At 37.6% G+C, this 139,334-nt stretch overlaps 8 protein-coding genes and 1 pseudogene across 17 annotated transcripts; 4 read left to right on the top strand and 5 right to left on the bottom strand.

Annotated features, from left to right (window-relative positions):
* Positions 1–5,321: 5,321 nt before the first annotated feature.
* LOC104591510 (uncharacterized) lies at positions 5,322–5,777 on the bottom strand. The gene has a single exon (XM_010250363.3). It carries the CDS (start codon positions 5,775–5,777, stop codon positions 5,322–5,324), a length of 456 nt encoding a protein of 151 aa, XP_010248665.1.
* A 5,454-nt stretch (positions 5,778–11,231) lies between these two features.
* LOC104591511 (pachytene checkpoint-like protein) lies at positions 11,232–22,826 on the top strand. Its single transcript, XM_010250364.3, has 14 exons — positions 11,232–11,697; positions 11,786–11,849; positions 12,529–12,635; positions 12,716–12,783; positions 16,368–16,471; positions 16,544–16,648; positions 17,513–17,602; positions 17,723–17,798; positions 20,380–20,449; positions 20,857–20,927; positions 21,036–21,126; positions 21,699–21,826; positions 21,927–22,049; positions 22,496–22,826. Exons 1-14 carry the CDS (start codon positions 11,577–11,579, stop codon positions 22,634–22,636), a joined length of 1,359 nt encoding a protein of 452 aa, XP_010248666.1. The 5' UTR covers positions 11,232–11,576; the 3' UTR covers positions 22,637–22,826.
* A 10,951-nt stretch (positions 22,827–33,777) lies between these two features.
* Positions 33,778–36,273, bottom strand: LOC148792004 (putative F-box protein At4g22030 pseudogene; annotated as a pseudogene).
* A 4,919-nt stretch (positions 36,274–41,192) lies between these two features.
* LOC104591512 (protein DEHYDRATION-INDUCED 19 homolog 6-like) lies at positions 41,193–47,411 on the top strand. 2 transcript variants are annotated; one of them, XM_010250365.2, is made up of 5 exons: positions 41,193–41,443; positions 42,243–42,385; positions 44,087–44,164; positions 44,342–44,583; positions 46,994–47,411. In XM_010250365.2, exons 1-5 carry the CDS (start codon positions 41,365–41,367, stop codon positions 47,094–47,096), a joined length of 645 nt encoding a protein of 214 aa, XP_010248667.1. In that variant the 5' UTR covers positions 41,193–41,364; the 3' UTR covers positions 47,097–47,411. The 2 variants fall into 2 exon arrangements, with proteins under 2 accessions (XP_010248667.1, XP_088742703.1); XM_088886577.1 differs by lacking the exon at positions 46,994–47,411 and adding an exon at positions 45,207–46,131.
* Positions 47,412–49,067: 1,656 nt separating this feature from the next.
* Positions 49,068–57,388, bottom strand: LOC104591513 (lysine ketoglutarate reductase trans-splicing protein (DUF707)). 6 transcript variants are annotated; one of them, XM_088903986.1, is made up of 16 exons: positions 56,693–57,031; positions 56,530–56,599; positions 55,603–55,723; positions 55,368–55,479; positions 54,991–55,152; positions 52,418–52,522; positions 51,457–51,540; positions 51,245–51,360; positions 50,997–51,098; positions 50,611–50,724; positions 50,444–50,500; positions 49,982–50,048; positions 49,835–49,888; positions 49,668–49,742; positions 49,550–49,585; positions 49,068–49,404 (listed from the first exon to the last, which is right to left on the bottom strand). In XM_088903986.1, exons 3-16 carry the CDS (start codon positions 55,629–55,631, stop codon positions 49,291–49,293), a joined length of 1,227 nt encoding a protein of 408 aa, XP_088760112.1. In that variant the 5' UTR covers positions 55,632–55,723; positions 56,530–56,599; positions 56,693–57,031; the 3' UTR covers positions 49,068–49,290. The 6 variants fall into 6 exon arrangements, with proteins under 6 accessions (XP_088760112.1, XP_010248668.1, XP_010248669.1 ...); XM_010250366.3 differs by lacking the exons at positions 56,530–56,599; positions 56,693–57,031 and adding an exon at positions 57,056–57,388; XM_010250367.3 differs by lacking the exons at positions 56,530–56,599; positions 56,693–57,031 and adding an exon at positions 57,040–57,355.
* A 4,035-nt stretch (positions 57,389–61,423) lies between these two features.
* On the bottom strand, positions 61,424–100,374 carry CSK (chloroplast sensor kinase). 2 transcript variants are annotated; one of them, XM_010250370.3, is made up of 9 exons: positions 99,655–100,374; positions 99,181–99,351; positions 98,717–99,034; positions 74,102–74,167; positions 69,138–69,206; positions 68,925–69,017; positions 66,071–66,288; positions 63,641–63,914; positions 61,424–62,152 (listed from the first exon to the last, which is right to left on the bottom strand). In XM_010250370.3, the coding sequence occupies exons 1-9, from the start codon at positions 100,246–100,248 to the stop codon at positions 61,907–61,909; spliced, it is 2,049 nt and encodes a 682-aa protein (XP_010248672.1). In that variant the 5' UTR covers positions 100,249–100,374; the 3' UTR covers positions 61,424–61,906. The 2 variants fall into 2 exon arrangements, with proteins under 2 accessions (XP_010248672.1, XP_088760249.1); XM_088904123.1 differs by lacking the exon at positions 74,102–74,167.
* An 8,029-nt stretch (positions 100,375–108,403) lies between these two features.
* Positions 108,404–127,629, top strand: LOC104591516 (SAGA-associated factor 29 homolog A-like). Its single transcript, XM_010250372.3, has 10 exons — positions 108,404–108,562; positions 108,685–108,837; positions 110,650–110,743; positions 111,977–112,053; positions 115,052–115,161; positions 115,420–115,505; positions 118,190–118,243; positions 126,410–126,563; positions 126,737–126,750; positions 127,371–127,629. Exons 2-10 carry the CDS (start codon positions 108,723–108,725, stop codon positions 127,471–127,473), a joined length of 807 nt encoding a protein of 268 aa, XP_010248674.1. The 5' UTR covers positions 108,404–108,562; positions 108,685–108,722; the 3' UTR covers positions 127,474–127,629.
* A 1,610-nt stretch (positions 127,630–129,239) lies between these two features.
* LOC104591517 (manganese-dependent ADP-ribose/CDP-alcohol diphosphatase-like protein) lies at positions 129,240–133,444 on the top strand. Of its 3 annotated transcripts, none has more exons than XM_010250373.2 (2): positions 129,240–129,426; positions 132,243–133,444. In XM_010250373.2, exon 2 carries the CDS (start codon positions 132,273–132,275, stop codon positions 133,233–133,235), a length of 963 nt encoding a protein of 320 aa, XP_010248675.1. In that variant the 5' UTR covers positions 129,240–129,426; positions 132,243–132,272; the 3' UTR covers positions 133,236–133,444. The 3 variants fall into 3 exon arrangements, with proteins under 3 accessions (XP_010248675.1, XP_088758840.1, XP_088758841.1); XM_088902714.1 differs by lacking the exon at positions 129,240–129,426 and adding an exon at positions 129,459–129,644; XM_088902715.1 differs by lacking the exon at positions 129,240–129,426 and adding an exon at positions 129,657–131,993.
* A 703-nt stretch (positions 133,445–134,147) lies between these two features.
* LOC104591518 (high-affinity nitrate transporter 3.2) lies at positions 134,148–135,858 on the bottom strand. Its single transcript, XM_010250375.3, has 2 exons — positions 135,573–135,858; positions 134,148–134,878 (listed from the first exon to the last, which is right to left on the bottom strand). Exons 1-2 carry the CDS (start codon positions 135,706–135,708, stop codon positions 134,394–134,396), a joined length of 621 nt encoding a protein of 206 aa, XP_010248677.1. The 5' UTR covers positions 135,709–135,858; the 3' UTR covers positions 134,148–134,393.
* Positions 135,859–139,334: the final 3,476 nt, after the last annotated feature.

Raw genomic sequence — 139,334 nt, 5'->3', positions numbered from 1 at the left:
CCTTTAGGGAGTATTCATTTTTTGGATTTTGAAAGGGGAAAAGTTGACCAATGGGATTTTGGTTCCTATTAACCAAGAAACCCATGCTCTTTTTTTAGATTTATATGGGGATCAGGCAAAAATTATTTCTGGGTATCACTTACCTTAGCCATCTCTCAGGTGGATAAATAACTTTTCCATCTAAAGGAATGTTGTTAAGATGGGATAAAAATGCCCTTTTTAATAGTGGATTTTTTATGACTAAAACGGCTATTGCCTGATTTACCTGAAAAATAAAAAACATGGATAAATGTATTTATCTGGATATGTAACTTGGCCTCAGTGAAAATAAATTTGGTAAAACTTGCATATATTAAATGTAAAGCCATTTTGGTTTGTTTAATTTAAAGTGAAGTTGAATAAGGGCACATTGAAATTTTAACAGAACTTTCAATATGATGGTGCCAGCTGAGATTCAAAAACCATCTCTTTATTTTAGCTAAACGAGTGATTAATTAGAGTCAGCTGAGATTTCAAAAACTCTCTCTTTATTTTAGCTACCGATATCATGCATGCATAAATTAAGCAGGATTAAGCATGCTGATTTGGCACTTGGGATTAATTCTACCCCCCCCCCCCCAAAAAAAAAAACAATATTTTAATTGTAATATTGTCACGTGATCAGTCCAATAATTCTTGAATATTTAATGTAAAGTACATATTTTTCATACCAAATAAGCAATTACGAAAATTTGGAAATCTTCCAGAACTAAAGAAATTACATAATTTCAGGATAAAAAATAATTAGAATCTTGTAGACCATAAGCATTTATATATATATACATATACACAACATCGATCTTGATATCACCTTCAAAATGTAAGTTGGGAATAAAGTTAAAAGGCAATTTCTATGGTGTATGGTACACGAAAAAATCTTTAACAAACCCACTAAAAAATCCCCTTCAAAAGATTCACTACAAGCTCGGAGAATCTTCTCTTCTTCTATAACTTTATAAAGATAGAAAGATATATTGGAATAAGATGCCTGAAATAATAATTGATAAGATAGAGTCGGCCAGGGATTCCTTCTTATCTGTATATGTATAGTATATGCTGGGAATACATAATAATATATAAAAAAACACAAAGCATTGAACCAAAAGAAAGAGAGATAGGTCGTATAAACTATAAAAAGCAGCTAGTTATAAGAAACGCGCAAGGCCCAAAGCAGCTGCGTACGTACACAGAGATAGCAAACAGCAATTAGCAAGCAAAGGCGATATCGAGGTAGGATATCGATCATCGGAATTCATCGATGGACGTCCAAAGCTTTAGCTATGAACGTGAGGTCCTTGACACTGGCAGGCAATCACAAGACGGCATCTGGTATGGCGGTACGACTACAACCGACTACTACTACAGCTATGGTGAAAGGGTGGCGCCGAGTTCCGGAGTGAAATATGAAATCCCTCGCTACCCCAACGTTCATCTCATATTCAACAAAAACAAGGCTACCCACCACGATCATCATGGAATAAGTGGCTCTGAGGAGCAGCAGGTCCTAGAACCAGCTAAAGCCAATGAGGGATCGAGAGTTCTGGTGAAAAAGCATGTGCACTTTGAACAAGTAGTTGATGAAGGCAATAAGTCAGCTGGCAACCACAATGTTTACAAGGAGAACATTGATTTTAAAGCTGATGACTTCATCCAGCAGAAGCACAAGAGCTTCTCCCAACTAAGCAAACTCTTGTCCATGAAGGCGCCTTGAGTAATTGAGTTCGTTGAGGCATGCAGACTGCTTCATGCATGCACCCCAGTAAGTATATGCTATGCTCTATATGCTACGTACGCCTATGGCCCTATGATGGCCTATGCAATGCTATGTATGTCCATGGCCAATATGGGTGACGAGATTACTGCAATAAACTTCCCCATTTACTAATGAGTCGACTACTGTGTATGTAATGCCAGCTCCAGCTGCTTAAATACATAAATATTTGAGTTGCTTTTTTCAGATGCTTTTTAGTGAACCATACAATCTCAATTAATGAATTCATCAAATTAAATTCTCTCAACGTAAAGGAATCAATGCCATTAATTGTCCAATGAACTATATATCTAAACCTGGAAAACACATGGAATTAATTAAATCATCGCCAGCTAGCTGCCTCAATTCCTTCTGCTGGTTTACTAAACATACAAGTCTTAATTGTAGCCCCGGCCCCTTTCTTGTGTTTGGATTGCAAGAGCGGATTAATTTGATTTTGAATACCACAATAATTCCGCCTTGATTCACTCCATAAAAGGAATGTAATTAATTTGCTACCCTTTTCAGCCTCCCTCCTTCACTCTGAAGTCTGATTCCAGGCATAGCCAATATAATTATTTATTTGTATTATTTGTTTAGGAAAAGAATTAAAAAAATGATTTACATCATATATATGATGTAGTAAAGGTGAAAAAGAAGAACATACCAGAGTTTAATTTCCAGTTTACTAAAATACATATGAACAGGAACTTCTGAAAATTTCAACAGATTATTAAGTGGGGAAATCCCATCTCGAAGGGAATCATCCAAGACTCATCCAAAAAAATAAAATTTTGCATACCTCCCTCAGAAGTCAGAGCAGTACGAATTTATTTCTGGAGCCCTAAATATGAAAACCTAGTATATAATAATTTGAATCTTGAACCTTGAGGGCTTCAAATTTCGGGCCTGAATTTGTCCATACCCGGCCGGGTGATACGTACTGAAGAAAATCTAAGCCTAAATGAATCCGGAACTCAAGATATATAATAAGCTGATTAGTGTGTTGCTTCCATGCAAAACCAGCTAGTGAGTGTTGTTTAATCAGGCTTTAAGTATATGCAAATCCACCCCCATGGCTACAGTTCTTGGTTATATATATGTACCAAATTAAACAGAACAAAATTTCAGAACAATGACCAAGTGGAAAGATGGCGTGGCGATATTTAGGGCTTATTTGTTTGTTTAAAGTCTGACATCTGAAAGTGCAATAATTATGTTAAGAGGTATATTGGTATTGGTGAAATTTTCTTTCTTTTAAATCAAATATCTATTTTGACTCCATATATGAGAGTTTTTGTTTGTCTTTTTGGGAATATCATTACAAAACAAAAGTTGTATGATTGCACTTTAAGCGATAAGAGGAAACAAACAACCATTTTTCTTTTGAAATTAAAAGATTCCTCTTAAAAGATAAGAATTAAGAGGAAACGAATAACCAATACCCAACATATATATATATATACATATATATATATATATATATATATATATATATATATGTGAAGGTTATTAACTAATAACCAAATTATCTATGGAAGTGGAACCTCTGAATCCAATAACCTGCAAATAAATCCTTCTTGGTGGTTGAGAGTTATTAAAATGGGATGTCGTATATGCATTTGATGATGAGGTGTTTTATATTAGAAAGGGCAGGACTTTGTTACTAGCAAGACAGGGTCTAATATAGGATATATAGTTCTCCAAGCACGGGGTGAACTAGGAAAGCATTGAGAAACCTGATTCGATGATGATATGAGATCTCTAGTTTATTATATTACCCGAGTTGTATTCTTTCGAACTGAGAAGAGAACAAAGAATTTTAATTTATAGGGGATCTTTCGTAGACCTATTAAAAATGCCAAACATAACTATATATGTTGCTCTGTTTTGCATTTTTTTTTTCATGTATTCTTGATTAATTTCTGGTATATCAGCAATTCAGCATTGCTAATTATATTCTGGATGAAAAAGGCTGAACTAATTGCCGAAACTTTGACGTTATTGAGTCCCGTAAACTTGAGCTTCAACAGCTTGAAAGTAATCAATTTGATCAACTTGCAACAATTCCAAGGGAATGTCATCTCAGCTGCTGAAAACCCAATTGTATATACTAATTAACCTGTGTGAGCTTATAATGGCTCACAACCCATGACTGGTCTCCTAGACCAGCCGTCCCGCATCGGTCCTAACAATTAATGGTGGAGTGCCGGCCATTTGGAAATCCCAAGTTTTTGCGGCTAACAAGGAAGGAATATAATCAATAAGTGAAGTGAATATATGAAAGCAAAATAAAGAATAAATATTCATATATAGCTTAATTTGTACATAATGATAATAACGATGATGGAGCATTATATTGAGCAACCAAACGTGTAAGTGTATTTGTATGTAATAGCTAATACAGGGTAGAGAATCAATATAAAGAATAAACTCGCTCTAGTATGCTAGCTAGCTATCGCCATCAGGAGAAGATCAATATCTTATCCTTTGGATGCATATGATGAATTATATGAACCCTTTAAAGATGCCCTGTGCCGCCTCATAATCTCTAGAGAACTATAACTTTAATTTTGAGCCAGTTTCAGACGATTGAAATTGACAAAAGGTGAGGGTATTAGATGCTCTCTTATCAACTTGCTGGAATAACAGCTAGATCTAGTAGACTCTGTCTCTCTCTATAAATTATGCACTTCGCCAGGAATTGCAGTATCCAAAGCCAACACAACAAGCCTCTTCTGAGTTCTGATCGGGAATTAGCTAGTAGCTGATCAATCCGCCCTAGGCATCAACAACAAAAATGATGAGGAGGTCTGGTTTTGGAAACGAACAGGTGGAGCAGCAATACGGTGCGCGCAGCAACACCACAGAAGACTATAATGCTCACGTCTCTAAGATGTTGAGGATGCCCAGTGTGATTGATGCCCCGCCCTACCCAAATGTTCAAGGCATCTTCAACAAGAAGCCCTCTCCTGCAGTCAATCAGCAGGAGACTCAACCTGCTGCTAAGGAAGAAGTGGGTCAGGGTTACGTCCAGCAAAGGCGATTTGAACTCTGCAAATGGATGACACTCAAGGCTCGCTGATACTACATATATACACTTGATGCATGCATAAAACCTCTGCTTTTACCCATAACCAACCAGGATCTACGCATGTAATAAGCTTATATATGGGTCTTCTGTGGGCTAAGTTCCCCGCTATCTCATCAATAATGTCATAGTGTGGCTTTATTATATATAAATCATCAGTAATGAATCAGAATGAATGTCTTATAGGGCCTCTAGGCTCTAGCTATATAGCTATATATAATAAACATGCATATATAGTACGTATATATATATATATGCTATAATTAATTAACCAGAATTATTATAAGACATATATCCATGCATGTTTATGCTATATATATGCTGTGTTCCCAAAGCCTCGACAGAAATTTATTATGACGATTAATTATTTGGCCATCTAGTTATACAAAAACGTACTGCAGTGAGACAAAGCATTTGATTTGTATCTCCATCTGTATCGTATCAAAATTGATGATCGTCTCGGGGGATATGCACATGATCAAATCTTCTTGAAGAGAATCTGTTAAACAAACTTCTCAAACTATTTTTGCTTTCTTTACGTTTCCTACTTCCCTGATGATTCGAATCTTCAGGTATACACATCGGGATCGGGTGATCCAACCCCAATACTAGACCTGCCTCTAGCCTCTTTGACAAGGTTACGATCTCGTAGGAATCCCATAAGGACTGCCCAAAATCCCAACTGCTGGGACCGGCCGGACCGACGACGACGGACCCCTGCTTGCGGCATTCCTTGTTCATGGCTGCTTCGAGCTTGAAACGACTGGGCTTGCTCTTGAAATTGTTTCTGTAAGCCTCAAATTCCTTGGTGGCTGTGGCAGTATTGCCGGAGTTGCGGCCATGCCAGGCCTGTGCAACCGCCTTGACTATTTCGAGTTCCTGCTCATGATCCTTCATTCTCAACTTCTTTCTTCATTGTCTCCCTCTACCCAAAAGCTAAATCTTGTTTTTCTTTAGCAGAATGAGAGCCTCACGTTACCCTGTGGAGTGATAATGTCCATGGCATCGTTATCTCTTTACCCACTCCAAAGATTTGGGACCCCAAGACAAATGTTGATAAAATGTCGCCTCTTATATATATACATTCTTTTGTCTCCATATTACGAAATCAAATGACGGACTTTATTTTATAGTCGTTTTCTTTTTTTCTTTTTTTTTTTTTCAAATCAACGTAAACCCAGATCGCAGAAAAGGCGACGTATCACATATTTGGATGTACAACTTCTACAATTATATATGCATTTTTCAATCTATTCATGGTGAGCACGCCTGGAAGAAACCAAGGGCTGTCGTCTATTGGTCCGGTCTCGTGCACTTAACACTTCCGATAAATTAATAAAAACCCAATCAGAATTCAGGAATATTGAAATCCTTTTTCGAGATGCAATTGTCTTCTATTACTCCCTTGTTGTGAATGGTGATAGCCTGGTAGCTAGGTGGTTCATATCATACGTCTTGCCATCTGATAGTAAAGGGTAAAGGCACAGCAACAACCGTTTTCACATAATACAGTGCCCGTTTGGGAGGTCTGAAGCGCAGGAGCTTCTGAAACAGCTTAGCTAAATGTTCAGCTCAATCCTCCCAAACGGGCACATACCTGTGCTGAGAGCATCTGCACCGGTTTGAGGAATGGATTATCCATACACGGGACATACCCCATTAACAACAGCTCTAATCCAAAGTAAAACCCAAACTTTGCAAGCTTAGGCCAAAATCGATCTCATCCAAAATTTAACACACCTTGGGGTGGATTTAGGCTCAGACCCCGGGGGGATTCATTGGATTTCTTTAGATTTTTGGCTGGGTTTTAGACTTCCAGTTTTAGTCCAGCTAGCTGTTCGATCTGCTTATGAGTTTTCCAGAGTGGATTGCTGATCGTTTACTAATTTGTACTGCATGTGGTTGTTTGTTTCTTCCTCTGGCTCCGTCTGGGAAGAATGCAATAATAGAAATGATAAGTACAAATGCAAAATATGGTTCATGGAAATGCGAAATTGGTTTAGTTTTGCAATAATGATTTTTGTACTCTTGTTAAATGATTTTTATCTGTAATAAGTATAAATACCAATCATGAGATTGAATTTGCTCTCGTTTTGAATGCAAACATGTCTTAAAATTGTGTTTAATATTGTTTTCAAGACATAAATGTATTATTACCAAATATAGCAAAACTGGACCACATTGCAAATATGCAACAAGCCATCATTTACAATAATATGCAAACATGTTTTCCCAAACATGTCTTTAAATGTCTATAATCATTCAAAATGTAAAAAACCCCCATTCTATACATCAATGCCCGCCCATGAATCGGCATCAATTCTGAGCTGGCATCCACCCCAATTGTACTTTGGGCCTAAAGATCCGTCGTTCTCTCTAATTTCTTCCAAGAAAAATGCATGCATGATTTAGAGGGTTTTAACTTTGATTTGGATTCAAATGCTATAACTAGGGGTGGAAATGAACCGAGTTTTTTATGAGCTATTCGAGCTTGACTCGGATCAAATCGAGCTTCGAGCCGAACTTGAATAAGATACGGCTCAGCTTGTTAAGCTCACGAGCCTAGTCAAGCCTATATGTATTGAGATTATATATATATATATGTGTGTGTGTGTGTGTGTGTGTGTGTGTAATACTTATTATACATATTATACTTCTGGAAAGAATATTACTGGTGGGGATACAAATGTATGGCGGCCCCATTCACATTTCTAAAGAAAGCAATTACCAAACCAAAGAGAGAGGGAAAAATCAATCGAACAAGCCAAGAAACCCTTTCAGTTTCAACCCTCCCTCTCCCTGCGAGGCTACAACTCTGTGAGATTGTGAGCTACATGTGAGCCTGCGACCCTGCCTCACCCTCAAGCTCTCTCACTCTCAAGCTCAATCGAGTTAACGCCCGACGCCGACGGAGCAGCAGTACTCACATCTCTCAGTCAAGTCTCATCTCCCAACCTCTCAGTCTCTCACAATCGACGCCTGACGGTATTGTTACCTCTTAATCTCAGCCTCTCACCTCTCACAGTCTCAGTCTCTCAAATTCTTCTTCTTCTTCTTCTTCTTGATTTTGTGTTTTTTTTTTGTCCTTTCTACAACTCTGAGAGTTCGAAGTTGGAATGATTGATTGGCTCCCATCGACAACTCTGTAACCAACCATCCAACATTCAAAGGCAACAATCAATCCCAAAACCACAAAGATCACCGCACCGTCCATGCTAACTTGCAGTCTGAACCGTGCGTCTTGCCGTCTTCTACAAATTCATTAAAGCTCGCTTGAGTTCGAGCTCGAATAGACTTGTATCATTGTCAAGCTTGAGCTGAATCGAGATCGAATGTATAGTTTTTTCATTCAAGTTGAACTCGAGCTTGTATTTCCAATTTGAATCGAGCTTGAGCCTTATAATATTATACCGAACTGAGCTCGAATACCCAAATATTCAACTGGGCTCGGCTTGAATTCACCCCTAGTTTCAATCCGATCGGTTCCAAGGTAAAACTTGAAACCCACCCACCTTGTAGGAGGCGGTCAAAGGGAAAGAAATTGGCTTTTTGCCTTGTAACCGAAATAGATTACATGCATGACATGTGTTGTTTTTTCCCACCAACCATGGAAATAAATTAGATTTTGTCTTGTAATCACAATAAGCTCTTATCTCTTTGTGTACATGGCATCCTATCACAGGAATATCTGTTGTACATGCATGTTAAATTCGTGGAATGATGTTACTACTTACTAATATATAGTTGGATGTCTCTACTTGTAAAATGTGTTGGAAGTTTCTCTGCTTTGCATGAAATCCTGTGAGAATCAAAATAGGCAACGGGATTTTCTACAAATAAAAACTCTAAACACACTAACATAAAAATTCTACTACATTGAGAGGTGAGAACATTTGTCCATGAATTTAAGTATGCAAGCAGAATTTTTATTTGCAAAAGATTAGGACTCTCAAAATAGAGCTTTTCTTAGGCAACTTTTATATCATATAAAAAAGTTATCCATGACCATGACCATTATATTATTGATTGTGAAAAACTCCAGTGCAATGTTGGATGTAGGCACTGCCGGGTTGATATATAGTGGCTAACCTAATGGATCCTTATGTGATGAACGTTATTGATTGGCCAGGCCATACGTTCCATTCATGTGGTATATGCAAGTGGGGTCGTGCATGAAATCCGTCCGGTTCTAATCTATGACCAGGCTATAGGATCCCTTATGCTTGGACCGTTGGACGGTTGGATTAACCCATTTTTGGTAAATTACAAAGACCCCCTCTGTATTATGGGGTCTGTGACAAAGACCCCCTCCTGTACTTTGTTTTGCAACAAATACCCCCTTATATTATGACCGTGTGACAAAGACCCCCTTCCGTTAACCTTCCATCCAAAAAGGTCGTTGCAATATTTTTAATCCCTATACTATCCTTGTAATAACTATTCGAACAATTGGGAGAAAAACATTGTTAATCTTCTCCTCTCTCTCTCTCTCCCCTGCTAACCTTCTACCCCGACTTCGTTTTTCTTCCTTTCTCTCTCTTCTTTGGAGTGTGGAAGTACGGTCAGATTAATGGTGTTCGCCGCTGGAACTCGCACTGATCAAGATCGAAAGTGTTATTTTGGGGGTTTTTTGTGAGCCGGTGGATTGTCTTTTTTTTTATGATATGGGTTTTATTGTTGAATTTCGTCCTAGATTAATTATTTTCTGTTTTTTTTCTTGACCTAGGTTTCGTAGACCGAGGGGTTTTGAACTTTTGATATTCTTTATCTAGGTCTCTTTTAAGTTTCTTGGATTTTTTGAAGGTGATTGAATTGCAATGTTTCTTGTTGTTATTGCTCTTGTAGATAATCAAAATGGGTGGATCAGATGAGAACAATCCTAGTGTCTTAAGACCAACAAATTTTCAAGGTAATTCCATCATATTTTATTACATTTCTGTTTTTATTTTTCTTTGTTACTATTTTTTTTTCTTTTCGAGAGTCTAAGAGAGAGCAAACAATTGAAATTTTTTCACTTTTTTGGCTTCCATTTTCTTTATTAAAGGTGGTCTTCGGATGGGGGGAGGGAAGTTTGTCCCATAGATCGGACACAACAGGAGGGATTTGAGCACTATCAGTTGAAATTTAGTTGGAGGTCCACCTTACCCTTGTGCAATCAACAAGAGAGGCCTAGTAGAGTAATTTCTTAAGCCCTAATCTCAAGTTCCATCTAGGCCTTTCTCCGAATCTAGTTACCATTAATTTGTCTTTTTCCTAGTTTGATCTTTCTAATTTGATCTTCTTTGTCTCCTAGAAAACATGCAACCTGTGATAAGAATCTAGTCATTTTTAGTTCATTGACCAATTAAATTACAAGGTCAGGAATTAATCATTTTTTTTATTCCAATTGGGTTAGAAAGAAAAGTAGCTTCTTCATCACATGTCATTGGCAAATTTCTTATAATTGGCTTTTGATTTTGTTCAGGAAATTTGCTGCACAGATGGCCAACAAGCAATAGCCTTGCCCCGAGGTACATTCTTAATACACCAGGAAAACAGAAAGTATGATTCATCATTGTTCTTTTTTTTTGCTTTGATTAATCATTTTTCTCTGCTTTTGTTTTTTAATTTTAAAGGAGGTTAAGAACCTAATCCCCTCGGTTGTGAATCCAAGTGTTTTGGAAGACTGTACCATCATAGATGTGGATGACTACAATGGGGGCAATGATTTCCTTGTTCCAATGTTTGTGAAGCACACAAAAGCAATGCTAGAAGAAATTGATCGGATGGTATTTACTGCAAACATTATCTCCTTTTGAAATGGGTTTTTGACCATGAAAGATTGAACTTTGACACTATATTATGTTGTAGGAGGAGGTTGAAATGGAAGATATAGAGACTGAGGAGGCCATGATGGATATCGACGATTGTGATAAGATGAACCCACTTGTAGTTGTAGGAGGAGGTTGAAATGGAAAATGGCAAGAATAGAGATCATTTCTTGCCTACATGAACACAATGAGGGTTAGCAGGGGACATGCCCGAATTAGCCGTTGCAACGAGTTGTGGCGGCTGTGGCCGATAGGAACGGAAAACAGAGGAAAGAAGGAAGAAGAAAGAGGAGGAGAGAAAGGGGAAGGGGAAGAAGAGAGATCGGGGGAGAGAGAGAGAGGAGAGAGAGGGGGAGAAAGAGAAATGTAAAGGAATTTGAGGTAGAGGGGATAAATGTCGCTACTATTCATGTATCATGAGGTCGGGGAGATGGACAGTATTTTTCTCCCAATTATCCGAATACTTATTATAAGAGTAATTTGAAAATTAAAAAATATTGCAACGGCTTTTTAAACGGATGATTAACGGAAGGGGGTCTTTGTTGCAAAACAAAGTACAGGGGGGCCTCCTCACCCGGGTGAAGGCGGGAATCGATCCCAAATCTCCGCTACAACCAGCCTGACTGAGCCAGTTCGCACCTTCGGACGGTTGGATTTGGACCAACCGACCAACTATTCGACTATTCGAGAATCGAGAATGACTACCCCCTTCTTCCTCCCGCTTATTTTTATTTTCAAAAAATGAAAAAGGATGTTCTCTGGTCCCATTTTAGGGTTTGAATTTATTCTAGTTCTCAGATCAACTCTAGCTCTACGGAGGAGCTGATCTCTCTCTCTCTCTCTCTCTCTCAAATTTCATGCTACAATCTCAAATTCACTGAAGAGCATGAGTTCTCCTATGGAGGTCACTCTGCAAGATGCCAATGAAACGGGGACCTGTAAATCGGATGTCGTTTCTGAGTCAGTTACTTCTTCACTGTTGGTCGACGACAAGGTCCTCGTTTCTGGTACTTCTCAGTTTCGCCATATTTTATTTTTTCTTTCATTAAGTTCTTATTTCAAATCCTTCTATTTGAGATTTTCGTGCTGTTGCAGTTGAAGTCTGTTTGAAGCCCTCAAGCACGGCTAGGATTGAAGATGTCCAGGCAGCAGTTGAGAGGTCTGTGTGTGTGTGTGTGTGAAATTTGTTTGTCAATTATTGATTCAAGATGCATGCTTGCAATTTTATTTATTTATTTAACGGATGACCTGGTGAATGATAGATAGAACCGCAAAAAGAGGCTGGAAATTGCTCTATTATGAGAATTCTGAAGAAGTTTTCATCCTTATATTTAGGACGTGTGTGTCCCATAAAAACATTCAAGGAAGATGAAAGACAAAGAAGTTGACTGAGAAAGTTGGAAACTTGAACAGAACATAGGAGTTTTAAGTCATCAAAGTTTCTGTGTAACTTTTTCCGTAATTAATGTAGTTTTAGTTCAGGTAAAAACATTCCAACTTTAACGCTGCAGTTCTTCACCAGAAACTATTGTTCTATTGGGCAATCTGGAAAGTATCAAGAGGTTACTGGAAATCTTTGCAAGCACAGTATTCTTTGATGGGGATGTAGCTTCAATTTTCTCAATCTATTAGGCTTTCTTCTGTCTAATTCTGTATATCTAAAGGCTGTCAAAATCTTTGCAATTTCTTATTAGCTACTTGGCCATTTTTTTGAGCAATTATGCACTGTAAATGCTTCTATGGTTAAATGCTTGTTTCTTGAGCTTCTATCAAGTATCAGTATCTCTATTACTTCCATGTACAGTCCTTTAAAAGTTCATCATTGCATTGATGATCAGAATGCTTGAAAAAAGGAGTTTAAGCTATACAGATGGTCCTGTTCCTGTGCCCGATGGCGATCCATTTATCCAAGAAAATGTGCAGAGGATCTGTATTTGTGACACAGGTTTTCATTCATTTACCGGAGTTCTTAATTTTCTTTTCTATTCTTTTAGTTTGTGATATCTAAATTTGTTGGATGTGTAGATGAATCGGTGCAGAACCATGGCATTTTATTGTTCTGGCAAGTGAAACCTGTCGTGCATGTTTTTCAGGTAATTGATTTACTATATGGTGTGATATTACCATTTTTATTTTGCTTTCCCTTTTTCAATTACCACGATGCTTCTGCATTTTGGACAAGCTCTTTGTCTTTGTATTACTATTTCTGTACATTGGAGAATCTTTTAAGAGATCAGAATAGACTCCAGTTTATACTTTTTATAAGGAAAATTGCTAATATGGTGATGGCCACTTTTGAAAATGCATTGCCAAGCAAGGGAGGCAGACCAAACTGCTTGTCAGTTTTCCCGAGTGAAAAATTTCTACCTCTAAGTCCTCCAAATAACTCGTCTTGTTAAAATATCTTTTTGACTTTATGATGACCATGACTAAGGGGGTGTTTGCTAACCTGGTTACCATGTTGTCAAACACCTCCTAACCTACCTTCCAAAGTTCTAGTTGTATATTATCCATTCTACAATTAAATAAAGCACATGATGGTTTCATCCCTTTATATCCCTCTATTTGTGAAATAGAGAGAAATGTTTTAGTTGAATATGGAGGATGAAGGGGTGCAATTAGTGGTTTGAGGTGTTTGGAAGGCTAAAATAGTTCCTATTGATTTGTTTTTCAATCATAACGAATCAAACAATTAAAAAAAATCATGTGATAAAACAAGAGTTTTTTTTTCATAGAATCAACATGCATTATTGTCTTAAAGTGCAACATCTGCTTCAACTCCATTGGTAAGTGCAGTTAATTCTATTGAGAAAGAAACACTAGCACAAGCAACTGCACGCAACAACATGGAAAGAGAAAGGATTTTTTAATCATTGTTAGGCTAATTGGGACAAATATAAAACCATAAGAAAGGAAGTTAAAAAGAAAGTGAATGAAGCTAAATGTAGGGATTATAATGAGCTTTATCATAAAGTAGGCACTAAAGATGGAGAAAAAGGAATGTATAAACTAGTAAAGTTGCATTGAGGGAAAGGAAAGGTAGAGATTTAAACCATGTTAGGCTGATTAAAGATGAAGATCAAAGAGTCTTGGTAAAAGGTGAGGAAATCAAAGATGGAAAAACCATTTTGAAAAATTATTAAATAAACAACAAGGAAAATGTGTTAATGGAGGAGAAGCTAGCAATATTAGTAGTGTTAAAAATAATATGTACCTTCATAGAGTTAGATGTACTAAAGTAAAAGTGGCACTAAATAAGGTGAAAAAGGGAAAGGCATTAGGACCTGATGGGATTCCAATAGAAGTGTGGAATGGTTTTGGAGAGGTAGGCTTGTTATAACTAACTAAGCTATTTAATAAGATAATAAAAGAAAAAAAGATGCCTAATGATAAAAAAATAACAATATGGTTCCTATATTTAAAAACAAAGGTGATATGCAAAGTTGTAATAAATATTAGGGGATTAAACTCATGAGCCACACTATGAAGCTTTGGGAGAGAATAATTGAACAAAGATTTGGTTTTATGAAGCCACACTAGAGAACCAATTTGGTTTTATGCCATGGAGATCGACCATAGAAGCTATATTTGTTTTGGAACAATTGATAGAAAAGTTTAGAGAGAAGAAAAAAGATCTTCATATTGGTGTTAATTGATCTAGAAAAGGCTTTTGATAGAGCTCTTAGAGAGATAATATGGTGGGTCTTGGATAAGAAAGGTGTTCAAAATAAGTAAATAGACTTAATTAAGGATATGTGTGAGGGGGCAACAACCAATGCTAGAACACTAGTGGGAGAGACTTTAGATTTTACAGTTACGATCAATGTTTTAAAAGGTGTGGGAGGCATATGCTTGGAGGTGCGCCTCCAGGCGAGGCACTCCCAAAACACCTTGAGGCGTATGCCAGAGGCGTTGACACCTCTGAGGCGTACGACTCTTGTGCTTTTTTCATGAGGCGTGCTAGAGGTGTACGCCTCATGTGCCTCATGCACATCTTATATAAAAAAGATAGAAGAAAAGAAAAAAGAAAAAAAAAGGAAAGGAAAAGAAAGGGAAGGGAAAGAAAAAGAAAGAGAAGAAAATAAAAGAGAAAATAAAAGAAAAGAAAATGAAAGGGAAGGGAAGGGAAGAAAAGATAAGGGGAAAGAAAATTGTCCGCTTCGACAAGACCCCCCCCCCCCTTACAACTAATGTTATGCATCTTTATTCTTCCTAATATAAAAGATTTTTATTAAAAATAAAGAAAAAATGAGATCCCCCCTTCCTCTTCATCCTCATCCTAACCCCCCTCCTCTTAAGGAGGCTTACGCCTCACGCCTCTAGGTAGTGGAATGCCTCGCGTCACGCCTCTGTGTTTTAAAACATTGGTTACGATGGGTCTTCACCAAGGTTTAGCAATTATCCCTATCTATTTTCATTGATTATAGATGAATTGACTAAACATATTCAGGAAGTTCTATGGTGCATGTTGTTTGCAAATGATATTGTTTTAATTGATGGAACTAATGAAGGATTAAATGCAAAGTTAAGCTTATAGACAAATGCCCTAGAAACAAGATGTTTTAAAATAAGTAGTACTAAAACAGAGCAAGGTTCAAAATATCAATACGTATTGTGTCGGGATCTTCCCGATGTGCCCCTACAGAGGGTGTATCGGGGTTTTGACCGGTTTAGGGGGTGGATGGACCTTAAACCGCCTCTCTGAACCGGATTTGAAAAAAAAAACTAAAAAAAAAACAACCGATACTGCCCAATACACCTCTATCGGCGTATCGGACGTATCGATATTTTGAACCTTGAAACATAGTATATGACATGTAAATTTAGTAAAAATAGGAGTGTAAATCGATATACACTTAGGATTGGAGATCAAGAGATAACTTAATGTGACCATTTCCATACCTTGGTTCACTAATTCATAATGGGGAAAAGATTGAGGAGGATATGACCAAAGATTTAGAGTAGGTTGGGCAAAATGGAGGGGCGCTTCTGGACTTTTTGTGATAGGAGAATACCACTTAGATAGAAAGGAAAATTCTATAAAACAATTCTATGTTATATGGAGCCAAGTGTTGGGTAGTCGAGAAACAACATGTTTAGAAAATGAGTGTGGTAGAAATGTGAATTCTAAGATGGATGAGTGGAAAACTATAAAGGATAAGGTTAGGAATGAAGCCATCTGTAAAAACCTAGGAGTAGTCCCAATAGGTGATGAAATCAGAGAGAGTAGACTAAGATGGTTTGGTCATGTGCATAGAAGGCCACCAGCAGCTCTAGTTTGAAGAAATGATTTATTACAAGTGGAAGGGCCTATAAGAGATAGGGGTAGACCAAAAAGGACAGGGGTGGAAGTAGTGAAAAATTATTTAAGCACTATGGATTTAACAGTGTATAGAACAGATTGGCGATACAGGGTTCATGTAGTTAGGTTAATAGGGCATCTATTGGACATTAGATTTTAATTGAGGAAAACTAGCACATAAAACACTATGTTCCCTTTATTGTAATGATCTTTTCAAAAGTGATCATTTTCTGTGTTTTGTATTGATCAGTTCCACATTTTCTAAGTTGCTGGAATTATTTATATCCCTTTAATTGAACCATTTATTTTATTTGGATTGTTTTTCTATGTTTTATTACATTCAAGTGATTTAATAGCATTTCTTTGAGTTGGTAGCTCAGCGAGGAGGGGCCAGGTGAGGAAATAAGTGGTGATGGTCAACTTTCTAGCTTTAATGAATGGATCCTTCCTGCAAAGGAATTTGATGGAATGTGGGAAAGGTTTGTTGATTTACTTACAATTTTCAAATTGTTTGAAGTGGCTATTTCCATTAACCATATTCACTTCTGCAGCTTAATTTATGAAGCTGGTCTCAAGCAGAGGTTGCTGCGATATGCTGCAAGTGCTTTGCTTTTCACTGAGAAAGGTGTTGATCCTTTTCTAGTCTCATGGAACCGGTAAAGAAATTTCTGCGAAGTTCATGCATTCTACATTCTAACTAAGCTACACTTCTGATTCTGATGTTACATTGTTGAAAAAAGAAAAGTCTTGAATGCGATTACTGATGTATTAGCATGTATTTATATTACTTCTGCTTGTAGTAAGGAGGTTGTTAATTGTCATTTTGCTTATTATGGCCAACAAACTAGAGGAATTTACTTGATCTTATCACTAATTACCAATTGAATAAATTGATTGTTACCCTTTAAGTCTATTTGTATGCCAAACTTCATACAAGTAATGTATATGATGTGATGCAATGCATTGTTCCATGAATATTTGCTTAGCACTTCTCAAATTGGTAGACAAGATTCAATCAGCAAAAAAATTACAATCTACTAAGCTTGTTACTATGTCCTTCGATACTGTCATCTTGGCAATGTGCTTAAGTATCGTTACTGATTTCTGATTTGAATCTAAATGCATGGAAACATGAGGTATGGGGAGTGCCAACCTTGGAGAAAAGAAAATCATAGAAGCCCCTCCAAAATGTGTCCATGAGAGGATTTTCTTTTGTAACCTACGATTCGCCTTCTAGATTTAATAATCTAGATACTGCCATAAAAGTTGCATTATTATCTCTCATGTATATAATAATAGTTACTGTACCATTTCTGACTTTTGACATTTGGGAGAGTTGAGAAGCATGAGTTCTACCAAATTGAAAATTCTCAATACATTATTGTCATAATAATTAAGGCATAGATTTTAGCTTATATTAGTCTCACTACATCATTAGTAATCACTAATCGGTATTACATAACTATTGGCACCAAATTAATTCTGTGGTGACCTTCTTCCTTAACAATTTTTTTTTGTAGTATCATCCTTCTCCATGGTCCCCCAGGGACTGGGAAGACATCTTTATGTAAAGCATTGGCTCAAAAGCTTTCCATATGTTTTAGTTCCAGGTTTGTCAAAATTAATTTAAATGGATTTCACACCTCATTAGGTATACTTTAATGCAGTAGGACATTGTTATTTGATTTTTATCTTTTTTCTTAATTTTTGTATGCTGATCCTGAGCTCAGATATCCACAATGCCAGCTGGTTGAAGTTAATGCACATTCTTTGTTCAGTAAATGGTTTTCTGAAAGTGGCAAACTGGTAAGTGGTCTAACAAATTAAATTTGCCTATATTATGTTATTGTATCTAACATAGGATATCTCCTAGGTTTTAATATGTTAATTTTAGTGTATTGTTCATTGTGTATTTATTTTAGTTTATCAATGTTATGGGAGTAGAATTTAGTTTGGTTTTGGAATTTGCTATTCCCTCATTGACTTAGCTTGCAAATTGTCAGGCCTGCATGAGATGTCTGTGCTCCAGTTAGCATGGACTGTATTTGATTTCATGTTCATAGGAATTTGTCTTGTTATTATTTCTACTATCACTACATAACCTTGAGCTATTAAAAAATAGTGTGCATCTGTTAGAGCTAGCCGAATAAGGGTAGATTAGTCATTTTATTTCTGTTAAGTTATGTGCTTATGTGGCAGTTTTAATAGAGGCTTCCTGTCCCATACTTAAGTGGGGGCAGTTTAGTCTTTGTACTACTAATTAGAGGCTAATCCATATTAAGGGTCGACTGGTAGGGTTTAGTCTATCAAGTTTGACTGTTCTCTTCATCATCTTCTTCTTCTTCTTCTTCTTCTTCTTCTTCTTCTCTTCTCCTGGTTCGAACTACTGTAGCTACAGAACAAACATGGTATCAGAGCAGGACGTTGCTCTCTAAATCTCCTCACAGATTCGTGACTTCATTTTTTTTCTTCTTTTTGGGCTGAAAAAAAATGGAGAACACAGATTCGACCTAGGTCTGAGAACACTTCAGTCCTTTCTCTGCGCAGAACTTGACTGTTTTTCAAGGAAAAAAAAACAACTTCAGAAGTGGATGGTCGACTGAAGCTCTCCATCGAAGGTTGGTTACCTCTTTTTTTTTGTGTGCTGTTGGTATTTCTGGGTTGAAAGCCTTCAAAATCTGCGGGGATTGATGAGAACCTAGAGAACTAGGTTGTTTGTAGCCTTGGTTCTTGGAAAAAGGTCCAAGAACAGGCTGTGTTTACAGTGGCCGAATGGTGTAAGGGTATGTTTAACCCTTTTATGTTGGTCTGTAGTTGTTTTGAAGCTTTTGTTGGTCACAAGTGACCTGAATTGAATGATAGGTTACTGCAGTGGCAGTAGTTGATGTTTTCTTTGGACTTGTAGTGCCCTCTGAAAAGGTCAGACAGATATGTACCATGTGTGACAGCTATGGTTGTGTGGTGGTGCTTGTGATGCTCAATCTCTATTGAGCAGCTTCAAGAGGGCTTGTATGCGGTCAGTGAGTTGCTGAATTAATGTCAGTGTGATTCATGATTTTGTGAAATCAGTAGTGGTGTGAATAAGAACAAAAGTTTGTTCTTCCAATGAAGAAAGTTCAGTCATTATGCAGGAATTGTTTTATGTGAAGGGAAAGCAATTATTTTAGATGAGAGTGACTATGCATAAAAATTAAGGTGTCCCTAATTGTGAAATGCACATTAATACTTTCAACATGACTTGCTAGACAGAAAAAAAAGTACCCAAGATACCTATGTCACACTTCAATGGAATTAACAGGAATTGAATTGTTTCTGTAGTGTAAAAATAACATACAAGTAGTAAAGATGTACTTCTGGTCAGTATTGTCAAAGAGTTAACTAGTCAACCAACTAGTCAGTTGAGGGCCAAACCAACTGCATCACTAACTAATTGGCCATGATGCTGTCATCTAGATGGTTAAGAATCGATTAGGTCAACTAGTCTACTAATATCTAGTCAACCAAGTCAACCACAAAACCATTTTAAAGCTTTATTTGTTCACTTGCAAAATAAGACTGTAAACTAAATGTTCAATATCATTCTTTTCTTGCATAATTGTGGTTTTTATTAACTTATTTATTAGGTTTCATCAGTATCTTAAATTTAGAACATATCTTTTTTCTATTGACCAGTCTCCACCTGGGCACCAACTGGTCATTGCATTGACTGGAAAGGCCAAAATGACGAGTCATCACTTACCACATTGATACCACTGCTTTTGGCATGCTATGATGACTTGATGCTCCTCATTTATCAAACCTCAGTAGAAAGTAAAAAATAATGTGGTGGAAATTTTCCATGTAAATCTTAAGTTCAATGAGCAGCTCCTTTGTAAATTCAAACATGATAATCTTTTTTCTCATCTAGAATTTGCAAATTGCAATATTGACATTATCATTGATACATTTAACATACATTTCACAGTCAACTAAATAGAATACCTGTAACTAGATGGAATATGGCATTACCATTTACAATCGTACTTTAAGTTTTGTATCTCTATAACAGGTATACAAAGAACTTTTTTACTGTTTTCAAAATTTATCCTATTGTGTACTGCATTGAGAACCAAACAATCAAAGTTCCTTGGGGGTTGGGGATGGAAAGAACCGTTGTTGAATCAGCCTTTACACAACTATTTTTTGTCAATCTGTTCAAACCCGGCCCCAAGTTTCTGATTTCCTCTTGTCAATATTACCCTTAATTTTTTCATAGATTTGTCCCATCTCTGCATTAATGCAGGTCTTTCCTTGCATGGTAACTAAATTGTATTGTTAAATGTTAAACAAAATCTAAATTGTACTATTCAGTGTTAGCTATAATTATCTCGTTTTTTTTTCATGTTAGGTTGCAAAACTTTTTCAGAAAATTCAAGAAATGGTAGAAGAAGAAAACAACCTGGTATTTGTTTTGATTGGTAAGCTTGTTATTACATAATTTATCATTATACCATCTTTCCTGTCTAGTTTTTGCTAATCGGAGTTTTTTCTTCATTAAGCTTGTTAAACAGAATAATGCAACTAGAGATTTGAAATCACAGATGTTATACTTTGAGATGTTATTGGAGCATGTCCCCTAGAAATGGGCAAATGTGAAAACAGATATCATGCTTATGTGAATGACAGGATCATAGGACCACCATCAGAGAGGTTGAATGGGCCTCTGCTGGCATTATTTCATACAAAACCATATTTAATCTTATCATTACCTTTATTGTATTTATTTTCTTGTCTGCTATTTTCCTACGAGTTTTAATGGTTAATTTGCTTCTTTATTTACCTGAACAATTTTATATTTTTCTCATATCAAAATGTTTTTCTGCAGATGAAGTTGAAAGCCTTGCTGCTGCTAGGAAGGCTGCTTTATCAGGATCTGAACCTTCAGACTCTATTAGGGTACCGTATCTTCACATTTAAACCAAGTTTGAACATTATTTAGTGCACATAACCTGACAGCTTAGGATGCAACATTTTTGGATAAACAGTATTCTGAGGTATTTTCAGGTAGTCAATGCGCTACTTACTCAGATGGACAAGTTAAAATCCTCACCAAATGTGATCATCCTAACAACATCAAATATAACAGCTGCAATTGGTATGACAGTGATGACTCAAATTTGCAATTTGTATTTATTGCTGCACAGATGCTGACTAAAAAATGTCTTCTTATGGATATTAATCTATCCATCAGTACCTTAGTTCATTCTGTACTTGTCATATCGACACCTAAGCAATGACTAGGTAATGTGTTGTTTTCTTGTGATTGTCTTATGCCTCATCTTACTGTTTTTGTATTGGGGGTGTACAATTTTAGGTGAAGTGCAACTAAAGTATTTTGCGTGTAATGAAATGTATTCATTGTGTTAGAGTTTTCACTTGTAACCTCATGACTCATTTGTCATAACAAGTCTCTTCTTCTTTATCAATTTCTGTAAACAAAATAAAGCATTATATCTTTCGATGTCAAATCAGGGGCTCTACCCCTTCATTTATTTTTGTTTTTGTTTTTTCCCTTTATTGTATTTCTATGTGATTAATACACACAAAAATATCCTCACCTATTTCTTTGCCAAATTAAATGCTATGCTACTGCATTGGCGTTGAATGCTGATAATCTACATTTGTAGTAAGTTCAAATTAAATGTCTAACTATTGTTTAGATTGCAGACATTGCTTTTGTTGATCGAGCAGATATCAAGGCATATGTGGGCCCTCCTACTCTTCAAGCACGTTATGAAATATTAAGGTCATGCCTGCAAGAATTAATGCGTACTGGTATCTTATCATGTTCTAAGGTAGATATTACTCCAGATTTTTTTTTTTTTTTTTTTTTTTTAGTTCGGAAGGCCTCCATCCTGGTTCGCATAATAAAATATGAATATTTGCGTTTTTTAGGAACATCTCATTCTCCCTAACTATGTAAGCTTAAGGGATAAGCTGAACATGCCTGAGCAACTGGAACCTTTGGTCCCTCTTGATCTGGCTAAACAATTGCTTGCAGTGGCCGAATTATGCGAGGTAAGACATCGTGATCCTTTATGGTTCAGAAATCATGTGCCTACATGCAATTATGCTATCAAACATGTTTTGTTCTTAGGTGACAATAAGGCCTCCTTGATCTAAAACTATTACCTTGTAGGATGGGGTTAATGGTAACCCCTGTTAATAGGGATTTGGGACAGAGGATGCCCGTACAATGATTTTTGTCCATAACCCCACAATCCCAAGTGTGGAGTGCCCGTGCCATGGAATGGTTGTTTTCTTCGATGGACAGCCTGTATCCTGTTCCCAAGGAGGGCAGAAACCATCAAGACCAAACAGACATCAGAGTCCATATAAGACCCCGATACCACAAGTGCATCCATTTCATCACATTCCAATACAAGGCTTTAAAAAAGTGCATACATTTTTTGAAGTCTTTTAAAATTAGATCCTGATTACTGTGGATTTGGATTGCTGTTCAGGGATTGAGTGGAAGAGCTTTGAGAAAGCTCCCTTTCTTAGCTCATGCAGCTCTCGCAAACCCATATCATTGTGACCCTAGCAAGTATTTGTGCACATTGACAGAGACTGCCAAGAGAGAGCTGTCGGAGATACCTAGTTGAGCTTTACTGATGCTAAAATGTAACACAGCTGCTCGTTTGTTGTACTTCTGAGAAAAGGTAAAATATATTGGAATTTTAGTGGAAAGAGTGTAAACCAGCATAACCTGTACAGGAAACCTCTTCCAACTCCAACCATTGCAAGAGATGGTTCCAATTGTGACTAATTGGAAAAGTTTTAATTTCGTGAGAATTTTAAATTGGAAGCATTGGTTTGGGTTTATACCTTGCAAAGTAAATCCGCAATCCCAAAAGCAACAATCACCTAATGGGGATATGGAATTCTCAATACCACCCGTCTTTAAATTTTCAGTTCGCACGTTTATTGAAAACATCCTCAAATGTACAATATATGGGTGTCAGGCATTCTATCTTGTTATTCATTGAGCTTGGGCTATGCATGGACAGGGGCTGGGCTGGGCTGGTCTTGGCCCTCATTAAGGGTATAAATTTATCAATCAAGCAATTAATTCTCTAATATTTCTGTCACTTTCACCGTTGTGAGCTCCTAATATCCAAAGCTGAAGTTGGATTGACCAATTTGCTCGCATTTATTTTTCAGTATTATTGGGTGTCACAGTAAATGAAGATACCCAGGAAACTGATAACCTCCCTCCACTTGGATAATTTACCCATCAGCAACCAATATTCACCAAGTTACAATCGATTAAAAACAATCGCTGTAGACACACTTGCCTTTGTAAATGTGTGGCCTAAAAGAATGCGAAAAAATGTGTGATTACCTGTGCAAGTTTTTACATGGAAAGCCCCAGATAAGCGATCTTATCTGGGTAACTATGGGATGATGCATTTATACCAAAGAGCGAACTAATGGTCCGTTTGGTTTCTGAGAAACAGTGGGATGAGATGAGAAAGGAATAATTTATTTTACCATTTTTTGGTCCATGTGTTTGTTTGCTGAGATCTACTATCCTACAGAATATGCTTCTAGTGTTTGGTTGATGAGATGAAGGGATGAAGAAATACTGCAGAATTGGAACAAATCCATGGGGTTAGGAACATATTTGGAATAAATCCATGGCAAAACTCCAGATTTGGAGCAAACATATGTCTCTGGCTAGATCTAGAGTGGCAAAGTTAAACCAGAGATCTGAAGACGAAGGCAATAACGTGTCCTTACCTTTGTTGGAGAAACACACGTCACTGAGAAATGAAACCACTAGAAACGTTACCTTCGCTGGAGAAGACGAAGACAATTGCCTGTCCTTGTTGTTTGAGATCTGAAGACAATAACTGTCGGAAACGAAGACATAACCTGTTCTTCCTGTCCTTGTTATCTTTGCCGGAGAAAACGAAGACAATAACTGCCGGAAACATTGCCTTTGCCGGAGAAGATGAAGACAATAACCTGTCCTTGCTGTCTTTGCCGGAGAAGACGAAGACAATAACCATCCGAAACGTTACCTTCGTCGGAGATGAAGGATATAGGTGGTCAGAGTTCAGACCGTGCAGAGGTGGGAGATGAAAACAGTCCACCCCTCGATAAAATTTCTGTACCACCGTCACACGACTTCTGTTTCTCAGTAGAGTCACACTTATTTAGTGAGACCCTACATCCCATATTTTGAGAATGATATTCTCATCCCATCCCATGGCAGCATTTCTCCCGAAACAAACATGTCATACAGGTTGCACGAGCCAAACAGACTGTAAGTGAATTTGATATCTGCTTTATAGGCTGTGTAATCGATCTTTTTGCTCCACATTAGCCATAAAGCGCGCATATAGCCGATAGTCACTCAGTATCTCACTTGCATCTATGGTCGGTGTGGGGCAAATTAATTGGTACCATAGCCAGTAAAACAGCTATTAAATTCAAATAATCCATTCTCTTTATAACATTACTTCGTTTTTTTATTTCTGTTTACTATTTATTTTAAATTCACTACTGACCTCTCTCGTTGACTCCTATTTCATGCCTTGTTCATATTCATTATAAATCTAGATTTTTTCAGTTTCCATATAGCAGCATATATATGGGTATCTTAAAATTACCTTTCCAATGTTCTCTAGTTTCCCAAATTTGGAGACTCATGGTCTGAAAAAAAAAAAAAAAATCTGAGTATAATCATAAACTCTTGATTATATTTCTATTTTAATACGAAAATTTTTATTATATTATCGCTAAAAGGCAGAGAAATAAGTCAGCCCAATTTGAACCCAAGTTCCCGCTCGGAGTGGTTGTAGCACCTGTCTGCATTGATTCAACTTTTGACTGTTAACGTCGCCAACATCGTCAGAACTCAGAAGGTCCCTCCCCGGCGGCCCTCCGGAGTCGGAGTGGTGGGGATTCACACGTGACTTGGATGATATGTCATCAACCCAGAAGAAACAATATCCAAGGGTTGGTTTGGATGCCAAAGAGAGCAAAGACGATGGAGTCATCTAGAGCCCAAAGGTGTTGCTGAATTTTTTTACTTTGATTCCCTAGATGTAAACACCCCATCAGCCACGTCATCAATAATTCCAAAGCCAGTCGGGGTCCACGTGAGTTGTCTTCTAAGCAAAGCAAAGCAAGCTTCGTGAGTTTTCTTTGGGAGTGGTGGTGGCCTCACTCCACGCTCACTGGCACTGGTGGAGTGGTGGGGTGGGGTGGTCGGCCCGGCCATCCCATTACAAATGATCTCAAACCCCATTAAACGAGAGTTCACATCTCCGCCCCATAGTAAATTCCTGTCGTGTATTGAAAACATCTTCGGATGATAATATCAGTTTTGATGATGTTATTATTGGGAGATGTTTCCAATACACGGCAGGGATGTGTAATCTCACTAAATAAGCGTGAGGGGGTCCTTTTGAAAAATGTGTAGGCCTGACCAAAATGGGATCTGCTCCTCACACATGGACGCCTCACGGGCACATCCACCGTATATTGTAAACATGAGAATATTCCCAATGCAATAAGATGCATGTGAAGTGCCGTGTGTGAGGAGCAGATCTGATGTCGGCCCGACCTTCAATAGTAAAAGTCTGCAACGGAGCAACGGTATCTGACTTATGACAGTCTGACTATTTCATTTTGTAAAAATTAACATAGTGAAAGATGAACCGACGTGTTAGTACGAGTTTCACAACTCACAAGATGGTTCCTCATCCTCGCTTAACATTCTGACAACAAAGACCTTCCACTTCCACCGTTTGATCAACTCATCATGTGGTCCCTACTTTAAAATAACAGACAAACTGAGCCAAGGGCCCATTGGTTGCCCAACACCCATTGATTTGAATGAGACAGTGACATCGACTGTCGACCCACGGCTTTTTGTTGACTATCAACCAAAGGTGAAATGTATCAGTGGCCCACGTTTTTTGCTGCACGGTGCAGCAACGATTTAATTACATATATTTGCGGTTTACGGATGCCCTGTCCCCTTCTACTCCTGATTTAATTACATATATTTTCCAACGATTTTAGTCTGTTATTTCTTGCATAAGTTATTTATTCGGGTAAATGAAGTTATTTCAGTAAGTTTTTTTTTGGAAAATATTTGACTGGATAAGTACATTTACCTATATTCTTTTGTAAATAAGACAATGACCATTTTAGTCATTAAAATTTATTATTAAAAAAGTCATTTTTGTCTTATTCAAGTGTTTGTCATGTTCTTTTGTAAATAAGACAATGACCATTTTAGTCATTAAAATTTATTATTAAAAAAGTCATTTTTGTCTTATTCAAGTGTTTGTCATATTCTTTTGTAAATAAGACAATGACTGTGTAATGATACCAAAAAAAATAAACTTTCATTGGTCCCCACATGAATATGAAAAAAGAACATGGGATTCTTGGTCAATAGGAACCAAAATTCCATTAACCAACTTTTCCCCCTCTTAAAATCCAAAGAACGAACGCCCCCTTTAAGACTATGGCATCTAGTCGCATATGAGGAAAATGTCTATAAAATTCATGAGAAGATGTTCACAATGTGCAAAATTTTTGCTTTGAGGAGATCCCATCTCTTTCTAATAAAAATGTGTACAAGCTTGTTAGTCAAGTCTAGAGAAACACTTCAATTAAATTGCTTATCAATCTTCCATAGAACAATAAAATGAGAATTTACATGAGGTCCCTATAGTGTGCACATCACATGCACCCCACATCACATACCAACCATTAGAGGTGGCCGCAAGGCAAGCTTCTCACAAGCTATTCGAGCTTGGCTCATGAAAAGCTTGGCTCGACTTGGTTTAAGCCAAATTCGAGCCCAGTGAAGCTCATCTTGTGAAACTCACGAGCTTAATTGAGCCTATTATGATAAATAAATATTTTTTTATTACATACATACATATATATATATATATATATATATATATATATAATAATTTTTATTATATAATAATATTTTTATTTTTATATATAATAATAAATAATTCTTATAATTCTTAATTTTTTGTATGTAGTATAATTTTTATTTTTTAGAAAAGAACTTGGCTTACAGTCGATCTTGAGTTGAGCTGAGCTGAGCTTAAACTTGCGATCTTTGAACCGAGTTGAACTTGAGCTCAAGCCTACTACTGTTTTAGCGAGCCAAACTCGAATAGCCAAATATTCGACCCAGCTCGAATCCACTCCTACCAACCATGCATTGAGAACATGGGATGTGCATAGGTAGCAATCCCAATCATGCGACTTCAAACACACTTTGTTACCTATAGACCCATTATGCATGGGGCACTTTTGATCGACCAACCACAATGGGTTATCGGGAACTCAGATTTGCTCCCCACATATATAAGGGTGCAAATTGGGCGGGCTCAATTTTGATTTTTGTCAAAATGGGCCCTGCCCATGCCCATTCCTATTTACATGAATTCGGATTTATCCCTCGTAAAGCGTGTTTCATACAAACCAACAGCATGATGCAGCAAGAGAATATCTTTCCATTTCTATGAATGACAACATACAAGTACAGAAAAAGTATTGTGAAGTTGGTGTGAAACGTGCTATAGAGAGCAAATTTGGACTACCCTTCCACACATTCATCCCGATGTGGCTGTGGTGTCTTATGGATAGGCTTGTTGAATATTGTCTTTTTTTTTTTTTTTTTGAGAACTACTTGCTCCGTATAGTGAAACAAACAACAAAGAACAGATTTCGGCTGTTTTCATTTCGTGAAAATGCCTTAATTTCGTCAAGCCTGCAGTACTATTGCATCTATCTCAAAGGAACGACCACATTTAGGTCGGCAACCCTTATCCATATGCATGCATGTGAGCATTGACAGAGCAAGCAAACTGAACTACTGAAGCAAATCTCTTCATTTCTGTTGAAAATAAGTACTTACTAGGACCACAACAATAAGTATTTATTGACATTTGGAAAATAAATCCAAGATAAGTGATTATTGTGAGAATAAACACTTATTTGAGAACTCAAGATATAAGTGCTTAATTTTTCACCAAATGTATGTTTACGAATACTTATTAGAATAAGAATAAACACTTATTTTGAAATAAGCACTTCCAAGCTTTTACTTGTAACAAGACATATAATAAACACGAAAAAGGGAAATGAAAGAAAAAGAAAGCAGAAGGCTTAAAATAAAACAATACTTTACTAAAGTAAAGACCGAACCATGTAAATCGTCACTCGTAAAAATGATTAACACGTACGTAATTCTTTGAGAGGTGCACTGCATGTAAGTGTAGGATGAGAACGTAGGTCAAGAATTCTGGGGCAGTAACATAGCTTTTTTACTTTTTTAGGCGGGCCGGGGTCAAAAAGATGGATGAAGTGATCAGAAGACGATAATTCAAACAAAATACATAAAAGACCCTTTTTAAGAGGGTGCTTTAAAAAGAGTCTCAGCTTTAAGGCTGCCTGCTTTCCCTTGGGAAGAAAAACCCCCTTGGAAAGAAAAACCCAGAACCCACCCCCCCTATGTCCTTCACTTTTTTTTCTTTCTTTCTTTTCCTTGTGGAAACCGTAAAGAGAAATGTGCATGCGGAGAATAGGAGATTAATTAGTTCCTCTACAGTACTATGCGTCCTCTACAATATTACAACTGTGTCCCTCTACAAACTACTTTAGTTTACGCCTAGACTATGTATGTATGTATGTATTAATTCCTTTCTTCTCTATATAAATGTGTCCCTCCTCCCACACCCACACCAGAACTCATCACATGATCTATTACACCAGTCGCTTGTAGTAATTGCTTCTTCTCTAGCTCTGGCCATGGCTGCCGCTGTTATTTTGCTCCTCAGGGAGCCCTTCTTCAGAGACGTCACCTATTCCCATGAGATGGATAGCTTCTCCAAGGACTTCTTTCTGAAATACGAAGGCTCTTCATCCGGACTCAAATCATGAAAAAAAATTTGATCATCGTTGAGAGGGGAATCAAGTGCTCCTGGTCCGATTGTTCTTCTCTATATATGCTTCTGTTTTCCTTTTCCTTTAAGCTGTCAACAGGTATCATTTATCACGATCCCTCCGTTGTAATCACTCTATCTAGATCCTTAGAAGTTTACAAGTATTGTTTGGGTTGCTATAGCAAGTCTAGCTTCTTTTAACATGATGCAAATAAGGATATAGAAATGCGAGTCATGTCAGTAAGCTGGAATGCCTGCATATATTTCTAATTAATTATTAAAGAATGTAACTTGTCCGACTTGTGTTGATGTAATGGGAGCAGATAATACGAATTACATTCTTTAGGATTATGCTTTCTTCATCCCTTCTTCTTCTTCTTCCTCTTAATTAATTTGTATGTGTATATTAGTATTCTTCTTCCAAACGAGCTTATAACTCCTGAGAGAGAAACCCCCCACAAATGGAAAAACCAGATTAATTGGAAGCGGTAATCTGGAAGAGGGGTTAGTTTTACATGGATGATTTATTCAACTTTATCGGTATGTGAATATGCAGTAAGAGAAAAGTAACCTATATGGATTTGTTTTTTTTTTTTTTTTTCATTTAATTATTTTAATTACTTGTCGTCCTTGAAGCAAGCATGCAGCTAATTCACAAACACCAGATAAACATGGTTGGTTTCGCTTTAGTCTTCCAAGTTGCTATTCTGGGACGGAGGCAAGTTAAAACATAGAACTCGTGGCCAAATATCATTATCATTTTCTACTTCTTCTTCTTCTTACTGAAGCCTCCCAGTCCCAGGCAGGACGAGGGGTTGTTTGTTTTCCCAACCATAACAGTTTTTTTTTCTTCAGACTCGGGCAGGTTAATCCAACGAAAAGAAGCTTAATTTCAGTTGGGGTTCTGATTTGAAACTGTTCGACGCCAACCTAAATACGAGATTGTCGAATCTCTCTCTCTCTCTCTCTCCGTTTTATCCGGCAACTGTAGACAGAGCTGACTTTCTCTCCGGCCTTGATAAAGCAACCTCTTACACCTACTGACCTACATTGGAATGAAATGAGTAGTACAACAGAAAAAGTGAAGACAAGTAACTTTTGTTGGCACATCCCATTTTGGTAACGACGCCATAACCCGAATCACACTGAGCTCCCCATCCTCTCTCTGTCTTATGCCCAGATCCAAACGCAAAGGAAAAGAATAAAGGTTTAATTCTTTTTCTGTTAATCAACTTGGCTATAGTAGTTTGAAGTCTAGATCTGTAGGGGAGTGGTATGATTCACCCTCGCAGTGTTCAGACTTCAGAGTCGGTTCTTGGTCGGTGCACATGTAAAATGTCCGCCGATCGAAATAGTTGACTAGGTGGTGTGTTCTTAATGAATTATCCGTTTTTATACGGTTAATACCAGAGAAAACAAATTAGAGGATAATATATGGCATTGCACTTGATTGATGGTCTTAACTCTTAACATATCATCTCTCTCCACATATTAAAGCTTTTTCTTTGGCCAAGGGCTGTCCAAAAATTGAAGCTGGGGGAATGATTACAGATCAGCGACGTTAGGACTTAGAGAAGGATAAACTATATACATATAAACGATTCACCATTTTGATATATAGGTTTCAGCCAAAAGACCTCCCACGCCAAAATGATTACTTCAAACAAGTCGAACGACGTTGAAAATTGATAAGGTTCTCTACCCATTTAACTTTGTTGATGATGAGTATGGTTTAGATGGTGTTTGGTTCCCTTGTAGTTTACTTGAAAAAATGGCACTAACTTAATGTCATATAGGCATTTTTCTTGAAACTTGGTTTGGTTATCGTTTATTAAATAACCATTTGTCTCGATTTATGTGAGAATCATCTATCAGTTCAATGTATCTCTCAATTCTATTTATCTTATATGGTTCTGAATGGCATCTATAACTGTTTTTCTCGTTTTTCAAGATGAAAAAATACAAAATGTTTGTTATTAGATAAATTCAAGATGAAAAAAATACAAAATGTTTATTATTAAATAAAGAAAATGGAACCAAACAGCACCTTAATTACAGATAATATCAAATAAAAAGGGTCCATCTGAGTTGGGTTATATATATTATATAGGTAAGGTACCTATTAGATCGATCAACTTAATTGAGTTGGGTTCTCTCTCTCTGTGTATGCCTACCAGTTTTAACTCTGGGCTAAGTGGAAAGGCACCCATTGGCCTATTACTCTATTAGAAGACTGGCATATTGAATTAATCAACCCTGTCGACAATAGTTGTTCATAAGATTCTGTTTCGGATAGTGGGGGAGGTGGGAAAGGAGTTGAGTTCGGATCCCACTCAATTAAAGTAGAATATTATGAGTCATGACTACAAATTACTAAATGGATTTTTTTTTTTTTTTTTTTTGCCTTTCTGATTAAGGGAAAGCGTCTTTGTCGAGGAAGATGGATCTTCTTACGTTTTTAAAACCGATTCAGATAACGAATTGGTTAGGGTCCGGTTCCGGCTTGAACGGTCTGATAGTTCAAATCGAATGATTGGCCTGTTATGATAAAAAATAAAAAAAGATCAAAATCGTTGAACGATTCAAACGGTTCAACTACCCGAGTCAACAGTTTGTTGATCAAATCAATATTTTTTAACAAAAATCCAATTTTAATGAAAAACAAAATCAATCACTTGACCGATTCACAATTTTTCCGGTCCCATTTTAAAAACTATGATAATAAGCAATATGCATGGTTAATGCTCAAGCAGGAGGCTTCGTTTATTTCTTCTCAATATTTGGTTGAATGCTCAGACATTTGCTTCTTATTAGTTGGCGGTTTGACGTTATACCAAAGCTTTAACCCAATTGAAAAATGGTTTAACTTAAATTCATTGACATTTTATATAGAATATGTATATGGTGTAAATTGCAAATAATATTCATGCAAGAGCCAAGAGGGTTCTAAACCCTTTAACAATTTAATCTACTCCTAATTCATGCTTGCTGGTAACAAAAGCAATAACCTGGTCTGACACAGGCATGAAATTATTTATTAATTGGATTTGCTATTTACACCAGACTGAGCCTACCTCAGGCTGGGCCCTATCTTTGGCCTATGTTTGACCTTTGATGTTGGGTCTGGGTTTGCCCTAAGCCCATCTGATACTGCTGCAACATGTAGACTTAAATGGACTGGGCTTGAGGATCTAAAAGTATTCCGACAAATCCAGCAAGGGTGACGACGGATTTTCAACTTCTCATGTCATTGTCATGTTCATAAACTCTGGGTAGGCCCACCTGATTGTGTGATTACACCCACTTTCTTAACTTTATAGATAAAGAACAAATAACATATATTCGGCCCCAGGAGTCAGGATGATCTTGGCAGGGCTTGAGCTTTGATGTCTAGACCTGATCCTATATATGCATCTCCTTGTTTCAAACCCCTTTTCTAATTTTCTCTTGCTTTAAATTTTTTATTTTTTTAATTCCATATAATGACCCATTAAATCAATAAAGAAATAACATAGGTTCAATTATTTCTAACAATCAAAATAAAAGAGGGATTTGTTTTTCTAATATTTAGCCAACTGGTACCACTTTCCCCTACTTTCTCTTACATTGTCTCTAATTCCTATTTATCTCATAAATTATCTCTAACTCCTATTTATCTCTTAAATTATCTCTAATTTAGTAGAGATATCCCCTCGTAAACTATCTCTAATTCCTATTTATCCTCTCTCCACCTTTTATCTACATCTATCTAAAGAAAGTTTCAATTAAAAATTTTCAGAATAATCTAAATATTATAACAAAATTATATACTAACATTAAAATATTTATTTAAAACACAAAAAATAATTATAATAGATTTAATAATATTCGTATTATTAATAATTCTATATTTTTACAAATTCATCATGAAACTATGTAATAACAATATAAATTATAATTTTACAAACTATTCAATTTGAATGTTATTCAAATAATAAAAAATTAACATTAAAAAATAAAATATTATTTCAATATTTCAATAACTAAATATGTTAAAACAAAACATTAAAAATAGCTAAATAATTATATAACAAAATATTTAATATTACATAGTAACATTAAAATAAATAAAATTCAAATAATGAAAATTTTAAATATTTTACATACTATTTAAATACTTAAATAACAAAATATTTAACATGACTAAATTTTAAATAGCTAAAATAACGAAATTATGTAATAAATTTTAAAAATATTAAAAGTAGAAAAATATTTATAATAGATTTCATAATATTCATATTAATAATAATTTAATATTTAAAAAAATAATTACGAATTATGTAATAATGGTACTAATTATAATTTTATGGATTTTTAAGTTCAATAAATAATTAATATTTTAAAATTTTAAATAAAAATATTAATTAAATAACTAAATAATATTATAAATAGCTAATTTCACTTATATCAATTAATAGTTATAGAAATTAACTTTCAAAAATAATATTTATTAGTAATAATTTTACAATAATAGTGTATATTCATTATATATTTATATGCAAATAAAATTAATATTTATTTTATTTTCAGTAATTATTTATTGTATTTTTGATAAATATATTTTCAATAATTATTTATGAATCTATTTTTGTTTTGTTATTTAATAGTAAATTGTCAATAATTATTGGAGATGAAACAACTATTATTTAACTTTTGAAATTTAATTTATCATATTTATTATATTTTTGCTATAAATTTATTTTTAGTAATTATATATTTTTTTATAATTTATTGATTAATATTTTTTATAGATTACACTATTTATTGACTATTTTAATTATTTTTAGTATTTATTATATTTTTGTAAGGATGAATTTCTTAAACTACCCTTATGGTTTAGCTAATTGATTAATTGTACCCTTACTGTTTGAAAATTGACTAACCCTACCCCTAGTGTTTCTAACAATTGACTTACTCTACCCTTACTATTAAATTCCCTCAAAATTCATTCGCACTCGATATCTATATTTTTTTAAAACCCAATTTTAGCCTCACCTCTCTCCCCTTCTTTTTCCTGTTGGGTTCAGGCATAGATTTCACCAATACGAGGGTTTAACCGTGCTCTTCATCTTGTTAAAGCTGCAAAATGTGATCATCAGAGGATCCATTCGATCCATTGAGAAATCAGAGGAGCTTGCTTGCAAACTCTTGTTTGGCCTCCCCATCTATTGAAGATGCTGAAGCAGCTAGATCTCTAAGTTCTGATAGGCTCCTTCCCAATTGCAAAGCCACCTTCAGTTCAAGCAATTCCCCATTTTCTCTCTTTCTCTACGTCCTTTTCCTTAAAAGTGGATTCTATGGACTCCTCCATACATCTAAAGAAGCCAGCAGTGCTTCGGTACATCTCAAACACCATTCCCACTTGCCCACCATGCTCCAAGGTGTTGATAACACTTGCCAAAGCTCCGGCAGTGACACCCAACAGCACATCCCATGTCTCATGAGAAGAGCATCCCACGAAAGCTGACCCAACAGCTGCGAGACCAGTGAGTAAAGGACCAGAAATGGCAAAAACTCTGTTAACTTTCAAAGCTATCTTGCCCAGTCTCAAGTACTCTTCAGTGTCCTTCCTCTTCAAAACCGCAACTATCTGCTTCATTTCCTCTTCTCGCAATTTACTTTGTTGTAGCCACCACATGGTAGGCTCCACGGCTTTAGGGAACTTGTCAAGCATCACTCCAAGCAAGGGCAATGGGTAAGCCCTGTCAAGAGCAAACACCTTGTCCATGGCGTCCTTTAACATTCATGCGACTAGGACTACCAAGTGTAAGAGTTGTTCGGATTTGCCCGTGAAGTTGCTTGAATAGCCTTGCCGCACTGCGTTGTTCTTCTACGAGTTGCGATGGCTGAATCTTGTTCATCACCAGCAACATCCCAGTAGCTGCCGTATATAATAGAGTAGACAAGAGCTTTAGTGCGGCAAGTGGCGCTCCCGTTCCAGCTGTTTCTGCCAGCCCGACCATCGTTGCAGCGGTGATGGTGATTGTATTAATGGAGGTGAGAAGGAGGTGGTTCCAGTTATTCTGCTGCTCCTGGATGTTGGCATGCATCTCCGCCCTGTCTGCAGAAGCTTCCATGATTGCATAAAGCTCCGCAATGATCGTGGACTTGGAGTTAACATCAAGATCATCTCTCGTGGTTTTGGTAGCAACTTTAGTGTCAAAAAGCTTCGCTTCTGTCTGGGTAATGGTTGTGGCTGTTGTGTATCCACTTCTCAACTTCAATTCCTCAAGTCCATAGTCCGGATCTTTGGAAAAGAAAGAGAACTCGGTGATACGTGCATGCATGCACTAGGCGCACAGCAGCCGAAGACCCGGTCAAAGTGGATAGCAGCAGAATACCCGGTCATGTTAGCTCTTAGTTGGGATAAGCCCTGAATATTGGCATTGGCTTTTTTTACAAACAAACTCTCTCTCTCTCTTCTCCTTATTCTAGAAGACTGGTAGTTCGATGAGTCGTCATGCTATGCTGACGGCCTGATGCTCACAATTTGCCAATTTTTTTTGGCTTCCGATGTTACGGTTGTTGTTCTGCAATTGGGTTTGAGAGGATTTTTGATTGCCAGCAGCGAGATGAGGTGATGGAGAAGATTTTTGGTTGAGAGGATTTTTGGTTGATCAAAATAGACCACTGTTTCTTGGAAACTACCGGCACAATAAGTAGATCGATGAAGACCCGTTTGAATTTGGAATACAAGCATCCAGAGTCCGGCGAGATTTCGATCGAGAACAGCTCAAATGGCTGGCAAATCATTGGTCGCATGTGCATGAAATAAAAAGTGAAGAATGGGAACTAAGAGAGGTTACAGAGCGAAATCGATGAACTGGTCCATACAGTTTTTCGTTAAATCCACACAGTGAACAGGCGTACCTTCCCACGGTCACCCACTTCAATCGTCCTCTCCTTGAGCGTCATCAAAAGTCACGCTTTCAAGCCTTCCTCTGCTCTCTCTCTCTCTCCTTTCTCCGTTCTCAGACCTCCCTCTCCGCTCTCGGGTCTTTCAATAAATTATTCTGTAATTTCAGTTTTGATTGGGCCCCATCGAAACACGGTCTGGGATTCCTTTTCATGTTTAAGTTGATTTATTTTGAATTTTGGAATAAGCATAAAGGGTAAAATAGTCTTTTTTGTGTTTTAACGGGTGCTAATGGTAAGGGAAGTATTAGTCAATTGTCAAAAACAGAAACAGTATTTATTGCATTGTCATTATAAATTTGTTTTTAATAGTTATGTATTTTTGTTACAAATTTTTTATAATTATTGGAGATTAAACTATGGTTATTTATTACAATGTTTTCAAAACCAGCCCAAACGGTTAGATCGGAAAAATTGGGAACCGACCAGGTCTTCAGTTCCAATTATACTATGAATCGCTTTTTTCAAAAAAACATTAAAAAAGTCAGAAAACCGTTGACCCAGGCAATCGAACCGCTAAACTGTTTGACCCAAACAACGATTCACGGTTTATTGAGTTGTTAACATTTAACAAGAGCATATCAAGAGATGGGGGAGGGATTGAAATGATGTTAGTATTCATATCTTAGATCCGAGACCAGTGAGACAAGAGAGAGAGAGAGAGAGAGATCTACAAGATCTTAGATGGAATCGAAGGTCGGATCAGTTATTATCAACTCATCACTACTACTTGTTACCGTCGTCGTTGTCGCTACCATTGTGAGTGAACCACCACGTCCTCCTCTTCCCCTTTCTCCTTTGTTTGTTTGTTTGTTTCCTTTCCTTTCCCAGCCGATAGCTTACAACTACCTCTTCTCTCTATTTGTATTTCTTCCCAACCTATGACCTAAATGCTAATTCAATGGTCAAGATTTACCTTGACCGTTTTGACCTGCTTAACCTGGACGATCGAACCGCTGACCTAGAAACCAATGGCCAAAGCAGTTTGACTTCTGAGTCCATTTTTAAAACCTTGATTTATTAGAGATTAGATTATTAATTTAGTTGAAATTAGGAGTGTTCAAAGATTGGTTTAGTTTGGTTGTAGGTTGTTTCCCCAACCAAACCAATCTAGTTAGGTCGAGAGTTTGTCACCTGAAACCGATTAACCATTAGTGAAAACCCGTCAATTTAAGTTGTATCAGTTTTGGTCTATTTTTAGTTTAATTTGTTTGTTCAAAAGATTTAAACTTAAAAATTAAATTTAAATTTAATAAATTATAATAATATTATTAAAAATAAATTTATAATATAAAATATTTTAAATTAACTTGAATTTAAGTTAAACTTGAATTTTTTTACGTAAGACCAACTTAAAGTTGAAATGGGTCGGGCTCGGATTAGGCCCTATTCAAGCAGCACTACTAATACCAAACAAGCCGTGATGATGCCCTCCTTAGTTGTGTAAGAGTCTTAAATTTGATTCATTCAAACTGGTTTAGATCTAAAATCCATATTCATCTATAGCCGGATTGCATCTATATTCTACATCCATGTTAATCTGAGTCCAATAATATTATTGCAATACATATGTTTAATTATAAACTTAGCATGTTCTTATTGATGAAGTTGATTTAAATACCATATTTTCAACAAAAGGATCATAAATTCAATTTAGCCGAAGGTAAGGAAGACATTAATTAATCATGTTAGAATGTGTTAGAACGTTTTCTCTGTTTTTTTTTTTTTTGATAAAAAATAACTGTTTTTAGAGTGAGAGAGAGATCATACTGAATAATTGCCAAAGTATATTAATCATATATATAATATACGTTGGCATGTATTTAGTAAAAAATAATAAAAAATCAGTAAAAAAGGTACAGCCGTAAAGGTAAGGAAGAAAAGCATATTCCAGGTGGCACTAGAGGTCAAAAATTTGGTCCTAAGAGTCAGAGACACGTCAACCAGCCAATGAAATTAGTGAATGCCCACGAAGCAAATAAAAAAAAAGGTGGAATGTCGACATTCAATAGAGCCATCTTCCACATGCTCGTAGTCGTCCCACCTTTCCTTCCTTTGGCTTTTGGCTGCAATGTGCTGGCCTTCTGAAATCTACCGAATCTCATATTCTCTCTCATCTCTGTAATGTAATGTAGTGTGTGTACACGTAGGAGCAGCAGTGCCTGAGCTGAGTTGGTGGGCGTGGCACATTCATTTTCCTACACCATACCTTTTATTTCTATTATTAATGTTTGAACCTTCCTGTCTGCTTTTGTCTCTATGCTTATCTTCGTGTCCTCGTTACTTGAAGCCGAGAACCGAGAAAGACGACTACCAAAGAAAACAGATAAATTGTTAAAACCTTTTTTGAAATTTTTTATTGTTGTTAAAATGTTTGTTTTTTTTTTTTTTGAAATTTGGTAATCGTAATCACTTTTCTAAACTTTCTGACATAATTGCAGATCCTCTTTGTTAAAATCTTTTAAAAGAGGCATGAACATGTCTAAAATGTCAAAGGAGTAACTTTTGATCAAAATGTTTATTCTTCAATTTTTTTTTTCATATGAATTACTAGTTCAAACCCTTTGATCTCTTTCTTAAATTTATTTATTTTTTAAATTTGCTTTTCATATCAATCACTCAAAGGTAAAGTTGTAATTTTAAATTTTATATATATTTTTGTTGTTTATAAAATTTATATTTTTTTTTCTGTAAAAACCACCCCTACTATTAATTGTACGGGTATTTTGGATATTTTCATGTCTAACAGAGGGTTCAGGGGAAGTATTATGTTAGAAGGTTTAGGGGAAGTAATTGCAATTACTAAACTTCAGGGGAGGTTTTAGCAACAGTCAAAATCTTCAAGGAAGATTTCAACAATTTATGAAATAAAAAGCTGAGAGAGAGAGAGATTGCCCACTACTCTTAGAGGTGTTCATAGGTCAGTTTAGTTCAGTTGTAAGGTGTTTGGCCAACCAAACCAACCTGGTCGGGTTAAAGAGTTGGTCACCTAAAACCAACCAACTATTAGTAAAAATTGACAATTCAAGTTGTATCAAATTAATAAGTTGGTTCAAAAGATTTAAACTTAAAAGATATAAATTTAAAAATTAAATTTACAATATAAAATATTGTAAACGAAAATATGAGACTTTCCCTATTTTTTCATCATCTCACTCACCCACATGCTAACAGCCTAACATGCATACCTATTTTAGTGTACCACTTTAGTGGGCCATGTCCGACGTGAATGGAAACAAACTCAAGCGCAAAAATCATGGCGCCGTCTGGCTTTTTATTCGCCATTAAAACAGGTGTTTTGGATCAGGTGGTTTAAATTGTGCCACGTATCACCATAGTAAATAGCATGTGTTTGACGAATCGCAATGCTTGTGTCTACTTTATTCAAGCCAGGGCACAAAATGACAAAAATATAATGAGTGACGAAGATACTTGATAAAAATAATAATAGTAAATAGTATTTTCATTACTAGCTTCAAAAAAATAATAATAGTAAATAGTAATAACCGATCATCACACACAAAGTATGTGTTTGGTTCCATTTAAATTTATTGAATAAATGCTGCTATACAAAACAAATATCAATTTTTGTGTGCCTAATGAGTAGGTTTTTTATACCAAATAGCACCTATGGGTCGTAAACATCCTCATTAATTATTTTTCTCCATTTTACAATCATATAAATACAAAACGTTTATTCGAACTAATAATAACATGCAATATGTCTGATTGATTGGACACTCGTTTCAACCCTTTATTGGCAGGTGATCCATTCACTCCAATGTGAAAGAATCCGAATGTACTCTTTACAAAGTATGTTTCACACGAATTCACAGCTTTGCCCCACAATGCTCCACAGCAAATCCCTACCTTGTATTGGGAACATCTCCCATCTCCCAGTGTGATACAAGGTGGGGATGTGCTGTGCTGTGGGGCATCACGGGGCGCAGATGTGAGTTCATTTCACACCGACTTCACAGTCATATGGTACACCAACCACCCTGTATTTGGAACGTCCACCACCCTGAAATGGTCTATTTCTTCAACTCAACCATGAAACAAAAAACGCTAATCTGTTGGTTTTGAACATTCTCTAAGCTCATAAACTCAATGTAGTTATATATATATATATATATATTTGGGATGCTGAATTATAACTTTCAACCCAGCCTATTGCATATATGGTACACCTATATATGTTTCAATGCTTCAATTCATTGTCAACAATTAGCTTTACCTCAAACTGTAATGCTTTCACAGGGTTCTATAAAAGCCATGTTCTACAAATTAATAATTGTCAGTTCCACATCGAGATTGCTTCACTACTAAGTAAAGGTAAATAAATTCTAAAAAATAAAAGACATGAAATTCTGCCTTCGCCATGGTTGTTTAAAAGTTGTAGTGATATTTCTACTTTAAATCTTGGTGAATATGGGCAATATTAAGTTTTATTTAGAAATTTTAATAAATAATAGGAATAAAATTGATCACAAATGGATAATATTAATTAGATTTTAAAAAATTCTATGTTACATAGTGTCATATGTGGGTGGGTATTTTTTTGATAGAACAGGAAACAATTATAAAGATGAATGACTCTTAGCACAGTGACCCATGCGTCCTAAAAACAAATATACATAAGCAAAAGACGACTTTGATACGTGAATGGATATTGATGAAATATTAGGTTCAGTTTGAAAGATGTATAAATATAAATATGTACAATGTAAATATATACAAAATAATATCAAATTAAGCCTTAATAATATTAAAGATTTAATTAATTATTAAAGAATTAAAAATATTTAATGATAATTTCTAAACAGTAAGAATTAATCCATTTATCATTTTCCTCCAAAACTTAAGGTTATTTTAATGGATTTTTCATCTTTAATTCACGATAATTATTATGCAAAGTAAAATAGATTAAAAAATAATTGATAGTTAATAAGAAGATGAGGAATTAAAGGTTAAGAGACAAAACCATGGAATTTCCCGACAAAGAAATTGTTACTTTGTTAGTAGAGAGAAGAAAACAAATAATGAATGTCTCAACTTTAATGTTCTGAATTTAATCTCTCTCTCTCCTTTCAATTTCTTAATTTATGAAATGTGTCGTCTATCTTATTTTGTTTTGTTTTGTGTCATGTGCCAAGTGCTTAATTCGGTTTCCTTTTCTTTTAACACCTTTTCTAAATCCTGTAACTGCCACGTGTAAAACATTTTATTCTACATCTTTGTGTGGGTGTAGGATATATGCAATAAAGCCTTGGATGTTTTGTCAGACGGCTAGTAGGGGGAGCACCAACAACACTAGTGAGAGAAAGAGAGATAGAGGGGTCCTCTGATCCTCTCTCACTGCCTTTTTCCTTGTCTCTTTTGCTTCCCTGAAAACTCAATCTCCTTGCCGGAACACAATCTCTTTGCCGTGATAATTGACATCCATGAACATCGATTTCTGGGCTTCTAGGGTTCATTCCAACAAGCACCTTACTGCGATGCAAGCCGCCAGACTCAACTCTGGTATAACCACGTTTCCCCCATTCCTTCTTTTAGGATGATTTCTGTTGGGTTACCGGACTTACCTATTTAAGAAGAAAAAACTAATTCTAGATCCTTCCTTTTACTTAGAATTTCAATCAATTTTATATCTTTTTGGGTTTTAATCATTTCTAGAGATGACTGGTGTTCACGAGGACGATGTTCTTGTCGGTGTTGATTATTACTTGTTAGTTTCTATTAACACTCTACCCGAGTGAGATCACTGCTTGGATTTAAAGATTCTCGAACATTTTCTCCATTTTGATGTTTTGGAGGGCAACTCTATTGCAATTATCACTTGGGTTTTGATTTCTTTTTCGTTTCGGAATCTAGAAAATCTCTCTAAGCACATATTTAACTTGGACCTCTCTGAGTACCTGGTACCGAGTTGTCCAAGTTCTCTGAGGATGTCTTTGGCTGGATTACGTGGTAGAAACATCATTTTGGACCGACTTTCCTCTTCCTTTTCCCTGTACTATAAGTCGGTCTATTATATTTATTTATTCTGGTTAATTACTAAGAAGGAGAAACACTTCATATGATTGTACGATTCCCAAGAAAATACACTGTTTGTGCAATTATCCAAAGTGTCTTGTTTGCAAGTCTTTCCCTCCCTTTATCCTGCGCTTTCACAAACTATTGCATGGAATGAATAAACTCAGTCTGCATTATTGCTTTGAAGTTTCCAGGTTGTGATCTGCCCTTCAATTGTGAACTTGTAGGAGGTAGGAGACTCTCCTGCAACGTCTTACCTATCTGACATTTGTTTCTGTATCAACAGAAAACCACTTGAGTTTCGATGATTCTGAAGGGGATGATGACATACGGGCTTGGTTTCCATGTCCTTTCTGTTATATAGAGATTGAAATCCATGTGCTTTGTGCTCATCTGCAGGACGAGCACTGTTTTGATGTGAAAAATGCGGTATGTGAAGTGTTCAAACTTTGCTTGTCTTTACTTGGTATATTTTCCTTTTATTTGGTTTTTTAATTTTTGGCTGGGAATTGAAAACAAAATTCCATAGACAAGTAAATTAATAACTGAAAAGATGAAAGCACTGCACATTAACCCCAAAAGAGAATCATTTATTCCTGTCGATTCTGTTTCTAGAGACGAAGTGGAGTTTTTGATCCCCACCCTTCCAACATTATCACAAGGCCAAGCTTGTCTATGAAATGAACTTTGGGCTTTGGGAGTCGATAAGTACTAATGTATAAAAACAGGTAAAACTGACTTCAATAAGAATGGGGAACATCTTCAGTACACTATCATAACCATATGAATAATTAAATACCCTTAATTGAATGAAAAGACTAGGAAGTATAATTAATTAATAACATATAACAAGTGTTTTTAACCCATGGTCAAAGATCATACCATTTGACTTGCCACTTGGTCACATTTCTGGGCCCGTTTCACCATGAACCGTGGTCAACACTCAACAATCCAGTGACCTAGCCAGTTGAACTGCTGAACTGCTTAACTCAGTCAGCAGGTCACTGGTCATGATTAATTCTCCTTTTTTTTTTGTATTTTTAGCCAATGGTTCTCATTTATCACACTTATTTTTGTTTAATATTATGAATATATACTATTAGAGGCATGCCCTTTCATTACATTTTTCTGTATATGATGTGTTATCTCTTTACATTTTTTTTATTTTATTTATGATGTCACAGGTTGACCCATTTTGACCCTGACAATCAAACCACTGACCCACCACCAGACAGAAAAGTGGTTCCTTTTCTGGGTCAGTTTTTAAAACATTGCATATAGATCGAGAAACCAATTTGTTTAATATAACAACCAAAATGGTGCCTAAGAAACCAAATAAATAAATAAAATGTTACAATGGGAAGTTCTGTTGCCACATCAGTACATTCATAGGCCTCATCCTCACATGAATGGTGTAACCCTAAGATGCCCAGATACAGATACAGGAAACAGGGATGCAACTCTGTTTCTTGAGAGACAGGGCACATATGCCCACATAATATGGTAACACCATAATTTTTCATGATTGATCAATAAATATCATACTTTTTTATGTAGTTTTTTAAGCTAGATACCATTTTTGAATGTTATGTAAAACTAACATAAATTCTAACATCTTTAAATTTATAATTGTATGATTTGTTAAAATATAAATTTTACAGAGTTTTAGAAGTATTCCTACCATAAAGTATAATCTGAAAGTATCCTTGCAGTATGCCAGTATCTAATATAATGTCAGATAAGTATGGTGTCAGAAACCAGTATGCTAAGCATGTTACTGTATCTGGTTGTAATAGGACTCTGAGCCAGTATTTAGACATCCTGAGATGTAGGTTCTAAAGCATGGTTTCAAGTATTGGTGAATGAGTTGGCAGGCAAACATCAGTTACTAATGCTAACAATTTGAATAGTTAATAACTATATTTTGAATATGTGGACAAGGAAACATTACATATCACAGAGGATAATCCTTTTCTTCTGTTGGATGCTTCAATCCTCAAGGTTATAGATTGATGTTGATGATAATTCTAATTAGCCTCATAATGTTACTTTCCAATTGTCATATTGGGTCTCTTGATCTAGATTGAGGTTTACCAACTTGAATAATCACTACCATTTTGCAATTTGCAGGTATGCCCAGTATGTGCGGCAAATTTAGGCAAGGATATGATTGGACATTTTACAGTGCAGCACTCACATTTGTTGAAGGTACAATTAAAAATGGGGGAACAGTGGGCATACAATTAATAAATAGGAGGCTATGCATTTAAGCTCATCATCATCATCATCTAAGCCATGTCCTATCTATATGGGGTCAGCTACATGAATCCTGTTTCATCATTCAGTTTTGTTCAATGCATTTATTATTATAAATTTTTTTGGCAGCGGAGGAGAAAATCTCAAAGATCAGGCCTATCAACAAATAGTTCAGCAATGCTTGGCAAGGAACTACGAGAATTGAGCTCGTTTCTCAGTGTTACTTCGACAAATGGAAGGATTAACACACTAGGTTCTGCACCTGATCCACTGCTTTCACCATTTCTCTGCCTTGTGGCTCTTCCAGACACCAAAGGTGTCCAGGATGCAAATCCTAGAAATGATGTGGCTGCCACTTGTGATGAAAAACGGTATCCCCTTGTTCCAACTAATAGATATTTGAGAGTTGCTGATAGAAAAAATTAGATATTTGAGAGCTTAGATAAATGCATGCTTTGTTTTTCCTACTATTATGTTATAGTGTTGCAAAGACCACCAGAGACATTGAACTATGGAGTGCATAGTAATGAATTAATGATAAATTCTCCTCCACCTGTATGCAATGTGAAGGAGTTGAATATTGATTTTGGAGCATGCCATGTACTAAACAACTTTTTAAATATCTCCACCTGCCTCTTGGAAGACATGGCTTGCAGTACCACAAATGGAGATCATATATAAGAATTGTAGCAAATGTGGTCATTCTTTGTTTTTGCAGTTGTTCTGCACCCTGCATATGGTCTCTCAGTGCTGATTGTGCTCTGCCAAATTTGCTTGACTAACATGTTAATCCTTGGAACTCAAAAGGGCATTTTAATCCTTGTGTTGTAAACTTCAGATTCACCTGATTCATGTCATTGCCCTTGGTGTTTGAACGTCTTTTCAGTGTCTAGTATTTGTCAGTAATTTTACATGCCTTTTTTTTCCTTTTTTTTTCAGAAGTATGATTTTTGTGGTGAACCAAAGTTATAGTGTTTTTTTTCCTGTAAACCAGAAGGAAATATCGTAAGATGATGAAATCTGGGACCAGAGATGTTGAGGGGAAGGAGGAAAGTAGTAAATCTACCTAAGGCTTGTGAAGCAGTTATTATAAACCACTACTTTTAGCTGATGCTAAGATCACTTTCAGCTTGGAATTCCAATAAATAAGGAAATATTGTTTCTTCCAATTTTCCATAATGGTATGTAATGATGATTTATCATCCAAAAAAAATTCTATTGGATACTTATTGCTTGTATTGGTCAAAGTGGAATCTGAAATATGTGCACAGAGATTGAGATTCACAATTGACATAGAACTGGAAGTTGTTCCTGCAGGATAGATCTGAAGAAATACGTATCTGCATTATGATATTGAAATCAAATGTTGAGAAAGTTGTATTAGGGGATGAATAAAGTTGAGAACAGTCTTAGAGAAGCCAATGTAGTAGCAGGAAAGATGACATGATAATAGGTTATGTATGGTCCAGCTTTGGGGTTGCAGCAAAAAATAATGTGGAATGGTGATATTTGAAGCAAAATTATGTGGGGGGTGGTGAGTGGATAAAAGCAAGATGTAAGTTATATTGACAGTTGACTGTCCACGCAAGCAGAGGATTAGAGTAACAACAAGTGGAAGGTGCAAATAAGAGGTTTCAGAATTCCCAGGGAGGGTGGTATCCATTTCCTATCCAGAAAACAATTCAAGTTCTTGAGCCTTGTACAAGGAATAAATATCCTTCTGCCTTGGTTAGCATTTGAAGCTTGTCTTGGCCCCTTTTTTTGTTTTTTCATCGATTTGGGTTTTTCTGCATAAATTGAATGTTGTCAAATGGACCAAAGCATACTGATAAAATTGCAATTTGTAGAAACAGGCAAAACCACTGGAAATACTGTAAGAATAAGATAAAATAGTTAGAATGAAAATAATGTGTTGTATAGTTTCTTTTTCTATTTTTTAGAAAGAAAATAATGGTTGTTTCTGCTATGGAAAGATATTGCTTGTTTTCTTATTTTTTCCCTCTCTTTTTTGCTTCATGAGAGGTGGTAAGATCTCTTCTACTTGTACAATACTGAAATTTCTATGTGAAGCCTTTTCCGAAATGTGATGCATATAGGATTTACTTCCCAAAACAAAATAGACATGGAATTAGAAGTTATAATTCAGGTTTTAATTGATTTAGCACATTTTCCTGATAACATCAAATCTGTGTATGCACGTGTGTTTGTGTGTGAAAACTGACAAAACATGGACTAATTGGCCTACCTGTTCCAAGTCTATGATGGGTCCTTGAATGAAATATGTTCAGATAAGGTGATTCATAAATTAGGGTAGACTACTTTGTGTAAGTATATAGCTACCACTTTTGCACCTCCAAGAGTTATTTTTCTTTGGCAAACGAATGGGTGTTTGTCAATTGCTTTTTTCTGATGTCACAATTGTTTTTGTTTCATAAAATAAGATCATCCATACTGGTGAACACCCTCCGAAGTCATATCAGGATTTCAAGAATGGTCCTTCTGCATTGTTAATGTAATTTCAAATGAAGTCAACCAAGTACATTGATATATAATCCCTCTGTAATTTATGAGATCTGCCTCCAACAGAATGGTCTAGGAATTCATGTAATATGGTAATTCAAAAAATGTATTTATAGGTGGGACATTGGGAATTCCATTTTTTTTCCTCCTTCTAATGTCCTCATTGTAACCAGAATCTTAGGAGCAAAGGTCTAGTAGGTAGTTTGTTTTAGGACTTGATCTGTTAGAGGATATGGCTGATGCAATTTTTTGTTGATGCAGCGTGGAACCACCCACATCAGATGAAGTTCGGGAACAAGATTACAAAGAGAGAAGCCAGAGGGCTGAATTCTGTCAGCAGTTGATCTTATCAACCATTTTCTAAGACCCTTTGCAACTGGAGCGGGATTTGAAAAAGTAGTGAAGAGATGGAATGGAATTATGTCTGCCATTGAGCGCGGAGGGCAACACGAGGATACCAACAGGCACCTTGTTTCTTCCGGTGTATGCATTTAGGATATTAGATAGCTGCTACGTTTACTCTTATGGAAGAGGGTCTTGGAAAAATAACCAAGACAAGCGGCATTTCTAGTGTATATGTGTATCTGTATATCTCCCCCCTATCTCTCTCTCTATAGTACAACCAGACATGTTTTTCAATCATTGCTATAAATGCTTTGCAGAAATGGCTTACAACCTCTATAGCGCCTACTGGCTACTGTTATTATATCACTCGTTGGACAGTTAAGCCGTGAGGCCACGTGGGTTGGGACTTGGGGGGTCGAAGAGATTTGTTTTGCACATGGTCTCTGCCATATCACATATGTTCGACAAATTGTGGATGGTTGCTTCTTGATTTTCCGCCTGCAGGCAAAATATTTGAAAATAATTTTTATTTGTTAGCAATTGATATTTTCTGTAATTTTTATGTATTTTATATTTGGAAATATTTTTTGAACTTTTTCTATGTTTCTATAATTTGAAAATAATTTTCAAGTTATTGCTAGATGCTACAACAATCTTCTATAGTTTCTATAATTTGAAAATAACTTTTATTTGTTTACAATTTCTAATTTTTTTTATATTTTTTGTAATTTCTATGTTTTTATGTATTTTATATTTGAAAATATTTTTTGAACTTTTTCCTTCTAAATATTAAAATGGTAATATATTAATACCCATTAATTTATTTTGTATATATTTTATATATTTCTGTGAAGGTTAAAATGATAATATATTAACACTGTTAGTCTGTTTAATGTCTAAGTTAGTGACATGATGGGTTTTAGATATTTAAAAAAGTGTGATGAATTTAAGAGATGCTAAAAACTCATGATGAGTTTTAAACAATTTTCTTTTGATAAAGATTATTGCAAGAAAAGACTCAACAAAAAATTAATAAATAATAAACATTGTACTTTGATTAAAACGTGAGATGGACCGAGGGTTTCAACACTATAAACCACAACCACACCAAATCATCTTTTTTTACGAGATCACATCAGTACCACACGCGGCCTACATACACATCTCAGGCATCTTCCATACTTGTCATTGTTCCCACTACACGGCTCGGATGTGCTGTGGGGTACCGATGGAGAACATGTTATTTCGATTTTGACATTTCTCAAACCGATGCCAACCGCTTCGGATCAAATCAGTCTAGTTTAATTAATTTGGTCGGTTTATAAAATTTATGAACAGCCCTAAATTGATTCATCATTTCATCTTAACAGAATCTAGGATGAATCATATCGATTTCAGAACAGGAAGCATGACAAGTTGAACTTTAACCTCAACCACCTTTAGCCCCACTCCTTGGGATCCCCAACGTTTAAAACTTTAAATAGACCAAATTTGATGCAACAAAAGCAAGGTCAATGATTTAAGATGATGGTTCAAGATGATTTATCGATAACATGGGCATGGTGGATCTCATTGAAGGGTAGATCCAGGATTGCAGCTATTTATTTATATGGGATAAAAAACAGAAACATGATATATTTCTGATTCTTTTTTTTTTTTTCTGCCAATTAGAATTAGTACTTGGAAACCCACAAATCAGGAGGTTGTTAACCGTCCAACGTGGAGAAAATACAATGGATTTGTCTGTACAAGCACAATCTAGCAAAGTTTTCCCTTTTTTTTGGTGGCAAGGGGAAATTTTCCCTTTTTTTGTGTCAGAGACTGCACAACACGAATAGCCCTCCCCCCAGTAACCCATAAAAATGGATTGGAACTGGGAGATAAAAGGATCTATTTCATTCATCATTGCTTGTATGCAACTGAATTAATTCGTTGCACCAGCAGTAAGAATTCCAATTTCGAACACCACAGGAATAAACTCTTCTGGATATGAAATAAAAAATTATATATTATTAATAGAAGCCTACTCTAAACAAATATGGTAGGGGGTTCCTTTCTCTTCCTCCTGAATCAGTAAAATCCTAAGCAGAATGCATAATGGTACTTGGAGCTGTACACCCTCAGCTTATGTCTTCCTCTGGCCTTCATTTGGCTTATATCTTCCTTTCACTATCATTTACGGGTTGTCTTCTGTCACTCTCATTACTACTCACCTATCGGGTTGTTGAATTGGGAGGATCAATTCCCATTTCTTTGTAATATGCCTTCTCTGCATTCGCCATCCGGCCCTGAAACATTGTCCACTCTTTTCTACATCTTTCCCTCACCTGACACCAATGAATTGGTGGAAGAATTTCAAGTACAAAAAATGGATAAATCATTAATTCAAATGCCATGTGTGTGTGTCTGAGAGAGAGAGATTGTAGAACTAGAACTAGAACAAAATAAATTTGCTAATGATGTATTGCATACCCCTTCCCATGGTGCTTTCCCATTCTGTGCTTGCCCCTGTGAAAAGAAGCAGCTTAAGCTTTCTTTGTTTTCTTTCTTTTGCAAACTATATATGCATGGTGATTGATGGTTACTTTACCTGATTCCCAAGTGAGGGAACAGTCTGATGAACAATCCACTGAGCGTCTACCACTCCTATTTTCTCATGAGCAGGCTATTTCATAAAATCAAAAGAAAGCCAAAAAGAAGCTTAATAAATTAATGAGGAAAAATAATGCCTGGTAACAAATTGAATGCCACGCTCACCTCTACACATCTCCTCAAAGCAAAATCAAGCCCCCATCCATGTACCAAGTCATTCTGTAGTAATATACAACAAAAGGTGTTTAATAACTGGAGGGAACAATTGGGTCAATACCAATTGAATCAACAAAATACAAAATTGCTCCTTGCCTGTATCATATGCCAGACACAACGCCAAGCATCTCGAGAAAACACAGTTGCCATGATTTCAACAAATCTGCATGTAGAAATGGACAAACTAGGAATATTTATTTACAGTAGGAAAGAGTGACAGGGCCAGGGGTGAAAAGTAGAGGATAGATTTGCTGGGACAAGTTGTTCAGCAAGGACAGCTAGATACTCCATTCAAGGTGCAAGTTTGAGTCCAATAGCCCTTGCCACGTGGCACTTATGGCCATTTAGTTTAGAACTTGAAATCTAGCATAACTTCATTAATGGTCCAATATATGTTCGAATATAGTGTAGCATCTCCTTGAATGGTTGAATTTGGAAAGGTCAACTAGAGAACTCTAAATGATGTATTCAGATTTCAGAAAACCTTTAGATGATAATTTTGACATGACAACAAATGATAATAAAGGCAACAACAACAACAATAATGAGTGTCCATACGCTGCACATGGTGGCAAATGGGGGTTTGTGCACCAGCCTGGCTTCTCTTCCGTTTCTCTGGTAAAAATCGGGGAAGAAAAAGTTAAGTCAACAACAAACGAATTCATCTTGGCAAAAAAAGAAATTAGGGGAGAGGAGTAGATTGACAAGAGGATTTTTACTCTTACTTATGAACTTCACGATCACCCCTCCTCTTTGTCATCTGCCATGTTAACCCTTTGTTTGGCTCTAAACCAGGCTGTGAAATCTCCAAGCCATGCTTCCTCACCAGTTTTATATATCTGCAATTAGGGGGCAAAAGAATTCTTAAATTCCCAGGTGCATGGACTGCATTCTCAATAAGATTTAGCTAGCATGAAGGTCACCATAATAATCACATATATGGTCCAATAGTATTTTCAGTTTAGCATTGAGAATAGATGCTAACTAAAGAAAATATTATTTTAAAGATCCCACTGTTCTGTGTATTTGAATTGGACAGTCCCATGACAGTCACCATCACTTTAGATTTTTCATTCTCATTAAAACAAAGGGAACCATGTTAAAGACTTACTCTTCTGCATCAAAATGCTCAACTCCTAGGTCTTCATCCCAGATAAATATGTAGTCATATGGTGCCACAATATCAGGGTGCAAAAACCGTTTTGCATACCACCTTGGACCAAAAGATTTCAAAGCATTTAGATGATTTATGGAACAATAAGCGTCACATAAAGATACCAGCCACAAGTAAATCAGCAATCCACCACCAGGAACATAGAAATAGAAAGCTAGTAGTAGCAGTGATCCCTCAATCCTCACCATTTAGTTTGCTTCCTTGCACTAACATGGATAGCACGCCTTGACCACTCAAATTCTTCCCACTCACTAGTCCGGCCATCGTAGTGGAACAGCAGGATGGTGAAGTTATCTGAAAACTGCAGTAGCACACAATAAGTGACCAAGACAAACACCCACATCACATGAGTCAAAACATGCTCACACAGATATACACACAGAGACTCCTCACTGACCTTTTTAACTGCTGCATCAATATTATTCTTTTGTTCGTAACCAACAGTAAAGGTTACAAGATACTTCTGTCTGATGGTTAGGTCCTGTAAGTGTAAAAAACGATCAAAACCAATTGAAAAGAAACATGCTTCAAGGCATACGGATACATAGAACAAGAGCTTTTCTATCAATAAAAAAACTTCAAAATATCATTTTCTTTAATTCTTCAATTAATTTACATGCAATGGATCTTTTATTTTCTCAATTGTATAGACCTAATATTTTGCCTCACCTTCATCACTAAATATGTTTTAAAGGTGAATGAGGCAGAATAGCTATGGTTGATTATCTGAGTCTTTAATTCCACTGTTCCTAAGGCTCACAGAGAAGTCTTATTTTCTAGGCACACCGACCAGGATTTACTTCTTTCAGAATTTAAAAATGCATATTATTATATCTTAAGTTTCCCTTTTACTGTTTTATTCCATAGGTGCCCCCACTTGTTCAGGCAAGCACTTCACCTTGCACCTTAGGCTCTAAAAATCCTTGCACTTTAGTTGCAATTTTCACTTCTAAAACACTGGTTTCACACAAGCATGCCCCCCTCTTAATCATTCTTCTTTTAACCTTTTGCATAGAACTCACTATTGTATTTGCTATTCAACAACAATAAGGACACCAGAACACCAAAAAGAAATTATCCTTTAGCACACAATACTACATTGACTTGACTAAAAGGGGACAAGGACAAGCAGAGAACGTTGAGCACCAGAATATATTTTTTTCAACTACAGAAGCACTTGAAAAAGAACACCATACTTGTAGCAATGTAGATCAAGTACTCACAATTCACAAAAGAAGCCACAATACATACATTATCTTAATTATCAGACAAAAAAAAGACTACAGAATATGGAAAGAACAATAAAACTACAGATCACATTTATCTTTCACATTAAGATTCTGGTATGAAAAGCATACCTCACTAGGTTTCCCCCATAACCTTCGGAGATAGAAATCTGACTCAGAAGCAACAATTCCTGGGGGCAGTCTTTCTGCGCCTCGAGGATTTGTTGGAACCCATATCTGCATCAAAATCACAAGGAGTGCAATTAATATTAGCACAGCAATCGACTACAGTAACCTGCTGGCTTTTCTGAAGAAATTGCTATAAATAACTCAATATGTTTCTTTGCATACTTAAATATAATATACAGTGCATCTTTACAAAACTTTATAAGCTTAGTTTGCATTCCTCGAGTGCTCTGAAGAGGAACTTGACTATCAAATCAGATTGCTGTATGATAATGAACCATTAACCAGATATACAAAGCCATACCAGTAATGTTTTTAATATGCTGATTTTCCATCATAAAAAACATCAGTGCCTACAATTACCAATTGCCATCAAAACCTAAGAGAAAATCAGCCCCATAAACAGAAATAATTACTGTTAGCATCTCATAGAATAGTGCCTCTGCCTCCTATTTTTCTTTTTAAGAAAGCAACTATTTCATTAAGGAAAAAGAAAAGAAGAATCTCTTTAGTCATATCATAGTCTCCTCCCTCTCCCATCAAAATTAGGATGAACTTTGATGGATGCAGCTTTGGAAGTCCAGGCAATTCTGGAGTTGGAAGTGTTTTCAAGAACAGCAATGGACACAGCATTTTTTGGGCCCATTGATCAAGATGATTCAATAAGAACAAAGCTGAAGGCAATACAACAAGGGATGAGGCTGGATAAATCAGTAAAATATAGAAATCTGATGGTATAATTCAATTCACATGTTATACTTTTTATATGATGGGATTGACATTTTGGCTCATGATAGGTAGTGTCTAGTGTGGGACCTTGTAGACACAGACATGTAATTAGGGAGATAAAACAGCTGGCAAGGGAGTTGAATGTCATCTACCTGGATACCAAGATTGGCCAACTGTATATGGCTGGTGCTTTGGCAAGACAAGGGGCAAAGAGAACTCAATTGTATTGGGGATTGATTCCCCCGGGGAATTTGTAGATAACATAACTGTAGTGGGAGGGTAGCTGCTGTAGCCCAAACAATGGGGTTTTTAGACACATCTTTTATTTGTTATGCATCTATACTTATATATCATTCTTTAATCAAAGATAATAAAGCTCCATTCATTACCAATCAAAAAAAAAAGAAAGCAAGCAGTATGAATATATATATAAACAAGCTTTTCTTAGCAAGACCTCATTGATTTTTATCATTATTATGCTATTTCATCAGAGAGAAAAAGAATGTAATTAAAATAACATGCATTGCCTTACAAACCCATCCTCAGCGTCAAAAATCAAGGGAGGAAAAGAGATGTGTCTGTACAAAAGAACCTTTAGAACACCCTTCTTAGCTAAGCTATCAGCTTCAGCATTTAGATCTCTTAAACACCATTACAATGGAAAGACCTCAATATAGGAGCTATTTTTATTTCACTTCCACCATTAACTGTTCCAAACATATGTGCTACTTCTGCTGCTCTGCATCATTTCAAGGAGTTTCTATTTAGCATCAAAGAGAGGCAGATAGATAGGGTAGAGAAGTCCAGACAGTGTAGAGATTGATGGACTATGGAATGCAATACTAGCACACCAAAATGCACCCCATTATCAAACCTACCAGGACTCCAATAAGGCTTCTTGCATAAATTCATTATTCCCAACAGCTCTTAAACTACTGCAGTGTTCATCATCATCATCTAAGTCTTATCCTAACTATATGGCATTGATTCTACAAATTGTGCCACTGTACAGCAAGAGTCTGGGTGCCAAGTAAAATGACTTCAAGCTTGTCATCGTCTTCATTTTTTTTATCAATTCATCTTTCCTTCAATTTCTTCAGGAGATCTTCATTCCCATTATTGTCTATTGTGACTAGTGGTCTAGTTCCTACCAAGCTTCCAGGGTTAAATTTAATGCTGAAGATGATATGAGAAAATGAAAAATACCGGGTTCTAGAAACCTGGAGAAATAATTGTCTTGAGACAATAAACAAATATGAGAGATAGAAGGATCAAGGATTTGCTAGGGAAAACATGCAGCATTCCTGAAGCTATCCTTAGCATTCCAATAGTCATTGAAGAAGGGGAAAAAAAACAAGCAAATTGCACCATATGAGCCTACAGTAAATGAAGAAACTCTATTGGAGAAAAAAAAGATAAGGCACTACCATTGAATGTATGTAAAGCATATTTTTATGAAATTAGAGAAAAGTATTAAAAACCTAATTAGTAGCTCTTAACAGGTGGCATTTATAAAGTCCTTTTACCTGATAATAGACGGCTCAATCCCATATACTTTCCTACCTATAATTTCACATGTAATAATGCAAGTAGTTTTATCAATGTATAATGGAAAAAAGGTTAATTGACTCCAAAATTCTGTCATTCTGAAGAAAGGCATGGTTCACCAACAGTTGGAGCATGCACTTTAACAGTACTACAGTTTCAAGACATTGAAATTAAAGTATTATTTTTGGTGCATCATTTAAAATCAAATAACTTGCATTAAGATTATCTAAAAAAGAATGTACCTTGGATGTATCACTTAAGTTTTGAGCTTGAGATGAGCCGCTTCTGTTACTACTTACAGAAGTCCAGTCATGCTGAAATGATGTTTGAGTTGAAAGCCCAGAATTCTTATCGTCAAAGTAACTAAGATCAATGGAAGGGAGAATGCTGGATGGCAAGTTCAGCTGCCAAATTCAGACACATTTAACAAGTATTATCCCCCTTACTGAATAACATCAGCAAAGATGAATGAGGGGCTAGTAAAAAGAAATGAGAAGTCCACTAATTGATTAAGCATAAGATGAATAAAAGCCCAGACAGACACGTGTGGATGGGCACAAAAATAAATGAAAGAAAGATTGTAATAAGTAAGTTAGTTAATGAAATAAAGTTTGTTTACCCTAGTTAATGATATTGTCGGAAAGGATACTCCTATCAAGAATCCAAAAACAACCCCAACAAAAGTTGTGATAATAAGCCTCATACTCTCATTTGGTTTTCTTATAATCCCACTGCAACCAACAAGAGGTCAACATTCAGAAAATAAGATTTCCTTCACAGCTAAAAAATTAGGACTTCAAAATTTCCAAAATATGAACTATTTGTCATAAAGAAAGCAGTTAGAAGGTCTGAACCTGCGTCCAAGAGTTCCCATTTTACTCATGATCTTCTAATTCTATATCCACAACAAATAAAGCAACAACCTAGAAACTGTGAGCTGCTCCACATTGTTCAACAAGTCTGCAGTTGTCAATGCTTGAAAAACAAAGCACAGTCTGTCAACGAAAAAAAAAATGCAACAAAAAGGACAGGATCCGAAACAATCATAAATTAAGATAGTGACTGAAGCCAACTATGAAACATTGATAAGAGAAATAACATGTATCAGAACAAAAACAACAGTTCCTTTTGAACAGTTATGATACTATGATTTCAGAAATACAGAAGCCCAAAGATTGAAGGTATTTATCTAGGATTTTAGGGACTCAGAAACTAAAAGACAAGCACAGGTTAGGTCCACAAAGAAGCAACTACAACAGAAGTCATAAAGACATAGTGCATAAGATGGTACTAATGATTATTTATCTTCTGCCCATTCATAGCAAAAGAAACGGTTTCCCTACAGCCCTCCAGATAAGAACATCTAAAAGTACCTACAGAAAACATTCAAGACTCACTGGCTGAAACACTAAATATCTCAATGTGCTCTCCAAAACAACAAAGCCTCTTTATATGGGAAAAAACGAAACTTCTGAATTCAAACCAAACCATTCTCCGAATTCCATGACGTTGACTCTATAAACTCAATAGACAAGCAACCATGTGCTTGCATCCCACTTATAACTTCAAAACTAAATAAAGGAAACCCTCCCTCACCCCCAATTGCGTCCCTTAACAGCAGATGCTTGAGCAAGCAATCACGTGCCCTTTTTGACCAATAGTTACAAATGATTTAATACACGTATAACCCAGTTCCCAAAAAAACCAACTAAAACAAACAGCTAGTGTGCTACTTGCTTATAAAGAAAGATACTGAATACACGGAAGGATCAAGGATTTACCCCTCAAGTTAAGGAAACAAACACCATGCACCCTGATTATAAGCCACTTTTATTTTTATGAATATCATCTCTGGTTTCACAACAACAAGAATTACGGTTCTTACGTATAAAATCAAAAACTTGTGAAAAGAAAAGGCGGATCTAAGAAGGGAACGAATTATACCGATCACAGAGAACTGAGAAATCAGAACAGAACTAGGAATAAAACTTTCTTTTAATCGAACTAATACAAACTAGATACTAAAGTGGGAAAAAAAAAGGCAAAGTCATCATCATCATCATCATCATCTACTAAGACTCGTTTCACCATTCCGTTCTGTTCAGTTGTTCAGTGGAGAGAGATCCTGTTGTACGAAATCCTAACGCAGCAAAAGCTCTAATGACCATCTCTTAATACAATTTATGAAAAGAGAAAAACAACATTAAACGCGCCACGAATATAATAGAAGGAAGAAATGTCCAGCGGCGAGAAACCCTAAGAAAAGAAAAACAAGGAGGAAGATCACTCACTGAAGTGGATGGATACCTAATGCTGAAAATCACGAGAAACAACGATGATAAGAGTCTCCGAGAGTCGGAAAAAAGGTCCAGCAGCAGCAGCTCCAGTCCTTCCCAACACTCCAACTTGGTGATTAGTGATTAGTTTTGAAACACGAACAAAAGGCCAAAACACCAGGAAAAGGAAGAAGCAGGCTCCCTCCCGCTCCTTTTTATTTGCCGGAAAAAAGCAAAAATACAAAAGAATGAATAGTGGAATTTTACGAAAATAGAGGTGTGATTTTCTCGTGAACTTTTATAACAATGAGATAGTTTATCACGCCGAGAGAGAGAGAAAAGAGAAGAGAAGAGAAGAGAAAAAAAACGGTTTCGGCTTCATTTGCTGCCTTCAATTTTCAAATACTAGTTAGGGTAATCACCACCCCAACTTAGTACGTGTCAACCATTCCGACGTAATTCATTTGGGAGTTGGGACCCATTATCCGTTCATCGGTTCATGTTTAAAGTTAGGTTGGGCTTTTTTTATTAATTAAGAAAATGAAATTAAATTTGGGTTGGGCTTTTTTTCATGGGACCCATATGAGCCAGATCCTATGTAAGGTATTGAAACTTGAAAGCCTTTGTCTTTATAAATTAGAATATATTTAGATTTGACGTGTTTTCTCTTTTCTGGGACAGTTTTTATAATTATTTGTTTTGAACTTTGAAGGAGGTTGAGATTCTTATCCTTAGGGTTGTGGGTCAAATTTGGTTCAACTACAATCCGTTCCAACTTCCAAAGCATTATCAACCTGATCCAACCCGTATACCTGAACTCGACCAAGACTATATTGTTACATAAAGATATTTTAATGCTGCAATTTTGTTTTTCTTTTTTTTTTATTTTTTGGAAAAAGTTGCAATGTCAATAGATTTGATTTAATATGGATTCACTTCAACCAATGCTGGACTGAAACCCGAACCTGATAGTGTTCGGGTCAGAACGAATTTACCACTAAACCCAACCTATTGAGTACTGACGTCCCTACTTGCACACAGCTATTGAAAGAAATGGAGCCATTTTTTGGTATAGGAAGAAAAGGGACGAGGAGGAATTTCAAAAAAAAAAATATATCGTTAATAGATATTAATAACTTTTTTATCCCAATCAAAATTGAATATGTTACCCATTTTCTGACTAGTTAATATTTGAAGAAGTGTGTGTAGCGTTTGGCTTAGGTTTTCCGATAAAGTCTCATGTGTATGAAACACTATCCTGTTAATTTATGATTGGCTACATAGCATGCTGTTACCCATTTTCTTCTTATTTTGTTTGCAATTTTCATTTTATAGAAGTTTCTTGAGTGAATATTTTAATAAATTAACTTATTTCCTCACTCGATTTAACAAAAGATGGGGTTCTTTGTTGGAATCTGAAAGTTAGGGGGTGCTAATATGTATTTTACCAAAAAAATAAATAAATACATGACATCGCATCGCATCGCATCGCATCGCATGCAATTTTCATTGTATGAGTGTTAGTAGTAAGGGTCTCATCCCGAATCAGCCCCCCACAAAATTACCTCCACAACGTCCCACATCACATCTCTGTCGTGTATTAAAAACATTTTTTAATGATAGGTGTGACGGTGTGAGGGGCTCATTTGAAGTCTTCATACACCTCTTTGTTTTTCTTCTACCCCGCCCGAGATATCATTTCCAATTTTGTCTTATAGCCTTTTTATGAATCCCACCACATCTTTACCAAAAAATTGCATAATATCAGATTTCTTACACAGGTGAAGTCGAGTAACTGAGTTTTACAGAAGTCTTTGATACCCGTCACACAGTGATAGAAAAAAGGTTGAGAAAATCAAGTCACCTTAATTTTACTCGTACCCTCTCACCGTATGTGAGAGTTTTAAGTGAATTTATTGCTTTTGTCTCTCAGTGAATACTGAATAGTTATAAAGGACGAGGAATCTGCTAGGTGCGTGCTAGTTCTTTAATTAATGAATCTGAAGTTGAAATAATTATTGCATCAGTAATTGATCCGGCCAATTTCCCAGATGTTCTTTGCCACGTGGAAAGAAAATTCTCATCTGCCTGCAAGAAGAATCCAGTATGTAAAACACTAAAACTGGCTGAGGCTAGAGGCTTGAGGCTTGAGGCTTGAGGTGGTGCAAATGACGGTAAAGCTAAAACAATTTTTCTGGGCAGAGGGAGGGTATCAAGTATTAATTGACCGTACCAATGGTATTTGCAATACAACATAAGCTGCTGTGTTTGGTTGCAATTGATCGATCCAAAATCATGGTAGTGAAAATGATTTATTGTAAATTATGATTTATTTTTATTTCAAATTTTACTTTATTTTATTTGATTGCAATATAAATGAAATAAAATAAGACCTGAAGCCAAATAAAGTAAAACTTAAAATAAAATTAAACCAGAATTTGTATTGTTTTACTGGTGCAAATAAAATTGCACTGCAACCAATTAATGTTCAATTCAAGCAATATTAATAATCCTCAGCAAGACTTGAGTTCTCTGAAGAGTGAGTTAATGTTAAAACTTAGAAGTGAAGTGGAGAATTCAGAAATCCGAAAACATCATTACCGCAACTGAAACACACTGATATAATAAACTAGTCAGTGTCGGTCTGTCAATATTTATTGGAACGTGATCCAGAATTCCATGTACAGGAATAACAATCAAATACATATCGATATAAATTAGACATTTAAGCTCAGTTTGGAAAGAGTACAAATGTAAATATGTATTGTATAAATACATACAAAATAATATATTTAATACAGGGTTTTGCATCCTATATATTTGTATTTGTGCTCCTTTGCCAAACTGAGCCTTAAGTATCGTATCTGCAATAAACAAAGGGAAAGGTCAAATGTGCAAAAATAAAAGGCCATATAGTATCTTAAATCTTAAGTCTTAACCCGCTCCAGCCTCCTGCAGTTAGCTCCTTCAGTTCACATAAGTAGGCAACATGTATTATAAGGGACCTAAACCTTCGATAACAATTGAAGTGGCTGAATTAAATCACTTATTGCATTCTGCATGCATGTCTCATTAGTTTTGTAAACGTATACAACTTCACATTTCAACTGCAATATTAATGTATGCACCCAGTTCTAAGTGGCACCAAATTGAGCATTTGATAGAGCTCACCAGTTTTCAATTAAAATCCTTTACCACGTGGTTCTACTTCTATGTATAGTGCCAAACATGCTTCACTTAGTTATAACCTAATGACCAAATTGTAAAGTGGGAGTCTGGAAGAACGTAGGAGAGTTAAAACTAGAAAATCTTGTAATTTTCTGGTCTGTTTACACACACATGACACAGCCGTGAGGATTCCTAATACGATGCACAAGCTGGTAAGAGAGGGTTACAGGAAAATGTTTCAAGTGAATACCAACTAATAAGAAGACTATACAAGATGCTTTTGATATATAAAAAAAAAAACAAAAAAAAAAGTCATAAAATGTCGTATATTAAGATGTCAAATAAAGGACAATAAAATAGATATTATGTAATGACATTTTGAATGTAGTTTACTTTTATTATATTTCTTAATTCGGCAATGAAGCTCGGAAATATAAAAATGCAAATCATAAGAAGATTTCCAAAGCTGATTAACCTACCTAATCCTATACAAGGGTTTCACCTAGGGTTGAGCTGTGCCCAAGCCTAAAGCCCATGTTTAGGGTTGGGCCTAGGTTAACTCTAAACTTGTCCCGACCCACCCAAGTTGCATGCTTAACTTTATTATAGAGCTAAGTAAGGGTGCAACTTAAGCAGGTTGGGTTGAGTTTAGGGTCAACTTAGACCTAATCCGAAGACCTAGGCATTTGGCTCATTAGCTGGGGAGTGGGGACCAACTCAACCCGGGGTCAAAGCCCAGATTTACCAACCTAAACCCAGCCTAAGCCACACACACATACACAACCTGGACTTGATGAAATTAGAGTTGAGAAAGAATAGGAAACTAATGGAAATGGAGAATAAGCAAAACAACCTCACCTCTCTTGTTGAGGGTAGCCATTGGTGATGACTAGGTTTTGCTTTTATTTGCCTTTCTCCATTTCCACCTCAGCAGTAAGAGTGATCACTTCTGATCCATTTCAACTTAATTGGCTCACACCTTACAACGCCCACCCTAGTTTCATCCTGATTGTCCAACTTTTGGTGAGGAGCTCGGCATCATAGATATTGCCCTGGGTGAATGGTCTGCTGCCGGCTCCTAGGTTGACTCCGGAACCAACCACATTCCACCTCCAAGATCAACCTAGTCATAAAATCAATGTTGATTTGCTCTGCATCAAGTCAATGATTTCAAATTTCCAATGACTCCTTTCATTCCTAATCCTGCCTAATACAATATAAATGTTCAAGATAGCTAGATAAGGGACTTCATTGAAACCTGAATAGAAGAACGAACACTCCATGTTCGTGCTTTGTAATCTGTATTCTCACTCGTTACATTACAGTTACAAGCAAAATGAAGAGAAAAAAAATGAGAAAACAACGCCCCAACCCCAATACAAAATAAATAAACAAATGATGGACCATTGTTTATCCGTGCCTCCCCAGTGTGAGCGCAATTAAATATAACCTGAGCTTCTGATTAAAAACCTAATGAACTTGATCACCGACGGGGGATTTTAAATAACCCCCAAAACATATTATTTACATACAGGCTACACATCTAATCTTCAATTACATATATGGTTATATACATAAAACCCTAGGACTTAAATGAGTATTACCACCACCTGAATCTGCCAAACTTCATCATGGTGCCAGCTACCTACTCGACTATTCTTCTACTTGGCATTACCTCTTCCAATAGTTAACCTCAGTTTTTACGTCAAACTTCTTAAACTGAGACAATTGATCCAGATGCATCTGGAAGAGAAGGCAACCAGAGTTCCAGACGGGTTCCACCTGTTCCAAGGACTGCAGTTGGAGTACGGGGGGATATAACACGAACAACACACCCATAACTCTCCAGTACCTCACGAGCCACTGTCAACCCAGCAACAAAGTTCCAAGTCATGTTGTCTTCCACCATACCTTCAGATAGAAGGCCTGCCCCAAACGGTGTAAGTGAATGCATCTGTGTCTGCAAGAAAATGGACACAATCACACAAATATCCACTCAATTTTGATAAAATAAATCGGACAGATGTGTAAGGTAAAGTAAATGTGCAACTTTAAAAAATGAATAATAAGAAAGAGATAGACTGAGTAATTGCATATACACACCACAACAAAAAGCTAATGATCCTAGATTTAGAATTTAGAAATGTGTATCAATATTATATAGAGGAAAGAGGGAGGCCAAGAGTCTTCTCACCTCAAAATGCTCGTAGAAACCTCTCTCCTCTCATTCTCATACATGTGGTTATTTATTTTTGAAGTAAATTATTAAAAGTATACGTCTCAATAAAATCCCTCCCAAGTCTTAAACTTTCTCTAATAAAGCCTACCATTACTCTCTGTAATAATATTGTTCCCAAAACTCACTCTCTCTCAACAGTGAATATTGTAACATCTCCCCTCCCCCATTAAATCCATCACTTAGTCTCTTTGAACCTCTTTGGAATCTCTCTAATAAAGCAGGGGTATAAATGAGATGGATTGTGTTAGGTCAAGGCCAACCCTAAACATGGACCTTGGCCTGGATCTGAAATGATGTCAAAACCCAAATTTGCCAACTTAAACCTAACCAATTTACTATTCAATCCATGCATTGCATGGGTTTACTTTTCCTATGCCAGTCTAGAAAGCATCTGCTGCACCCTAGAGAATCCATATGTATGGTAGTATGGCTGTGATACACCAAATCAGAATCTCCAGCATAACAATCCACCCAATGTAGTTGGTCATCCAGATTAAATATAGACCTAATTGGATGACAACAACACTTAGGTTTAAAGTAGGGCTGCAACTTGGGTCAGGTCGGGTTGGAAATTTGTTAATCTTTCAATGAACCCAAATCCTAACCCAAGCCTGATGTAGTTGAAATTCTTCACATTGGGCAACCCAACTTGCAGCCCTAGTCTAAAGCCTTTCACTAGACCAAAAACATATATCTTATTGTACAAAGAACAAATAGATCATGCCATTAAGATCATCTAGTTGGGCTGTTTTGGGGTCAATCATCTAGTTGGGTTAATACATTGCCTATTCCCACTTGTGTGTCATGTGTATAGCAGAGGATGAAGACTGCTTATATCCATTTTCTGGGTGCAATAAATATTCATTCGGTGCTTAAATTAATAACAAATCAATTAAGTAGAAATTGCATGAGTTTCATGTCTCGTGATGAAACTAGGTGAGACTACCTACCTATTATTTTCACCAAAAAAAAAAGATAAAACCTACCCATTAGATATGAAAGTATGATACAATCCTTCAAGTCATAATTTAGACAAAGCATTCTAGCAATCCATTTGCAAATTGGAAAGGGGGAAAAAGTTATCACCATTTTTTGATAGTTAAAAAGAGTAATTTTTTGGGTAATAAATAAAAAAGAACAACTTTATTAAAGAAGAAAAGAAATGCAAATAGATAATAACATATCACCCATAAAAAAAAAAGTAATTACCATATAATGCATATCAGGCCCATCATCATCTATTACCACAAGGACACCACCAGCTGGTGCTCTAGTTGACATAATCTCAACCTTGCCCCCAACATGGGTTCGCAATAGTGCCCCCTCAATCAAATTGCTCAGTGCCTGGCGCAAAGCAGATTCCTCTACAGCAACATATAAAGACTGAGAGAGTTCGCTGAGTTCCACTTTGCGTTGCTGCTTATGAGCTAGAGGAACCACAGCTCCTACCAACTCTAGTAGTACATCAGAGATATTGCATGGTCTGCCTGACAGAAACAAAATGCATAAGCAAAAGGGAGTTTTCATATTAACAGGCAAAATAAAACAATGCATGGCTTATAAAAATTAGGGAAAATTACTTGCATTTCCCAATACTTTATAGAAACAGGTCCAAACTTCCCTCTGCTTTTCAGGAATGGGCTTAAACATCCATTATCACATGTTTTTTGCTTAGCATAAACTTCCTTCATGGGGTATCCATCACATGAACTGAATTTCATTACATGATTTTTATAAATTTTCATAAATCCAAAAATATACTGCTATTGCAAATTTAGATGTTACCAAAACTAAAATGCCATTATCACCTGGGAAAGTAAATAGTGAAATGTCACCACCTCCCATCCCCTCTTCTGTTAAGGTTTCCCTTTTGACCACATTGGTAAATAAAATATTGTTAGATTCAGACCAGAAAGATTACTATTTTTTTGTGACTGGGATGAACAATTTGATCATCTGGTTCAACTATTTGGCATTCAAATAAAAAATGTGAGAAAAATTAAAAATTTGAAAATGATTCTAGATTATCTTTTAAACCTATTTTACAGTGAAATAAGCTATTGGGTTCTGATTCCTGACTTTGGCAGTCCTACCGTTAAGTCCAGTCCAAGTCCAACAACATTCAGTGAATAAGATCTCTTTTGTTAAGTTGGCTAAAGTATAGTAAGGTGTACCCATATTTGGTACATAAGGATATTTTTTAAATTTAAATCACATAAAATCATCTTTTGTTATTTAGTGAGAAGGCTTTCTTGTCACTATAGATTTTTGCTTGTGTTTTAACAGAAATTCTGTAATAGGGGATGTTTAAGCATATTTCTGAAAAGCAGGGGAAATTTTGAAAAGGGAAAGTTTAGATACTTTTCCCTTAAAACCACAACCACTTTTTTGATGGGTAGATTTATGTTGGTGTGAAAATTTTAATAAATTCTCATGCAACATAATTCACTCAATCAAGTGGTTGAGTTTTTATTATTTTGGGTAAGGACCATTCAAGGAATTATCCGGATTGTTCCCCTTAATTACATCTCCACAAGAAAGTAGAGAACACCTTTTGATTCTGACTTAGAGAAATGAATGCATAGAACAAAGAAAAAAAAAAGAGAACAATAGAGTGTTTCGTAAAAAGAACGTTTCATTTGCATTTCTTTTGCATCAAGTGTACAAGAATGAGAAGAAAAAAGAAAATATAACTGAGAAACTCTACAACAATACATTTCTCGCTTTCTTTTCTTTTTTATGCAAAGAAGATTTCCTTCTCATTCCTTTCTTCACAATAAGCTGTAGTCAATCAAATGAAATCCTGACTGTAGAAAACCTTAATCCTTTGGATTTTGCATACAAGAAGGGAACCGTGGTCAATCAAACTGAATATTTGATTGTAGACGGTTTTTATCCCTCTTCTTCATTTTCATTTGAAGGGAACCATAATCAGCCCTTGAGAATTAAACTGTAGATGGCTTAATCCCTAACTTTGTCTTGAAAGAGGGACCATAATCAACCAAGTAGAAGCACCTGGTCATAGATGGTTTATTTCCTTTCTCCAAAGTAAAAACCAAAAAGAGAGAAAGAAGGTACATAGTAGAAGACATATATAGGAAGTATTTGCGGAGAGAACCTTCCTTTTCCTACCTGTAATAGTGAAACTTCTTTCCCTTCCCTATCTTCCCTTGAGCACTTATCTTTTCGTCTCTCTTTATCTTGGTTGTTCTTAAGAATCTCTTGAGACACAATTTTCTCCGAAGAGGGGAGCCTAGCTTCCCCTTAAGAAGCTTAAATAGGGAGTGGGGTATTTATGTAACTACCTCCTCCCCCTAGGTGAAGGACACCTGTCCCTCCCACTTAAAGAGAGGGAACTCCCATATGGGCCACTTTTTTATAGTTTTGGTGATTTGGCTAGCAGACTAGCCAACCCACTTATTTGGGTCATAATTTATTTAAATATTATTTGGATTTAAAAAAAAAATGCCTTCAACAATTTACAAGAACCTTGAGCACCATTGTTGACCAAAAAGAATTGACAGAAAAGTTGAGTATAAGGATGGCCTACCAAGTACCAACAGAATAGAGATAGGAAAATGAAGACAACTGAACTGAGACCAGTCCAAACCTGATGCTCCATGCAGGGAAAAATCATACCTGATATTGTGCTGTTGTAATGCTGCAAGAGCAAGAGGCGGCATAGGCATCTCCAAATCCTTTGCTGCAGAATTTAGAGGAAGTGTTGAACCTAATTCTTGTGCGTTAACACCGTGAGTTTCCTCAATGTTATTGGAAAATTGAGACCTCATTGATTCTGCATGCGTTGAGCTACGTATTTTCTTTAATGTTTCTTCATTATAATGCACTATGTTAGCCTGGAAAACATGCATAAACAGATACATTAGAATGGATCTTTTGGTAACAAAAGATAAGATGAGAAACATACTATGAATTTGAGCAACCACTATAAAAGGGCAAATCGAGTCTACCAATAATCTTAGCAAATAAGATGATTCTTTACTACTGTAGGGGATAATGAACAGGAGGGAGGGAGGGAGAACATAAAAAATTGAAAGATTATTTAGCAGCATTACAATACATTGTGAAATGAAGTACAGATAAGTACAAAGAGTACTTTCATAATCTTCCTTGGGAGCTTACACCAGCTACAGTCAAAGCAACCATGCACAAGCATTAATTTTTTACACGATGGACTACATGAAGAAACCTTGAATTTTGCGAATCCCTTGGAGGGGCAAAGGTTGAGAAAACTGCCTCTCCTCAAGGTGAAATTCCTCTTTCCCTCCCTTCCAACCATCACATTTGGGCTCCCAACCCTTCAGATGCCTTTGGAGCAAAAATCCTTCTTCCTCTCAACCACTACAAATCCTGGGGCAAGTGCTCTCATAAAGAAAAAGTTCTCTTAAATTTTCCACATAGAGCTTCCTCTTTCACATAGCTATTTGTAGAAAGATACTTATGAACAGGTACAAAGAAAGATATTTGTCGAAAAAGTTGTCTCCATTGTGTGTATTATGTTCCTTCACAATGGAGAATCAGCTACCCATTTACTCCATCCATCTGTGTGCATCTTTGCAAGATGTGCCTCATTATTGGAGAGGATAAAAGCCAGGGGTGAGAGTGGAAGTAAAACAACTACTAGTGCAATCATTTGGAATGTGTGGGAAAAAATAAAAAGAAGAATTTTTATAGAGGCTTCCTTTGAGGCACTGAGAGGCTTGACTTCTTTCAATCCTTGGCTCATGGATGTTGGACCAAAATGAACTTAGAAGGCATCTCAGCTGCTTGTCTAAGAAAAAAAAAATTACCTGAGATTCCTAGAGGCCCTACCAGGAGAGCTTCATTACTTCAGTTTGAGGATAGTTCCTAAGGGGAAAATGAGTCCAGCTAGGGTTGGAGGGATCATGCTTAAGCCAGACTCCAGAGAATCTCATTATTAGAATCCTTTCTGAAAAGGACGGATTCTGAGAATTTTCATCCTGAGAATCACTGTAGTCCTGTTTGGCACAGTCATCTGATTCTTGTTTCTCAGAAATAGAATCACGTTTGGCAGCAACCAATTTCTTTGAATCAATTATTTGATAGACAAAATGATGCAACAATCCGTCCTAGCTACAGCATCACCACCCTTGAGCAATTCAAGGACTTCAACTAAAAAAGTATTTAACTGCTACATTGCCATCCTAGCTACAGCATCACCATACACCATCCGTGAGCAAAAATCATTTTTTTTGGGATCAAGAGAAAACGAAACAATCAATTTATCGTTTTGTGGATGCATCTGTAACAGCCCCATGCACCAAAAATAAAATTTATTGGGATCAAGAGTTCCATACCTGTGAGTTGGGAGAGTGACCGGTGGAGAAAGAACGACTGAAAGGATTCTCAGACTGAGAAGAAAAGAGAAAAACGATGGAGAGAGTCGTTGCAACTTGCAATAAGATGTCGTATGAGGAAGATGATGTGGAGAAAACAAAACTGGTTGAAATATTACCTGAGATAGAATATGAGGAAGAGGATGTCGACGGCGCTGGAGAGGGATGGAGAGAGAGTCGTTGCAACTTGCAAGAAGATGCAAGGCAAAATGTGAAGAGAACGAGGGTTTTAGGTTGAAGATGTTTGCAATTACCATTGTACCCTCACTATCACGTGTGACTCTTGTCACACGCATCCGTTTTCTAAAGAAGGATGTCGTGAGAATGAATTTGACCAAGAATTCTCATTCGGATAATCCAATTTTTTTCATTCCAATGAATCGAGTTGGTGGAGGGCTTTTTTCATCCCATTTCGAATGAGAAACGAGGGTCGGGCAAAACCAAACACAATTCTCATTCTCAGAATCGTGAGAATCGCCAGAAACGATTCTGAGAAGTGATGCCAAACGGGGCCTTAGTGGCCACATGGGCAATGCAGACTCAACAGAAGCAAAAGTAAGGTCCTCCCAGTCGGTGCTCGAATCACCAAGCAAACTCGACTTCTTCCACTGATAATTGAAGGAGATTAAGTAAATGCAACAAAGCAGTGCCAAAGGATGCAAAGTAAACCGTGATGCTGAGCTAACTTCACAAATGAGATTCATAAGATCTTCAGCTCTTGGCTAACAGCACAGTTCAGATAAGAGGGATTTACAGAAAACTAAGTTCAATTAAAGTCTTAGCAAATTATAGGATGAAGAAGGTTTTTAGTATAGTGATAGCTCTATTCCCATATAATGTTTTTTTAGTGGGTGGTGGAACTGCAGGTCCATATTTTGTGAATCAGTTTGCATCCTTTGAAGTGCTTCAAATGCTTTGGATATAAAATGTACAATACATACCCATACTGTTTCTGTTGGAAAGTACTTAAAAAATAAATAAATAAACAAATAAACAGAGAGGAGAAAGAAGAACCTATAGTTCAATTGCTACTTTGCAGAAAGGCTTCCTTTTAGCAAGTTGTTTCATAGATTACCACAAAAAAATGGAAACAAGAAGTGAGAGAGAGATAGTGCCTTCGTAAGGTAGACAGCATCCTGAAGTTGCTGCAATGTATCTCGCATACGATCACCTTGTACCAGTATATCTTCAATGACATCATATGAGACCTACAAAACCATATTGATATCATTATATTCTAGAAATAGAAACATACAGAGACAAAGAAAATGCTGAAAAGGTAAACTCTGAATTCTCAAACAATCTCAGACAACTCATATCCCACAAACCTCACTTCTCTTCATATGAACAGATAACATTTTACTCAAAGTCCTTATGGTAGAAAGAGGTCCTCGAATCTGTTGGGGAGGAGGGGAGAGAGAGAGAGAGAAAAAAAAAATGAATAAGAGGAAATATTAAATATGCTACCATGTAAAATGCAATGCAAGAATTTCCAGGTACCACCAATGTTCTTAACCTGTCGTTGAACTGGCCGGTCAGACCAGTCAACCCATCACCTGGCCAAGATTCCAGGCCCATTATACTAAAAACCCAGCAATTTGCAAGAAATCATTGATTTCGGTCAAAACCTGTCAACCCAGATGGTTAAACCAGTGACCATTCAAATTATTCACGAGTCACGGTTGTTCAAATGATGAAGAAATATTGAATTAAAATATTTAAGTTATAATAATAACATGTAAAGAATATTTAAGGAGAGAGGATGACTGAGAAAGATAAGAGAGGAGATTGAGACATGAGAGAGAGAGAGAGAGATTTATTGGCAATGGTAACATCCATCCATGGCAACGGTGACGTCCAATAGAGGCAATAAGTCATCTCCCCCTTCCTCTTCCTTCTCTTTCTATCTTATAAAGACAGACACAAGGGTACTCACGTACTTTTGGACGAGGGCGGGTAAAGAAGTTAGTCCAAGAAAATAAATCTGACTAGCCACTTGGAATGTACATTAATAGAAGAGACTATAGAATTAGTAGACACAATGAAGAGAATGATTAATGTGCAAGAAACTAAATGGAAGGAGGGAGAAACTAAAGAAATTGATGGCTACAAGATACGTTTAAGAGAAGTAAATAATAGAAATGGAGAGTGATAATAGTAGAATCTAAAAATGAAATTGTAAATGTTAAAAGAATTGGAGATGGAACAATTTGAAGTAGACTTGTTTTATGTGAGAAAATCACTAACATAATTAATGCTTATGCAACTCAGGTGGGTTTAGGGGAAAAAAAACATTAAAAGACAATTTTGGGAAAACTTACAAAGATTAATCCAAGAAATTCCAAATGAAAGAAGATCTTTTATAAGAGGGGACCTAAATGAACATGTGGGGGAAAGAAGTGAGTATATAATATGGTGCATGGAAGATTTGGGTTTGGGAAGAGAAATGAAACAAAAGATACAATTTTAAAATTTGCAATAGCTTACGATATGGCAATAGTAAACACATATTTCAAAAAGAATGATGAACACTTAATAACGTTTAATAGTAGATCAAATATAAATCAAACGATGGGGTTTTTTGGAAGTTCAAGAGGTTTAAGGCAAGGTGACCCTCTCTCTCCCCTACTCTTCATTTGTGTCATGGAAATTTTATCTCTCTTTAGCAAGAAGGCTGCTGAGAATGGGCTTTGGAAGGGCTTTGCAATTGCTCTGGGGAAAGAAAAAGTCAATATTCTTCAATTTGTTGATGACACCTTATGCTTTGTTGATGCTTCTCCTAATCAACTGGAGATGGTACTTGGAATTTTGAGTTGGTTTGAGGTGGTGCCTGGCCTTAAGGTTAATTTGAGTAAATCTCAGATTATCCCTGTAGGTCTTGTTACAAATCTAGAAGTTTGTGCAGAAATTATGGCTTGTCAGACTGCCCATCTTCCGGTCAAGTACTTGGGGCTCCCTCTGGGAGCTAAATATACTTCCTCTCAGATTTGGAATCCAGTGGTTGAAAGAATGGAGAAGAAATTGGCTTCCTGGAAAGCTAAATACCTTTCTTTTGGGGGCAGAGTGATTTTGATTAAGAGCACTCTTTCTAATTTACCTACTTACTACCTCTCCCTATTTCCTATTTCTTCCAAAGTGGCTAACAGAGTGGAGCAACTACAGAAAAACTTTCTCTGGAGAGGTTGGGAGGAGAAAAAGGTTCATGTTGTAAACTGGAATCAAGTGTGTCTTCCTAAGGAAGTTGGAGGGTTGAGAATAAGAAAATTGAAGAAATTCAATTCTGCCCTCCTGTGTAAATGGCTTTGGAGATTTGCATATGAAAGAAATGCTTGGTGGAGAAAGCTGATTGTGGACAAATATGGAGTGGACTGGGGTGATTGGAGATCCAATTCTCCTATTTCAAGAGGAATAAGTTCCATTTGGACAGGTATAATGAAGAACGCTAGTTTATTTGAGGAAGGAATCGGTTACAACTTGGGAAATGGGGAAAGAATCAAATTTTGGAAAGACTCTTGGTGTTCTGAAGTGTGTCTGAAAAATGCCTTTCCTCTCTTGTATCAAATTTCTGTAAATCAGGACTCCTCGGTAGTTGAGAATTTCAATGTGGATGGTAACTCTTTCAGTTGGAACCTAACCTGTAGGAGGCGCCTCTTTGACTGGGAAATTGAGGAGTATGCAATTCTGTTGAGCCTGCTTCAGAATCAGAGGATTGACCCAAACATGGAGGATGCTTGGAGATGGGAATGGGAAGCTGATGGCATGTTTTCTGTTAAGTCTATGTTCAGTAAGTTGATAAGTTCAGGTCAGGAAAACTTTCCGGCTAGGCAGATTTGGAGCTCATTCAGTCCTTCTAAAGTGAAGTTTTTTCTCTGGACAATGGCTTTAAATAAATGTCTATCCAAAGTTAATCTAGTGAAACGTGGCATTCAGATTTCGGATATGTCATGTGGCTTATGTGGTGGGGTAGTAGAAACTACTGAACATCTGGCCTTACATTGCCCAGTCTCGAATTATATTTGGAGGCATTTTCTCCAAGCTTTGGAAATCAGCTGGGTAATGCCAATTTCTGTGAAGGATCTGCTGTTGTGTTGGCAGATTGAGGGTCTCAGCAAGAAAGGAATCTTGGTTTGGAAGACTATCCCAGCTGCTGTGCTTTGGACTATCTGGATTGAAAGAAATAACAGAATTTTTCAGGGCAAAGCTAAATCTTCAGAGGAATTGGTGCAGAAAGCTGTGGGTAAACTTCTGTCCTGGGTGTCGGCATCGGAGTTGTTTAAAAATCAGAATTTGAGTCTGTTGTTTAGATCTCAGAACTGGTTGTATCTGTAATTTGTGGTGGCTCTAGGCAGCCTCTAATGGCCTAGGCTCCTTTGTACCAGTTCTTATTTTAATAAATTACCTTACCTTTTCAAAAAAAAATATATAAGTCAAATAAATTTTTCCTTATTGAGAGAACATAACAAATGATGTATAACGATTGCAAAGTTATTCTAGGGAAAAGTTTAACCACACAATATAGATTAGTGGTGTAGACATACACATTGGGAGGTGGAAGAGAAATAGATATCCAAAAATTAGGCAAAAAACTAAAAAGAGAAAAAAAAAAAAAAACTAGCACATTTATCCGTGCTTTCTGACCTATGATAGTATAACTAGTACATATCTTAATCAATGAAGAAGATTGTTATTGATCAAAAAAAAAAGCTAACACATTTTGGAGACAGAATGGTAAACAAAAGGAAAATGGAAATTAGGTGGAAAGGTAATTATATGAGGTTCACTGGTTTGAAATGGCTAATTGCATAAAGAAAGTAGCAAAGGACCTTTTAGGAAAATACGAAGGGAAATGACAAGCTGCTAAAGAAATTTGGTGGTGGAACAAAGAGGCTCAAAATAAAATCAGATTAAAACGAGCATTGTCATAAAATATGAAAAACTTAGAAAAATATAAAACCATAAGAAAGAAAGTAAGTGATTTTTTAAACATGAAAATTTTAAGGTATATGTTGAGATCTATTCCAAATTAGGCACTAGAGAGAGAAAATGGAATTTATAAACCAGCAAAGACAAGAGAAAGGAAAGGTAGCAAGAGATTCAAACCATATTTGGTGCATTAAAGAGGAAGGTCAAAGAATCTTGGTAAAAGATAAGGAAATCAAGGAAATATGGGAAAAAAAACTATTTTGAAAATTTATTAAATGAACAACATGAAAAGGGTCTAACGGGGAAAAGATTAGTAACTCTAATAGTGTTAATAATAACATGTACCTTCATAAAATTAGAATTACTGAAATGAATGAGGCTAAATAAGATGAAGAAGGGAAAGACATTAGGACCTGATGGTATTCTAACAGAAGTGTGGAAAGGTATGGAGAGGTAGGCTTATTATGGATGACTAAACTATTTAATAAGATAATGAAAGAAAAGGAGATGCTTGATGAGAGGAGACAAAGCACTATGGCGTGGTGGCGCCTATATTTAACAACAAAAGCATTATACAAAGTTGTAATAATTACCATGGGATTAAACTCATACACTATGAAAATTGAAAGATAATAATTGAGCCAAGGTTATAACATGAAACAAATATTTCAAAGAACCAATTTGGATTTATGCCAAGGAAATCAACCATGAAGCTGTCTTTCCTTTGAGATGATTGATAGAAAAGAGAGAGAGAGAGTAAGAGAAATCTTCATAGGATGTTCATTGATCTAGAGAAAGCATATGATAAAGTCCTTGAAGAGAAAATATAGTGGGTCTTGGAAACGAGAGGAGTGCCAAATAGGTATGTGGACTTAATTAAGGATATGTTTCAGTATGAGGGTGCAACAATCAACAACAGTATACTTATGGCAGAAATAAGGTTCAGCACTTGGCTCTTATTTATTTGCATTGATCATAGATGAATTGACTAAACATATACAAGAGTGGGTCCAATGGTGCTTGTTGTTTGCTAAAGGCATTGTCTTAATTGATGAAACTAATGAAGGATTAAATGCAAAATAAGAGAAAATAAACTTACATGGCTTGAATGCATGCATAGAAGACCGAAATAAACTTACAAGTGATCGGTTACAACTTAGATGGCTTGAATGCATGGATCTAAGTGCTAAGAAATGATTTGAGCACTCATAAATGGATATGGCATTAAATAGGACAGAATGGCGAAGTAGTAAGAAACAACCTATTCAACCTGGATGTCTGAACCAATGAACTATCACCGAAATAAAAAACTAAGTTGAGCTCCATATCAGGTTTTAAAACATTGGGTACCATTAGTGAGATGTGTTACCTGCTCGACCAGATTACTCATTCTGACATTATTTTGCCAAGATGATTGCTGAAGTAGCATTGCTTTCTGTTGGTGAATGTAAAGAAGTTAATGAAAAACTTATATGATAAAAATCCATGGAAAAAGAAAAAAGGCTGTATAAATAAAGGTTTTAAGAGAATGATCTAGAAACCAACTATCCATCAAAAAAATGAGTTAGCAACCAACAGAAACCAGAGAAAAAAGTAACACACTCATGGAGTGAGCACCACCAAGGCTAATAGCACCACTCACCCAATTATTAAGGAAAAATGCATTTCAATGGAGTGAGCAAGCCCAGCAAGCCTTCACTAACCTAAAGCAAGCAATTTCCACACCACCAATTCTGACATTACCCAGCTTCTCAAAACAGTTCACACTTGAGTGAGACGCTTCGGGGACAGGTCTAGGAGCTGTTTTAATGCAAGAGGGGAAACCATTGGCCTATTTCAGCAAAGTACTCTCACCACAAAATCAAGATAAATCAACATATGAGAAGGAGCTCATGGCCGTTGTACTTGCAGTCCAAAAGTGGCAGGCTTACCTACCGGGCCGCCGATTTGTCATCAAGACAGACCACAAGAGCCTGAAATTCCTGCTTGATCAGAAATTCCACACACCTGAACAGCAGCAGTGGACCCACAAACTCATGGGCTATGACTACATTATAGAATATAAACCTGGTACAACTAATCAAGCAGCTGATGCTCTATCCAAGCTACCTGAGTTGGCACAGCTCACTGTCTCCAGGCCCAGTTATCCATTACTCGAGCAGCTCAAAGCTGAAGCCTTTCAAGATACAGAACTAGCCCAATTAAGGGCCAAATGAGCTCAGAATCCAGCCTTGACCCCAGGTTATTCGGTTCGTGACTCAACATTCTATTACAAGGGTCGATTGGTTATCTCATCCAAGTCAGCCCACATAGCAGAATTACTACGACTCTTTCATGATTCAGCTATAGGTGGTCATTCAGGCATATTCAAAACCTACAAGCGTCTGGCAACACATTATTATTGGAGCGGCGTGATGAAAACAGTAAGAGTTACATCACCTCTTGTGATGTCTGCCAAAGACAAAAGTATGAAGCCCAACAACCAGCCGGCCTCCTACAGCCCTTGAACATCCCAGATCAAGTATGGGACGAAATCTCAGTGGATTTTATCGTGGGCCTACCTGTTTCAAAAGGCAAATCAGTCCTACTTGTGGTGGTTGACCGGCTATCAAAGTACAGCCACTTTATACCTCTAACACACCCTTACACAGCAGCTATGGTGGCAGAAGCATTTGTTAGAGAAATCACCAGATTACATGGGACACCAAAGGCAATCATCTCCAACAAAGACCCAACCTTAGCAGTTTTTGGAGAGAATATTTCAAGTTACAAGGCACTTCACACAACACCTCTACTAGCTATCATCCTCAGATGGATGGGCAGACCAAAGTTGTCAACAGATGCATCAAGACATATTTACGATGCTCTGTGGGGGACAGACCTAAACAATGGATACAATGGTTGCCTTGGGCAGAGTTTTGGTACAACTCATTCCATGTCTCAACAGGTACGACACCATTTAAAGCATTACACGGCAAAGACCCACCATCAGTTCTACCCAAGGATCAAAGTATCGGTATCGGGTAAGTCGGATACGGATACGCTTTGGAAATGCATGGATACGAATGAAAGATATAGAAACGCTTGGTTACACTAGTGAAATGCATACAAATCACATAAATACATTAATCATACTAAACCAAAAGCTGAGTTATCTATAAGATATAAACACATGAGAAATGCATACTTTAATAGGTTATATGAAGAGAAATATTACTGTCGGCAAATTAAGAAAGATAGGATTTGATTGATTAAGAGATTTGAATAAATTTAGGAAAGATTAGATTTGAATAAATTTAGGAAAGTCATATCCTAGGATTAAGGGAAAGATTTAGTCAATCCCTGATTGAGAGAGATTCTAGGGGTTTGTCTTTCCTATCTTTTCTTATTTAAGTTGTATGCTCAATATGTTTTCATAATCAATAAAGAAAATCTTCTTCTTTTCTCCCTCTATATTTCGCAACATGGTATCAGAGCTTTAGGGTTCGATCATGAATTTTAAGGCCGCCATGGTTGGCTCAGGTTCAGCATCTTCGGATGCTACCAGTGGTGTGACGTCTTCGGAGGGAGGTATTCAGTCAGCGGCTATTTCTCTTTCTGAGAATTCCCTTCAAATTACCATTCACAAATTGAATGGAAAAAAATTATCTTGAGTGGTCTCAGTCCGTGCGGTTGGTGATCGACAACAAAGGGAAACTCGGCTATTTGAATGGCGAAGTGAAACCGCCAGCCACTGATGATCCAAAGTACAGGCAGTGGCGTTCTGAAAATTCGATGGTTATCGCCTGGTTGATCAACTCTATGGATCCGGTGGTTGGAAAACCATTCATGTTTTTGTCAACGGTTCGCGATGTGTGGGAAGCTGTTAGGGAAACCTATTCAGATTTGGACAGTCATTCACAACTGTTCGAACTGAATACCCAAATGTGGAAGATGCAGCAAAGTGAACGTGAAGTAACAGCTTATTATAATGAGATGATGGTTGTTGGGCAGGAGTTGAATTTATTTGAAGAAGAAGAATGGGAAAGTCTCAGTGGCAGTGCTCGGTACAAAAAGAAGATAGAAAGAGGCCGGGTTTTTGTCTTCTTGGCTGGTTTGAACAAAGAACTCGATGAGGTTCGGGGACGTATCTTAGGACGAAAGCCCTTGCCTACTATAAGAGAGGTTTTTTCAGAAGTGCGTAGAGAAGAAGGTCTCAGTGGCAGTGCTCGGTACAAAAAGAAGATAGAAAGAGGCCGGGTTTTTGTCTTCTCGGCTGGTTTGAACAAAGAACTCGATGAGGTTCGGGGACGTATCTTAGGACGAAAGCCCTTGCCTACTATAAGAGAGGTTTTTTCAGAAGTGCGTAGAGAAGAAGCATGGCGGCAAGTGATGTTGAAGAATGTTAGTGAAACAAAAACAGAGAATGAAGGGTCCACTCTTGTGGCCCGAGGTGCAGACTTAGACGGAGATAAACGAGGAGGAAAGCAGAGGCCTTGGTGTGATCATTGTAGAAAGCCATGGCATACTCGGGAAACCTGCTGGAAGCTGCACAGGAAACCGGCGGGTTGGAAGAAAAAATCAGGCAGTGACAACAAGTCAGGGGGAGATGTCCGCGCACTTCAAGTAAGCAACTTGGATCCAGGGCAGCAATCATCCTCAGAGTCTCTTCCTTTCACAAAGGAACAAATAGAGCACTTATATAAAATGTTTCAATCTCAATCGTTAAGAAATTCTAACCCATCCTGTTCTCTTGCTCAGTCAAGTAATTTTTTCACTGCAGCCATTGCTTGTACCAAATCTAATGGCTCCTGGATACTGGATTCAGGTGCCACTAATCATATGACCGGCACTTCGCAATTCTTTTCTTCATATACACCTTGTGCAGGGAATCAAAAGGTTAAGATTGCAGATGGTTCCTTTGCTACTGTTGCTGGGAAAGGAACTGTATCTATTTCTCCTTCTCTAAACCTCAAAGATGTTCTGCATGTTCCTAACCTATCATACAATCTCTTATTAGTCAGCAAACTAACCCTTGATCATAATTGTCGAGTTAATTTTTGGTCTTCTTGTTGTGAATTTCAGGATTTAACCTCGGGGAAGATGATTGGGGGTGCTAAACAGGATGGTGGTCTCAACCTCCTTAATAAAGGATCAACCTTTGGAAGGCAAGACCGACAGACTTGTTTCAGCTCTATCTCTGTTTCTAGTGACAGTGAAGTTTTGTTATGGCATTATCGATTAGGACATCCTAGCTTTCAATATTTAAAGCATCTATTTCTCAAGTTATTCATGAATAAAAATCATTCAGTTTTCAAGTGTGAATCTTGTGAATTAGCAAAACATCATCGTGTTGTTTTTCAGTCTCAACCATATAAAAAATCAAAGCCATTTACCATGATTCACAGTGATGTTTGGGGCCCTTCTAGAGTAACAACTCTTTCTGGAAAACGTTGGTTCATTACTTTTATTGATGATCATACTAGGGTCACTTGGGTTTTCCTTTTAAAAGAGAAATTTGATGTTGAAACTGTGTTCAAAAATTTCTATAACATGGTTCAAACACAATTTCAGACTCATTAAAATTTTTCGAAGTGATAATGGAAAGGAATTTTTTAACAATGTGTTAGGGAATTTTTTTGCTGAGAAAGGAATTGTACACCAAAGTTCGTGTAATAATACACCTCAACAAAATGGGGTGGCTGAAAGGAAAAACAAACATTTCCTTGAAGTTGTTAGAGCCCTAAGTTTTTAACAATGTGTTAGGGAATTTTTTTGCTGAGAAAGGAATTGTACACCAAAGTTCGTGTAATAATACACCTCAACAAAATGGGGTGACCGAAAGAAAAAACAAACATCTCCTTGAAGTTGTTAGAGCCCTAAGTTTTCAAACTAAGGTTCCTAAGTATCTTTGGGGAGAAGCCGTTTTAACAGCCATTTATTTGATTAACAGACTGCCTACACGAATTTTGGATTTTAAAACACCCATACAGGTTTTCATTGACTGTTTTCCAAACTCTCGGCTAGTGACAAACATTCCCTTAAAAATTTTTGGAAGTGTGGCCTTTGTTCATAACCATGATCCTAAACGTTCAAAACTTGATCCAAAAGCACATAAATGTATTTTTGTAGGTTATCCCACTAATCAGAGAGGTTACAAATGCTTTGAACCAGTTTTGAAAAGGATGTTTATGACTATGAATGTCACATTCTTTGAAGGAACCTCGTACTACAGCAACTCCCATCTTCAGGGGGGGAGTAAGACTAGTGAAGATGGTTCTTTAGATGGTTCTGATTTAATGTTTGAATTTGTCCATAATGATGTTCCTCACAACCAGTCATCGAAAGAAAGTGAGGCAGAAAATACAAAATTAGTGGAAACAAATGAATTAAATATTGAAAATGAACAACCTTTGGTGATGCCATCTCAAAATGAAAAAGCTGAAACAACAGAGATGCGTGCGAAACAGTATATAGGCCTTGTATATTCAAGGGAATATCTAGCACAGAAAAGGAGAGGCACTATTCCGCAGCATCAACAAGAATCTGATCTGAGGTTGGATCATGAAATTCATGATAATTCTCCAAAAATCCCTGAAAATATTCCTCCAGGTAATTCTAATTCTTCCAATCAGCTTGATCTTCCCATTGCTCTTAGGAAAAGTGTTAGGTCTTGTACAAAACATCTTTTGTCAAATTTTGTATCTTACAAAAATATTTCACCTTCATATTGTGCCTTTATTTCACAAGTGTCTAGTGTATCCATTCCTAACAATATCCAGGAGGCTCTAAATGTTCCTGAGTGGAAAGAAGTTATTTTTGAGGAGATGAGAGCTTTGGAAAAGAATGCTACTTGGAAGAAAGTGGATCTGCCGGATGGAAAGACAGTTGTTGGTTGTAAATGGGTGTTCACTCTGAAGTACAACTCAGATGGATCCTTGGAGAGATACAAGGCTCGCCTAGTAGCTAAAGGCTTTACTCAGACATATGGAGTGGATTACTCTGAGACCTTTTCTCCAGTGGCGAAGCTAAATACAGTTCGAGTACTCTTATCTATTGCAGCTAATCTTGACTGGCCACTGAATCAACTGGATGTGAAGAATGCCTTTTTGAATGGAAACTTGGAAGAAGAAGTATATATGGAGCCTCCACCTGGTTTCACTGAGAAGTTTGGAACTAAGGTATGCAAGCTAAAAAAGTCTCTATATGGACTTAAACAGTCTCCCAGAACCTGGTTTGAAAGATTCACAAGGTTCGTTAAAAGTTAAGGATATAGTCAAGGACAATCTGATCATACTCTTTTCACAAAAAGATCCACCAAAGACAAGGTTTTGGTTCTGATTGTCTATGTTGATGACATAATCTTGACTGGAGATGATATTGAAGAGATGAGCAGACTAAAGCAGAGCTTAGCCAAGGAATTCGAGATTAAAGACTTAGGCCAGCTAAGGTACTTTCTTGGAATGGAAGTGGCAAGATCAAAGAAGGGCATTGTGGTTTCGCAACGAAAATATATTCTAGATCTCTTGAAAGAAATTGGAATGAGTGGATGCAAACCTTCAGACACTCTGATAGAAGTTAATACTAAACTTGGAGAAGTTAAAGATGGGGTTCCAATAGATACAGGAAGATACCAAAGGCTGGTAGGAAGATTGATTTACTTGTCACATACACGTCCTGATATTGCCTTCGTTGTGAGCATGGTGAGTCAATTTATGCACTCCCCATACGAAGAACATCTTGAAGTTGCGTATCGAATTCTTAAGTATCTAAAAGGCACACCAGGAAAAGGACTCTTCTTCAAGAAAAATGAGAAGAGAGGGGTTGAGGTGTATACAGATGCGGACTGGGCAGGCTCGATCACTGATAGAAGGTCAACTTCGGGGTACTACACATTTCTTTGGGCAATTTAGTTACTTGGAGAAGCAAGAAGCAAAGTGTAGTTGCTAGAAGTAGTGTTGAGGCTGAATTCAGATCAATGGCTCAAGGAGTGTGTGAGGTTCTTTGGCTAAAGAGGGTGCTAGCAGATCTTAAGAGACCAATGAGCTTTCCTATGAAACTGTATTGTGATAACAAGGCAGCTATCAGCATTGCTCATAATCCGGTTCTACATGACAGGACTAAACATGTTGAGATTGACACACACTTTATAAAGGAGAAGCTTGAAGAAGGAATAATCTGCACTCCGTTTGTACCAACCACGCAGCAAGTTGCAGATGTTTTGACTAAGGGCTTGTTGAGACAACCATTTGAACTTCAAGTTAGCAAGTTGGGCATGATATATATCTTTGCACCAACTTGAGGGGGAATGTCGGCAAATTAAGAAAGATAGGATTTGCAGCAAATTAAGAAAGATATGATTTGATTGATTAAGAGATTTGAATAAATTTAGGAAAGATTAGATTTGAATAAGTTTAGGAAAGTCATATCCTAGGATTAAGGGAAAGATTTAGTCAATCCCTGATTGAGAGAGATTCTAGGGGTTTGTTTTTCCTATCTTTTCTTATTTAAGTTGTATGCTCAATATGTTTTCATAATCAATAAAGAAAATCTTCTTTTCTCCCTCTATATTTCGCAACAATTACAATAAACAATACCGGGACTCTAGAACATCAAAACATTGTATAATAATTATCACTCTTTCAATTTTATAATTATAATTTTCAATTTTTATTAATTTTTGGGTATATTTATTAATTTAGTATTTTATTTAAATAACAACTATTTTTTAAATAATAAATATGTTTTCATTTTTAACATATAATGTTTTCATTTTACACATAATTGCAAAATAAAACAAATAAATCATTTAAGGTAGATAAAATAAATTATATTTAATTTTCAGTTTTTATTAAATTTTTTGGGAAAATTAAATCTTAAATTATTCATTTCAGCTTTTATAATTATAATTTTCTGTTTTCCATTAATTTTGTTGGGAAAAATTATTAATTTAGTATTTTTATATAATAATTCTATTTTTCAAATAATAACTATGTTTTCATTTTTAACATATGTAAAATGAAATTTATAAATAATCTAAGGTAGATGAAATATATTATTTTTATAGTTTTTAGTTTTTATTAATTTTTTTGGAAAAATTAAATCTTAAATTATTTATTTCAGTTTTCATAATACTATTTTTTAACTTGTATTAAAGATGAAAAACAATCCAAAAGTACTCGATGTACAATTTTTTCAAACTAGACACGGATACACCTCCATATCGGTGTGTATCAGACCGTATCCACCGATATGGTGCGATACGGCCCGATACAAAGGCGTATCATACTGACACGCACGACTCGTAGGATACTTATCCAGTCGTAGTGTATCCTGATCATGGATACGGATACAATATGCCACATATCGAGAGTATCGTATCGATACCTTAATCCTTGGTTCTACCCTATGAAAAGGGGTCTTCAGCTAATGCAACGGTTGATGAGTGTCTTGCATCGTGAACTGAAGGCTCACTTGACACATGCTCAAGAACTGATGAAGCGCTATTATGATGCAAAACACAGGCCTGTTGAGTTCCAAGAAGGTGAGTTTGTCTACCTAAAACTCAAACCATATAGACAGACCTCAATGGCCTCCCGCCCCTACAACAAGCTTGCCCCTAGGTTCTATGGACCATTCAAAATTCTACAGCACATAGGATCACTAGCCTACAAGCTGGAATTGCCAGTAGACTCCAAAGTACACCCAGTTTTCCATGTCTCTGTCCTCAAGAAAGCTGTCAATCCACAAACCACATGTGCAACATTACCGGAATTCACAGAAGAAGGGTGGAAACAGCTACGACCCAAGGACATCTTGAAATATAGATGGGTGAAACAAGGTCAAGCCTTTATTAAAGAGGCATTAGTCTGCTGCGAAGGGGTACCAAATGAAGAAGCAACATGGGAGACCTGCACCGAGCTGATGCAACACTTTCCACACCTTGACCTCGAGGACGAGTGCCAGCTTGAGGAGGGGGGAGATGTTAGAGGCACAAGGGGGCAGGAACTACAAGTATATTCTAGAAGGAGAAGAAGGCCACCTCAGCATAAGGAAGCCAGTGCAAAGACAGTTGGAATTAAATGAATCAACTTGGAGTTAACTAAATCAAACGAGTTGGCAAGTTGTTACAATTCTGTTGTAAATCAATTAAGGCCACCTCAGCATAAGGAAGCCAGTGCAAAGACAGCTGGAGTTAACTGAATCAAACAAGTTGGCAAATTGTTATAATTCTGATGTAAATCAGTTACATTGAAGGAAATATTGAATATAAGTACAAGGGCGTACTTACCATAAGGAGATAATAAGAAGATTTGACCTCTTTCTCTCTTCACTCTCACTTTCCAATCACAATTACCAATTCAGGTAATTACAAATTCTTAACATTGAGTCTACTGCCCAAATCCCAATAAGAGGGACCATATCCATTTCATTAATTTGACTTGATTTGCTAAACATTCACATCCAATTTGTGGTTATCATTCGTTGTTTTATCAAATAATTTCTAGAGGAACTTTATAGGTACTACCGTACTATATTATCTTTCTGCTTAAATGTGTTTCCAAACATCCAATTAAATTAAGTTAATGAGTTTGTGTAAAGACTACGATAAGTGTCAATCTGGCACTGCTTCCTTGGGGTCTAGAGGATATTCTTCAGCAAAATGTAATGGAACATGTTTGCAATCAAGTAGATTTCCGTTTTCAACTTCTAAAAACAACCTTTCTCCAATAGTGGGACACATTATGATATTAAAAACAGCCCTTGTTACAATGTCTGGCTAACAAGAGGATAAGTGGAAATAGGAAAGAAACAACAAAGAAGGGTCTGACTCGGTACTTCTCAATGCATCATTTTTTACAAGATTTCTCAATGCATCATTAGGGGCTGCATCACCAAGACCCACAACTTGCTTTGGAAGAGGAGAAGCCCGAAGGAAAAAAATTCATGTGCTGAATTGATGTGGCATGGCATACCTTAGGGATCAAACAAGGTCTGCTTCTGAAGTTGAAATTGGAAAACGAGTTGCATTTTGGTAACTTGTTGGTTTAGGACTGTTGTGAGGTTATGACTGACAAAGTTGCATAGAATCCCCGGGTTAAATGATTAAATCACATGTAAATAATTAGGAGGCAAATCTCCTTATGGCCTTGACAAATCAGGCAGACAAAAACAATGATATCTTTGTGGTGATGGGAAATAGGAGAATTTGGGTTATTCTAATGGGACATTTTTAGAAAAAACATGCTACCTTTTTTATCAATGAAAAAACCCTGCTACTTATCACACATAGGAGCAGAGGACCCATTTTGAACCCCTAATTTTCCCACCTTCATTAGCCTCTTCATGTGACAATCTATACCAAGAGAAAGAGACCTACATAAATGTTAATGGCATTTTTATGAAGAATTGGTCCCTCAACTCCTTCCCACCTGCTCCTTTTACAACAAGAATTGGCTGCTTTGTCAGTTCATTTGGGCAATAATGACTATTAGGTAAAAATAAAGGCAAAGCCATTTTTCATGAGGACGGTAATAAGAGTGCAACAGACCTGCTACAATAAAAGCTGGTATCATGGAACCCAGATAAAGCAAGGGGCTCTATAGAGTAAACTGTAGAGAACACTGATGTGGGCCCCACAGCTATGGTCCCACTGTGTTCGTAGGGTAGAATGTGTTCTAGTCATCCTAGGGTTAGCTAGTGGTCAGTTGGTTATTTCAGTTGTTATTTATTTCAGTTTTATTTTGTTCTATTTGTTATGTAAATACTAAGGGCAGATCTGTCCTTTCCATGTAATGAGCATAACCTATAAATACTAAATAGAAGTGGCGGCGGCAGAACATTAAGATTCTGTCCCTCCTTTCAACCCTTGTGTTCAACTGCTCTCTCTTCTCTTTCTCCTCTCTTCTCTATACTTTTTCTTCTATTTTCGAACCTGAAATCTATTAGGGTTCAAGGCTGATAGCAGTCTTGAACGTCTACTTGGTATCAGAGCTAGGGTTTCTCATGTGAGTCTAGTCCATCTGACCACATGAGAACCATCTAGGGCTGGAAACTGAGAAAGTAGAGTTCGTTGACTGATTCTTGGAGATCGCCAAAGGGTTTAGCAGCTGTTGAAGACTTGCCACGGTTGCAGAGTGTTGGTGATCAGGAAGAATCAGAGAAGGCTAGGGTTCGGGTAACCTTGGAAGGCAGCGAACAGCATTCTCTTGTAAGTTATTTTATTTTCTGAGAGAAGTACTATCAAAGAAGATAGGTTGGACCTATCTAGAAAGGGCGGCCGAACCACTCTAGGGTTTTCTTCTTTCTATTCTCTAGGGTTTTGTCTTAACCCTACGGCAAACCCTAATGTTGGGCCGAGCCTTGTGATCTACCTGCGAAGCTCTTCTTAAGTTTTCTCCTCAGCATTGATCAGTTTTAGGGTTTCATATTAACCCTACTACAAGTCATATCTGTACGGTACTGCCTGGAATGTGCGGCTGAGAATTTTTTTAAGGACTGATTAAAACCCTAATTCTACTTCAGCATATTAGATTATTCTCCAAGCTGTTTAAGAATCAGGCAGAAGGCAATTTTAGGAGCAACAGTTATGGTGGTGTTTCTGAGACAGGTTTTCAGATTACAACCGTAAGATTTGATGGATCAAACTATTTGGAATGGGCCCAATCAGCCATGATGGCTATTGGGGGAAGGGGTAAATTAGGGTATCTCTTGGGAGATGTGAAAAAACCCTCCAAGGGAGACCCCATGTATACCAAGTGGGTCCAAGAAAACTACTTGGTTATGACATGGCTGTGTAATTCTTTGCAGCCTCATATCAGCCGAAATTACTTGTGGACAAAGACAGCCAAGGAGATATGGGATGTTATGAAAGAAACTTATTCCCAACCCCTTAATGTTGCCAGAGCATATGAATTGAAACGTGAAGTGAATACTCTTAAACAAGGAGAGAAACCGGTTTCGGTCTACTTCTCTACCTTGAACTCCCTGTGGCATGAGATTGATCACTTAGAGACTCTTGAATGGGAGAGTCCCAAAGATGCACAGACCCATAGAAAGCAAGTCGAGACAAACAGGGTGTTTGAGTTTCTGGCAGGCCTGAATTCAGAGTATGATATTGCGCGGCAACAGATTTTGACCAGAGATAGTGTGACCCTCTCCCAGGCATACTCCTTAGTGCATAATGAAGAGACCAGGAGGAAAGTCATGATGCAACCTCAGCCTCTTACACCGGCCCTTGTAGCTGTTAAACCCAAATCAAAGGGTGATTCAGAAAGGGACAGGAAGAAGGAAGATAAAAGGGATGTGGTATGTGAGCATTGTAAGAAACCCAAACACACAAAAGAAACATGTTGGAAGCTGCATCCTCATTTGGTCCCAACAAAGTTGAGAAGCAAGAAGGGTAATGCTCGTGTGGTCGTGACTACTGATTCAGCATCCTCGTCTGGCACAAGAGGCACACCCTTAGAGACCTTAGCTGTAGTTCGGGCTGCTCTAATACAGTTGGAAAAGGAAGTTGGGAACTCAGCTCAGCCACCGCAGTCACCATCAGCCCCTGCCACATCTGCTTTCGCACATTCAGGTACTCGAGCCTCAGCCTTACCATGCCTCAGCTCCAGGTACTACTGAACCCTGTTGGGTAATAGATTCAAGTGCATCCGACCATATGACTAGCTTGCCTTCATTGTTTACCACTTATTATTTATCTTCTAGTAGGGATAAAGTATCTATTGTTGATGGCTCTCTTGTCCCCATTTCTGGCAAGGGTGACATCAAGCTATCAGATACTATCTCCTTGTCTTCTGTCTTGCATGTTCCTAAGCTTGATACTAACCTTCTTTCAGTTAGTAGTATTACCAAACATATGAACTGCTCAGTAACTTTCTTCCCTGACCGATGTGTTTTTCAGGACCTGGAGACGAAGAAGGTGATTGGGACTGGGCGTGAGACGAATGGGATCTATCTACTCGAGGAGAGTTCTCGTCGGGAAGAGTCAGTGGATAAGAAGTCACTTGTTTCTCAGATTGTGAGTCCGGTTATGCTTTGGCATAACCGATTGGGTCATTTGTCTTTTCGATCCTTAAAGAGTCTGTTTCCTACTTTGTTTGAGTCTGTTGAGTTGTCCCAGTTGAAATGTGAAAGTTGTGAGTTTGCTAAACATAGTAGAAACTCTTATTCATTGAGTAATAAAAGGAGTAATAGTTCTTTTGAGATTGTGCATACCGATGTTTGGGGGCCATATCACATCCCTTCTATGGGTGGGTACAGATATTTTTTGTTATTTGTTGATGACCATACTCGGTTTTCTTGGGTTTATCTTATGCGTTCACGAGATGAGGTTCCCGCCCTGACCTAAAACTTCCACCAAATGATCCTAACCCAATTTGATGCCAAGATCAAAGTTCTTAGATCTGATAATGCAAATGAATACTTTGGTAAGCCATTGGCATCTTACCTTCTTCATCATGAGGTTATCCACCAGAGCACTTGCCCTCATACACCTCAGCAGAATGGGGTTGCAGAAAGGAAGAATAGGCGCATCTTGGAGGTGGCTAGAAGTATTATGTTTACCTCCAATGTCCCTATTCGCTTCTGGGGTGATGCTATCCTCACAGCGGTATATCTTATTAATCAGGTTCCTTCCCGGGTTCTTGATATGAAACCTCCTTTTTCCCTTCTATACCCAAATGAGGAGTTGTTTACTGCTCCCCTTAAAACATTTGGTTGTACCTGTTTTGTTCAGCTTCTCGGACCCCATCACTCCAAGTTCGAACCAAAGGCCTCCAAATGCATCTTTCTTGGTTATGCACAAACTCAAAAGGGTTATTGCTACTATGATCCTGTCTCAGGGAAGAAGTTTGTCTCCATGGATGTCACTTTCTTTGAGGAGACACCCTATTATTCTCGGGTTTCTCCTCAGGGGGAGAGCAGTGACAGTGAGGATTTGGGTCCTTTTCTTCAGGGGGAGTACAGTGAGGGTAGGGTTAATACTTTTGGGGCTGTTCCTTTACCTATTCCATTGGGTGATGAGGGTTGCAGTAGTGAGGGTGGTCAGAGGGATCAGGAGTTGAGAGTCTATCACAGGCAATGCAGGAAGGTTGATCCCGGTCATCAGCAGTCCAGGCCAGCTCCAACCTCTTCTGCGGCTCCAAGTCCAGGTATTACAGTCCCAGGGCCCACAGAGACTCCTTCCACTGTTGCCACTTCACCTCCTGTCGACGACCTTGACCTTCTCATTGTCGTCCGTAAAGGGAAACGGCAATGCACCACATCTACAGCCCACTGCATTTCCCAATTTTTATCCTATGATCGCCTATCTCCCTCCTACAGGTCCTATCTTACTTCCGTTGCCAATGTCCCTATTCCAAGAACAGTGCAAGAAGCCCTATCAGTCCCGGAGTGGAGAGGTGCAATGCAAGTTGAAATGGATGCCCTGTTGAAAACTAATACCTGGGAGCTAGTTGATCTGCCCAAAGGAAAGAAACCAGTTGGATACAGATGGGTATTTACTGTGAAGCACAATGCGGATGGCTCCATTGAGAGGTACAAAGCTCGGCTAGTTGCAAAAGGGTTCACCCAGACTTATGGTATAGATTACTTGGAGACCTTTGCCTCGGTAGCCAAGATGACCACCATTCGAGTTCTATTATCTCTTGCAGCAAGCCACACTTGGCCTTTGTACCAAATGGACGTTAAAAATACTTTTTTGAATGGAGACTTGCAGGAAGAGGTTTACATGCAGTTGCCTCTTGGATTCTATGATACAGAGATAGGTAAGAAGGTCTGTCGGCTCAATAAGGCATTGTATGGTTTGAAGCAGTCACCTAGAGCTTGGTTTGATAGATTCAGACTAGCCCTTGGGAAGTTCGGTTATGTATAGGTCCAGTCAGATCATACACTGTTCATCAAGAGGGTGGAGTCCTCTCTGACACTACTTGCAGTATATGTTGATGATATTGTGGTGATAGGAAATGATAGCCATGAGATTGAGTCCCTCAAACAGCTACTTCATCAAGAGTTTGAGGTGAAAGATCTCGGTGCACTACGGTATTTTTTGGGTATTGAGGTTGCTAGATCTAAACAGGGGATCTTTGTCTCTCAGAGGAAATATGTTCTAGATCTGTTGGCGGAAACTGGAAAGTTAGGTGTCAAGCCTGCAGATACACCCATTGAACAAAACCACAGGATTAGTGCAGAGAGTGGGGAGCCTCTTGAAGACAAAGTTATGTTCCAGCGATTAGTGGGAAAGCTCCTATATCTCTGCCTCACTCGGCCAGATATCAGTTATGCAGTTAGTGTTGTCAGCCAGTACATGCATTCTCCTAGAACCACACATCTTCTTGCAGCAGAAAGAATATTAGCATACTTGAAGAGATGCCCGGGTAGAGGTATATTGTTCAAGAACAATGACCACATGAAGGTGGAGGTCTATACGGATGCCGATTGGGCTGGGAGTGTTGATGACAGAAGGTCTACCTCTGGATATTGTGCCCTTGTGGGAGGTAACCTTGTCTCTTGGAGGAGTAAAAACAGAGTGTTGTCTCCCGATCTAGTGCTGAAGCTGAATACGGGTCAATGGCTAACGGAGTGGCTGAAATTCTATGGCTGAGATCACTACTTGAGGAGTTGGGTATTGAGTATGAGAAGCCCCTGATGTTGTATTGTGATAATCAAGCGGCTATTAATATAACGCACAATCCGGTGCAGCATAACAGAACTAAACATATTGAAGTTGATCGACATTTTGTACGAGAGAGTGTCTCATCACAAGTGTGTCTCCCGTACATAACATCCAACATACAACTAGCAGATATCCTCACCAAAGTTGTACCAAGGAAGAAGCTAGAGGCGGATCTCTCCAAGTTGGGAATGATAAACATTTATTCCCAACTTGAGGGGGAGTGTAGAGAACACTGATGTGGGCCCCACAGCTATGATCCCACTGTGTTCGTAGGGTAGAATGTGTTCTAGTCATCCTAGGGTTAGCTGGTGGTCAGTTGGTTATTTCAGTTGTTATTTATTTCAGTTTTATTTTGTTCTATTTGTTATGTAAATACTAAGTGCAGATCTGTCCTTTTCATGTAATGAGCATAACCTATAAATACTAAATAGAAGTGGCGGCGGCAGAACATTAAGATTCTGTCCCTCCTTTCAACCCTTGTGTTTATTGCTCTCTCTTCTCTTTCTCCTCTCTTCTCTATACTTTTTCTTCTATTTTCGAACCTGAAATCTATTAGGGAAGGCTGATAGCAGTCTTGAACGTCTACTTAAACAAATACACCAACATAACAAACCCAAACACTATACTACCTACCATCCAAACAACAAATCAGCTGATGAACAGGAATGAGGATGGAGTTCGTGCAGGCAGGTCAGTGGAGGAGATCCTTGAAGATAGAAGCAAAAAATCTCCTGTTCGAAGAGATGAGAATTAAGGGGAAGGTAAGCCTGAAGGTAAGGGAAGCGAAAAATGGTACAATACTGCTGGAAGGATTAGAAGTGATCGAGTGGCTAAGAGAGTTCATAGCTGGAGCCTGTTCAAAAGGTAAGCAGATAAACTGGCAGGATTTTAGTACATTAGAAGGGAGAAGATATGTTGTTGAATGTAAGAGGAATAGAAAGGGGTTCTTCATAGCTTTGACTGAATTCTTTGGTAAGGGACAAAGGCAACTGGTGTGTCTACCAGTAGGAAAACAGAACCAAGGTTGGGGGGAAGTTGACTGGTTGCTCAAAGAATTCTTAGCTCAAAGAGTAGCAAATGAGAAAAAAGCCTCCATATGGGAGGAGAAGGTATATCTCAACAACAGCAGGGTGGAACAAGGGCCAATGGTCATGGCAAAAACAAAAGGTCATTGCAGAATGGTGGGAGGTCTAGAGAGAGAGGAGTGGGATAGTAAGCTTGTGATACAAGCCAAGGAAAAGGTTAATGATTGGAGGGTAGCTGACTTACTGGCAACCAGGTTGAAGCTGAAGAGTGTCTTCATAGTAACCCCCTTCGATAACTGTAAAGCCATCCTAGATCCATTAAAGAATGATTTGGAAATATCAGCTATCAATGTTCAGGCTGAGTTCGGATCATTCACAGTCTTCAAATGGAATCCAACATCTAACTCCAAGGATTTTTTTGTCGAAGATGGTGTGGTGGTGCGTGTAATAGGCTTGCCATTCCATCTATGGAAACAAGAAATAGCAGAATCTATAGCTGTGTTGTGTGGAGGAATCTTGAAAGGTGCTTTCTGGGGAGATCTTTACTCAGTAGCAACCCTGCTAAGTGGTGTGAAGCCAGAAGAAGCACTACATGGACTTGTGAGAGTGGTTAATTCAAATGGGAAGGGATGTTTCACTAAAAAGAGCCAACAAATTCTGGGAAGCCAAAAAGTTATGGGGCAATTGGAAGGTCAAACCTGGAGAAAGCAAGAAAAACTTATGACAAATGGCAGATCATTTGCGCAGGTGGTGTCAGGGGAAACAAACAAAAATTCAATAGTTTCGAAAGGGAGAGGGCTGAACAAGCAACCTCAGACAGGGAAGGTTGCTGGTTCGACCATTAAATCAAGGGGGCGTGACCTTTTAAGTGGTCACGTGGGACGAAATGAAGGGCCCAATCGAGTGGATCCACTTGATGAAGGGCCGGAGAAGGCATCTCAAATAAAGGCTGTAAAGGTGGGCTCCCATAGGCTTCAGCCCAAGGCCCATTACGAGATAGATGGGCCGAGGGGTACTTTAAGTAAGCACGTGATTGGGAGGAGGGACGAGCTGATAGACGAAATTAAGCGTCTATCTTCTTCTACCCCGAACCCCTCCTCTCGTTCGAACAGTTCAGGCGCAAAAAAATCTCCAGATTCGCAGTCGCAAGGCTCTCTACAGTGGGTCCCATCCAACCTGGCGAACCGTCTCTCACCAGATAGGCGCAACCCGAGATACCTCAAGCCTAGTGATGAGAACAGAACAGGGATTGAAGACTGGTCGAGTGAACAAAACAGCAACGACGATTTTGATAGAGACGAAACGCTAAGTCTAGGAAGTCTGTCTCTGAAAAGCAACAATGATTTTTTTGAAACAGAAAGTTTGCATACAGAGCTGTTGTTTCTAGAGGAAGAGACTGAAGAGGCAGGTGGCGAGAAGGCTAGAAATGGTGAAGAAAATGGTTCTAAAGCTGTGAAAACTCCTCCTCCCTTCGCCGAGGGAGTTGACCCTGAGTCTAATGAACTACAGGATGTTGGTGGAGAGGGACAAGAATCGGCTGTGAGGATGGATGCGGGTATTCCAGTGTCGGAAACACAGAGAAAGGTCTTCCAAGTGGGTAGGTCGTCAGGAAGTGATTCTTTCACCATGTCTAATTCGCAACCTTGTCCAAAAAGGGGAAAGGCTTTAAAACCAGTTGTCGCCTGTTAGCAAGTCATTTCCAGTGATTCTAGTCCTACCCCGTTCTATCAGGTATGGGTGTCAATTCTGTTTTAGGTATTGACTTGTTTGCTCTGCCTATAACAGATATCCCAGCTTCCCATCCTGAAGGTTCTGATGTAAGAAAGAGGGTGATAGTGGAAGGAGGAGAGAGGGTGTTGGAAGGAAGTAGTAAGGGGGAGGCGGACAGAATTTGGGAGTTGATCTGTACAATGATGGAGGAACAAAATAAAAAGGAAGGACTTGGAGAAAGATGTTGTAGCCAAAATAAGTGTGAGCAGGGTAAAATTCTTCCTCAGACATTGGCTGGAAAGGATGGAGAAAAGAAAGAGGATGATTGCTGTATTAGGATGGGGGGGGAAAAAAGAAACAAATAAGAAAAAAAGATCTGAAGTGGAAAGGCTAATTTCAGACATTGAGGGGGATTTAGAATTCAGTGGTAGAGGGGATAGGAGGAAGGGCCTAAAATAAGGAGAATATGGCCTCTTATTGGGTTCTTTTGCTACTTTGTCTCGATGAAAATTATTAGCTGGAATGTAAGAGGGTTAGGGAGTGCAAGGAAGAGAAGGGTGATCAAAGACCTACTCCAAAGGGAAAAACCTGATATTGTGCTGTTACAAGAATCCAAATTGATGGAATTAGATGGGAGATAGGTGAGGAGTTTTTGGAGGTTTAGAGGTTTAGGTTGGAGCTCGGCTCCTTCTTGGGGAGCCTCAGGGGGGATTGTAACACTGTGGAGGGAGGATGTGGTAGAAGTAGTGGAAGAATTGATAGGCAGATTCTCAGTTTCCATTAAGTGCAAGAATGTAGAGAATGGGTGTGTATGGGTTTTAACCAATGTTTATGGCCCTAATTCCTATAGAGAGAGGAATGAGATGTGGGAGGAACTATATGCAATCAAGGGGCTATGGGATGGTCCTTGGTGCCTGGGCGGGGATTTTAACATCATTAGATTCTCTGATGAAACCAGTAATCCCCAACAGGTAATCTCAACAAGCATGAGAAAATTTAATGGTTTTATTGAGGATTGTGATCTGAAGGAAATACCTCTGCTGCAAGCCAGTTACACTTGGTCCAACCTTCAGGAAACCCCTTTGTGCTCGAAGTTGGATAGATTCCTATTTAACCTTGCCTGGGAGAATAGTTTGGAAAACTTGGTTGCTAGGGCGTTACCCAGGGTCACCTCCGATCACTGTCCTATCCAAATAGGTACTGAGTCTTTTCCTATAGGACCCAAACCTTTTAGATTTGAAAATATGTGGCTTACCCATCCAGATTTTGTGAAAAAAGTGAAGGAGTGGTGGGGTGAGGAGGAGAGGGGGGTAAGATGGAAGGGGATCAAGTTCCACAAGAAATTAAAAAGGTTGAGAGCCAAAATAAAAGAGTGGAATAGAGATCAGTTTGGTAGAATTGAGGAGCAAAAATTGGGCCTAATCTGTCGAATAGAGAACTTGGATGTAAAGGAATCTCACAACGGGCTGACCGAGGAGGACAGAGTGTTAAGGAGACAATTAAAAAAGGATTTGGAAGAGGTGTTATTGAGGGACGAAATCAGTTGGAGACAAAAATCTAGACACAAGTGGATTAAGGAAGGCGATGGGAACACTAGATTCTTCCATGATTTGGCAAATGGGAGACGAAGAAAGAATTTTGTGACCAAGCTAGAGATAGGAGAGGAGGTGTTTACCAACCAGGATGACATAGCCAGAAAATTTGTGGACCACTTCAAATCGATTTATAGAAGGCCTTTGAGAGAGAGGACAGTCATGGAAAGGGTGGATTGGCCAAGAATTGATGAAGGAGTGGCAAGGTGGTTGGAAAGGGATTTCGAGGAAGAAGAGATTAAGAAAGCTGTCTTTATAATGGATAGATCTAAGGCTCCGGGTCCAGATGGCTTTACAATGGGTTTTTATCAAGACTGTTGGGAGGTGTTGAAAGAGGATCTAGCTGAAGTCTTTAAGGAATTTGTAGACAATCACACTATAAGCCCTGGAATTAATGTCACCTTTTTGGCCTTGATACCTAAGAAGAATGATGCCAACCACCCAAAAGATTATAGGCCTATTAGTCTGGTGACAAGCATCTATAAAATTCTGGCTAAAGTGCTCTCATTGAGAATCAAAACAGTCCTCCCTACCATCATTAGTGAAACCCAGGGGGCTTTCATTCAAGGGCGACAAATAACAGATCATATCTTAATTGCGAATGAGTGTGTGGAGGAAATGAAAAGGTCTAGAAAGAGAGGATTCATTTGTAAATTGGATCTTGAAAAGGCCTATGATTTGGTGGACTGGAAGTTTCTATTGGAGGCTATGCAAAACTGTGGACTTGGGGACAAGTGGTGTAGTTGGATCTTTGGGTGTATCAGTACTTGTCACTACTCTATTCTGGTAAATGGTACGGTGAGAGGTGTAGGATCATTACTAAGGCTGACAGCGAAGATGCCATTAGGGGTTGGAGAATAGAGAGACACCAAGTCCCCGTCACCCACCTTCAGTTTGCAGATGACCTAATGATTTTTTGTGAATGAGGTATTAGTGAAAAGGTGGCAAACCTAAAGGAGATAATAAAAGGATTTGAAAGTGTCTCTAATTTGAGAATAAATCTGGAAAAGAGCTGCATAGCGGGTATAAATTTGGAAGTAGGGGAGGTCGAGGCTATTGCGGAGTGTCTTGAGTGTTCCACCTCTGCTTGGCCTATGTCATATTTAGGGCTTCCTTTAGGGGCAAATCCTAGGGAGAGTAGATTTTGGACCCCAGTGATAGAAAAGTTTGAGAAGAGATTAGCCTCATGGAAGAGGAACTATATCTCTTTAGGAGGGAGAATTACCCTAATAAGAGCTACCTTGGCTAACTTACCTACCTATTATTTGTCTGTCTTTAGGATACCAGTTAGGGAAGCCAGGAAACTGGAGAAGTTGATGAGAGACTTCTTATGGGAGCCGAGACAAGAAAAAAATGATCACTTGGTTAATTGGGAAATTGTGTGCAGAAGTAAAGAAGAGGGGGGCTTGGGAATTGGGAGGGTAATTAGAAAGAATCAAGCTCTATTAGGGAAATGGTTGTGGAGATGGCCTTTGGAAAGAGAGAGATTGTGGCATGAGGTGGTGGGAAGCATTCATGGGAGGTCAGAGAACGGATGGGATGCTGGTGTATCGAGGCAAGCTAACCTAGCAGCACCGTGGAAGGCTATTCACAACACCCTTCCTCAATTCCTCAATTTTATCAAGTATGAAGTTTGTTCTGGCAACTCTGTTCTTTTTTGGGAGGATATTTGGGTAGGAGACTCACCGTTAAAGGACTTGTTCCCTTCGCTTTTTTCTATTTCTTTGTACAAAAACGAGGTGGTCTCAAAATTTGTTTCACCTTTGGGAACACCCTTAGATCCTACTTGGGATTTTGGGTTTCGTAGAGGACTTAGGGATGCTGAAATTGAGTCTCTTTCTATTTTGCTTGGTTGTCTTAATCAGGTTTGTTTGGATCCCTCCAAGCCAGATAAGAGAGTTTGGACTCCTAGACCCATTGGAACCTTCTCTTGTGCTTCTTTCTTCAAGTCCATCTCTCAACTTTCTTCTCACCAACCCTTTCCGTCTAAAGAAATTTGGTGCAGGCCAGTCCCCCCAAAAATTATGGCTTTTTGTTGGGAAGTATTCCATGGGAAAGTAAACACTTTAGACAACCTACAAAAGAGAAGACCTTTTCTCTGTATTTCTCCTAATTGGTGTATCCTCTGTAGAGCTCACGGTGAGGATTGTTACCATCTACTAGTATCTTGTCCCTTTTCTGCAGACCTTTGGGCTTGGCTACTTTCGTTGTTTGGGGGTAGTTGAAGTCTACCAGCAAAAGTTCACATGCTCTTCAACCATTCTACCTTTTATTGGCCTACAAAATAGGGAGAATTATGTGGAGATGTGCTCGTGCTGCTTTGACTTGGACTCTTTGGGAAGAAAGGAATCTCAGAATTTTTCAAGACAAGGAAAGGAACAGCCAAGATTTGAAAGACTGTGTGTTAAACAGGGCAATACATTGGCTGAAGACCTTGGAAATCTTCCATCAATTCTCCTTTAATGACCTTTGGAGAAATTGGTCAGCAGTAGCAAGGTGCTCATCTTTAAAAGACAAATCAATTACAAGCCGGTCTCCTCCACCCGAAGGCTCAATAAAGTTGAACTTTGATGGAAGCAACATGGGTAATCCAGGATTATCCGGAGTGGGGGGTGCTTTGAGAAATGAGAAGGGAGAGATTTTGTTGCTCTACTCAGGTCCCTTGGGAATTGGGAACTCCATCAGGGCAGAATTCTTAGTTGCTGTACAAGGGGTGCAATTTGCAAACCAGCTGGGGGTACAACACCTAATAATCGAGGGGGATTCCAAAGTGGTGGTGGGTTGGTTAAAAAATTCTGAAGAGGCTATGTGGCGATACAAGAATGAAATGAAGAAATTTAGTTGGTTGACAAGGAATATGTTGGTCATTGTACAGTGGGTGGGGAGATCAGCAAATACTTTGTCAGATGTGTTAGCTAAGCAAGGGGTAAATAGGGAAGAATTATTTTGGGCTCAGTTGTGATTATTGTTTTTCTTTCCTAGTTTACTTGTAAGACTCAAGGAGGGGCTGCAGCTCGTGCCTCTCGTTGGGATGATGTATGAACTCACTCTAAAGTTGCTTCTGAATCAATAAATTTATTATTATTCATCAAAAAAACAGGAATGAAAAGTCATTCCTTCAAGCTCCTTTGTCACTAGCACCCAAGCATAGGTCCTACCCAAGATACTCCTCCTTACCGTTGTGTTTGGAATCAGTGTAAATCAAGAACGATGTAAAAGTTTACGCCAGTTCGATTTTGTCGGTGTTTGGAAGGAGTGTGTAATCATGATCGACGTAAAACTCCACTCCGGTTCAGTTTTGTGTGTGTTTGGATGGAGTGGAGTTTTACGTCATGAACCGATGTAAAACCCCATCAAACGTAAAGTTTTACATCGATTATCGATGTAAATACTACATTGATAAAATCGATGTAAAACTTTACACCAATCACATCACGCTTTTCAAAAGTGCGACGGTCACTTTGTTACGATCCATTTGTCCCATGTTGGTAGTATGGGATGCTGTTGTGGGGTATATATGTGTTTGGGTTCCCTCCCTCTAACAGCTAGCTTTTAGGGGTGAGTTCTACTAAAGCACATAACACACTTCTTCATGGTTCAATGTAAAATGTCATCGGTGTACTTTTACACCGATTCCAAAACGCAGCCTCAAGAATTCATCCTCCTTTGTTCCCTTGTTATGGAAGATTCTCCTATTTTTTCTTCCCAAATCAACCAAATGATCACCACAGGAACAGAGGACCACATTAATATTTGCCTCCTCTTAAGGCCCTTGACCCACCTTCTAGTGATTCGCCCAAGGGTTCTCTAGAAGAGGACAATGCATACTTTGAAATTTTGTTCAATTTGTAATCTTTTGGTGCTTATGGAAAGAAAAGAGCAATACTATTTTCAATGAATAACTCACCTAGCGCTAGCAGTCAAGATATGGCAAAAATTGAGAATTTGATATACTCTCTATTCCATCTTATCAGATTTCAAGGATCTACCTTTCGTTAACTATTATAGCCTTTAAAAACATAAGACACACATGGATCAAAAGAACAGGAAAGATTTTTCAGTCAATATGCATTGGTCCCTCCATCTTACCAGGTTTCCCAGACCTATCTTTCATTTAGGAGTGCAACTTGGGTTGGGTTGGGTTGGGAATTTGTTAAAATTTCAACAGTCCCAAGCCTGATGTGGTTGAAGTTCTTCAAATTGATCGATCCAACTAGCATCCCTACTTTCATTAACCTTTGAAATGACTGACAAAAGACAAACTCCAACCACATTATTCAATCAAACAAAGATGAATATTTTTCTCTTATTTTCTTTCTAAAGCCTTTGTATCCTCCAAACATAGGATCAATCAAATAAAAAGCCTTTTTTATCCAATATAAACATGTTTGCCTCACTATCTGTCTGACCATCTCATGTAAGAGACAACCATTATTGAGCATTTTATCAATCCTCATATGACAGTATATATTACTGTCTGCACATGTTTTTTTTTTCTTTTTTACCTTTTTTTCTTTTGTGTTTGTATTTGTTGAGAATGCCATACCAAAGTTATAAAGTTGGTATACAAGTCAAACTAAATTGCTCCAACATGATCTAAAAAGAGTTCGTTAATATATTGGCAACCCCTGCTGTTCAAATTCCAAGCAACATGGCATAAGACAATACACATTGTTTTTATGGGTGTAAGACCATAAAACAATACACATCATACCAACATAAAATAAGAAAAAAAATAATGGGTCCTAACCATGTCATAATATAAGACAATGTTTGGTACTTTGGTTAAAATTCTACTCCAAAGAATCACTATTTGAGAGAAGAGGGTTATTTTGACATGTTGATGGCAATGGGTGATGTAAAATCGCAACAATCAACTTCTGCACCATTTTAACAATGCCTTTGCCATAAATTAAATATGTTATCATCCAATCGTATGCTGCAAAACAAATCACTCTAGCAGGTTGAAGACTTGGTAAAGTGATGATAAAAGCTACCTGATCCATCACATATGCCATTGCCAGAGAGCGAGAAATATTAATAGCATTAGATCTCTGTTCAGCTGTTAACTTGTAATATCTTCTCAATAGATCTTCCTTGAGAGTCTCAACTTCCCACGATTTCCTATCCAAAAGGGGAGCAGATGTACAAGATTCGTCCGGTGATGAACATAGAGGCATATCATGTCTGTCTCTTTCAGCATTCCCAGAAGTTTCAGAATCCATCATAGGAAACTCAGCAACCAAAAAGCCCACGACAAATGGATGTTTCACCATAGGGAAAACTACAGCTCTACTTTCAGGTATCATTTTAATCTACAAGAGAACAGCATCCCAAATTCAATGCACATTGCCATCAAAAAATAAAAATAAATAAATAAATGAAAAAAAAAAAACTCACAGATGTTATTGTACAAACTCTACTAGCAGAATCAGGTTAACAGGAAAAAAAAAAAACATACTTGCTGATTTGAGAGTGCAGCTTCAGCTGCACGTAAGCCCGTTGGAACACCAAAATTACCAATTAATATCACAATGTCAGATCTTTCAGCCACGGTCGTTCGCGGATAGTAAGTAACCCGTCGAAGCTCTAACCGGTCCATAACATAACTACCAGCTGGCCTTACATAAACCTATAGAATTGCTCACGTCAAAAATAATAAAAAAAGGAGTCCTTGAATAAAGTTATTTAGATGAATAATCGATATTTAATGAACACCGCATAAAAAATGCGGTTTGCAAGACAGCCCACACATAGTATTGTTATAATTAGAATATCCAAGGCAGTGTAACTCCTCATAAAGTTTCCAGTTCATAGTTCTTCCTTTAATTCTTACGAACTCCCATTAGCTAGAAGTTTTCAAGAATTAAGCTGGACATGGAATTAAAAAAAAATTGAAAATGTTCTTGATGTGAAGACTATCAAATCAACTGACCGATAGCACGGAATCTGGATCGACAATTCTCCGGAAAAGGTCGAGCTGCTCTACACAGAGTCTCTGGAAATCTGGGCTCGGTAAGACCAACCCATTTTTTCCATCTTTTTCAACCCTCTGTACAAATTCCACCGGAGATGTGGAAGCAATGCGTATAGCCGCTGCAACCGCAGAAGCCGAAGAAACCAATCCGCCTTGTTCCTTTTCTTCTTCACCATCATCGACTGAACCAGCATGGCTGACGTGACGAAACGTTTCAGCACCAGAGTTGGCGTTTTGAAGGCACCGGTTATCCTCGGATGTGCCATTTGCGAGTGAAGAAGATGAAGCATTAGTTAGGGCACTTTGTCTCTGCGCTACAAAAGCGTTCTCCCGGCAAGAGTTCTGAAATTGGAGTATGGGCTTGTTGTTGGAACAAGGGACGAGATTGCTGGAGTTTCCGTTGCTGGGGTTGCACAAAAGAATTTTTGGGGTAATTGCAGAGAGCAGCATCGTCTTGGAGTAGATGATGAAATGCCCCTCCCCGCGAAATGGGAGACCGGAATCGAACGAAGTGGATTTTAGTGGATTTTCTTTTTCGGTATTCGGTGCCATGCACCGTTAATAACTTCCCCAGTTCCCCTTTCCCCAAAGTGCTGGTTGCGGGGTTCGATTCCGCGCAACGCTGAAACAAATTAGTAACAACGAGCCAGCCCTCTGATGGTAAGTGGATTTAATGGATGGGCTCACTATGTACAACGAAAGATTCAACACGGACTGTATAACGTATCTCTTGAACAATCCTTTAATTGGAATCTATTTAACACCTAAATAGTATTGGAGCGGATTGGATGAATCGGACGGTCTTATTATTGGAGTGCCCAACAACAGCATTGTTTGGGAGATTGCTCGATATGATACCTGAAATATATGATACCGGAAAATTTTACATTCAGCCAACGAGTATGAGGTGATAAATCGAGTTCACATTGGCCCTACAACGCGCCACAACAAATCTCGATCGTGTATCGGCAATCTCTCTCAATGGTGTCAATTGGACTGCATTTTGGTACAATATGAAGTTCAATGTAAACTCGTTATAAATGGATTAGGTCTAATCCGATTTAATGTATATTTTGGACCATTTTGGATTTGGTCAAATTCAATGTATAGACTGTTCAATCTGTTCAAATTTGTTTTAATTAGATTAATTCTAATTCAATCCATTGAAACCTATATTCTTATCTTCTATTAATGGACCATATATTGGCTCCATCCAATCCAACCCCATATAAATTCATTATGGATGAACTGGATCCAATCCAATCCAATAAATACTTTGGACCATCAAATCTGGACTGGTCCAATTCAATATGTCATGTTGGTCTGTCTAGTTCATCCAAATTGATTTTGGTTTAGACAGAGTCCAATCCAAAAGTCCATTGACACCCCTACTCCCAATGACATCCACAAATGTTCTCAAATGTGCATGTGATGTGCATGTGGGAGCATCTTATGGGGCGCTGATGTGATCTCTATAAATCAGGTGTTCATATTTTTATTAATATGGTGTTTGGAAGCATGGGCACTTTTTGAGACCGATTTTCAATAAAAAACGCCCATGCTTCCAATACCCATTTTTCACAAAGAAAAAAAAATGCTACGTAGGTAGTGAGCAACACTATGTTGTTTGGTAAAGTGATTTTCATTATCGTTTTTCATGTATGTGCTAATAAGTAAGCACCACATAGGATACACATCAGTCAACCGTTGGGGAAAACGGTTCACCTATGCTATTGGGTGGTTTGCAGCCACCTGCCTTTAGGTGCAAGAATTTTATGAAGAGAGCTGGTTGGAAAACATGAAGTAATCAATGTGAAGAAGATGATGTTGGAGATGGGGATCAATAAGTCCTCAGGTTGTTGCTACTTAAGCATAAAAATCCATTAAAGCATAAAAACATTACAATCTATCATATAAAATTTGGTTAATATATCTGCATAATGAATTCATTGTTGATGAAAGAAAGCAAGATATTTGCCAATCTGCTTGTATTAATCTAGGGGTGAGCAAATGGGTAAGTTATACTCGGAATTGACCTTAAACAGGCCCTACTCGACCTATTATAGGGTAGGGTCTGGTTCCAAATTCTTGGAAGTGACCCCCACCCAAGTTAGTTCCAAGGTCTAGGGGTTTGTCCTACTTGAACTGACCCAATGAATTGACCTTGGTGGAACTAGCCATGGAATTATACTTGTCTTGAAATAAACCCCAAAGTATTTTTAAGGATGTGAAGATTTGAACCCAAGCACTTGAGGTTATAAAATCCACAGTCTTACTTGACCATCGAGTTACTTAAGTGATTTGATCATTTTTTTCATTTCAATATTTGTACATAATAAATAGTGTAAAAGGTAATATTTACAAAATTTAAATTAAATTGACAAATTTTGAACCATATATTAATAAATTATGATAATCTACTTATTAAATTTCTCAATTCAATAAATAAATATAATATAAATTTTAAACAATATATTATCATTATTGAAAACCAAGCTTTTGAATGACATATTTCATCTTTTTCTTGAATGGGGAGAGTAAAGAAATAATAGGTTCCATGAGTAGACCCTGAAACCAACTGCCAATAACAAAACCAACCCTATAACCGACCTTCACAGTGTAGGTTCTGATTCTAAAACCTGAAACCGACGCTTCCAAGTTCAGCCATGAAACCAAACCGACCCATACTCACCTCTAGTTAAATCTAGCAATATAATAATAATTGTAGCAAGTTCAATTAGTCCGTGTTTTGGCATTCTATTGGTGGTTCAGATTTCAAAACCCACAAGTATGGGCTAGTTGGTAGCCACCATCTCAAAAGAAATTAGTTCAGAACTTTAAGAAAGGAATTCATTTGCCCTTTTTCTTCTATATATGTAATTGGAAAATGTGTCCATTGGACAGGGACCACAATGTGGATTGAAATGCTATACAAATGAAATGATTCCATTTCTCATAGCATCAAACATTAAAAATTTGAACCTCTATTAAGAGATGTAAACAAAATGGTATTCTACTTTATACGATTCAAATTGCGAAATTAATATGGACACGACGACATTTATCCCTACTTTCATCTACGTACCCATCCCCATTTTCGAAGCAAAGAACTTTGTTGGATCAAAGAAAAGGTGATTGAAGCATAACTAGAAGAAGGGCTGAAAAGGTGACATCGGTGGAGCCAACGAGATACAACAAATGCAAGGCGATCGAGGGAGAACTTAGGAAGGTTTTGGAAGATTGTGAGGTAGTGGATGATTGATGTAGGATAGTGATGGCGGTTGCAGTAGTGTGATACAACAAATGCATAATGACGGAGAATTTATAAGGTTATTGGAAATTTTTATTAGTGGTGTTTTATTTTGAAATTCTGAGGAATAGTGGAAGATAAATTTGATATTTTGTTTTTTTACATTAGTGGTTAACAACGATGTCAATTGTCATAAATACTATGAATACTTCAACACAATATGTAAGCAATAAGGACATAATTAGTCAATTAACTAAATTATAAAGGTAGTTTAAGAATTTTTCCCTTAATATAATTTTGTTAATTGAGAATTTAATTATGTTTATTTTAAAAGATAAAACCAACCATGTTGTGAAACACCTCCTTAGACAATACATAAGCTCGTTCTTTGGGATGTTTTGGCCAATATTGTTATGGACACACCACCGGGCAGCACAATTCGGTGCAGGCATAGGCAGCAGCACGCACAGCGGGCCGCCCAGCAGCACGCACCGCCAAGAGCGTCGCACAGCAACCCGACAGCGCGCCGCACGCATCGCTCGGCAGCGCGCACAGCAGCACGCACCGCTCGGCAGCACGCACCATGAGCCGCGCGCACGCACCCGGCAGCAGTAGTAGAGCGGGGCCCACACGACAGCTCATAGGGGTGGGCCCACCCTTATCTGGACACGTCAAAAGAACTCGCCGCCAGCCTTATCCTCATCCCTTATCTTATCTTAAGTAAGAGTGTGTTACCAATTACAGTAGGTAATTAGGAGTTTGAGTTCAAGTTGGAGTTTGAGTTTAATTAGGAATTTTCTTCTGTAATCTCCTATTTAAGGAGCTATGAATTGAAATAAAGGACATTCAGTTTTCCAGTCAAGAAAAGAGTGAGGAGAGTTCGGGTGGTCTCTTGGACAAATCACCCATTATGAGAGTTTGGGTGGTCTCTTGGACAAATCACCCACTAGATAGCCAAAATAGGGTCTGTGCGCAAGGCCAAGGGCAAGGGAAGATCAGGGGTTCCTACCGTGGAACGACCCATGACGCGATCTTACGCTCAGGCCCATAACAATTTGGTATCAGAGCCAAGCGTCATGGGCGACATGGAGCAGCTATCGTCCAAGGTTCACGAGCTGGAACACCATCTCGCGGAAAATCATGCGGAGGTAAGAGAAGTTAAAGAGGACGTCAGGGAACTTTGACGTCTACTGGAGTTATACTTCTCCACCAGGGAAGGGAGCCCTGAAGGGGCAACCACTAACCACAACCGCCGCCCAGTTCGGACAGAGGGCTCCGGTGAGCGACAGAACGACACACCGACAGCAGCAATCATACCCAAATACAGTCGTCTGGAGTTCCCCTCATACAGCGGCAGCGGCGACCCACTCGGCTGGCTGTACCGCTGTGAGCAATTCTTCCACAATCAGCGCACGGAAGAAAAGGACAAGGTCAGCCTGGCAGCATTCCACTTGACCGATGAAGCACAGCTCTGGTTCTACCGAGTGAAGCAGGAAGAACCAGGCCTTAGTTGGGGCCAGCTCAAGTCGTATTGCCTCCTCCGGTTCGGACCCCCATTAACGAGCGACCCTTTAAGGGAGCTCATTAACCTCAAGCAGACTGGGACCGTCGCGGAGTATCAGCGGCAGTTCCAGACCCTTCTCACCAGGGCCTCGTCAGTACGCCCAAACCAGCAGGTGGATATGTTCACAGTTGGTCTAGCCGAACCCCTGAGAGTAGATGTAGAGATGCAGAGCCCGCCTAACCTGGTCACGGCAATGAATTTGGCCCAAGCCTTCGAGCGCAAACTACAGATTAGCCGAGGGCCGTTCAGCATGGGATGCCCAGCAACGGCTTGGACAAACCCAAAGCCTACAGAAGGAGGGTCTTCACTGGAAGCCAACAGGGAAACCCTCGAAATGGCCCCATATCCAGCAGCCAGCCCAGAATGGAAGACACAGACGAGCACCAATTCCAGATCAGCATCCAGTGTGGGGAGTAGCGGCGGTACACCCCCTATTAAGCACTTGTCTAGGGCGGAGATGGAAGAACGTAGGGCAAGGGGGCAATGTTTTAATTGCGATGAACTCTACTCAGCAGGGCACAAGTGCAAGAGACTTTTCTGCCTCCTGGTGAAACAAGAGGAAGAGGAGGATGAACCCCCTCCATGGGAACCCGATCCAGGAGGGCAAAGCCATTCAAGATTCCTTTGAGGGTGTCTTCGACACCCAATTCGAGCTTGAGGACAAGCTTGTAGTCCGGGAGGGGAATGATGTTATGGACACACCACCGGGCAGCACACTTCGGTGCAGGCATAGACAGCAGCACGCCCAGCAGCACGCACCGCCAAGAGCGCCGCACAGCAACCCGACAGCGTGCCGCACGCACCGCTCGGCAGCGCGCACAGCAGCACGCACCATGAGCCGCGCGCATGCACTATGCGGCATCGGCACCACGCGCAGCGGCACCGCGCGCACGCACCGCGCGGCGGCGGGGTGCAAGAGACTTTTCTGCCTCCTGGTGAAACAAGAGGAGGAGGAAGAGGATGAACCCCCTCCATGGGAACCCGATCCAGGAGGGCAAAGCCATTCAGGATTCCTTTGAGGGTGCCTTCGACACCCAATTCGAGCTTGAGGACAAGCTCGTAGTCCGGGAGGGATGTGATGTTATGGACACACCATCGGGCAGCACACTTCGGTGCAGGCATAGGCAGCAGCACGCACAGCGGGCCACCCAGTAGTACGCACAGCGGGCCGCCCAGCAGCACGCACCACCAAGAGCGCCGCACAGCAACCCGACAGCGCAGCGCACCGCACGCACCGCTCGGCAGCGCGCACAGCAGCACGCACCATGAGCCGCGCGCACGCACCGCACGGCGGCGGCACCATGAGCCGCGCGCATGCACCCGGCAGCAGCAGCAGAGTGGGGCCCACACGACAGCTCATAGGGGTGGGCCCACCCTTATCTGGACACATCAAAAGAACTCGCCGCCAGCCTTATCCTCATTCCTTATCTTATCTTAAGTAAGAGTGTGTTACCAATTATAGTAGGTAATTAGGAGTTTGAGTTTAATTAGGAAATTTCTTCTGTAATCTCCTATTTAAGGAACTACGAATTGAAATAAAGGACATTCAGTTTTCCAGTAAAGAAAAGAGTGAGGAGAGTTCGGGTGGTCTCTTGGACAAATCACCCACTAGATAGCCAAAATAGGGTCTGTGCGCAAGGCCAAAGGCAAGGGAAGATCAGGGGTTATTGCCGTGGAACGACCCGTGACGCGATCCTACGCTCGGGCCCATAACAAATATGCATTCCAACATTGTCATTCATGAGTAAATTGAGAATTTAATTATTTAAAAACATGGCATTATCATTTTCAGTTAGGTTTTTAACATCAAACTACCATAATGGGTTAGTTTGTCTTATTTACCTAAAGGTTTGAATTTTGCAACATATCAAGGTGCGTCGCTATGTATCATATCGGTGACTAGGGGTGCAAGTCGGGCGGGTTGGGTCGGGTTCATGGTCAAGCTAGGCCAGACTCTAAAATTTGGGTTTAAGGCCCAAGCCCGACTCGAGCCCAAGGTCAAGCCTGATTTTCCCAACCCGAGCCCAGCCCACCCTGAAATTTAATGCACTCGGGTTGGATTCAGGCCCGGGCCAGGCTCGGGTTGGTCAACGAACCCACTCTAAAATTATACATATATAAATGTATTTATGCAAATATATATATATATATATATATATATATATATAGAGAGAGAGAGAGAGAGAGAGAGAGAGAGAGAGAGAGAGAGAGAGAGAGAGAGAGAGAGAGACATATCTATACTACTAATAAAAGAGAGAATAGCCCCATTTTCTGGACTTTTCATTATACATTTTTACCCCTTATCTAAGCAACATACAATGACATAAAAAAAGACATAACAGTTAAGAAACTACCCACTTATAAATGTTCAAAAACTATCCACTTATAATAGTTAAGAATTTGCCCACTTATGACTATTCAAAAACTGCCCATGAATTGTAAGTAGTTTTGTCTTGGAGATACTGTCACGTGCAAATGCTTGTACATGTTTACTAGTATTTATATATGTATGCAAAATATCTATACAAACATGTATGTATGTATATATATGTAAATATGTATGCAATATTTACATATATACACATATATATGTATAAATGTATATAATTGGGCCAGGTTCGGACTACCTAAGGGCTAGGCCCGAGCCTGGCCTGAAAATAAAAAAGCCTGACTTCTTAGGCTCGAGTCCAGCCCGATGACCAAAAATCCAAGCCCAACCAATGTAAAATTCCGAGTTGGGCCAGTTCGGACTCGAGTTGGGCCCGCCCAAGTTGCACACCTATCGGTGACCCCTTGATACACCCCCAAAGTATGTATTTTTGGGGTCTGATCTGGTTTGGGAGGTAGACGGGCCTTAAACCACCCACTTATCGAGCTATGCCTAATGTATCCATATTTAGAACCTTGAATTTACCTATTTGAAATTGTGTGTGTATGTGGGGGGGGGGGGGGGGTTAAGTAATTGTTTTACGAGCTAGGGGTGAAAATGGATTGGATCATGATTCAATCCTATCATATATTATTGGATTCGGATAGCCCCAACTTGGATCTTCAGACTGGATCGGGTCATATTGGATTAGATAATAGGGTACGATCAAAAATTAGATCGGATTTGGATCATCCCTATCTGATCCGAGAAGATTAAATTCGACATTATATGTTATTTATTTATTTATATAAATAACACACACATATACATATATATATTATATGTTATTTATTTATATAAATATATAATACATATTTATATATATGTGTTATTTATTTATAAATTTAGTATTTATATTACATTTTTATAAATTTGTTATATTATTTATCTTTTTTATAAAAACATGTATATATATAAATATGTGATGAAAATAGTTAGAATGATACTTGTAGTTTTTGTTTTTTTATCAAATTGTTATATTTTATTTTCCTTTTAATAGTTTATTATTTTTTTAAAATCAAATCAGATCGGATCAAATAAAAAAGTCCGACTTCTTCATCAGATTCGAATTCAGATCCATAATTATCATATTCGAATCCTATCCGTTTGCATAGGATGTTTAAATAATTTACCCCAAAAATAAAACAAAATTTACACTATCCTAAGTTACACGGTCAACATTGTACCCGTGCAAATGAAATTGCACTGACAAAGCAAACAAACGGATCCTTACAGTTTCAGACTTCAGGGTCTACAAATCAAGCGGTCGAGAACGTCATCTCCAATCCTCATAGTTTCTAAGTCTGTAAGTTATTATTGAATGCTGCAAACCCATGTGGGCTTGCGGACTCTTCGTAACTCGTACAAGCTGACAAAACGTTGTTGGTTCAGTTCGAGTAGGAAAATCCTTGGCATACATCCAACCGTGCTTGAGACTGGCATCGGCAATTTGCCACGTGGATCAGATAAAGAAAGATAGATAGACGGGGGGAGAGAGAGAAAGAGAGAGAGAGACAGAGAGCATGATGAGATTTTCGTTCATTCTCCAACACGGGGGCCCCTCTCTCTGAGGCAACATCGGAGACGATTCTACCATGAGATGACCAGTAGCGACGTTCTTCAGGCGAGTAAATATATAGTAATTAAATATTAAAATTAAAGAAAAAATCAAGTATTTTTCCTGATTTGTTATTTGTGCTGCTGTAAATGGTCGAACAAAATACCTAAATTGGCGTACTTGAGCAGAATTTAGCTCGGTGTTTGAAGAAAACTGCGATTAAAGGATGTCAAATCCAGTCGACCTCATCCTGGGGCAGTCGAAGGATCTCGAGAAGTTGAGGGGAGAACTGGAGGATACCTTGAACGAAATCAATAAGATCCATAAAAAGCTGCAATCCAGTGAGTTTCGCAACTCCAGCAACACGGACTCTAATTTGCCTTACCCTAGAGTTTGAATTTGTGTAAACAGGACACTTTTCAGTATACTCAGTTTTTTGCTGGGTTTTTTATATAGTTTTAGTTATTATTTGATTATACAGAAGTGTTTGCTCGTCTTCTGAGTGGTTTTTTTGGTGTAACTTTTGTTGTTATAAGACGCTTGTTTACGTAGTAAAGATTAATCACGATGATAACAACAGAACTAATACCGTTGTACAATGAGGTTAATATGCCGATGTCTTGGTTCCTAGGAAATGCCGAGTCAAATTGCTGTTTCTGCTACTGCTTGTCTGCTTCCTTTATCTGCCACCTTGAATTAGTCTTTGCAAGAATGATCAATTATATTGTTGATATTAAAGAAATTGGTTTAGTTCTATTTGATGTTTCCTAAAAGACGTGGAGACTGTTACCACAGTTTATCATGTAAAAGTAACCAGCCAGGCTGTTATTTGGTCCCGTTGGTGTCCACAAGGCAAGCTTCACACAGCTAGGAAGGGAGATCATCCGAGGCCCCTAAATCTACCAATGCCTTAATATGTTCCGTTTCTTTTAATATAAGCTGAAAAAAGTTAGCTGATGAGGGCAGGGGTAGTTTGGTAAGTAATCTTCTGTCTTATGTCAGTATTTGAGGCCTAAAAAATGTGCATGCCTTGCTTATACTGTAGCCAAGCTGGAAATATAACACAGGGGCAGATAATGGATTTAAGTTCAAAGTATACCATTTTTACTTTGACAAAAAAGTTGGGACTTTCTTTTTGCGGGTAGCTTATTCCAAGGATCACCAATGAATTATTGTTAGAACCCAGAAGTAATTTAGTGTTTGCGCTCTAGAGTCCTTTTTACCATCCTGAATGTGGTTGGGTCTTTATAGGGAGCTTGTCATGTATTAGAGCTGTTCATTGGCTGCAACAGGAGATGAATTTAGAAGTTTTTGCATTGGTGATATAATTAGAGGATAGTTCAATGTTGGTTGCTCATCCACACGAAGTCAGATTACAAATCAAAATTGGAGTTCTATGCCACAAGGAGTAATAAAGCTCATTTTCAGTGCCCTTGTGACTCATGATAACCATGGGTTGTCACATGTAGATTGAAGGGATTCATGGATGGTTATTACCTTATTGGTGTTTCAGGGAAGGAGAATGAGGGATCATGGTTTTTTAATATTACATTAGAGAGGCTAGAGCTTTGGCAGCTAATGTGAACACCTTGTTTAGGTGGGTGCAAATAGTGACACATCCTCCACTAGACAACTTAGCTAGAGGGGTGGAGGGCAAATTTCTATTGGGGGTGCTACTCTACCAGAATAATGTCTATGGTAAATATCTTGATTTTTTTTTTTGGATTGGAAATGGTTAAATATCTTGAGATTGTCATTGTCTGTATCTTTGATGCAGTTTGTGCTTAGTTTGGCTTTCTGTGAAAGGTTTGGACTTGGCTCCTTATTTTAGGAGTTAGATGATCATCTACCCTTCAGCTTTTGCAGTATTAACAATAGACTTGCAAATTGTCCATTTCTTTCTCAAGTTATTGTTATATCATATTGTTAGTCCTACAAACAAAATGAATATCTTCCTTATATTCTTTCTTAGTTTCTTATATGGGATCGAGTTTCAGTTGGAAATACAATGTTCTATATATATATTTTGATAGGCAACCATGAAAATTTTATTAATACAATGTTATTTATTGAATAAGAACTTTTTGTTTTTACTTGTTTTCCGTATGTCCAACTGATGAATTTCTTCTGTACCCCTTTGCTACTGCATGCAGCTCCTGAGATTGTTGAGAAGACTGGTGATGGTACATTAGGGAAACTTCGAAGTCTATATCAACAGGCAAAAGAACTTTCAGAAAGCGAAATGAAGTATGCCCATTCTAAGACTTTATCAATGGTAGTTGTGTAATAGGGACAGCATGAGTGATAATAAATTGAATGCACAGTCAGAGCATAGGAATAAATTGGGCTATTGTCTTTGAATGTTAGTAAGAAGGGTTCAAGGCACATAAATGTTACTGTCTTTTTGTATCTAAAAGAAAATGTTTATCTCTTTTGTTTTTTTTATATGTGCAGTAATTCACTTGAAATGTTGCGGTTATGCCTATCTGTATTACAAAAGGCATGAGACTTATGTCTAGAGGCTTGCCTCAAGTGAGGCTCAAGGAAAAGGCCTCAAGACTCAACATTAAAAGCTCATGCTTATGATTAAAGGATACCTGCCTCACTCCTCTAGTTGGCCTATTTTTGATTCATATGCCACTCATAAAAAGTGGCAGCCCAGTACACGAGGCTCCTGCCAATGTGGAGTCTAGGAAGGGACAGATGTACGCAGCCTTACCCCTGCACATACAGAGAGGCTGTTTCCAAGATTTGAACCATGGTCACTCTGGTCCCAATGGAGAAACCCAACCATTGTGCCAAGGCCCACCCTCACATACATAGTTTAAAGTATCAATACACCTCATATGCATGAACATGTGTATTGGGTGTTTCACTACTTTATAACTTTCTTATTTTAAGGTCTCGTATATTACTGAAAAAATAGGATTAACATCACAAATATGAGAGTAAGACAGTCATTGATTTTACTTTTCCATTTTTTGTCAATCAATTTAAGTAATTATATTTAACTTTTCAAAGACCCTTTTGATGTTTTACTTCACATTTAAATAAGAGCTTGTTGGATGTTGGATTTTACAATCTACACAGTAGAAATGGTTTATACTATATGGCTTACCAATTTGTTTCTGTTTGTAGGAACAAAATTCCATGACATCCTTTACCTTTTAAGTCTTACTCAAGGCAATTTGTGCGTCTTGTCTTTGTTTTTTAAACTATTATGTTATGATTAAATCATATCACATGTGTAAGTTGTCTCAATAGACATCATCTTTGAAGCTTTTGTGATATTCTTTTTTATGTATCTTTTCCTATTTTTGTTTAATTTTTAAAGAAATTAGTACATCTTGCACTTCTGGAGATCATGACTCTATGCCTCAAGTTTTCACCATTTGAAATACTGATGCCTTTAGCAACTTGAGGTGTTTTAACTAGAGAGTATTTTCTACCCTCAAGTTAATGTTATATTTTCTCCTGCAGCATGTCAAATACGTTGGCTAATCATCTGGAGGGTTTGATACAGTCTGGGGTTCCCCAACAGACACGCAAAGCCAAAGGTTTGTGCATGAATCTGTGGTACTTTAATCTATATAGCAAAAGACCCCTTTTCTGAAATCTAGCCATGCCAGACTGTCAAATTTACATATCGGGTGCATGTTGATGCTTCTAAATCATGCTAGAAACATATTTTATATAATCTCTGTTAGGCACCTTGAATCAGTGTTTGAAATTGGCACACATGTTGGTTGTCAAATTCATAGTTTTTGTTTTATATGTATATATTTATGTATTTTTATTTCCTTTGTGAAATATTTCTGCTTGAAGTTGTCATATACTTATATATTTTTTTGATCAGTAACTGATAAATATTTATTAATGAAAATCAGTAAGTTACAAGTTAGATGTGAACAAACACCCACTAAGAGAGCTAGCTTACAAATACAAATTTTCTTAGTTCAGATTTACAATCCCCCAAAACAATTCCTTTTTGTTAACTCCTAGTTTATCTTGATCATCAGCCATGCTGTTTCCAGATCTAGGAATCCATCTGAAGGAGCACCTCATATCAGTAGCTAGAGCTTTTATTTCCCTTAACATGCATCTGAATCTCCAAGATCCAGCTTCATCATTCTTCAGCCACCCTACTAGAATCTTTGTCTCCCTCAATCTCAATATTCCTTGAACTGATGGACTTAGCTAACTTGAGACCCTCAAGCAAAACCAGATTTTCTGCTCTTGTAGAGTCCCCATAACCTGCTGGACCTGAGAATACAGTCAACATGTTCCCATCTGAGTTTCTGAGAACTCCTACTCCTGAAAGTCCTGGATTGCCCAGGCTGCAACCATCAAAGTTCAGTTTGATCTGCATATCTTGGGGTGGAAAGTGGAAACCAATGTATAGGATGCACTACTAGTAAATGAAGAGGATGCTACCTGTTGCGAGTTCCTTTGGAAACCATCAGCTTGAAGTGCTTGAATTCTTACATTGTTTTGATCCACTGCATAACCTTCATCTTGATATTTTCAATGATAACTTCTGCCCCAGAGATTTTATCTTTAAAGATCCTGCTGTTTCTCTCCTCCCAAATGCACCATAAAGTGGCATCCCTGACACGTCTCCATAATCTTCTTCCTCTCTTCTTTGGTGGAGCTAAAAAACTTGGATTGAATAAGCAAGCCAAATCCGAAGGAGGGAACCATCTGCATCCTAACAAAGAGAAGAAAAAACTCTAAATACCTGAGGCAAACCTGCAGGAGATTGGTGAGTGGAGAGCAGGTTCTCAATTTTCTAGACAAAGAGAGCACACATGAGGTGATAGGCAACACTGAGGTCTTCTTTTGCACAGTCACAAATATTAATTTTACCATGGCAAACCTCCCAGGTGAAGGCTTGAATCCTGAGAGGGACAGGGCCCACCGTAGAGCCTTAATAGATGAGCCTAAGGATGTGGAGGAACATAAAGCTTTATGAGGCACAGGAGTACAAACTATGAGAAGCCAAGTGTGTCATATGCTTTTTAATTTCAAACTGAACTTTTTTTTTCCATTGAAATTTTATAATGTTGGACTGAGCTTTCAAAGTTTAATATGTTGTGATTTACCTACTTATATGAAGGTTTTAATGCCTACAAATGTTGGTAGTGCACTAGTGTTTAATCATAATGAAAAAACTTAATGTCCATTTTTACTGTTTTTTTTTTTTTGGTTGGCAATTAAGGACCATTACCCAATGTTGGACCTGGCTATCCAGGGTCTTGGGAGGGGTGAACTGGATAAGGACCTAAGAATGGATACAGACATAAGCTTTGACATTTTTTGCACAAAGTGGTCACTTTCTGATTTGAACCAGTATTCTCACACTTGTCAGTCCAAGATTTTATCAAGGCACCAAGCAATGATCCCTTTTTGGGATAACTGATTGGTGGAAACCTGATTGCTATGGGAATGAGAAAAATTAAGGTGCAAGCAAAAAAAGAAAAAAAAAAAAAGAATAGGACGAAAGCCCATAGGATTGTCTACACCCCAACACAACTTGTTCCTGCTAACCTCACTTGTGGTGAAGAAGGCAGCTGGATTATTTACTAATCTCCTAATCCAGTGGAACAAGATGTTACCCTCATTAGTGATCTAGCCTCTCTAATATTATTTTTTATCAGCAAAAGGAGAATTTTATTCAAATAAGAGAAATAAATACAGGGTTACAGCAGCTAGAAGCAAAACAGTGCACCAGAAATAGTTACAATAAAGCCCAAAAAAGCTGTTGCCTTTGAACTCCCCATTTAGCTAGAGAATCAGCCATTCCATTTGCAGTTCACCCATGGATTCCATGGGCTCCTAGGAGACCAGGCAGGTCCTTCAAGCTCTCTCCTTGGCAGTTTGACGTAACTAATATGACCTTCATGTACGACATTTTTGTTAGAGCCACATCTTTTCTTTTTTCTATGTGGACCCCATCTTGTTTGTTTGAGGCATCTTTACTTTACAGAGTGTTGGGCATGGCCAATATGCTGGTGAGTGTATAAAGCAGTCCCACAGAAATGTCTGAATATATCAATCTGATGATCATAATGAAGTTTTCAGGATTTCTGCTGAGATGTCAGGGAACTAATTAGAAGTGAATGTTAAATCAGGAAAAGCCAAAAAGTATTGTGTCCTGGTTTGTAATCCAACATGATCTGATGCTACTCTGATTTCTTTCTATTTCTCAAATCCCAAACCTATGGCATAATTTAACACCACAATTAACAGCTTGACATTTAACATGTTTAAATGAAGATTAGATTGAGCTAGGATTTTCTCAGAGGATAATAATTAGGTAGGGATGATGACTGGATTTGAACTTGTACTATTTTATTTCCAATAAAATGTGCTAGCAAGCTGCACCATATTCCTTTCAATTGGTCTAATAATTGATTGCATGGCATAATATGAAGGGAGAATATCTTTTTTAGGTTCTAGGTTCATTGGAAATTTTACTACTTGTGGATCATAAAACTTAGGTTTACTGTTTGTTAAGATTTTACTTTTGAGATTTACATGGGTAGTTCCTTGCAGAAGGCAACGATCAGAAAAAGAAGCGGATGAAATCTGATCTGGATCCAAGAATTTCTCCTGCTTCTTCTGTGCGAACGCAACTTGAGCTTGCTAATCTAAAGGGGGAACAGGTGTGTTATGTCATTATATTGCTATTGGTTTTTTTCTGGAATCATTGACCAAATCGATGAAATTTCCAATTGGTCCTCTCTTTTTTGCATCTTCTAACATGTTTCACTTAAAAATTGTTGAGGTGTTCATGTTGGTTGCTCGAATACGATTTTATTCCATTTATTATTATTTTTTGTTCTTTATTTTTCTTTGTGAATGCTATCTTGCTTTTGGATGTTATTAATCTTGAACCAAAATCTTGTTCTATACCTTTTCAGGTTGCAGCTAGGGTCACACCTGATGATGCTGAGAAAGATGAATGGTTTGTTGTAAAAGTAATTCATTTTGATAGAGAAACCAAAGAGTAAGTTCCATTGCTTATGGTTTGATGATTATGTCACAAAACCTTCCTTCCATGGTATGGAGTGTTTGGAATTTTGGATACATTATGCACCATTTCGGTTTATTGAACTTTGATGTGTCCAAAAGTATGTCTCACCCGGGGTGTCAACCTGGGAAGCTGGCCAGGTGATGGGTTTGGTGGTTCAACCAGATAGTTAGCTTGTTGAATCCGTCAAAACTCTAAAAATCTAGGATCCAGTTGCTCAGGTCACCAGCTTGCTGGTTCAACTGCCCAGGTTCATGACAGTTTCAAAAAACTAGGTCCCACGACTCTCACCAGTAATGTCTGCCTTACTACTGTTTCAGTATAACCAACATCTCTTTTCTGAATTGGCAGTTTCAGTATAAGCAAAAGCTTCATTTAAAGTTTAAATCATATCATTATTGTCAATTTTCATTCTGTAGATTGTGTATCTTTAGGCAATATTCAATGACATTCCCTTGCATCACTTGTGACAAATGAATTCTGGACCTCTTGAACTCCTGAATTCCTAACAACCTTAGTACAAATATTCACAACATGGATATGGGATGTACCAAAAACCCTCACCTGCTTTTTGATTTTGGGTTGGACTGATTGGATGTGCAACCTGCATGCCCCCTTATTGACACACAATGGACAAAACTATTAAGTGATATTGCACTCTATGCACTTGAGTAGATTAATGTGTTTCTTATTCTTTTGGTTACAGGTCTATCATTTCATCCTTTTGTGACCAATATTGTCCTCATTGGATATGAACCATAAAATGCATCCAGTCATTAGATATAGCACCTAGATACAAAGACCCACCTGAACACACCTAAAGTCCCAAATCTGCACAACATCAGAAATGCCACTTATTTCCTTTGCTTTCAATTTATTTTGATTGTTGGGATTTGAAGGCATTTCCTTGGTGTTGTCCACTGCTTGACTTTCCCAGAATAAGCTTTATGCTATATTGACAAACTTTTAAGCTCTAATAAAGTGCCTTAAAGTACAGTATATTTCAGTGTTTTAAAAGCAAGAAAGGTGCAAGAAAAGCACAAGGGCCTTTTAGCGCTTGAGGCACAGGGTGAGGTGCATGCCTAGATGAAGCATGGCACACATTTTTGAAAAAAATCAAAGAAAAAATAAATTTAATCCATAAAATATGAAAACCCGATTTTTAAAAATATTAAATATTTTAAATGCTTATTAGCGCAAATCAAAATATATAATCATAACATATAAAACAAATTCAAAATGAAAGTGAAAGAAAAAAAGTGGATTGTACCATAGTGCTCTGAGCATGGTTTAAAATGTTCCTAAATTTCCTAATATTTCCATTTCCATGGGTAGTGACCCGAAATTTTACTGGAATTGACATATTCCCCAGTGAACACTACCAACACTATGTGGAGTAGTTTCCATGACATATTTCCATCTCCATGGGCAGCAACACGAAATTTTATTGGAATTGACATATTCCCTAGTGAACACTACCGGTACTATACGGAGTATAAGAGATAGTATTATAACATAACTTGGTGACGATATTTTAGATATGTTGAGTAGCAATGTTATTACCCACCTAACTTACATGATTACTACTTTGAGCCAGCTTGATATTCATTTCAAAGATGAAGTTAAATATTGGTTTTGTTTGTGCAATAGATTATTTGATTGATCCATTATAACTGTTTACATTTTCTATAAGTTTAAATTTTGCTTTAACTCATTCTATTATGTAGTTTTGAATCTTAAGGTTTATAGGACAACTTAAAAAATGTACTCTTTTGTCTGTAACCTTAGTTTTTTTTAGCTTTGTTTAATGATTTGGAACAAGATAATAATTTAAAAAGGTGTGCTCATGCTTCTTTTATCACTTAATAAAATATAATTCTATATTTGCATATTTTACAATGTTTCCACCATGTTCATAACTTTTACAATATTTCCATATGACATTTCTGACATGTTTCCTATATTTGGATGACTGAAATTTCCACTGACATTGGCATTTTAAACCTTGGCTCTAAGCATTCAACAATTCAAGCACATGAAACTCTCAATGTTGTTACCCATCCCTTAGTCGTATTACATTAAATAGCTAGTGTGATGATAGATGTCTTGCATTCATATCTGCAATAACTAGGGCTTTTCAGGTATTCAAAAGGCCTTTGCTTTTGTCAATGTTAATAGACCATCAGTGGTGCACAAACAATAATAAAAGGTTATGTAGAAGCTAATAGACCATTATAAAGGTATAAAAAACATAAGAATGAACATAAAAGCAACAAAAAATGTAAACTTATAAAAGGCACATGCTTGGTCACCTTACACCTTAACCTAAGAACATGCCTCTGAAAGGGGTGTTGCCTGGGTTCAATTGAGGTTCATCTTTTAAAACACTGACCTCCCTGGCATGTGTACATGGCTTTCATGGTTCATGTTCTTTATGCTATTTGAGTGATTTTAATGTAGCTGTGTTTTTTTTTTTAATTTGTTTTTGGTCTCTCTGATCTATGTCATGTAGCATTCATTAAATAAGTTGCAGCTTTAGTCTTAAGATAGTTTCATTAAAGAATATTCACTTTGTTTATCGTCATTCATAACTAGTCATAGGACAAAATAGTTTGGAATCTGCTATTGCTCATTAAGAAATGATTACCATCTCTATGCAGATTTGAAGTACTTGATGAGGAACCTGGTGATGATGAAGAGGGTGGTGGCCAAAGGTAGACTTTGTGTATATTGAGTTGGTTTGGATGGTTTCTTTTGCTTTCTTGTCCTTTTCATTCTTTTACTTTTTTCTTATCGGATTTTATTAAGGAGGAAATGTGAAGGAGGGGTACAACAATACCCACATACAATAAATCAGAAAATGATAAATCTAAGATGTAACCACAACCCCCTTAACCTTAAGTAATAGAGATGATGTTCCCCAAGTCATTACAGAAATCAGAAAAGAGTAGGCCCTCAAATTCCTTCAAAATTGAATGACATGAGAAGAGAGTTATTCAATCTTGCCTATCAACATCCTCACACTGCTTCCCTTAAAAAAATTTGTTATTTCTCTCTTAGCAGATTCAACCAATAACAAAATGAGTTAATTCGATAGGATGCTACCTTTCTTACTAAAGCCTCTAGTTTTCCAGGAGTCAATTAATCTCTCAAGATCAGCATGAATGATCCATTTCTGCCCAAAGAAATGACTTTTGCATGGTATTTTTGAGTCGTGTATCATGCACACATGTGGCTCATTTTATTTAGTACACGAGAACATTTATAGCTTGGTAACATGCAGCCATTTTTTTTCCAGATTGCAGAACTTACACCTTGAACATGGGTCTGCTGCTGAATCTTTGGTAGCAAAATATGCTGCTGTGTCTTTGGTTGGCCCAGGAAGCATCTGTTGTGCATTTTGGTCATTACACATCTACCCTCTCTAAATTACATGTAATTGACTAAAATACTTTGGAGATGCCACCTTGACTAATCATAGTGTTTCAGCAACGTGCTATGCTGCTGAAGCTTCAATAGAAAATCTGTATTTTTTACCTATCTACCCTCCTTTCTCCCTCTTTTAATTAGTTGTCCGTAGAAAAGGAACTGTTGGATTAAACTCCTATTGATATGGTACTGGCAACTTTTGAAGGAGTTTTGTTTCCAGGACTTGCCAAATCTTGTATGTTCTTTTAGGGAGTATTGTTTTACTTCTTTTATGTCTTATCAGAAGTAGGTTTTGTTGCTGTAAATTAAAGAATTCAAAGGTTTCTGGGAATTATTAAAGTTAATTTTGTTTTGCCAGTTTTAAGTGTCTTTTTGGGTCTTATCGCAGAAGCTGATACATCAGGGAACAGAAATGGGTCACCATGGGCTAAAGGAGCATAGAGTTAAAACTCAAGGGTCACAGCCCCATCTCATGGTTCTTGAGGCATCCTTTTCCATGTGAACAAGTCTGTAAAGTTGTTGATTTTGGTAGAATTAAAGTTAATTCTACTAGCTCCTGAACAATCCTGGGATCTTGCATTTCAATTTGAATAAATTTTGGCAATCCTTCTCAAATGAGAATCATGTAGGTCACCTCAAATAACGGGATGCCTTTGTCATGTTGTCATGTATGAAACCACAACAAAATTAATGTTTGGAGAGATTTATTTTGTGGTTTCAAATTTAAGTATTTCCATTTTTAGAAGGTGAACTCCTAATTAGTTTTTGAGTTGTGTTGAGTCTGGAAGGCTATTTCCTTTCAAGTTTAGTTTGCCATAGATTAAGTCTAAGCAGGAGTTATTAAGGGACACTGTCTTGACACATACATCATTTACTCTCTAATTTTTGTTGTCTTATCTTTGATGTACTGCTATTATTATTGTTCCTGAACTGCTGAACCTTTGTCTTAACTCTCAAGGGCTAGTGCATTCCCAGAAGCTATGTTAAAGCACTAAGCAGTCACCAGAGGAATCTGATTTATCCTCTAATTTTTGACATAACTGCATGCTTTTTTTTATTTTTTATTTATTTCTGACATAGCTGCATGATTCTTCTTGTGTTTCTTTCTTGAGTGGATTTAGTTGTCTCATCTACATTCGATATGATTCAACTGTAAGCTTGGTTGGTATATTGTGATACCAGGCAGTAGATTGTTGGTGCCAGTCACCTAGTTCTGAAGGTGTTCTAGGCTATGTTACTCTGCCATCAGTTTTGTGGTTTCCTTATTTCTGCGCAAATCTCTAAGATGTTAAACTCTTATGTATCATTTAGTTTGTAATAGATTTTTCTTCAATCTTTTCTTTTTCTTCTATGAGAATATCATATATTAGGATCTTTAAAGCCTGGTACAGGAACTTTGGTCCCTGCCAACACATCAAAGGGCGAAGTTGAACTTTGATGGAAGCTCTATAGGTAATCTGGACCCATTGGGTATAGGGGAAGTACTTAGAGATGGAGAATGCAGAATTATTGCTATGTTTTCGGGACCAATAGGAGAGCGAGATTCATTGAGAGCCAAGGTGATGGCTTTGCTTCAAGGTGTAAGATATACCAAACAGTTGGGGTTGCCTCAAATTGAGATCGAAGGGGACTCTAAGTTGCTAATTGGTTGGATGCAGTTGGGTTGCTTGGGAGCCTGGAAACATAGACAGTTGATAAGAGAAATACTCAACATAACAAGGGAGATTGATGTGTGTTTCAAGTGGTTAAGAAGGTCAGCTAATGGGTTAGCAGATACTTTAGCAAAACAAGGGACTGTTAGGGAGAACATGTTTTGAGCAGTGTTGTAATTAGTATGTAACTTGGGTAAACACCCTAGTCTTGGGGTTGACAGTTGTACTTTGAATGATTTTTAATGAAGTTACCGTTTCCAATAAAAAAAGAATATCATATATTAGGATTTATTTTGTACTGTTATTTGCTTCATTAAGCAATTCTTTAGAAATTAATGAACTCTAATAGTCTCATACCTTATAACCTAAGTACCTAAACAAAAACCTCTTATCTCAATTCAGCTCAGCTGAAGTCCTTGGGCCTATGTTGTTTTTATGCCTTAAAAGAGGAAAGTCTACAAGTTGGTTAAACTTGTAGCTGCTACCAAGGCATCATCATACTCCAAATATTGGAGATATTTTGTGGGGCCTGCCTGCTAATTATTTTTATCCATTGGGGGGATTACCCAGTATGGACATTTTTTTAATAGTAAAAAGGAATATATATTAAAAGAAAAGAAAGAAGAATGACACAAACTATGGCGATGAGCCATCACCAAAATATCCAAAATTGGATAGTACGCTACACCCTCTTCCTTATAACACATACGCTATCCACCATGCGCAAAAAACATAAAGCAAAGAATACAACTAAGAAAAAAGCTTCCTACACCTTCCGTATCAACTATTAGACCCCTAGATGATCACGAGATCCAATCCCCCCCAAAACCCCCAAAACAATATAAGACTCCTTTTATTATTTCAGTAACCCAACCATCTTTATATCTTTTTTTTTTTGTTTTTTTTTTGAACGGGAACAACAAAACAGAGTTCGCTGATTAAAAGAGAAACAAGTACAACAAGCGGCTGTGAGTTAACAAATCTGTTAGAAGAAATGAGAAGAGCCCCTTCTGTCGCACCATAAATCATACTTTTTTACAATTGAGCCCTAAAACAGTTGTTGTCTAGTAACCCCTTGTTTGGTTAACTCATCAGCCAAACTGTTGGCTGAGCTTTGCTCCCATTGTATTTCCAACTGCATGTTTCTAGAATGCCAATCAAAGCATCTTATTTCATTTCTGTAGTTTCAGTTTGCTGCAGCACTCTTTGATAACCGGCTTATGATCACTTTTTAATATCGTTAGCCTTTGCCTTTTGAATCTTAACCTTTACATCTTCCATTCAAACCATACCACCCATAAGCCTCCTTACACCAATCCCCTTTTAGCTCGTGTATTATTAGGAGACCACCTAGTTTAAAAGGTGATAATTCACCCATTTAGGCAACAAAATAGTCTAAACAGCTGCCTTGTAATTAACTATTAACTGAAGCCTAGCCATGAGTTAATTTAGTCTGTGGCAGAAGTTTTTTTTTTGGGAGCCATAATAAAAATATTTATTGAAAATTATTAGAAAGACATTTTAATTTAAATTTGAAGTTTAGGATTTTCTGGGCATTCTACCTAGCTTACTTAACCTTCCATCTACATCATTTTCTCCTTTTCTTTTATATATTATTCAAATGCAATTCAAAATTAATATCAATTCAATCAACCATTTCAGCAATCTTATAGAGATTTATACAGGATATGATTATTAGGAATCAGTAAACAAAAATTAAGCAATTTACAACTCATAGCACATAACAATGATAATGCTATCAACAGATAACAATAAATAGAATCTATTAGGGAAAAATATCCAAGTTGATACTAGAAAGTTAAGCCCAATAAATAACATATTAGATGAATAAGATCAATAAATTTAAACCATTTACAAATTCACATGTTCAAAATGAATCCGGATCACATAAATAATGTGTTGTATTAAATAGAGATAGCCATCCATCTTGATGCCTGGTTAGAAATGACACCGACAAATATATAAAGGACATAAGACAGAATGAACTGAAATAAGAGATCAATCTTAGCATTAAATCTTTGAGTGAAAATATAAGATCTATGGCTGAATCAATTGATAAGAGATGGAGCCTCAATAGTGGATCTTAGGTCCTAGGATTACCTGGGGAAAAATGATCAGATCAGATCAGCCTGTGGATGCTTACAAGGACAAGAGACTTTTTTATTGAGCTGAATGCAAACTGAATTGTGGTTAGAAACTCTCCATGGATTTGATCAGTTTATGAATCTGGTGGCCAACAACATAGTAGAGGTAATTTGAAGTAAGAAAAGTGTCATTACCTATGGTAGTCTGTGACCATCAATGGACAAAGTAAGGTATGATGGACAGTCTTGAGTTGTTAAACAGAACATGGTAATTGTAGCTTAGTGCAACATATCATATGGAAACATTTTCCTATTGCATGGAACTAGTGGCATGTGAGGTTAGGTAGCATATCCTGTAATCATGGATCAAATGAAGGTTTAACAACTTGGATGTGGTAGTGTTTTTGATTGGCATATATAGTCTTAAGCACAAGTTTTATATAGTGATGAATTTGTACTGGAATTCTGGAAATAGGAAGTTACCTTCTGGAAAAAACTTGAGGAAAAAAAGGAAAACTTGTAAATGGGTTAGTTTGGAGAAAAAACGGTTTTTTTTTTTTTTTTGCCTATGCAGAAATGAAAGAAAGGACAATTTGAGTGGTTTTTAATTGAGAAGTAATTTTTTTAGGGAAAAATTAGCAAAATAGGATGGTATACGGTTTAGGAGGTATTTTCTGATTTTTTTTTTGAAATCTAGGAATTAGAACTTAGAAGCTTAGATACTTGGAGAGTGAGAATGCTAGGTCATAGGTCTTCTAATTATAGTTTTTTTTTTTTTGTGTGATCCTAATTCATAAAACATATGGGTGCTCAATTAATGATAGGTTATTTTCTTATTTTGGTAACTAACAAGTACTAGTTATTAGAAAGAACGTGCGGATCTCAAATGAATATTAAGTAGTAGTAATAGGGTTGTTTAGGTAATAAAGAAACGGAGAATAGAAGGCAGCAATTTGTAGGTCACTAATAAATGGTAAGCTATTGCTTTTATTGGCAATTAAGTAATTAGTAAATAGTATTTTTAGTAATAAGTATACAAGGTTCTTTCCTTTAAAGGGCTAACATTAAAAGTAGCCTTCCAAATTTTGAGAGGTAGGGGTGGTGGAGCTAAGTTTCTGAAGGCTTTTTTGGTAGCCATGTTATAGAAAAATCAGGGAACAATAGGGCTTAAAGGAAAAGGAAGAAAAAGATGGGAAAAAAAAATCCATAGGTCTGTGACCTCAGAACTCTGGTTTATTATCAAAAAACAAAGGTCTGTGACTGTCACCAACTCTCTGTGTTCATGTGCATGGATTTTTGTTTTGTATTCCTCTATTAGTTTTTAAATGTTTTGTTTAGAAAAGACAATTACCCAGTGTTTGCTCCCAGCTATCTGCGGTCTTTGTAGGGGTAAACCGGATATGAACCTAACCTTTTTTTTTTCGTGCACAAGTGGCTACTCTCAGACTTAAACCTTCTACGTTCTCATGCTTGTCAGCCTGATATTTTATCAGTTTTTTTTTTAAATGTTTTTCTTTGCTTAAAATGATTCATAATTGTTAATTTTCTAGAAATTTGATGTTAGTAAGACAATAGGAAATGATTCATAATTGTTAGTAAGATAATAGGAAATCAGAAGCATGTTCCATGTGGAACATGTGCCTATTTTATGGGATCTGGTTTGTCATAAGTTTAACAGGTGCCAAGGTGCTTGGCCATTGGCTAGGCTTACTTTTTCTGCCTTTATGACTATGTCTAAGCATGTGTACTCATAGCATCTATAGTCTGATCAATTTCTAGCCTTAGCATTCCTCTACATTGACAACCAAGTTACCCATAAGATTCACTCTTAATTTCTTAGTTTTACTATTACCAATTAAATACCTTTTGTTCTAAGCATGTCCATGCTGTTAATTGGCTCCTACTGGAAACTAAGCGAGGGCATTGACTTAAGATGTGACCACTGCATTCAGAAAATTAAATGATACAAAACGATCTATAGAAGGATGATTTTAAGCTGAGTCTTGAAATGATTTGGAGTCTTACTGCCACATCAAAGAGGAATCAAACCTCTAAGAACCCATATCTCCATAAGACTTGTGTAGAATATTTTAATTCTTCCCTTTTTCATTCTCAAAACAACATCATGTTAGTTGTTTATAATGAAAATGGATCTCTTTTGAGACCTACCTTATCTATGCTTAAAATGGGGAAAAGACAAGAAACTGCTATAGAAATAATTAAGACAACTCTTTTTTTTGATTGGAAACAGTAACTTCATTAATGAGCTTTTAAAGTGCAGAAGTCAACCCCTAGTAGATGAAGTTGAACCAAAAAGCAGCATACATTACAGCACTGCCCAGTACAAACTCTCCCTTACAGTCCCTTGTTTTTCTAAGGTATCAGCTAAGCCATTAGCTGATCTTCTTACCCACTTAAAACAAGCACCCACCTCCCTTGTTATACTAAAAATTTCCCTTGTTAACTTTCTATGTTGCCATATTCCCAGACAACCTGATTGCATCCATGCAATTACCAACTTAGAATCCCCCTCCATTTCAATCTGCTGTAGCCCCAACTATTTGGCCAATCTTACTCCTTGATGCAGGGCCATGATCTCCGCTCTCAAAGAATCACCAACTCCTATTGGTCCAGAATATAGAGCCATTATTTTGCCTTAAGACAACTTTTGAAACTAACTCTTTGAGATAACTTGAAGAAACAAAATTTACAAATCAAGCAGGAATTAATCTTGTAATTCTTTAGCAAGCCGAGAGAAAATTGCTAATTTGGTCCAGGTTTAACCATTGTGGCTAAGAGTCTGTGGATGCCCGATGCTAGGATGCTTTTGGACAGTTTGAAGGTTGACTATGAAATTGTGGCTTGGGTTCCTTTCAGTACTGGTATTATTGTTGCTGATTTTGGATGATTTATTACACCTTATACCCTAATAGAACTAGTTATGGTTTTTCTGTGGAGACCATTTTGGGGTTGTTTAATTTTGTAATTGTGGATGGATCTGACCCATCACCATCCATTCTTAATAATGGAAATGGAAGAGTCTTAAGAGGATGGCCTTAAGGTGATTGGAATTTGGATCAGAAATATGTAGGCAGAAGACCCTTGAGTTGTATCCAGGTGATGATAGGAAGGGCACATATTTAAGATTGAAAATCCTATCTGTTTGTTGAATAGATTCTTTCAAAATTTCCTAAAAGGAGCTGTACCCTATTATTAAATATTGAGAAGTTGGGCTGTATGTTATAGTGTTTTAAAGTTGATCTTTATATTTTGTATAAAAAAGTTGATCTTTTTGTTGGAAAGGATGTGCATTAATATTTCTATGTGCTAATACTGACTGAAATGATCAAAATTAATATTTCAGATGATTTGTTTTTACAAAGTCAACTGCAGAGTTTTGGTGGTCAAACTTGTGAAAGTAGAAGCATTTCAGACTTTTAGCCAATACCCATAGCAGACAATCTGTATTTCACTATTAGTGCATCGGTTCTTTGGATTTAAGTGCTCATAATTTAACAATGGATATGGCATTAAACAGAATGGAATGGCGAAGCAGAATTCATGTAGTTGACCCCATAAAGTTAGGCAATGCTTAGATGATGATGATGATGACATAGGTTCTTTGGATTTGCTTATTAGGTGTTTCAGTTCATATAGATGATGACAATGATGGTCGTCTTTTTGCTATTTGCAGAAAGTATAAGCTGCCTGTGTCACGTATTATTCCTTTCCCCAAGCGAAATGATCCTTCCAGTGCACCAGAATTTCCAACTGGGAAGCATGTTTTAGCAGTCTATCCTGGAACTACTGCATTATATAAAGCAACTGTAGTGAATACACATCGCAGAGTAAGAATATGATTTTATCTTTTTTAATACCATGCTTGAATGTTGTGCTTATATATTTAAAATGATCAATAAAATTGGTTATTACTCGTTTTTTATGGTATCCTTCAATTATTTGACTGACTGTTTGCATTTTCCATGTGATTTGTGCTCTCATATGTTATGTAACTTTTCAGAGGAAGGCTGACGAGTAAGTTATTTCTCACCTTATATTGAACATTTTTGCTTCTGTTTCTGGTTTCTAACATTCTGAAAACATCCAACTTCTTTAATCTTTTGTATGGATTGGACTGTTACCTCACGTATCATGTACCTTTTGTGCTGTCTAAGTAAACAGCACTAATGGCCTTCTAAAAAAAGTAAACAGAACTAACTTATTCAGTATTGAGTGTGTTGGAACCTGCTGATTACCTATTTAGCAGGATCCATTGCTGGATCCCCCAATAGGGGTGTACTTTGAGCATGTAAATACAGTGCACTGTATTTATGCGGCAATCTGTACTTAAACGTTCCAAGTTTAGTTCCTCTTGGGGATCCAGCCTGTTAATAGGAACCAGCAGACCCGGGGTGGTATCAAGCAGACTCTAATTGTGTTACTACTACTAACATTTGAAAGAGCAGCCTAATATGAAAATAGGCCAATGCACTCCCTCTTTCACTTCTCACTGAAGGTCCAAATTTGGAATTTCATTTTCCAATTGTTCTTAGTTTTTAGGAAACTAATTCTCATCTGCACTAATAGCATTGCTTATATCCATGATTCACCCTAGATATCAAAGTGACTCCAAACGTATTCCTCTTCTCTGGCAGTTATTTACTAGAGTTTGATGATGATGAAGAAGATGGATCCTTACCCCAGAGGACGGTACCCTTCTATAAGGTGGTCCCACTGCCTGAGGGACATCGCCAGTGATATTGGTGTATTGTATGTTGTTTATTCCTTTTGTTTATTCTCTTGGTTTTTAGTGTAATGAATCTTAATCTTTTTATGCCATATATATAATGTGTATGTCAAGCACGGTGCTTTAACTCTTACGGTTCTTTGTATTAATATGAGCAGTTTTCTCTATTCGCTCTCCTCTGTCATGGGAAAATATCTTTATTGCAGGATCGATAAAGATAGTTTCAATTGATATAGGAATTAAAATGCATGAATTGCAATAGTTAAAGTTGTCTTGTTGTCGCATTTTCTGGGATTATTAAATCAAGCATTAGAAACTCCATGTGATGAATAACCCTGGAAAGTCGGAACCTGTGGATTTAAGGCATTCACTTTTATCTGCAGATGGTCGCACCATGATCACCCCCCTCACTCTCCTGCTTTCATCTACTTAATACAAATACATATTCATACACGACAAAAGAGGAAGGGCTTGTTAATTGGTTGAGTACTTTTGTTTTAGTTGGTAGGGTTTCCGTCTGATCTCTCGCACAAATGGGCAGACTACTATTTCTTCATAGTCATTTGTTGGGTGGTCTATCATCCGCGTAACTATGCAAGCACACAACCAATGACGAGTCTAAATCTGCTCCTCACAGCATGTGTTGGCCAGGAATATCTCCTGTACTTGTATTTAATATTCATGAGTAGATGTTTCTAATACACGGTGGGATGTGGCTGTGAGGACCAGATCCCAATTCTAATGACAACTAAATCCGTTCTTGCTTCAAAAACAGCCTGGTATGTGTTACTCGTACTTTATTTGTACTTGTGTAATTATATCATAACCACTCTTCACGTTTCATATAGACAAATAAATACATCACTTCAGTTAATTATTCTGTAATGGGTACATTGAAGTTATAACTATACCCTTATTACGAATGTGCACAGTAACACCATTGTGTATTTTTAAGTATCGGATACACTGGATATACACATCATGGATCCAGAGCTTTTAACATTTGATACTCTATTTTTAATTTTTTATGTTTCCATTTTGATAAATTCACAAATACTTTATTTTTAATTTTTTTTTTGTTTCCACTTTAATAACATTCGATATTAATGTTTAAAGTTTCAACCCATTAAAGAGCCTAACTTTTTTAGCATTTCAGTGACTCAATAACTGATACATATAATTGGATATAATACGAAATGCTGTGATATTTTGAACCTTGATGCCATGTTTGAGAGTTTGATCAATCACAACACTCCCAATGAATTCTCCCCATGAATTTTGATGAATGTCATTGGTTAGTGTACGGTCTTAGCTCAAGGCATTTAGCTGTAGGAGACTTTGAAGTTTGAACTCATCCAAGGAAATTCAGCGATCACTATCAGAGCGCTAAGCAACTCGGAAGTTACTTTCAGGCTTCCTTTTCCTTTGCCGCCGACCGCCGTTGTCGAGCTTCTCTAGTCTCTAGTCTCTACTACTTCGGTTCCAACGTCGTTGCATTTTTATAGCATAGGAATATAATATGACTCGGCTCGGCTTAATTTATTTGATCCGGTGAGCGCAAAGCGATCTAATGAGTCAGCCCATAGGTTCGCACCAAGCCCCCAACAGGGTTGATCCGAAAAGGAGTCAAGCTTCAAGCCTCAAGCCTCAAGCCTTGAGGGTAGGTCGTAGGTTGGGCCATCTCGTAGTTATGACAAAAAATCGAGGGCATCTTTAGTAATTAAATCTAAACCGCAACGAACCAACCAACTGCCAGTCTACCACACAAATATGAAATACCACACGCACACGCAGGTATCCGTATCCGAACGAAATCTGAACGGCCGATCTCCCTTTCTATGCTTCGCATCATCCTAAGCTTATGCAATAAATTCGAGAAAGAGAAATCGCTCAGATAGTTTCAAGAACCGCGGGAAGGAGAGGAGTTTCTTATTCTTTCCTTCAGGCTTCAGATCATTAACATTGTAATTAATATATCTTATTCTCTCTCCATCTCTCTCCTTTTCTAGAAATCTGTTTATTCCTCTATTTTTCTACTTCGATTACTTTCTCCTTTTAATATAGCGTTAGCGCATCGCTTTTCCCATTTCTATTTTAGCCTACTTAAAATGATGATGGATCATATCGATCTATTTGATTCAGACATAGCGCAATACGTCCAATCAGCTACTAAGAAATTCTGGTCAATATCTTCTTCCACTTCCATTTTACTTATGATCTACACCTGTTGGTTGTGATTTGTAATTCATTTGGAGTCTAATCATCTGTCGGCCAAGCTTCTTCTTTTCTTTGGGGCTGGGGTTGGGATTCTCCGTGGGGATTTTATCTGGTGGGTTAGCGAGGGAATCCTTGCTTTAACAGGTCTTATAGCCAGCTTCAAAGAGCATCCGTGCTATCAGTCAGCATAAGTAAAAAGCTGGATCTCTTGATGCAAGTCCTAGATATGGCATGACCATCTTACCTCCTAAAATATGAGTTCTACTAATGTCCACCCAACTAGAAAATGTTATTTAGGGATTCCATCCATGTCTTCTTTGTCCATGGATATTGTTCCCTTGTTAATTTTTCGGAAATAAACTTTCTAGGTTCAAGGCTATCCAGCCCTAAACTATTTTTATTTTTTATTTTTTATTTTTTCTGTTTGATGTTTTTCATTGTTGGTTTTCTGTGCTCTGGTTTTCTTGTATCTGCTTTGAAACTTAAATGAAATGTTTTATTACCAAAAGGAAATGCTATCCAAGCCAAAAGAGTTATAGAAATATTTCTTTCATATATTGATACCGAAACTGAGTTTCACTCTCCACAAGAGAGTGAGTATTTGAGAACAAAGCAATAGAGAACGTACAAATCCTTGATAGTAGTTGATCAAGACTAGAAGTTTGGTTGATTTTCAAGTAGCTAATCCAGATCTAAGGTGGGCCTGCTTGTTGAGTGTGCTTGGTTGTGCAAGGCTATGTCATTTTTTCTGTTATGCTTGTACCATCTTGAATGGCATTTTGCTTGATAGAGAGTAATAATGGATTCCTTGCTGATTGTGATTAGCTGAGTATGTATGTCATTGATTTCATGAACTAACACGTGAAGGATTTGTAGATGGCTAGACTGTACCTAACACAATGAATTTTTGGTAATTCCAATGCAAACTAGTTTTTTTATTAGAACTTTATTTCTTTGAATCCAAAGCATGGAGGATCATGTCTTTACTCATTGAAAATAACTGGAGCTTCCCACATGCACAGTGGTCCTGGAAAAGCAATATTCCTGTTTCAATCAACCATATTTTTAGATTTGTAGAATCTTTAGAATAAATTTACAAATTATGAAGTCTTCATTTGAGTATGGGAGTTGGGGCCAATTTTGAGCAAGTTTAGAACTCTTGGGTTAAAACCAAAAGTTCCAACCAGAGGTTCCCACATGCACAGTGGTCATGAAAAAACAATACTTCTGTTTCAATCAACCATATTTTTAGATTTGTAGAATCTTTAGAATTAAATTTCAAAATATGAGGTCTTCGTTTGAGTTGTCTATGGGAGTTGGAGTCAATTTCGAGCAAGTTTAGAACTCTTGGTTAAAACCAAGTTCAAGGAACTTGGGGTAAGATTTGTAATGGTCCATGAGTCTAGATATCATGCAGGGGGTTGATTGATTGAATATGGGTTTACAGAGTGGATGGTTGGCTCCTTGCCTCGATTTTGGAGGCTATTTAGCAGGGGGCTTACTATTATCATTTTTTGTCTGCTGTATGTAAAACAAATGAACCTTTTTTTTTGGTTATAGGTTTGTCCAAAGAATGAGAGTTAGCTTCTTTGATTGTTCTGCAGTTTCTCATTGGTAACATGATCAGCTCTTGACTAACCAGTACAGGAAGGGAACTATTTCCTTAATCTAGGTCAGACTATCACATATGACTTGTTTGCATCTGACCAAGAGCAACTCGTTATCTCTCGTTAACATCCAAAATCCTTGGCCTGCAACTCAGTACTTGTGAGATTTGAACTCTTTGGACAAAACTTCTTGGGGAGTGGGTTTCGTATGCAATCCATTTTGTACCAAAGTGGGTGATACTTTTCTCATCATGGAAAAATTTGATCTCTTCCCTTAAATAGGATGTGAATAAGGTGGATATATCATTAATGGTCTCTTATTTTAAACTAGAGTGGTGTTTTCCAATGGTAAGTGGTTAATGATCCCCATTTCTGATGAAAAAGCTTTTGTTCTCATCATAAATATTCTACTCTCTTATGGTTAAGTTGGGTTTGCTTTTCATGTCAACAGAATTTCCAAACGGAGCTTATTAAATAGCTTTCTGCCCCGTGTCTCACCTATGGATACCCAATGTTTTTGCTCTTCAAGGCCCATTTGATATCAGGATTTACCATTCAAGTTGCTCCTTTCTTGATGCTTGCTCATTCCAGTGCTTGTACAAAATTTGATTTTCTAATCACATGTTCATCGTACCCAAAAGTCCAAGTAGTGCATGCATGAAAAAATGCACATTAAACTCTTTACAGGAATGTGATATTTTTCAGAGGTATGAGAAAACAAATAATTTTGAAATATAACCAATTCCAAAATTATAATTTAGGCATAGGGAGAATGGTTTAGTCCTGGCCTTCTACCCAAGGAAACCTAAACCTCATGTTGTTTTTATTGTTTTATATGATCAATTTTAACATCTCTTACACATGAATATGAGCTATTTTTGTAGTGTAGTGAAAGAAAACCACTTTCTACTTGCACAAGTTCTGGTCTCTTGAGTGTTATTTTTATGATTTAACAGGAAGTCAGGAATCTATATCAGTTGTACTAAATGACCTCGACAAATAGATTAGTGGGACTACAAGGCAAGCAACCACTTTTCTCATTTGGAATTATATCTGATGTCCAGTATGCCAATATTCCTGATGGCCGCTCATTCCTTGGAGTTCCACGGTACTATCAGCACAGCATTCTGGTCTTGCAAAGAGCAGTCAAGAAATGGAACGGCCACCAGAAGCTCAAATTTGCTATCAATTTGGGAGACATTGTTGATGGATTCTGCCCCAAAGAGAAGTCTCTAGAGACTGTACAGAGAATTATTAAGGAATTTGAGATGTTCAATGGTCCTGTCTACCACATTATTGGAAATCACTGCCTCTACAATCTCTCCCGTGACTCACTACTTCCACTGCTGAAGATGCCCGCTCCTAATGGCCGTGCCTACTATGACTTTTCCCCAACCCCAGAATATAGATTTGTGGTGCTTGATGGCTATGACATCAGTGCCATTGCTTGGCCTCAGGATCATCCAAATACATTGGAAGCGTTGAAAGTTCTGCAAGAAAAGAATCCAAATTCAGACAAGAACAGCCCAATGGGAATGGTGGGTCTTGAGAGAAGGTTTCTGATGTTCAATGGGGCAGTTGGGAAGGAACAGTTGGAATGGTTAAATGGTGTGCTTCAAGAAGCAACCAGACATGGACAGAATGTGGTGGTTTGCTGCCATCTGCCTCTAGATCCTGGTGCAGCAACCCAAGAAGCACTACTATGGAATTACGATGAAGTGATGGATGTGATACATAGATACAAGTGTGTGAAGGTTTGCCTGGCTGGCCATGATCACAAGGGCGGATACTCGGTTGATTCCTATGGGGTTCACCATCGGGTCCTTGAAGCTGCTCTGGAGTGTCCTCCAGGCTCAAATGCATATGGGTATGTAGATGTGTACCATGACAAGATCTCTCTCTCTGGTACTGATCGTATGGCTAGTACTGAAATGATATTCACTTCTTAAGTGGAATTGATTTGACATTAGTCAAGGCATCTGATGTGGCAGTTGCTCCTAACTATTCATGCAGAACCATAATCATTTATACACAAAAATTATCTTATGATGGGAAGCTCAAGATTGAAGAACCCATTGTGAATTTGTTGAAGCTTATCATTTGGGAAAAAACATGAACACAAATTTATAGATAACTTTGCCTGCCAGTTCTACTCGTAGTCCTTGTGGATCTCTCACTCTACCACCACTCCTTGTATTTGTAACTCATTTGTTCAATATTGTCAGTATATGTCAGCCTTCCATCCCAGATGCGCTTAGTAACATACAATCAATTGGGTGCCCATGGAGGTATGGCCCTTCATTATGTAACAAATGCTCAAGGGATCAACTGTGGAGAGAGAGAGAGAGAGAGTCCAATATTGAACTCGTCTGTGTCTGTGAGAATGTATTCCTTCTTCTGGTCTTCCTGTATCTACCTACTCTCCATGATGTTTATGGACATTATGGAGAACGGAATGTGGACGCTGTGCAATAATGACCCATTCGCTGGACAGTTCCCCCCATTTTTGCAAAAAAAAAAAAAACAAAAAGAGAGAGAGAGAGAGAAAAGACAATTATCCCTCGAAATAGATTATTGTGTAATTGGATGTTTACAAAACACCTTACACCTCTTTGAGGTTTCTGCAAAACAGGACTGGTACTAGCATGGCTGAGTGAAAAACCTTCTCTTCTTTGGAGTTGATTTCGACAGATATTTTCTTTTAATATACAAGTAAAATCAACTTTATTGTTGCCGAGGTTACTCACTTTGTCCCATCAAGGCTATAATAAATACGTACTATGTCCCTGTCTGTATAAATATTAATTCGATGTTTTTGAATCATTTGCAATGTGACAACTGACATGGTAGAATATTGAACATATATCAATTGTACTTTTTGAAATTTGGGAAATTCTTTTCTTATTTTTATTTCCAGTTTTACACTGTTGTTATACTTGTAAGAGAAACAAACAAAGTGGATAATACTTCATCATGTCTAAAGCTTCCCCGTCATCCATTCAAACTCAACCATCAAAGTTGTTTGTTAATAGAAAGCAGAAGACTTCCTCACAAACACTAGAACTAAATTCCTATCATTTATCACTTGGAATATGTCTGTCTCTGGTTCAGCTCTTTTGAGACACCTTGGCCTTCCTCTTCTCAACCAAGAAGAACCCAAACAGGGAGAGCACCGAGAAAGCAGAGAAACAACCCGCGGCGATATCGAGGGAAGCGTGGCGCCCGCTGATCCCTTGGATGTCAAATAGGTTGGTCTTCTTTTGACCGTCCGTAGATTGTCCAAAAGCCACCTGCTGGCCGTCCGAGTTGTAAGCATAGGCCCTCACGAAGTAAGTCGCCGTGGGAACATCTCTCTCGATCGTCCAATCGAAGCTCGGCTGGTTGGAGTCGTAAGCTCTGGCAACGATATCGAATTGACAGGTCTTGTCTTTGCTCAGGTCGTCTTTGGTCTTCCTCCACCCACGGTCTTTTTGGCTGATGGGTGCGTAGCATAGCTGAACCTTTACCTTCTTGTATGCCTCATCGGTCCCGACAGGGAAGCTCTGATTCATTCCCCACGTTACTGTTATTTTGTCCTCTCCAGCTCTCAGCACTGTGTTCGATTTGCAAATATTAACCAAAACAAAATTAAATATGATCCATCTCAAACTCAAATAATAACTTTATAATATTTGATCCAAAGAGGCTTTGTGGGTTCTTTTGAGTTGAACAACTTTTTTTTCGTGGACAGAGGTCTCTCGTATGGGATCAATGCTAACTTACGTGTTTTGGACAAAAAATTCATCTGGGTATCAGAAGTTACTCTGATTTGATGCCACCGGCCCATCGCATAGGGGTCAAACCGACGGCGAATGTTAGGAGAAAAAGAACGTGCCAGAATCGAATCTTCGAAGACAAATTTATTACTAGAAGACCAAAGCCAATTAGCAAGTTACCAGCAAAAGGACGTGGAACTAAAAATAAATTTTGAGATTTAAGCTGCTTAGTCTGTTTGGTGTATATTGCCCTGGTTAACCGGCATCCATGGAATGCATCGTTATCTTGATCCCTATGAAGACGACCACGGGCATCGTCGGAAAATACACTGGCACACTGGTTCACGTTAGCAGGTCGGGTGGGGGGGGGGGGGGGGGGAACTAATGAAAAGAGATCAATAGATGGTTCCTCCGGTCAATGACTCAATGGGGTTTCCTCGTTTACCAGCTTGAGAAGTACAAGAAAATAAGCAAGAAAAAGGAGAGAATTTTGAGAACAAAAAGTAAAAGGATGAGTTCCAAATTCAATACCTTGTCCGTCTTTAGGTGAAGCAGTGACAACAAGAGTTCGTTGAAGAGAGGAGAAGAGAACGGTTCCATAACACGACTCCGCTAATAAGCAGAAGGCAAAGGCAAGAAGAGAGGCGATGAGAAGACGGGAGGCCATTAGTACAGTTGAAGCAGAAAAATAGAGGAGGAAATTCCGACTGCCTTTGACAACTTTTGGGAGGCATATGCTACCTTAAATACAAGGCAAACTGCGGGAGGCCAATGGCCAATGGGAGTGAGTCGTGCCAAAAGACAAACCTCCAACGGCCTTTGGCTGCTTTTGAAGAGTGGGGAACTCAACTCAGCCGCATTTAAGTATGATAATTGATGGCCCTCAAGATGTTGAAAGGGTAGGGTTAAGACCAAGAGGCACGCAAGACGTACTAACCCAAAATCGTCGTTTGGATTTCATCGTGTATTTATGGTTAAGCTCACAAATTTGGGCACATCCTATTTTTTAATAACTGCACATCATATTCGTATCTTGTATTACTAAAAAGGATAATTATAAAATTATTCATTAAAGTTAAATTTAATTATATAATGTTAATTTATATTTATAACGTATATATTCGATTTAGTTTCAGTACCAGTTAAAAAATGTTAAATGAGAATATTCTAAACAATAATATAATTTATTTTATATTTTTATATTATATAATATCTATACTTGTCATGAGCATAAAAGTTAGAAAACAGTATTTTAATTATAACATCATATCACCGGGCTTAATACTTATAAGGACGATTATCCAAAAATATTTTAATCTTTGAATTCAATCAATGAGTTATGGTATTTAAAATACAATATTACTTTAAAATCCATTCTAAATGTCTTTTCACCTTTTTAATGTTTACTCTTTTATCTTTTACTTGCAAACATGCATGGCAATGCTATTATATTAATCTATTATTATATATTAAACTAAAAATGGCCAGGGTAGATGGACTCTCCTTTATCTGTAATATATATATTTTTTATTTTCTCCTTCTTTCTTTATCCCTTTATAGCACTCTCATTAAGCCAAGTCATCAGGGTTCTTCACCTCCTTCATTAGGTCACGTCATCCTTTCTATTTGAATAAATTATAAACTTCCTATTTTTTTCTCCTTTTTTCAATCGTGAAGGACTTTCCGATAGTGAACCCATTAGTTCCCAACAGTGAAGACATTTTCAAAAAATGGTTCCCATCTGTTTAATTAGTTCCTTTCCCCTTTGTTGTAATCATCGCTGAACTTATAGTTTGTCCAACCGAGGTCTGACATGGAGTTTTGGTTGTTTTTTTTCTGTACAAATGAAGTTTGTTTGAGTTCAGTTCAGTATGATTCTATTTTTTCTATTCTTTGAGAGTTTAGACCAATGTAAGATTTGAATGTTTAGACAAAAGATAAAAGACGAAACTAATATTGTGTTTTTTTACTCTATTTCAAACCTTGCAGAACTCATCTGGGTAGCCATCAACTGAACTGAAACGGTCTACAGGGATCTAGTGTGGAACAGACTAGGAATAGGATACCCTTACCTGCTTATCATGCTAATGAGAGACAATGTTAAGAGAGATGAAGTGTGGAAAGTCTGGTTACGTAGGTGATCAAGGGGAAAATGGCAAAGAGGTGAAGCACAATATCATGGAATATTCTAAGAAGGATCAAAAGAGGCCACCCACCAACCCACCCACACACCCATTTCAGAAAAGTTGGGTGAAGAGGATAAAAGGAAAAATTCCAGATCAGTACCCTGAAATTTGGCTTGAGTAACAATTTAATCTCCGAACTTTAAAATACGATAATCTAGTATCCAAATTTTTAAAATGAGACAATTCAATACCTGCTGTTAACCAGTCCGTTAATCAGTCGTTAAGTGACATTTGAAAAGTCAAAAATATTCTTCAAATGCCATCTAGTTTTCTTTTTCAACCATCCAAATGTTGACAAAAAACTAAACAATCCCAAATCCTAGCCTCTTCTATTCAAAAAAGTTGGTGACTGTTTAGAAGAATCTAGAATTTGGGACTGTTAATTTTATTATCAATGTTTGGATGGTTGATAAAGAGGATTAGATGACATTCTTAAGATATTTTTAACTTTTCAAAAATCACTTAACGACTAATTAACAAACTGATAAATGACAGGTACTAGATTATTATATTTTAAAAATTTAAATACTAAATTATCGCATTTTAATGGAGATATTGTAGATACTGTATATATTTAGAAATATATTATTTAGGAAGTTGCTAATAATGGAGATATTGTAGATACTGTATATATTTAGAAAGATATTATTTAGGAAGTTGCTAATATTGTGGATAGAGTTTTAGGAAGGTATGGTTTTAGGAAGTTGCTAATTTGATCATGATGTAATTGTATATATATGGGGCGATTGCCTCCATTGAAAGACAAGACAGAATAGCCATTCCTTTGAATTTCTATCCATACAATTCTTTATGGTATCAGAGCCATACCACACTATGGCAGATTTGAAATCTCCTTATTACCTTGGTTCGCAAGACAACCCCGGCTTGGTCGTGACCCCTATCGTCTTGAAAGGGGATAACTATGATGAATGGGACAAAGTTGTGAAAAACGCGTTCCGAGCAAAGAAGAAATTAGCTTTCCTTGAAGGAAATGTGACGAAACCTGGTGATGATGCCGGCGAATTGGAAGATTGGTATAGTGTGAATTCCATGTTGGTAGCATGGATATTCAATACCATAGAACCAGGTCTCCGGTCTACGATCTCCTATATGGAAACAACAAAGGAACTGTGGGAAGATCTTCGAGAACGGTTCGCCATCGGGAATGATCTACGGATTCACCAATTGAAGAGCGACTTGACCAATTGCAAACAGGAAGGTATGCCTGTATCCGCATATTATGGGAAGATGAAGACCATGTGGGAGGAGTTGGCTGGGTATGTGAAGAACCCACAATGCACGTGTGGTGGATGCAAGTGTGGAGCGGCGACCGAGCTGACGTTGGAGCGGGAAAAGGAGAAAATTCATCAATTCCTCATGGGTCTTGACAGTGTAGTTTATGGTACTGTTAGATCGAACATTTTGAGTACAGAACCTTTACCTTCTTTAAACCAAATATATGCAATAATTGTGCAAGAAGAACGACACAAAATGGTGGCTCGAGTACGTGAAGAACGAGCAGAGGCCGTAGGATTTGCTGTGCAAACTGGAAATAGAACCAAATCTCAGAACAAGGATGAGAAGACGTGCTCTCACTCTGGGAAAACTGGACATGAGGTACTCGAATGCTTCTAGCTTGTAGGCTACCCAGATTGGTGGTTTGCAGGCAAAGGAGGTCGCTCTGGTGGTCGTGGAGGACGAGGAGGTCGAGGCACGAGAACCGAAAGAGGTCAAGGAGGATCTGGTTCAACGGCGACCAATGCTATCCAGACACCAGGAAACTGTGGCACTAGCACCACTGCTGCGGCTGTACGGACTAGCGATAAAGCTGGTTTTCCCGGACTTAATGATGAACAATGGGAAACATTAATGGCGATGATCAATTCACACAAGGAATCCACTTCAGAAAAATTGACGGGTAAGAAAACGTGGTTGATTGATTCAGGGTGTTCTCATAATATGACCGAGAATTTGGAGCTATTGAAGAATGTGCATGAAATCGCTCTGTGCGCCGTTGGACTCCCTGATGGAAAGAATATGATGGCGTTGCAAGAAGGAGAAGTACAGCTTGGGAAAGGATTGAACTTAAAATATGTTTTATATGTTC

Source organism: Nelumbo nucifera, chromosome 4 (genome assembly GCF_055504915.1).
Source record: "Nelumbo nucifera cultivar China Antique chromosome 4, China Antique-T2T, whole genome shotgun sequence".
Lineage (NCBI taxonomy): Eukaryota > Viridiplantae > Streptophyta > Magnoliopsida > Proteales > Nelumbonaceae > Nelumbo > Nelumbo nucifera.
Note: the sequence above shows the minus strand (reverse complement) of the source record. Positions and strands in the feature narration are given on the sequence as shown.

Bases quoted from the DNA above. Each gene is read 5' to 3' on its own strand.
- LOC104591513 (XM_010250366.3), bottom strand. From the start codon at position 55,631: ATGAGTAAAATGGGAACTCTTGGACGCAG. The intron at 51,541-52,417 runs GTATGCTTTTCA...TTACACTTACAG, and splicing joins TATGGGGGAAACCTAGTGAG to GACCTAACCATCAGACAGAA. The intron at 49,743-49,834 runs GTGAGCGTGGCA...TTTATGAAATAG, and splicing joins CTTTGAGGAGATGTGTAGAG to CCTGCTCATGAGAAAATAGG.
- LOC104591517 (XM_010250373.2), top strand. From the start codon at position 132,273: ATGACCTCGACAAATAGATTAGTGGGACTACAAGGCAAGCAACCACTT.
- LOC104591512 (XM_010250365.2), top strand. From the start codon at position 41,365: ATGAACATCGATTTCTGGGCTTCTAGGGTTCATTCCAACAAGCACCTT. The intron at 41,444-42,242 runs GTATAACCACGT...CTGTATCAACAG, and splicing joins AGCCGCCAGACTCAACTCTG to AAAACCACTTGAGTTTCGAT. The intron at 42,386-44,086 runs GTATGTGAAGTG...TGCAATTTGCAG, and splicing joins GTTTTGATGTGAAAAATGCG to GTATGCCCAGTATGTGCGGC.
- CSK (XM_010250370.3), bottom strand. From the start codon at position 100,248: ATGGCACCGAATACCGAAAAAGAAAATCCACTAAAATCCACTTCGTTC. The intron at 99,352-99,654 runs GTCAGTTGATTT...GCAATTCTATAG, and splicing joins ATCCAGATTCCGTGCTATCG to GTTTATGTAAGGCCAGCTGG. The intron at 74,168-98,716 runs GTAGCTTTTATC...ATTCACCAACAG, and splicing joins TGGCATATGTGATGGATCAG to AAAGCAATGCTACTTCAGCA.
- LOC104591510 (XM_010250363.3), bottom strand. From the start codon at position 5,777: ATGAAGGATCATGAGCAGGAACTCGAAATAGTCAAGGCGGTTGCACAG.
- LOC104591511 (XM_010250364.3), top strand. From the start codon at position 11,577: ATGAGTTCTCCTATGGAGGTCACTCTGCAAGATGCCAATGAAACGGGG. The intron at 16,649-17,512 runs GTAAAGAAATTT...TTTTTTTTGTAG, and splicing joins TTTCTAGTCTCATGGAACCG to TATCATCCTTCTCCATGGTC. The intron at 21,827-21,926 runs GTAGATATTACT...TGCGTTTTTTAG, and splicing joins GTATCTTATCATGTTCTAAG to GAACATCTCATTCTCCCTAA.
- LOC104591516 (XM_010250372.3), top strand. From the start codon at position 108,723: ATGTCAAATCCAGTCGACCTCATCCTGGGGCAGTCGAAGGATCTCGAG. The intron at 115,506-118,189 runs GTAAGTTCCATT...ATCTCTATGCAG, and splicing joins TTTGATAGAGAAACCAAAGA to ATTTGAAGTACTTGATGAGG. The intron at 118,244-126,409 runs GTAGACTTTGTG...TGCTATTTGCAG, and splicing joins GAAGAGGGTGGTGGCCAAAG to AAAGTATAAGCTGCCTGTGT.
- LOC104591518 (XM_010250375.3), bottom strand. From the start codon at position 135,708: ATGGCCTCCCGTCTTCTCATCGCCTCTCTTCTTGCCTTTGCCTTCTGC. The intron at 134,879-135,572 runs GTATTGAATTTG...AATCGAACACAG, and splicing joins TTCACCTAAAGACGGACAAG to TGCTGAGAGCTGGAGAGGAC.